Raw genomic sequence first — 144,179 nt, forward strand, 5'->3', positions numbered from 1 at the left:
TTAGGGTATTTGCATCGCAGACTCACCTACTTTCGATCTTTTTGACAGCTATGTTCCTTATTACGCAATAGCCGTGAAAAAAGTTGCCAGTAACAACCAATTTACAGTAGACCTGTTTTGAATATAATTTTTTTGCTCACTAAATGTGATGGAAATATCCATCATCATGCAAAGAAGGGTTAAATTTTTCATGAGATTGTGTCTTGTCATTCGACTCCACTAAGAAAAAAACGAAACACATTTTAGACTATTGAAAAGACGCTGCTAAACTTTCTATCTCAATTTCAAAAATACCTTGTGCGATAATCATGAATATTAAAATCATGCGTAGTTGAACCAATGTTCTAGACGAACAAATTTGTCGTTAAAAACTGAAGAAATGAAACGGATTTTTTCTTTTTGAAGTAGAACATTCTGTTCCATTTCGTCAGCAAAATTATGTGGAATTTTTCACTTGCAATAGTCGATTATATGAATGCTGGCTGATAGAGAAGAAACAATCGAACGGTTACAGACATATTTCGAAACAACTTCCATTCAGCCAGCGGAACCTGAGTCATCAAATAACTGATAGTGTTAAATCAAGTCAGAATGACCTCTTTTTATTATTACTGTTTCAACCCTGTCTGGTATTCTAAAACTCTCTGCCGCTGATTGCCATTCATGCTTTTTTTTCTTTTATATGTTTGAGCGAGTTCGTCTTGTCTTATATTTGTTATATTTATGATTAATTATTTTTTATGATTAGTTTTCTGAATATCCGTGTTCGCAACACTAGATTTGTGGTCTGATGAGTATCAGATTGCAGATCAATTTATAAATGAATTATCTGACATTTAAGACATTAGATTACAAACATTCAGGGTCATTCAAATCATTAAACTCAAAAATTTCTTATGCAATGTTCATTTCCAGGGGCCATCTTTACCCATTCCAACTTGCTAAACAAGATATTTCTTATTGATTTTAATATAGTTTTTATTTTAGCAGCTTTTTAGTAAATAAATATTAGGACATGTTAAAATAATAAATAATTTGAATGCAATTCACAATCGTAAGAGTTAATTATTCCCTTATTAAAAATTAAATTTATAAGTAATTTTGAACAAAATAATAAAAAAAGCTACAAAATTATTTTTAACATGGTTCAAACATTATAATACAAAAAATCTGCAAAAAAAAAAAAAAAAAAAAAAAAACCCTTCGCTGACTTTGAAGAATAATAAAATTTATAAGAATAAATTCTTAAATTATAAGAATAATTTCTTAAATATTATAATTATTAAAATCTTAATTATATTCTTAGATTTAAAATTCTTAAAAAAGTTTTTGAAACTTTAAGAAATTTTTTTTTAAATTATAAGAATAATATTCTTAAATTTAATTGATATTTAATTTTAATTTAAATAACTTCGAGTATAAGACCCTTGTAAAACAAAATGAAAACACAAAATTAAATTTCATGAAAATAATATTAAAAAAAAATTCAGGGTCTCAGGGGACCTCAAAAGTTACAAGGTTCCTAACCATTTGCCTACCTTACCTTTCTGATAATCCGGTCATTGAAACACTCGAATGGAGAAAAGAGGTGATTACATATATTTACAAGCATGAAAGTTATTTTAAGGCGTAAAGGATGGAAAGGTAAAAGGTAGGCTTAGAGTTACCTGCTTTAAACAAATTCGTTATACTGATGATTTCCGAATGCTATGTATTAGTAGATATGCTACGTTTGTATTTTACAAGACAAAATGCAATAAGGAAATGGGTAAATGTTAAAATGCCAGCAGCTTATGTTTATTTAGACTATGAAACAAATATTCAATGTATTGTACAGTTTGTGCAATATTGTGCAGTTTGAATTGGAAATAGTTGCTGAGGAAAGAAAGAAGATAGTTGCTTAAAAATCAATCTCAAGATTTTGGCGGATCTCTGCATTTCAGTCCAAAAAAACTCATTTTAGAAATATGTATGTCTGTCTGTCCACTGTAAACATGATAACTCAAAAATGCTTTGAGTTAAAAGAATGAAATTTGGTATATCATCTGTACACTAAAATTTTATAAATTGCTACGAAGTTTTGAGTGGAATTCATCTAGAGGAAGTTTATCGTTCGGATTTCAGTATACAACTTAATACGATAACTAAAAAATGTAATGAGTTAGATAAAAGGAAAAGGAAATGGTGCACATGTTCAGTATCTAAAGTGTATATCTGTATCAAATTTTCAATTAAATCCGTGTAGAGATTCAACGTCTATCGATTTGCACTTTCGCTACCTGTAATGCAATACGGTAGAACTTTGCTAAAACGAGCGAAATTCGTTCCCGGATTTTACTCGTTAAATGAAACAGATTCGTTCCATAGAAATCCATGTAAAATGCTGATAATGTATTCCATTTCTAAGGGTGGTGGGGGGGGGTGAAGTAGTCTCCCAAAGCTTTCTCTTACAATCTCTAATAAAGGTGTTTTGCCAGAAAACGCTTTGCATGGCATTGACGTATAATAGTTACGAAATATTAACTTTTGGTATGAATTTAGCATTTTTACTGAATCTATCGTATGATATTTGGCGAATTTTTTGGCGATTCATTTCTGGGACCCGGTTAATAATGTCCGAACATCGAATTTGTGTTTTAAATGCGTTTTTCCCAATCGAATGACACAAAAATTTGATGAAGAACTAACTATACTTATAGTCACAAAATCAGTTTCCAAATTTGGCATATTTAAGTCATCGCGTTTCCATGTTTCTGGAAATACACACCAACCTAGATAGCCAACCTCTTTTTGGATAGCCAACCTCTTTTTGGATTTGATTCCAAATATGACAGATCTCTACAATGTAGATGTTAAATGTGTATTGATAGCCAACCTCTTTTTGAATTTGATTCCAAATATGATAGGTCTCTACAATGTAGATGTTAAATGTGTATTGGTAGCCAACCTCTTTTTGGATTTGATTCCAAATATGACAGATCTCTACAATGTAGATGTTAAATGCGTATTGATAGCCAACCTGATTTTGGATTTGATTCCAAATATGATAGGTCTCTACAATGTAGATGTTAAATGTGTATTGGTAGCCAACCTCTTTTTGGATTTGATTCTAAATATGATAGGTCTCTACAATGTAGATGTTAAATGTGTATTCGTATTTTATCTCTTTATATCTATCTAGATCTATTCGTTTTGTAGTTATAGTCTAACTTATATTTGAATAGCTAGATAAACAGATTTCCTCTGAACGGATTTTACTAAAAATCTTTTAGAAATCTGCAAATTTGGTATAAAGACAGTATGCCAAATTTCATCGATGCAGCTCATCGATGCATTTTTGAGTTGTCTTTGCCACACAGAGATATTTTTTAAAAAAATATGTTTCTCGAACTCAGAGGGTCTAAAATGTGAAGGTTCGTCAAAAATCTCGAATCTGAATGGTTTTGACGATTACAGTATTTTCTTTCTTTACAAGAAAGTAAAAAAATACTCAAACAAATTTATAATAATGTAATTTTTTATTATAATTTTTTTAAAGAAAATTATCTAAAAGATATTTATATTTGGCTTTGAGAATGAGACAACATTATTATTTAATGAATTTCTAAAATGCATAGCTACAGCCTTCTCAAGGTAATGTTTCTCAATATGCGATGCCATCACTTCCTATACTTTCAGCATCTTTCTTATTTCAATGGTTGATCGTTGCTCTGTTTCGTCAATCATTTTTTTCCTCTCCAGACCAAATCTCCTCCGTAGCTTTTTATGCTGTGACACAGAATGCAGCTTCATAAGTTCTTCGGTAATTCTGGTTATGTTCTTCCATCAGCTCATCGATACCATTGCTATCCATTTTTAGACCATATATTTGGCTATAGTCATAATCTCGTTCAATTAAGGCATCATAGGTACTGGCTCAAACCCGCCGGAGTCGTGTTCGACAACGCTATTTGGCCAAAATTTCTTCTATATACATATAATGGTTTTCTTCAAACAAGTGCTCAACACAGACCAATCCAGTATATGACATCACGGTGTCCCCTTAACACTCGCTCTGCGAAACATCGCTCTTTAAACGGGGTGCTTCTTACGCGAAGTTTGACTGTAACCTAAAAATTCAATGATTTCAATAAATAAAATTCGATATGTGATCTTATGACTAAAATTGTTGTTCTGTTTCAAATTTTGGTTTCAATCAGTCCAAAATGCATATTCGATTTTTTTTTCTCCCCGTACTATGAAGCACTAAATGGTCGTGTACGAGATTCTGAAAAAAAAAAAAAAAAAAAAAAAAAAAAAAATTGAGACCTTGTTGCCTTTACCGCCTTTTAAACCGTTCTTATAGAGTGTGCTAAAGAGTTTCCGAAAGACAACACTTGCTGGCTTCCATTGCAAAAAAAGATTTATTAACAATTAAAAAAAGTGCTACTAAAATGAATTTGTTAACAAGCAATAGTTACGAAATAAATAACCTTGTAAAAAATGTTTATATAATGCACTAACTTCCTTTGGCGCCCAGCTGTTCACCAGGAGTATTTATTATATTTAAATTCAAAGAAATCTCTTAGACGTGCTATCGTGATGATGCTTCTGTCAAATTGCCGACATTAAAACTATGTTTATTTTAATAATTTTTACATATATTTTGTTCTATGTGAAAATGAACTTTCCTAATGGAGACCGGTCACACCACTATTCAAAACGCTATTGTTCGATTCAACTTTTTCTAATTTTCGCGGTATTAAGACAGGTCGGTACACAGATATCAAACAGAATCCTGCTTCCTTAGCTTCCAACAATAGAAAATTCGGTGATTAAATATTTCATAAAACAATGGAAATGGTTTGAATTTCAAGTTAACATCGCAATCTGTTGTTGGAAATTAGGCAATAAATATAAATAAAGGTGAATGCATGTATGTGTGTGTGTTGGGATTCTAAAGGCTAGACTGTTTGACTACAGATACCAAATCTGATATAAAAACAAGTACTTCAGGAAGAAATGTGCGCCTTAAAACATTTTTTAATTTTAATTAATTAGTAATTAAATTGAATTTTGAAGAATTTCTGCGATTATTTTGGAAAATATTTTTGCATAAAAATAAATTTTACACCCTTTCCGAATTAAAAAAAATGGAATTTTTAATAGTATCAATTTGATAATCGTACAAATTTTCCCTAAACATTGACAATTTTTTAAAAGTATCTTTTAGTCCAATTTCCAACAGCATATTACATTGTTGTCCTAAAAATCAAACCGTTTTCATTGTATCATCAAATATTTAATTGCTTGATTTCCATTCATTATTAAAAACTACAGAAGGATTCTGTTAAATATCTGAGGAATTTACATCATGAATAAAATAAAATAAAAAAAAAAGATTTAAATTACTGCGACATTTAGAAGGTAAAGGAACCGTATATTTATATTTTTCATAGCGCTATGATATTGTGGTGGTAACATTATAAGCCAGTTAACAACTTCCGGAGAAGAGTGTACACTTTTGTCTAGTGGCTTTGTTACTACAAAGCCACTAGACAAAAGTGTACACTCTTCTCCGGAAGTTGTTAACTGGCTTATAATGTTACCACCACAATATCATGGGATCGGTTTTCATTAGAAAGGAAAATAGGTAAGACAATTAAAATAATGCGGCTTTAATGCCTGTCAATTTTGCGTATTCATGGGCATGAAAATATATTAAACGATTTAATAAGAATTAACAATAATCTGATATCTTCGATGAACCAGCTGGTATCAAAGGCGACTAGTACACACACACACGTTAAAAATTGCTAAAAATCAAGATAAATTTGCACTATTTTTAAATTATGAATAAAAAGACATTTTTTTTTTTTTTTTTTTTAATTTTGAAACAGACTAAAAATTTTGTTTGTGCAATAATATTTTCGAAAGTTAATAAGGAGCAACTTCAGAATTTAGCCGACTTTTTGTATTAATTAACCCCCCCCCCCCACACACACACACCAAATGTACAAAACCATCATTGTACCAAATTTTGTTGTTGTAGGTAAGGTTTGCCCTGTTGAGTTTCAAAACGCTCATTGAAAGATAAACACATACACAATCATCCATACTATTAGTAGAGATAACCGAACTTTCTTCGGCCCCTATGTTGTTAAAACATATATAATGAGAATCAAGTTAAAAAAAAAAAAAAAAAAAAAAGATAATGAATAATGATTTCTGGACTTGGTAAAGGAAAGAAAGCACGAAATTCAGAAGAGTAGTGAAAACTTTGCTATATTAACCTCCATTGCAAAAATAAATAAATAAATAAAAATGAAATAACACCTATGTTGAAAAAAGGGGAATAAAAAAGTAAATCTCCAAAAAGAGTTAATTTGTTACATAATATAGTTGATTTTGCTGATATCTTGCTGATTTCGTATAATTAATTTTTTTTTCAGTATTTTCTTAATAAAACTGCCTTTAATTATAACTTATAAAAAACTGGGATGCCACACTAAGTTAAAAAATATTTTTTAAATAATAACAACAAATTTAAAATATCGAACAGAGTTCTGTTTCAATGACGGTCAAAAATGTTAATTCCGGATATTTTAAATTACAGAAATTACATTTAAAAATGTATTATAAAATTAATGAATTTCATTTGATATTTTAGGTTTCATGTGCTACATTTTTCGAAATATTTAATATGACAATGCTTATATGCCATACGCAAATTGTAACATGTGTGATGAAAAAATTGTTTACAACACTTTGGAGCTACCATATTGGTACTTAATAACTGCATGGATCGTAGATGCTCACTTTGAAAAAGTTTTTCAGAATTTTAATTAAATTAAAATTAATTTAATTTAATTAAAAAATTAATCCCTTGATGACTTCGGAGTATATTATCGTACAAATATCATTTCTACACCATTCTAGAAGGTGGTAAAAAAGGAAAAAAAAAACTAGCTTTTTTTTCTGATATAAATTTTATCTCCGTATAATTATTTCCCCCAAATTTTAATAATTTCTTAAAAATATTTTCACATACATTTTAAAACACTTTTAATTTTTTTTTAAATAGTTTAAGAAGACAAGCATTATAAGGAATTTATAAATACATTTTGTGGGCGCATTATTATAACTTTGAAAAACAAATTTTAAAAATAAAATAAAGATAGAAGAATGTAGCCTGAAACATTATCTACGACGCTTCCTATTAGAGAGTTGGATTTCCTTTCCTGTTATTTTTTAAGTTATTCACTTCCTTTGTTCTCTGACATAAATAAAAATGTGATTTCGGTTCACAGACTCGGTCTACTTCATTAGCTTTTACACCTGCGCAGAAGACAGATGCTAGAGAAGATTGGTGGGGGAGGGGGGGGGGGAATCCGAAATAATGAAAAGGAACTGCTGATTATTGCCTCTGGGTTCTACAAATATCTGCAAAGGTGAATTAGGGAAAAGGAAAACCCATTACTGTTGGTACTCATTCTCTTTGTTGACATGCTATACTAAGTCCTCCACACATTATTATGCCACATCCTTTACAACTGGTAGCTTGAAACTTTAACAAATAAATAAAAAAAGGAAACTGTCTACCTTGAAAACAAGTTTTGCTGGCACTTATCAAAAAGCAAAGCATGAATGAAATCCTTTCCTGCAGTGATCTTTTATAAAATGTGTTTTTAATTATATGAATCACGGAATGTTTTCAAGGTTTTGAAAACAAAGTAAACTACTGGTTTTAAATCGCACTTGGTCACAAAAGAAAGCAGCCACATTTTCCCTCTTTTTACTTTCTTATATATGAAGTATAAAGACAGTACTATTGTAATCATCACAAAAATGGAATTCGAAATTTTGGCGTATCTCCGCGTTATGGGGGGGGGGCACCCTAGTTTTGGCATTATGTCTGCATGTGAATATGATAATTCCAAAAACACTTAGAGCTAGACAGGAGAAATTTAGCTTAAGTATTTTTTTTTTTTTAAATATGTCTTCTAAATTTAAATCGAAATCCATTCAGCTATCCGAATATAAGTTAATACGATACAAGAGGGATGAAGCTAGTTGGATAAAATTTGGAACGCATATCAGGGATTAATCGAATAAAGTTTAAAAGCTAGCTATTCATGATTAAAAATTACAAACTTATTTTAAAGTCATATAGACGCTGATAGATAAAATTCTACGAATAAGTAGATATATATTTTTAAAATTAGAATTTCGGCAAAATTACTGTTATAACAAATCAGACTTGTCCATGAGGTAATGTATAGAGGGAAAAAATTCGGTAAAAGATATGATTACAAGATTAAAGATTCAGCTTCTAAACAAATAAAATTTAAGATAATTTAATTAGAGAAGTATTAAGATGCAGATCCATAAAAACATTTTAAATAATGAATATAAATATCACTAAAACATTGGAAAAATTAACGTTTTGTAATTTAAAAATGAAGAAAATTAACAAAAATTAAATTAATCACATAAATTAAGATAATTTAATTAATTATTTTAATTTATGTTATAATAAAATGCATTATATAATTCTTAGTTTGAGTAAAATTAACTTCATCTTAAGATTTAATAAATAAAACTTTTTTTCAACATTCTTCTTGTTTTATAACTCTAGAATTCAAATCATTGTTGAACATCATTTAATTTATCATTTTAAATATAAAGTATAAATGATTTAATGGAAAGTATGAAATACATTAATTATGTTAATCAATAAACCATATCTTCAGAAATAAGATTTTAAGAAAAAATGTTTCACGAATCTAATTTAGCAATTAACATTTTTTAGCAATAAAAGCAAGCAGTATATTGAAAGATTAATAATAATCAAACAAAAAAATCTGAAATAATGACACATTATAACACTAAAACTGGCCTTTATTGTAATTACAGATGTATTTTTTTCTCTTTTTTTTTCTTTTAATGATATAGGACATTAAATAACACAGTTTCCAGAATAAATAGAATTAAATATCATAACAAAGACATACACAACATAAGGTGGGATTTTTGAAAAAGTGATCAACAGTTAATACATATTGAAAATATGAACAATGATGATGTAAAAACAAGTGTAAAAAACAATTTACATAAGAAAAAAGGATTGCTAAGAATGTTTTTATAAGTCAAAATTTCGCTTAAAATCCATTTAAATTGGTCAAATATAAAATAGGAATAAATAAAATACATTGGAATGTGAAGCTAATTTTGAGCGAATTTGGTGATAAACAATCAATTTTAATCATAGCAATTCCTCTCGGTAAATAATTAAAAAAAAGTTTTTATAAACAATCTTTTATTAAAACAAAGCATAATTAATTTTATTATTTATTCTTTTATAATTTTATCATACTTTTATTAGAACAAGGATTTTATTAATTTAAAACTAATCAATTACAAATTGCTAAAATGTGCTGATTTGGCACACACATTGTTAGTTATAGAAGTAAGCAGTTATTGCAATTTTAAATAATATGTACATTAACAATATCTTGAATGTCAAGATATCCTGAAAATAAGGTGTAATGTTTAATAAAACTTTAGAAAACTTTTATATGTATATATTAAAAAAAAGAGGAAGATGCTAATTGCATTGTTTCTTGGTATTCAAATAACAAACACCTTAGCAACCCTTGTTAATACATTAACAAAGCTGTAAGAAAACTTAGTTAATGAAGACACTAGATGACTGACTGTGGTTCTAGAAAACATATTTGTATGAACAATGCATTTCCATTGCATAGAGTACTTCATACTATGTACATAGCACTGGACTTGTACAGCATAGTTGATATGAATGGAAGGACCAACATATAAGTCACAAAACAGTCGAGCTCTTTTTCAAATGAATGACAGGCCTTTCACTAATTTGTCCTTTAAAGTCAGCATTTGTAAGAAAAGGACTTCTCCTTTTGTTTCAAGTCAAATTTGACCAAGAAAGATATTTTCTACGAAATATGCTACTAAAAATGTCATACAAGTCAAATAAACCACATCTCAACAAAAAGTAGCAACAAATATAATCACAGTAGTCGATTTAAAATAATTTTTTTCACATTGATTTCTGCTTTAAAATAATGTAATATAGAAAGAAGATCTTTTAAAGGTATAAAAATAAGTGGGCTTTTCCCCCCCTAGAGACTATTCTACATAATAGTATTTGCAAAGCAAAAACACGAATAAATAAATATTTTTTCAATAAATTTTTAAAAAATCAAACTGAGAAACAGCAGATTTATAACAGAGAAAAAAAAAATCTATATTGATTTTCTTTTTATTAGAAATGTAATTACCAATTGGCTTTTTTAAAAAGTGATTATGAAATGTAAAGCAAATTAATGACAAATTTATATACATAAAAAGACAACCTAAATCATTAATATATATTTTTTTTTCAATTTGATGTGACAGAAACATATTTTAAGAAAATGAATATAAAAAAAATGAGGTAGCAAGAAAAATCATACAAAGAGAACTGGCTCAAAAGATAAGACATTTACAATGAGTGTTACATTTTGACATTTTGAATCTTATTAATAATAATAAAATGAACATTAGAAAAAATAAATTTCTTATACATTGAATTCACGAAAATAATATTTAAGGCAACCATTCAATGTAAAGAAACAACAAGTAACCTATTTGTATCATGCTATTCAGCGTGCAGCAGGTACTGTGGGAAAAATGCAAGGCTAAGTGATGACTTTTGATAGGTACTTTGCATTTAAAAAAACACGAAAGAAAAAGGCTAGTGACTGCACTAAGCAATGCACTCAAATGGCAAAGTTGCACTGGTGCCATGGTATCACCGTATACCACACCAATGCTAAAAATATTTTGTACTAAGCTTAAGATAAATGTTGCTGTTCAGAAAATTGCATAAATCTTGAGGTTCAGATACACACAAATAGGTACTTAAGAGCACTGGAGATCAGGTATAGGCAAAATTAAGTTGATTATTATTGCTCTAGTTATTATTGTGAGAGGTGCTCTTCCCAGAAGGAGTATAGAAAGTATTGCATATATTTTAATAAATTTCAGTCGTAGGCATCATTACTCTTTCGATGATGGGAGAGAAAAAGCACTTCACAATAATTTGCATAGATATGAATACAACTATCTTGCCTACATGTACTCATGTATTGGCAACATTTTTAAGGCAGTAAAAACACAAATTATTTGCAGAGCATACATTAGCTTTTAAAAACATAGCCAGGAATCGAAAATATATGAAATTTATAAATCGATATATATTTCTTATGTTGAGCAACCACATTTTCCAATTTATTAATAAGTATGTACAGAAAAGATATGCTTTTTATAATTTTCAAAGTAATAATAATTTTTCAATCTCGATAAGAGCTTTTTAAACATTTGGCAATAAAATTCTTCACAGTACAATTTTTTGATTTTTCAATAGTTAAACAAAAATTTTAAAGGAAATTCCCTTAATTTTTTTAATTAAGGGGAATCAATACAATTGTATATTATTAATTTTAAATAAAGTTCTATTTATTCAATATTAATATATTACAGTAATGTTATAAAAAAATCAACTCTTCTATCATAGAGCCTATTTATTGATAACTCTACCCATATATATATATATAATTTGTCAGAAAAGTTGAATCAATTGCAATCAATTTCATAAATTTTTATAATACAATAATAAATTTTAAAAAAATGTGACAGAATTCTTTTTGTATTTTTTGTGATAATAGCTACATCTCAAAATATTTATTTGGAAATTAGTTTCTCACAGCATAAAAGCATCCAATTAATACTTCATATTTCATCTTCAATTTCAGAATTAAAACAAAATGTTTCATTTGAAAGTGAAACATTTTGATCTATACTTTTTTTTACCCTAAAAATAATAACAAGTGGAATTAGTTTAAGAAGCCCTTACCAAGATTTTAAAGAATTCAATGTAAATATTTTTTGACAACCAAAGTTTTACAATTATTCTAACAATTCTAATAAAAATGAGAATATTAAATACCAATCAACGAGAGTATAATACAGAATCTAGTACACGAGAATAAAATTTTACAGAAATAAATTTCAGTTATAATTCAAACAACAACAAAAATATTCTTATAAACCACTGGCTATGGTTGTGAAAGCTATATATGATATGGTTTACATACACAGACAATTACAATATATTTTATTGCAGCATTAAACAGGCAGTATAAATAGAAAAGTGTCATTTTATATTTCATATAAATAAAAAATTTTGAAAACAAATAACAATAATTAGTAAAGATTAAAAGAGTCATAATATTTTGAATTCAAATTAAAATATGTTGAGAATATAAGATTTAATATAGATTTTACTATGTCAAAGGTCTAAAAAAAATTTCCAACACTGAAGTCACCGGTAAATGCATCAAAATTGTGGAAGCATTCAGTTTAATTTTAGAAAAAAAATCACATTACTGATTTATAAAAAAGTAACAGATTATCTTTATGTCCATAATCAGATATATGTGGACAAGGACAGCACAAGAGTTTTTGAACAAGTGCTTTATATTTATACAACAGATAGTAATTATGACAGTCAAACATTTATAAAATAAAAAAAAAATATTATAAATTGAAAAATAGAAGGCAAACAGCATTTTTAATGCTGTTAAAACATTATATTTAAAAATATTTCATTCTATTTAAGTTGTCATTGCTTGTTGTTTACAGTAACATTTAACTAAAATAATTTTAAAAGAAAATATCTTGGAACATGTAGAAATAAAATAGTACAGCACATTTTAATTTGTTATAAAATCAATAAAAAAGATATTTTTTTATGGAAATAGAAATGAGAAAATTGAAAATTAATAATATATATTAAAAAACATCCATATTTTAAAAACCAGAGCAGTTAAATCAGTGTGATTACGCTATTTCAAGATCTCTGGAAATGAAAAATAACATAAATTGCTTTAATAATAGAAGTAACTCCTTCATATATTTCAGAATGGTTTTTATTTCAATATACAAATCTAAAACTGCATCATTATGCTTGGTCCTAATGCAAATACGCAACTACTATTTACAAATACACAAACATTTACAAAAAATATACAAACATAGTATGACCATAAAAACTATCAACTTTATTCTTAAATAATGTACAAAATGACACAGCTTCACACAAATAAAATTATTTTAAATCACAAGACCACAGTTCAATTGTATGTTACCAGGACAATGAAACTGACAAAATTAAATAATTATCTGAAAGTTAATATTACCATTTAAAGCTTTTTTTTCAATAAAATTCCATGGAAAGTCTGAAGTTCGTATTCCTTTCGAATATTTTTTTTTTTTTTTTTTTTTTTTTTTTTTCATGAGATTTCACATATAGAACCTAAAATCTGCTCAAGACAAAAACACTTTAGAGTAAATTGAAATCCTTTTAAGATTCTTCTTTAAGAGCGTAATTTTATATTTGCAAGTTCTTTTCGCCCACCCCCAAAATTCTGTTCATAAAAAAAGGCAATAGGGAAAGTATGAATAACTCAACTAATAAGCAATAAAAATCAAACCAATTTAGTTTGGAAATCCAATGAACATTTTGCATTTGCTATTTGTAGAATTCCATTGTAAAGCAGTCTAAGAAAAACTACCGTTTCATGCTCTATGACATGAAATAGGATTTTTATTGCATTTTCATGGCATCATATTATTTAATTCTATTCTATATGGACAGTAAATTCTGTAGCCTTTATATTCATTGAAAAATTTAGTAATACCAGGAAGAAAAAAAATTTCAAGATTTATCATTACTCTCACTACGAATTAACTTTACAATAATAAATTGAATACATACATATAAGTTGAATAAATACAATTCATTTAACTTTTCACATGATGGAATGTTTGTAGGAAAAAAATGACAGGAGGCTGCAAATTTTTATATTATAAATTTTGAGATCCCAAACATTTATCTGCTCAATTCCATTTTATCACCATTTAGATACATAATGAGTTATGAAATATCTCATATATATCTAAATAAATTTTGATATTTTCAAATTCAGAAATCAGAATAAATTAAATATTCAAAGGGAAATTCATCTTATGTAACATACACCAGAACCCATTTTGTGTGAAGCGTGCCAATTTGCACATTTTTGCATAGGTGCTTTGTGTACTTTTGTCAAAGATGACTCAAAAGAGTTGGCCACAGTATAACTTAAAAGTATTTTGTACAAAAGAAAATAATATTAGTGAGGTAGAAACTAGCATTTTTCATGCAACATAAAAACATTCTCAAAAAATTTGCCCTGTCATTTGAGTAAAAAATATTTTGCTGAACCAATTTTAAGGCTTTGTAGCCTCCACCCTAAATATAGTTTGACAATGAAGACTTGCATCTGTTTTAAATGCTTTTTAAGAGTTTTGTCGCAGCAGGACAGTTCATAGTATTTTCAAATTGAATTATTTATACAGATTTAGTGGCATTTTCAAGATATGATTTAAAAAAACTGCTATAAAAAGTTATGATACAAAAAAATTGCTCATATAGACAATGAGCAGATAAGTGACGTGAACTATATAATATAAAAAGTATGACACAAATGTACATGTCAAAAAATATCCTAATGTCATACACAATCACTCTATAATTAAAACCCAAATAAAAAAATTACATCAATTAGGAAAACAGATTTAGCATATTTTCTTTATATATTTACTTTTTATTTCGATTCTGAAAATGCTTTTAAAATAAATACCAGACTTTTATAAGACACGTTAATTTTTTTTTCTATTTTACAGAAGGTAAAATACAATTTTCACTACAAACAAAGCATTTTTAATAAAAGAAATTCTCTTTCAGTTTCAGAAATACATTAATAATGTTTTAATTTTTAATGCATATAAACTCAAAACATAACAGAAAGCTACTGAAATCAATTGTATTAGAGAGAATATAATAACAGTTATGCCTCTAACCTTCATGTAGCTGTTCCGGTCTCACGGCTGTAAGGAGATGAAATGAAGAGAAGGGAACAGTTGTGTGTGGGAGAATGTGGGTGACACCAGTAAGAGTGTCTTTTAGTAGGAGCTCCAGTAATAACTCCAAGAAACGAGTTTAAATTTTAATCGGAATTTAACATATGTAAATAACCCTCAGTTTACATATTGTAATTGAGGGCATAATTTACATATTGTACATATGTAAATAGCCCTCAATCATTTAAGATATAATCATAATAAACTTATATTACCAAGAAAAGCGTCATCACTTGTGTCAAGGCACGTAACAATAACCAAATGAAAAGATGTAATGTAAATTGAGGGTATAACAATATAAAGTAAGTTTCATAGAATGCAAAAAAGAGGGGGGGGGGGCTTTTAATTATACTTTTTAAAAATTATTGGAGTTGATACAAATTCATGTAATATACATGAAATACGCAGCATCAATTTTGAATAGACTACATAAATATGAAATATGAAAAGAGGATGTGACATCATTGAACAGCACAAGATAATGTGCAGTTAGATGATGACAAGCAAGTATGCTTGCCATATAACTATGATATCACATCTACTGACTCCATTAAAAACTATCTTCCACAAATTAACAATGATTCTATTCAAATAAATGAGATAATTACTTTTATAAACACTTATTGTTCTGATTTATACAATACTTAAAACGTCAAGGGGATATTACACTGCAAAATTGGTGAAAATTACTGTAACAGGTAAATGAGAAGAATTACAACTTTACACATATAGATGCTGCAGTTAATAAAAATATCTTAAAAAATCCTATGTTACACTTTTAAAAAGCAGAAATGATGGATGAATATACTTTCTATTAAAAAAATAACAACAACCATAGGTTTATCTAAGTTTATACCCATTCTGATATTTGTTATAGTTTTTTCAGATTTTTACATAGTTCATTGATTTAACTTTCACTCCAAATGATAATTTTAAGTCTACTACTAGTTTATAAAAATAATGGATCTGTCATTCGGATTCTAAATAGAGATCCAGAATTTGATAGAGCACTTAGGTATTGCTTTAAAAGGCAACAACAAATTAGTAATTGCATAATGTGACCACCAATATACATATCCTTTCATAGAAATACAACAAAACAAGTAAATAACAATCTGATAATTTCTTCAATAATAAAAATGATTTTGTTTAGAGAAATAAATATTTAAAATGTTAGCTATTGGAATTCTTAAAAAAAAATTATAAAGGATATTAAAAAAATGCCAACATGAATAAATGAAATATCAAATGATAAAATTTCAACATCAATTTTTAAAATTAAAAATGGGAGTTTCTGATGTAAAGAGCAAAAAAAGCATAGCACATACATAATTTTAATTTTTAAGATTGATTAACCAATTATCTTGAAAATGCCACCAAAGAATTGTTTTGTATTGTACAAATTATTTGTGTCCAGAGAAAAAAAAAAAATCCTGCTAATATATAGTAACTGACGCAAGGCAATTTCCTATTGCTCTCCTGGAACAATACATGATGGGCCCCATAGATTCAGGTATCCCAATCTGTTCACTAAAACAGCAAATCACAGCTTCACGGGAAATATTATCAACCCGATTGAGAGTCAGTCAGTAGTACAAAAAGAAAGAAAACACAAGGCTGCTCAATGTTCAGTAATTGCATGTAGCTAGCCAAATCTTTCCTTGACTAGGAGCATGAGCTTCTTTTTACCTTTGTATGCAGATTTCATATTGTCAACTAACTGTGCAAATTGGATATGGCCATCTTGTGCCAGTAGGAACGTCTCTCTCGCTTTACCAAGGAACTCTATAAAGTCACCATAATGGCGAGGACTTATGTGCGTCAGACGGGAGTGTGTGGTGTTCACATACGCTGATATGGCAGCCTCCAAGAGCTGACGCAAAGGAGGTTTGTCCAAAGAAAGAGGCTTGATACACCGCCTTTTAGCGTCCAAAGTTGCAATACCTGGCGCAGCCATCGAGCAACGTCTCAGAATATCGGAAAGCACAGTGGCACATTGCACATTTTTCACAAGGAGAGGGACAAGATTTGTCAACTCTGGTTTACCAAGCGAATGCGAGAGAGCACAAGCCCAGTGAATGTCATTTATGGCAGGGTGATTGTCTTGATTATAAGCAAGGTGGACACCCTTCATAGCTAAAACAGCCAGTTTGTATGCACGATGAGGATACCCACGATGCTCCATATACCGTGCAACAGTAAAAAGTTGCGATGAAGTCATGACATTTGTGGTGGCTGCATCAACTACAATTTGGTAAGCAGCTTCAAAAGCAAAAGAATCACTTTCACATAACGTAAGAGCATTCAGAGCACAATTAGGTGGATCTTTAGTGGCACATTGAAGAGCTAAGGTACGAGCACAGCTTGCGAGTTCTTCTTGTTGTCGGAAGTCCAGATTTAGACGCATTACTGTTGCATGAGACATAACTGTTGTTGCAACTGGCCCTAAAATGTTTATAAATAGTAAGAATTAATTTACAATTTACAAAAATGAAAATATAAATAAATGTCATAAAATATGATTAAATTGCATGCACAGATAAATACTTTTCAAATACACAAGATTCAGTATTACTAATAATAAAATAACACATAAGAATTTTAAGTCCATTTGTTCTACAACTTTAGTAAAAAACATTTTTAGCCACAGATATCAAGTATAAGCACATTACAGAAAACTTGGCACATAAATCAGTCTTTTTATAAATAATTGTGCGATTAAAATGTTATTAACGAGAGAGGGCAATTTGCTTTTTCACATTTCATGTAGTGTAATTAATTGAAAATGTTAAATCAATACCCATACTGAAGCATCACAAAATCTATAGCAAAAGGCACAATAATCTTGCTATTAGATGATGAAAACATTGTCACCTTAAACTAAAAGAGTTAAAATAATGAAATGTGATTAATCTTATAAAACACAGTTCAGATTTACTGCATAAGTTTAAATCATAACACATCCTATTTCACCTCATTATTTTTAATATTACAAACTAACTAAAAAACAATTTTTTTTTTTAAAATATGAATAACAAACTCAACAGTTGAAATACATTCAAAATTACCTTCTTCAACTCATCCATCATGATACAATTTGATCAACTCATTTATGATACAATTTGATCAACTCATTTATGATACAATTTGTGAAATGATACCTTTTTTTTTATTTTTCACCCATAAGAAATATGTAAAAATATCAAAGAATTTTGATTTAACAGCCAAAAGACAATATTTTTAAAGACAGGTTTTGTGAAAAAGAAAAGTAAGGTATGCAAATAGTAAATCAAATAAACCAAGATATGTTAAAACATTGAAAAACAATCTTTTAGAAAAAAATACAGTTTTAGAATTGCAATTCCTCGTTTGGTTTAATCTTGGCCTTGAAAGACTACAACATTAAAATCAATTGCAAGAAATAACAGCTATACAAATTCATAAAAAAAGTTATCATTTACAGAAATAGCTATCTGAATCTATGTTGAAGATTCAGATGTATTTGAGAAAGGAAGAATATTGGTATATCAGCAAGAAAAATGGTAAAACAAAAATGTTGAAAAGCTCTTTATATAAGTTATATTCCATTTATATAATACTATTATATAGTTTTCACACTATATAATATAACACCATTACATAGTATGAAAATTATGATTCTGATTTTTGTTACAATTTTATATACTGTAATTTAGATATCACAGAATCTGAAGAATTACAGGAAATAAATTATTCCAATGGTAATAATCTTTTTGCCTGCATTAGATGCACATTTTGTAGAAAATAACACCTGTTATATTTTCATATAACAGTTACTTAGATAATTTTTCTTCAGAATTTAAACACTATATCTGTTTAGCTCTTGTCACTGAATATATAGTTCTCAGCTGTACAAATAATATATATTCTTGCATTCTATAGACATGTGACAAATTAAAAATCAGTGAAAAAATAAGAATTTATGCAGTGGAGCAATTTTGAAATAGTCAGACATTAAGCTATTAAAACATTGTAAATAAAGGCAAAGCAGAACAATTTATATTACAGGCCTTGATATTTGGAAAAGTGTAGGTGCAATGAAAATTATTACTTTATACAAAACATATAAGCGATCTTTTAGTATCATCCTTTTTAGATGCAATCCTATGTAAAAAAATAAATCTAAAATTAAGTATTTGGTAATAGTTAGCATAAATCTGTTTTGAGATATTTTTGGAAAACATATTTTGTAAAAGATAAAATTTTAGTACAAGTAAATTTCAGCAAAGAGGAAACATAAAAGGCTGATTGACCTTTCACTGGTGAATTTCCCACTCAAGGTTCTTAAATTAAGTGTTAAGTTTCTTAAATGTTAAGAATTTTAAAAAATGTTTTAAAAAGGTTAAATAGCAGCTGTGCCACATTAAAAAGTCAACAAACCTATGGAAAAGAAAATGTATTCCTTCTGATGTACTTCCATCTAAGACGAAGTCAAGGATTATTATTAGTTTTGATAACTTTAAATCAAATCTGATCATTCACCTTTTACCTCAGAAGTGCCACGAGGGACTGACTTACATCTTCTTGACAAGTCTACTAATTCATCTAGTATTTCCAATAGTCTCTTTTACACGAACGATAATATTCTGTACCTATAATATTTAAGATCTGATTTGTAGACAATTTTTGAGACTAGGCATACATAAGACCTTGAGTCAAAGAACTTCATGAATTCTACTTTTCCCTCTTAAATGATTTTTCACAAACATGAAGTAAATGCAATCTAAAGTCTCAACAAATCAAATGCTAAATGGTAGAGTGGAAAGTCAGAAAAGTTAGGAAAGGTGAAGGAAGGAAATGGAACCTAAAGAAGATACAAATTTCAGATTAAACACTATGTAAACAGAAAATACAATTCAATACAAAAACACGAACTGAAAATATCATGATTAGGCATTTTGCCTAGTAGGTAGCAAGGAAAGAAAATACAGAACAGCATAGGAGAAGATTATTAAGAAAATTTATGGGCATGGCATCCAAGTAAATCTCGAGAAAAAGAAAAGGTCTGCAGATTTTCCCTCAGGATTTAGACATTTATACTCACTCTAAGCAGGTAAAACACAGAAGATCCGAAGTTGCAAATGTTTATAAAATTCAGTATGTGATTTTTTTTTACAGATATACATTTTTTAAATGCATTATTACATAAAACCATAAAAATGGATGGATTATATAAATATATATGTGTATATATATAGATATATTTCTAGCTAAATAATGAGAATTATATAATTACTCAAAGCACAAAAAGTCATATGTCTAAATGCTACATGTGAATATTTTCCTTACAACAATCAGCTATAAAAATATAGAAATTTTTGACTCTACATTTTATTGAATTAGAACGATTGATGATATAAAAAAAATTTCTATCAGAAACAATTCGCAAAAGTAGCAAATGTTTATAAAATTCGGTATGTGATTTTTTTTTTTTTTTTTTTTTTTTTTTTTTTTACAGATATACATTTTTTAGATGCATCATTACATAAAACCATAAATATGGATCTATTATATATATATATATATATTTCTAGCTAAATAATGAGAATTATATAATTACTCAAAGCACAAAAAGTTATATGTCTAAATGCTATATATGAATATTTTCCTTATGACAATCAGCAATAAAAATATAGAAATTTTTGATTCTACATTTTATTGAATTAGAATGATTGATGACATAAGAAATTTTTCTAGCGGGAACAATTCGCAAAATGACACACATAATAATAATAGAAGAAATGAAACATTTGACAAACTTTATTAAAAGATTTAAGATTAAATTAAGAGTAAATTAAAAGATAAAGAGTCAATTTTTTAAATAATAAATTAGAAATCATTTTGTATTTATCTCTTATTGCATTTAATATCAAAAAAATAAAGGTAACTAAAAAAGGCTCTGGCAAATTTCAAGTTAATATACATCAACATGCTTTTTATAACCAAGCAAACAACTAAAACTGTACATAGTTTTCAGGAAATTTTGCATGTCCCCCCCAATAAAAAAAAATTAATAATAATAATAATAAAACACTAAACGTTAAAACCATCAAAGTGAAATTGAGCTTCAGTCTTCAGAATTATAGTTCAGTCAATTTTTTTTCAAGAAAAAAAATTCATAACAATTTCATTATCAAATAATGAAAACTGAACCAAAATGGCTATCCAAAACAGATATGCAAGTTTGTACCCGAAGATATTAATAAGATATGGGTGTAGGAAGGTTGAAGTTTTAATACATTTTTTTATGTTTATATAAAAAGCTATTGGCCACCTTAGAGGAAAAGAGTAAATTAAATAGATATTATAAAGACATAAAATGAGTTATAAAAATGGCATGATCATTTATATATCAAGAGTAAATTTCCAAATTTTCATTAAAATAAATAAAAATTTGGAAATTTAATATATATTTAGTAGGAGATGCCTGATAAAATTTCCAGATCAATATCTTTTGAAAAAATGTTGCAGATACTTTTTTATAAGAAAAAATACAAGGAGAGGGGGAAAAAAAACTATTCTAAAAGAGTTGTTACACAATTTTAAATCAGGTCAACTTTGAAAAAGTGATGAAAATTAAATTTGAATAAAATTTCTTGTCTCAATTATCAAGTAAAGATTCATTTTCTAAAGGCCATTCTGCCGTAATTCCTATTTTTTAATGTTTTTTGAAAAACAACTACCACTAAGTAAGATTTTTGCCTTTTCAAATTTAGCTCCCACCATCTTTTTAAAATTTATCTAACATTCTATATACATATTAATAATAATACCATGCATAAAGATTTTAAGATGAATTATCAAGAATAGTCACAATTAATTGAAATAGTCAAAGATATTCAAAAATAAAAATTTCACATTATATTGTAAGCCTTTTTAAAGTGTAAAGGTGTGTAAAGTGTTTTGTGTAAAGGTTTATCACAACCTTTTTGTCATAAAAATACCTTTAATTTTATTTACAAAATAATAACAGTATAATAATGGTTCAAAAATAATACATAATATTTATTATAATTAAAATGCATCATTTTGGTAGTATTGGGGATGGTTTAAAAATTAATACAAGTGTGCATTTAAAAATCTAAATGCTATAAAAGTTTTATCAAATTTTGAAATGGAATTTTGATAAATGAATTATTTACTAGAGATACAGGGTTCATTGAATTTTCCAAAGCTTAAGTCTACACAACAATAATTTTTAAAAACTATTTAAATATGTGCATGCAATTTATCAAAAATGAATGCAAAATGTACAAAAAAATATTAACAATCTATCATCTTAAAATTTACTAGTAAGGTACATAAAAAATATAAATAAGTAAAATATGTTTCACTTATAAATTTATAATTGACAGAGAAGAATGTATGATACATAGAAACAAAATATTAACCGATTCTAGTTCCTTTATATTAAAAAAAAATAATATATTAATAAATTAAAATTAACATTAGGTGCTGAAAAGGGTAAAATTTTTTCATTATAAAGCATATTTTATATATATATATATATTTAAAAATAATATCAAAACTCAAGAATTTAATTTTTTAAAATACAAAATACAATAAATTAAAGCCAATAAAAGAGTATAGGTAGCATAAATATGGACAAAAGAATTTTTTTTTATAGATAACTAAAAATAAAAATATTTTTGCACTAACATCTGTAAAAGAAAAACTTTCTAATTGTGCATATGAAAAAATATTCTCAAATAAAAAATCAATTTAAATTTTTTAAAAAAAGTAAAAAATTAAACATGAAACACAGAATGTTAATAATAAATATCAAGCTAATTATAGTTCTACTTACTATGTACTTACTATTTTGTAAAAAAAACAAGCCTATTATTACCATGATTAAAAGCATTTCAAAAGCTTCTAAACTTTAAAGAAAAGTTCTATAAGTTAACTCCATTTTATTTATGTGAACCCTAAATTTAATAAAAAATTCAAGAATGTTTAGATCTACATATGCAGAAAGCATGAAAAAGGAAATCAATACACTACAAAAACTTAATATTTTAAATATTCATATATTATAACTGAAACAGAAAATATTAAACTTAATTTAATCAAAAATCTATGAATTCTGTACCTCTTTATAATTAAAATTCAATTGTTTTCTACTAAATAATATTATGCTATGAAAGAAATGTACAAGGAAATTTACAAAAAAGTGCTAAAAAATCAGTTTTAATAAACTGTGAAAAACTAAAGACAAATCATGATCAACAACAGTTTCTACATGAAATCATTATTTAAGCTAAGATTCATTCTGGAAAATAACTAATATGAATATAAATTTGAAATTTCATAAAAACCTGTTATTGACTAGTTTCATAAATCCAATTTTTGTTATAAGAATTGAATCTACTCAATGGAAATCATTTTGATAAATAGAAATCATGAATAATTTCAATATTTTTGAATAAATAAAGCAACTATCAAAAAATTTGTTAATAAAGAATGCATATAAATTTAGAATGACTAAATATGCAATTTAGATTTAATAAAGCAAGAAAGACTAGTTGAAAATATATTTATCAATAAGAATTATAAAATTAGTTTAATTTAAAAATATATAACTTTAAAAATTATATATTAATTAGACAATTTAGATAGAAGCCAAATTGATAAATTTTATCTACAATTTTACATATTTATTTCATTTTATCCTTCTTATTAAATGAAAGACTCTTAAATATAAATAAATTTACCTGTGGCTTCTGTTGGTGAAAATAATTGATACCAGTTCTGAATAATTGATATAACTGCTTCTAAACCCAACTCTGTTGCACAAGTCACCAGCCAACGAACCATTTCTCGTCTCCTCCAATTTAAAGAAGCTAGCGTCATTCTCATAACCTAATATGTAAAAAAATATTAATCAATTGAAATTTAACATTATGATTGAAAATATAAAATAATCCAATTAATAAGTAACAAAAAAGTACATGCATTTGTAACTATAAACTTACTATTTGACTAAAAATGAAATTTTAATAAGAAAAAGAATGATGACATGTTAACTGGTAGTTTAAAAACCTATTTCAAATACCTGAAGTCCTAATTGAAATGCAGCATCAAGTAATGTTGGATGCCTACTTCCTCCATCAGCAGGAACAGCTATACGAAATGCATCTTGTGCTAATTTAAACAATTGCGAAGAACTGTGAATATTACGTTGAGCTGATTTCAAGACTGTTGGCAATTTTACAACATCACCTAAAAATTATATTGATAATTATTATCAAATATATTTGACAGATACATATATATGAAAAAATATTATTCACATAAATATAAAAGTAAACCAACATCTATATGATATAATTAAGATTAGTTGAAAATAAATTACAGCTTTTATTGATGCTTATAATTGAAATAATAACAAATAATCTTAAAATAAAAATCATATTTATCCAACCGAGACAGTTTTAAACTAAAAGAATTTTTTATAACTTATAAATTTAGAAAAGATAAATATGTCATAGAAAAACTACTAGAAATATATATTCATAAATACAAATTAAATAAACTTGGATAATCTACCAGATATATATAGGAGCACAACATTGGTGAATAAACCTTATGAATGAGTTTTTAATAATAAACATAGTGTTTCAAATATATAGAATCAATAGATTTTTTTTCCTTTTTCTTAATATTCATATAAAATTAATTCAATAGTTGCATACTTTTGGCAGCTGAGAGCATAGTAGAGGCTAAGGCACACTGTTGAACTTCAATGTGCCCTAAAGTAAACCACCTAGGATAACGAGTAAGAACGGAAGAATTCATTGCAGGATTTATTGCTACTTCTTCGTTATCATCATGCTCCTCTAAAATCGGTAGCCTGAAAATAAAATACAATAATTTAAGATATCATTCACACACTTTAGTTTTAAAAGATGAATTTTAAAAACGGTTTTCAAAGTATAGAATATGTTTGCATTTAATTATTCTTAGAGAGGGGAGGAGTTGCATAGATATTTATTTGGTAACAATTTTTTAAATACCTTTCATTCATGTTTAAAGACATTTAAGAGTTTTCAATGCAAATACTACCTAATTAAATTGCATAGAAAAAGAAACCACACAATAGACAGGAATTAAATTTCATCCCCAGAAGTAAAAATAGCATGAAAAATGGTTTGTTAATCACAAATATTGATGCCAGTTTATTACACATAATTATTTTTATCAGCAAAAGATGTTAAAGAAAGTAAAACTAATGATTAAAAAAAAAAGAGTATGTCATGAAATAGAAGTCAAGATGACAGGGCTTACATAAGTATATTAGGAACGTTTGATAAATAATTTGTTAGGATCAAATAATCAAATACTTTTTTTTTTTAATTTAAGAAAAGATAAATATACACTTCTCCAAGCTAACAACTTTTTTTAAATCAATAAATGATTATTAACTAAAGACAGAAAGCTCCTTGATTCACTATATTAGCTAAAAAGCATCCACAAAAAGAATAAGTCAAAACTGAAAACCAAGAAGTATGTTTCGTTTCACCTCAAATGTCTGTCATGCTTAAAATGTTACTTTTCAACAGTCTGTGATATCAAATAATTTAACATTGAGATTCTAAACAAAATGGTTCAAGCAAGTATTGCATCTTATACATAGTTCAAATCAGATCGCCTCCCCCCCCCTCCCATCCCAAACTGAGCAATCAAATTACTAAAAAAGAGACAATCATATATCATGTAAAAGTTTCAATCAGCTAAATTATGTTTTTTCATTTTAAAATAAATTACTTTTATACAAACAATGATATTAATCTTTGAATTTAGTGGACATTTTAGCCCCTAATTTTAACATGCTTCATTTCTTCCCCACTTTGTTCTATATGTTAATAACAAACAGGAGAAAGGCAGCTGCTATTATTTTCATTCCTTACGCTTCACATACAAAAAGTTGAACATATCAGCAGATATGACATTTAAAAATAGATTCCAAAAATAGAAGAAGAACAGTATAAAGATTAAATTCATCCAAAATACCTCATCGCACGAAGGCCAACACTGTAAGCTAATTCAGAATCATATGGAAGCAGGGCAGTGAATAAATATTTTGCAAAAGTGTGCATGGGCACACTTTCAGGATGAATACCACAACCTAAGCCACTAAATGGGCCTCCTAAAAGAGCAAAGTAATTGCATTAATAATTTTTTTTATACATTCACAAGAGAAAAAAAAGCATTCATGTCAATTTTTTTTTATCATATATAATTCTTATAAAAAATATTCACATTTATATAATTTGATAATATATGTATTTTTTAATTCTAATCATTCTGTGAAATGCATGGTTTAGAGAAATATATATCATGAAAAAATCAAATATATAATCATTTATTTTGAAATTTATCTTCTTTTTTTTACTTTTCTGATAATTCTAAAGTTACATCCAAAACTAATAAAATCACAATATTACAGTTTAAAGACAGCATTCAGAAATTAGGAAGTCAGAAATAAAATCAGATTTACTGATTCTTTTTGATTAATTTAAAAAGCAACAATTGAAATGGTTTTTAAATATGAAATAAAAATTAAGATCTGTTAAATCACGTTTAAAAAATAAATCAGAAATCAGTTTTTTATTTGAAGAAATCAAAAACACTTGCAGTATTCAGCAACAATTATAAATCCAAATGAAAACAACAAAATTTCTTTCTGATCATTCTATAAGGCGTCAAAAATAACACGAATTTGTAACATAAAAAAATACATCTATACTTCTGTTCATCCACTATCAACAATTCTTAATGATCAGATGCAAATATAAATTCTTCATAATTCTTAAAAATTAGGGAATAATTTAAAAAAAATTCTTTTTAGTATAATAAATGATTATCAATCACTTGATGAAATGATTATCAAGTGGCTGTTACAACAATCTATAGTAACTCATGTTTATAAAATGAAATTTTAAAATACAAAATAAGTTAAATTTACCTTCAAGTAAAAGCATAGCTTGCTTTCTGAGAACCGCAACTAAAGTTCCATCCAATTCAATATCATGTAATTTCTGGATAAGTCGATCCTCATGCTTGCATGCCTTTTCTTGTGCATACAGACCAAGAGGCATTACTCTTTGTTGCCCAAGACCAATGAGAGCAGCTTCAACAGCCAGTGATAAAAAAGTTTCGCTTCTGTCTCTGCTACCAGGCACTGGCACATGATGATACCTGGGCCTTTCCCTTGGAGTTAGATTACCTTCATCATTGGATGAGCTTATCACACTTGTATCTAAGAGAATAAAAATATGTATAAGTATGAATCAAATATTACATGTATTTAGAAAGAAGTAAAACAAAGAATTTTAAAACCACATTACCATAATATTGATCAAATGATTTGGTTTCAGGTATTAAAGAGGATTCAGCTAATGTATCAAAAAGAGCTCCAATAGGATCCAAAGGATGCCCAATCCATCCTTCTTGATTATAATGCAATGGATTGCTAGTTATCCCTGAACTTGAACAAGGGGCAACTAAAACAAAAAACAAAAAATAATTTTAAAAAACTTTGAATAGCATATTAAAAGGTGCCAAGACATGTTTTTAAAGAATTTCTCTTAAAAACTTTAGCGATTTTAATGTAGAGTATAATAAATTTTTTGGAAACAGTTATTAATTCATATCATTTGAAATCAGTATAATATTATTATATTTAACATATTTACATCTTATAGAAGGAAAAAAATTACATTAGATTTATTGCATAGCAACTGAATAAATTATTTGATCAAATGAAATAAGATATTTATGAAATTTTCTTTTCAAAATTTCTCATAAAATGCTGCAAGCATAACAAATAAAACCATTATTACTTTTTTAAATATTTCATATTATAAACAGAAATGCTGCTCCCCAACCATGCCATGTAGTAAAAAAAAATGTAATTTGAAAATAATAATATCTGGTCACTCTCATTACAGGAAATGAATAAAATATCACAACATCCCAGATAAATTTTTTCCCCCTGAAATTTTGATAATACATGTCTCACATTGTTGTTTTTCAAAACAGTCTTGTCAATTTATTTGAAATATTCTGAATGATTTTGTCTTGAAGTTTGATTCAAAATTTTTTAATATAAAACCAATATATGGCAACCATATACTGAGATATCTTTGAAGAATAAACCCAATGAATTTTCAGGAACTATTCAGGTATTATACAGCAATAGCCTGATTTAACTCAGGTGTTGATCAGAGCCCATAAATCTGGCCAGTTTAAATTAAACTTTTCTTATTTGATTTGATCAAAAAAATTATTTTCAAAAAATGAATTTAAAAATGTAAGATATATTCTCATATATCTTATGTTCCCAATGCTGGTCTCTCATTATTTTGACCTAATCTGCCAAATGAAAGAAAGTAATGAAACAGCTCATGTTGAACACACTGCAGCAACCTTGTCCTATCTCTTACTATTTGTAAGTTATGGTTGATAAAATAAATATGTTATTATTGAGAATAAGTCCTTATTTAAAAAGGCTTTAATAGACCTACACATAAAATAAGATATTTTGAAAAAGATGAGAACATCCTGTAAGATGACACCATTTCCATCAGGATGCCTCGATTTAAAGCCGAGCTACAAGTGTTGAAACTTCAGCAAAATGCAAAATTAAATTGTAGTAAAAATTTTTAATATTGAAAACTGCAATACCAATATAGCTATAGTCAGTCAAATCTAGTAAAAAATCTTGTCCAATCCATGAACTTTTGAATAAGACAGTAAAAAACATTTTTTTTCAGATTGATGCCACCTGTCTCTGAGTTCATCAAATTTAAAAGAGGTATATTCCAATTTTTAAACTAATGCAATAAAGCATTGCAAATAAAAATTTATACTTTTGTGTTAATAAAGGAAATCTAAAAGAAATACATGCCAAACTATTAAGCCTACCTACAGTACATTTCGCAGACAACAGAATTAAACCAATTATATTCATATAAGAGTATTAAGACAATTTATTAATACAGAGCTTTTGGAAAATCTAATAATTTACTTTCAAACATAATTTATTATACTTATTTGTATACAAGAATTTTGATTCTAAAAATATAACAAAAAAAGATTTTTATAAAGAATATAATTGAATCTTAGCATTGATAATACATATATTTTAATAAAAATCTAAACAAAAACAGATCATACCACCCCTATCTTGTTCAGCTTGCCAACGGCATTGCCAATCTCTCTGTTGACGTTTCATTGTTCGAACGATGGCGACAGCTAATCGTAAAGCTTCTGGCTGGTACCCATGAGATCTTAATGCTTCCACTCGAGCGCATGCTGTTGGGATATGTTCTAACGAAAACAGTTAAAAAATACAGTTTAAAATAAGAAATGTTTGAATAATTCTGAATCATGACAAAATAGAGTAACCTGAAAATTCATAGTTTCATTTGCTTCAGTGTTTCATTTAAATATATATTCAAATTTTTTATAAAAGAAAATTTAAGGTTTTACAAAAATGAGCTCAAAAATAAACTCTAAAGAACTTTTTGACTATCATATTTTAAAATTTTTATATCAATTTTTAATAAAACCAATATTAAACTAAACTCCTGACAAACTCCTTAAAATTTTATTTACCTGGCCACAGGGGATATCCCTGAGAATTGAAGGCCCCTTTTACTGGAGTTTCACTGTTTAAATTAAGGCTATCATTATTTAAAATGAATTTCAGGTGAGGATCATTCCAGCATAAATTGCAGGCTTCAAGCGCTCGATGGAATATAGTTCTTAATTGTGAAGTACCTGGCCGATGATGCCCAGATGAAGACAGTGATCGTTCTTTGGGTCGATCTATAAGTGAAAAAAATTAAACTTGCTATTATATATATATATATATATATATATACATATATATATATATATATATATATATATATTCAAACCACCTAGTTTAAAATCATCTTAAAATGCTAAGGATATTTTAATTCAATGGACATACTCATTTCATTCAAACATAACAATAAGATTATTCTATAATTGATAATATTATTCAATAAAAATTTTATAATTAAGCTAAATAAAAACTTAATAATTAATTCAGAAAGGAACTAGAAAGGAACAATACTTGCTGAAATGTATGGGAATGCTAAAATAAGCTTTCTTTTAGAAATAAAATTTCTGAAAGAAAAATTTAAGTGATAGCAGAATAAAATACAAATAATTTATTACCATTATCTTCATCAGAGGAATCCGATGATGTGTCATCAACTAAAAGCCTTCTTCGACTGTTATTGTTCCCCCTCATAGGCCTAAAATCAGCATCTTCTAGGGGACACACATGCATACTAGCCCATTTTTCCAAGTATGTTTTCCAGTGTGCTCTTTCCGTGGCAGTACAGTGTGGATTCAGGACTATACACACCCACAATGCACCTATAAATTGCATATATATCAGTGTTTCAGATTTGCAATTCAAATATTGACATAAACAAAAATGTTATTTCTTAAATGAAATAAAATGCTTTAAGCATCTCTATGCTTACCTAACTGGTCCCATAACTGTCGACATTTATCTGTCATAGGTGTGCCCTGAGAGTGCCAGATAACTAGCCTTGGATCTGCTAGGAACTGTTCTGTAATTAGCCGCAACATTCTGCCACCATTCGAGTCCTTTGCTCGCAACATTTCCTTGACCTTTGAAACAAAAATTCAATTAATTAAGAGAAATTTTTTTAATAATGATAATCCATGCTTAATTATATCTATAGATTATACATTTATGAAAAACATATGTATACTAGGTATATGCCAATTACTAATAAATTTCTTTGCTTGATGGCACTGGAAGCAAGGGTTAGTTCAGTCTCAATTTTATATTAATTTGTTGATAGGAAACCATTCGTCCTGCCAAAATGCCAATGATGTGTAACCAATTTTTGAGTTAGCATGATATTGTGTTGGTATAGTAAGGTAATTTCAGATAAAATAAAGAGCATGTGCGACACATATTGTTTTTCTTGTTCATTCAAAAGAAAAACATGAGTGTATATTGATTTTAAGTGATTCAAAAAGTTTCATTCCACACCTCTGAATTTGGTACATTTAGAAAAGTGTGGTGTACGATCTAAAGTCAGCTAAAACAATTAATATTGTTCACCATCAACAACAATTGATCAATTTGAACCATGCATTGATTCAAAAAGATTCCAGATTGGGCAGCAAGAAATGGAAAAATGATTTTATAGCAAAACAACACCTTATCCCATGCAATAAAAGACTTAAGCATTTCTGTACACAGGTGGAAATCCTTGCTCTACCTGTTATATATTCACCAACTTTGCTCCTTGGAGAACCACATTTTCATCAATGTCTCACCCATTTTCTCAGCAGCATTTCAACTACAATTATATGAAAAAAATAGCTTGCTGATTGGATAGCCACAAAATATGAATGACTTTTCTAGGGTGCATTCATTATTTGAAGGACAAATGGACAAAATGTATATTTATCACGGATATGCAATTTGAGTAAAGCATTTTTTTTCAATGATTTTCCATCAGAAATATTAAAAATTATTAAATAACACACCTAGTAATTAGTGATGTGTATTAAATATGGCAACTTTTGGACATTAAAAAAGAGCATTAAGACTTCCCCTCTTTATATAGCAATGAATGCATAGTAAACAAATAATAATAATAATAATAAAAAATTAAATAAACTTCCATTAAAAAACAAAATTTTTTAATTTGAATTATTTTTTATACTTTAATTTACTATTCATTATTATAAATATGATGGTGACTAGAAATCATTTTTTGTAAATTCATAACTAACTAGTGACATTGTTTTGGAACCATTCATCAATCAAGTTATGAAAATATTAAATTAATGTACAGTCATTAAGAGCACAAAAATATATGAAATCTCAAAACTCCAGCACAAAAGGGAGGAAGTGAAAAAACTGATTGCAATATATAATTATAAAGTAGTCAATAAGAGTATATAAAAACATTTTCATTAACAAATATTCAACCAAATTTTACAAAATAGTAATTGAATATCAACTGTCCTTGTAACTAAAATACATACTTTAGAAAAAAGGCAGTTGAGCTGTTTGTTAGCGCTGTAGTAGCTTCCCTGAGACAGATATGTACGAACTTGTTCTCCAACTTGTTCTTCGTCAAGATGCCAGCTATGTTCTTCATCGGCCGGAGCTCCTGCTGTTGGATCAGGAGCTCCTATGAATTAAAAAACAAACAAACATTAATATAAAATTTCCTCAGTGAATAATTCAATATATAATAGAATAGGAAAAGACAAAAGATAACAATGGAAGTTTTTATTAGGAATGTTTAAAAGAAATTTTTGAACAAAAACAAATAAATAACTCTCCATGAAACAAATTATTCAAACATTATTAAATATTAGCACTAAGGCAATTCAAATTTTAAAAAGCAATAGAAATCTTAATATACCGTTTAGTGCTAGTTTTTTTAAAAAATAATTTATACATAAATGAAGTACACAAAATTCTTTTTAAATTAAAAATTGGAAGACAATACTGTCTTCACTGCTTTTGTCCACTAATATGTTCTACCCACTAGACATCTACAACTAGGTCAAACATTAGTTCATAAATGATCTGATGAACAATATCTGTTATATTGAATTTTAATGAAATACAAAATTTGCATACTTATTATTAATCTATGTGTATTTGAAGAAATTAGTCAATATTTATTCTGTAAGAATTATTCAAATTTATATTACAATTGTTATAGGATTTTGGTACTGGTTATACAAAAAAGGAATCAATAGCTAAAATAAATATTTCACAGATGTACATAAAGAATAAAAATAATGAAGCACAAAATTTAAAAATGAATATAAATTATATGAATATAAATTAATATATCTTAAATGGATTAATGGATTCTTAACATGAAGATTAATAAAGCTAAAAATATACCGGCAATCCTGTTAATAAGCGATTTAGTTTGAAGAATATCATCTGCCAATCTTTGTGCAGTTGGTAGAACTTCAGTATGATGTTCAGCAATGAGGTATTGAACCAGCTTTTGTAATTGTTGTCGATCCAGTTGCAGCAATGTTTCTATTGGAAATGAGATAACAATTACAAACTATATAAAAACATATAAATTCTTGCAAAGCTTTAGTTTCACAAACTCCAAATGAATAAAAAATATTTGTTTATTAAACTGAAAAATAATTTCTCTGACTGTGAGTAACTGATTGGTAATGTTAGGGTGGTGATATATAGAAACCTAAAAAATTTCTAACAATTATGATTTCAGATGTAAATTTAGAAACTGAAAGGAGACAGGATATACAAAATGGCCAAGAAAAATGAATATATTGAAAGAAATTATTTTAATACAAAAAGATAAATATATTTTTTAAAAAATTCTAAGCTCAATCTTGGAAAAACAATTTTATCAGAAAATTAGACAGCATTTATATCTGTAAGTTAATCATCATCATTCTTTTAAATAGTAAAAATAAATTTCATACAGTAAATAGCAAATGTTAATAGCTCTTTTACAATAAATATACAGCATAAAAACAAAGTTTACCTGAAATTGGTACTCTGAGCCTGACACTGTCAGCATTTCTAATTCTATAAAGGGCTAAAGCTACTACATGTTGGCACCAAAATATGTCTTTAGTGTCACATGTACAGGTAACAGAAGTTATTTTACACCTACAAGAAAAAATATATATTTTGTCAGTGACAGGAAAAAAAAAATTATCACACCAATATAGAATAAAATGCATATTTCATGTCTCAAAAACTACAACAAATTACTTTTCATAATTATATTTATTATTCCTTAAATATGTATCTCCAAATATTTTGAAATAAATAATAACCAAAATATAAAACATCAACACAATTTTTAAAATTATGTAAGATTGCTTTTCTTCACATGAAGTAATGGTTTAATATTTACTCTACTTTGGATATAAAGAAATATATTTTAGCAAAATGTATAAAAAATATTGCTATAAAACAAAATCGTTTTTTCTAAATATATTTTATTTTTTCCTTTTGTTTTTAAAACCATGATCAGCAATTTATAAAAATGGTATTTTCCCCCCTCAATTAACAATTAAAATTTCTTAAACTGATTTAAAATTGTCATATAAAAAATAAAAGACAACTGAGTATTAATTATAAAGTATTTTTAACATAAAATTTATCACAAAATAAAGATAATATAACAACATTTAAGATATTCAAATCTTCAAGGGTGGAAAAAAATAGTAATGACAGAAGTAGTTTCTAATGGAATTTCCAATAATAATGAAATGATTTCATAACAATATTTTGCATTCTCAAAATTACTATAATTTTACATCATTACTTTTTATTTAACACTGCTACCATATCAAACAAGATAAATTATCAAAAAAATGTTAAAAATAAGCTTTATATAGTTAATAAATTATTGCAAAGACCACTTTAAAAAAATTGCAACTTTGTATATAAACTAATTAAATATCTGAACATTCTGATTTCATTTCTAGCAAATATGATTTTTAGTATTTCTTTATTCTTTTAATTAACTTTGAATAACTAGGATCACATGCATATTTTTATTCTAGTAATTTGTGAACAATGCTTATACTGTTGGGGCATTATGGACTACTTTCATGTCAAGGTTCTTTCATAACTACTCTACACAAATACATTTAAAAAACTGAGTATGTGCACAAAATCTTCGTTATTGCATCATGAAAATAATAGTAGATCAAATCATTCTTTGACATCTGTTTTATATTCAAATCTAATAAAATTTTAATCAATGGAATATTGGTTGGATCAATGAGAAATAATTGATGAGTATAATTTAACGTAAATTTGATGTGTTAACAGAAATAAAGATTTGAAAATTTTACTTAATTAACAAGACATTAACCACTGTTCTGATGAAAATTTAAAAACTTTAAATATCATTGATATAACTAAAAAGTTAATTTCTTTATTTCTTTCTTTTAAATTTTATAGTGATATAAAGATGATATTTATGCAACAATATGCTCCAAAATTAAGAATTTTTTTAAATTATAATTAATTTTTAAATAAAAATCAAATTAAAAATTTAAAAACCTCTTCAAATTAAGCACCTGCTATTTAAGTAGTAAATATATGCAAAATTTGGTTGTTCTATCATAAATCCTGTTCTGCACAGCATTTTCAAAAATATGCATGGTGCATTAAGTAATTTATTGATAATATGACAGCTTATAAACATTATAAATATCACAATTTCGACTTTATTTTACAATTTAGGAAAACACCATCAGTTTAGCTATTGTTTTGGATAGCAATTCCCAAAAAATTAATTTCACGAAATAAGTAGCAACTGGAGGGAATTTTTTTTTAATTATTATAAAAGAAAATCAGATCATTATCTATTGCAGCAATAAATATAGATGGAGAAGAGATATTAAAACTATCTTACATTATAATATTTTGATTAATTAAATATTTATTATAATTATTTTGCTATTTATATGATAAATATGATTGTATTTATCTTATTTTTTTTTAATAAAGAGCAAAATTATAGATATTTTGTACTTTCTGAAAGTAATTTTCAATCTAAAGTAAATATTCTGCAAAAATGATGTGAGCTAGCATACTAAATAAAAATGCTTATAAAATTATAAAATATATTCTGGTGTCCTGTGAGAAATCAAGATTATCCAGATTGTCAGGGCCACACATTTTAAGATTAGTGATATAAATAAGGCAATCAATTTTTATATAAATCAACTTAAAATCTAAAAGTAGATTAGTTTTCTGTTACATAAATGGAGCCATTATATAAGCTAATAGAAAAATAAAACTATGACTTTAATTTTAAAAAATTGGCAACACATTTAATAATGCTTCATTTTGCAAAGAATTTAACTTTCTTCAAAACTAATGATAGTAAAAAACATATTTTTGTAATTATAATTCAAGAAAATATATTCTTAAATTGCTTCTTAAATCCTTATAATAAGCACTGAACACATGAAACTGTTTTTTCCATTTATTGGACAAAATTTACAATTTATAATGCATAAGGAAAATAGAGTTTTTTGTAATATTTTCATTAACATCTACAGAAATATATATTATGAACAAATAATAGAGTAGGATTTTCTAGAAATCTAAAAAATATATAATTCTTTATTCAATAATACAAAATTTTGAAATGTAAATGGTATCTTGGAAATATAATATCATCCATAAAATAGCATTCAGGTAAAATAATGAAGACTAATAAAATAATGTTATATGAATTAAGCAGTACAATTACCTATCAAATGTTATGGAAACCCGACATCGCTTGTCATTTTCAGAGAAATTTGGATGTGTGTTATTATTAGAAGTCTTAGGTGCAGCTACAATGCCACTTAAATGGAAACCTGAAAGAAAACAGAAAAATTGACATACAAAATATAATGATGTATAATGCAAAATGTATATACACTTTTATTATATATTCTGTAACTATACGGATTTTTCATATAGACATCAATTTCTAAGTGAATATATTTTCTATTGCTTTTAATGCTGCTTAATATCTTGGGCGAGGATGAAGAAAGAGTTAAGATTAAATAAGACACAGGATTAGTTTAATTTCATAAAAATGAATGATTCATCCTGAAGTAACAGCAACATTATATTCAAACGGAATCTTGTAACTTGTAAAGACGAGAACAACACTCAAGTTAGCATGTTCTTTTTAATTTCCTCATATATCATTGAGGGAACACAAAACAGAAATCTTTTTTGATCAAGATAGATCAAATATTGAGTGATTCCTTAAGAGTATTTAAATATTAATAATAAATCGGAAATATTTTCGAGGGGGGAGGATGATTCCACATAATTTTTTGAAAGAGCTATTCTAAATTTTAAAAACAATATATGAGGTTTATGCTAATTTTATAAACATATTTAGTAGTCGCTCATATTTTATTCGCCCTCTAAAAGAAATTCTGCAGATTTAAATTTTGACCAATCTTGACAAAATTAATAAAAAAGTTTAGTTAAAAATTTAATCCCTCTATTTTTTACATATTTATTCATCATTCAGAAAAAAATATTACAAATTATATTTATAACATAAAATTCAATAAAACATTAATATATTCTTATTTATTAAATATTAGTTAAATCATATGAATTATCATTAAAGAAAAAATTATGCTGTGTGTGCGGCTTGATAAGATTTTAGGCATCCTCTGAATTGCAGTTTTAAAAGTAAAAAATCAAATAATCTAGTTGTTCTATGAATAAATTTTTCTAAAACAGCACATGTTTTAAAAATAATTTTAAAATTTTGTAACACGAATTTTAATCAAATCTTTTGGTTAAAAATCGTGTTACAAAATCAACCTTTAAAATTTTTTTGGATCTAATAGTTATATTAATGATTAAAAATAAAATTTAACACCGAGTGCTGTTATAATGATCTTCATAAAGAGTTATACTATGGAATGAAATGATCAAATCTTCTATAATCAGTGTAATTTCAGTTATAGTACGCCGAAAGATAAGAATCATAGAAGAGATGACATAGTACATGTACATGACATAGTACATGTACTTCTAACATGTACATAACATAGTACATGTTAGAAGTTCCGGTTTTATTAGCTTTTATTTTTAATAATGTATTTCTTTAAACTTTTTTTTTCCAACTGAACATGCATGGAAATTTTTACAAGCTCCCGTCTTAGATTCCTGAAGCTGCTTTGCAAACCATTGCTTTTACCTCTAAAATACATATATCTATTTATCATCAATTACATGGAGGAGAAAATTAATGTAAACAACCACTACTTAAATAATAAAAATTCCTTTTAATTCTATAAAACCATTTATAGCATTTTCTAAATTACAGAATCCATGAAACTGTAAACAATATAAATCAATCGTTTTAACGGCCTCTCCGAGTGCCAGTATCTACAGAGCTAAAAAAAACCAATAGCAACAACAACAACAAAAAATTGCCTAGTAGTAGTTGCTCCAGCAGGAGAGCTGAGGCACACAAAGAAATTACCCGCTAACTTTGCCCTCTAGTCCATGGGAGGCGTGGGAAAAGCGGTCTAGACTTGCCCCGCCGCAAGACAACACCAGACGACCTTACCTTGCAACATTCTACCGCAAGTGTATTTTATACGGAGAAAAGAAACGAGCAACTCTCTTTCTTTGTACGCCCCCTCTTTTTTATACATAACTGGCCCGACGCAAAGAGTGTATCAAAGCGTTCTCCTTCTTCCCCAACCATCGTTCAAATTACACTACTTGGAAACCAGATTTACAGTGGCGTCAGGAAAGCGAAGTGCCTGCCATCTTAATGGTTATAGGTAGACGGGAAAAGTAAGACGAAGAATCACTGTTTGCTACAGAAATTTCCAGATAGGCACTACTGAATCTCAGCAAACAGACAGCTGGAACATTTATTTTGAACTAAGGAGTGAATGATTTTTAATTTTTTTAACTTTATTCTTTTGATTATATTACAATTTTCTTATGTAATAAAACTGAAAAATTAGTTCAAAATAAGACCACCGCATTCTCATACTAATGTAATAAGCTTCGATTCCGTGTGAGGTTATTATAGGAGTAGTTGAAGGTTTAAAGATTTTCAATGTTATTTCAGAGTCCGCAGCTTTAACAAGAACTTTATTCCGATCAGATTACTTGCAGTTGAAGTAGCTATCGACTTTTATCCCATGCAGTTTAATACCAATTGCGATTTCTTTCAAGTAAAATAAAAGAGTGTCCTATTAAATAACGCAAACATATATTCTTATCCTTCAAACCATTAATTACGACGATCTATTTACAGGTGGTTATAATTAAAAGACTGTAAAAGAAAAACTACTTAGAATATGTTGAAGAAATTTGGTATATGTTATATTTACAAATGGGAAAATGAATTACACAATAAAAAAAAATTGTTCAATTTTTTGTCATAGGAGGCGCTTTTTAATTACAATATTTTATATGTTGTAATTATAACATTTTTCTTTGTTAAAATATGAAATGCGTAATGTGTTACAATATTTGTTCAATATGGGATTCTTCAAGTCCTATCAAATGCTGTGGACGCAAGCCAGCGTGATCCACAGTAGCACCTAATGTTTCCTGCTGAATTTCTAGGACGACATGTCTAGAAATGCTGCTTTTTAAAGCAACAACAGAGTTAGGTTTTCCTTGTAGACGCAATTTTTTAAATATCCTCACAGCCAGAAATCGCAAGGATTAATATCAGGTGAACGAAGTGGCCACGCATTTTGGAAACATCTGCTAACCATACGATCCTCACTAAAAGTTCACAGGAGGTGGTGCTCCATCTTGCATGAATATTGTTGAATCGAGGCAGTTTCTGTCTTGCAAAGCAGGTATCACATTACTTTCTAAAATTTGAGTGTAACTAGTGCCTGTTACGGTGCAGCAAACTAGCCCTGCTGGTGTAAGATTTTCAAAAAAAAAAAAAAAATTTAGAGCAATAATAAAGTCAGCAGTCATACCACACCAAACCGTAACAAACGTTGAATGCAAGGGTTTCCCAAAAACAGTATGCGGGTTGGATGAGCCTCATATCCTAAAGTTACGAGAATTGATTTGTCCAGATAAAGTAAAATGCGCTTCATCAGTCCACAAAATCTTTGGAATCCATGATTCGTCTTCGTCAATTTTGGCAAGAATGAAGTTGGCAAAATCAATTCTTTATTGTGGATCGCCTGGTTGCAAGTGCTCAACATTTTAATTTTATACGGATAGCTTCTTAAAATGTAACGCAATACTTTGCATACGGTCAGTCATGGTTTTGATAGAGTCCTTGCTATACTTCTAGCGCTTACAGGTCGCCGATCCACTAACCCTGAACCAATTGCTTCCCTAATCTCTTCCACAACTTCCTGATTCACAGATCTTCTTCCTCTAGTTTCAGGGAACACTCCGAGCACTATAATACACTAAATTTGAAGCACTCTCCTGTAGCTTCAAATTTATTAATAATTTTCTTTAAGCCATTCACAAACATCGGTCCTTTTCTCAACTCTTTAAGACGGAGATATTCTTTCAAAGCAGCACTAATTGCTATCTTTTTTTTAATAACAAGTTACGTTCTACCTTAACAAAGTCATGACTATAATTTAAAGATACATGGCTTTTATCCTAATAATGATTTTAAAATTGAAGTGATATTCATTTTGACATAGTACAGAGCAAAAGCAATATTTTAATAATTTACAGCGCCATCTATTGCAAAAAAAATGAATAAAAATTTTTTATTGTGTAATTCATTTCCCCTTGATGTAAATATAACATATACCAAATTTCTTCAACATACTCCAAGTAGTTTTTATTTTATAGCCCTTCAAACACTTGCACTTTAACTATAACCACCCTGTGCTATTTTCACAATTACACCAATTTAAAGAAGAGAATAAGGCGTATTCGTAAAAGAAAATGCAAAGGTAATATTTTTCACTGTATAATTGAATGTGTGTGCGAGGGGGGGGGGATAGAAAATGAAATTAGTCCGTGTTAACGTGGCACGCATAGAGCACGCCGCGTCAATGTAATTCTTGAATCTACTGGATATCCTTTTGGAGGAAAAAGAAAAGATATATATATGACTTTCACAGATATGCTTGGCAAGTGATAAAAATAATTGGCGATTCGAATTTCACTATTAGATTCAAGTCCAACCCAAACTGTTAGAATCAAGAGACAGACAACACAGAACTACACAGATTTTTTTTTATTTTAAATAAATAAAAAATTAATGTAGTAACAGTATTTTTAATTAAATAGATAAAATATCGTTGCAGTAAGAAATTCCTATAAACTGTCTCAGTTTTAAATTTCCTTTCAATACTGCAATACAGAAAGAAAAGAATAAATAAAAATATTAATGTTAGTGGTATAATTCATGCTGGAATGTTTTGATCTCATTTAAACCAGAAGTCATACCGAAAAGTTTAATGTTTTTTTGAAAATAAAACCCATAAATGCAGAGGATATTTAAATGAACATTTATTCAAAATGTTATTAAACAAGTAATAAATGTAAATCTTAAGAAGAAAAATTCCTAATTAAAAACTTGCACAAAATTAGAGTTAATTAATAGGTCCACATTAATAATTTCCGTTGCAAGGGGGATGAATTTTCATTATTGTACACAAACTGAAAATTTTCTACTGTGAATCAAAAAAGCATGGTCTATATTAAACACTAATCGCCTTTGGCGATCAACTGCTTCCCAGGAGATTTATTGGTTATATTTAATTTCAATTAGATTGCTTAGACGTCATTTCATGTCCAAATTGTCAAGACATTAAAACCTTGTTATTTTAATTATCTTATATCGGCTATGTCTATTGCGTACATGAACTTTTCTAATGGAGATTAATTCCAGACATCATAGCCTTTTTGAAAATAAATATCTGATTCATCTAACTTCTAAATTTAGCGAAAGTGTAACTTCACGTAGATATTAATCATTCTTCTTGAGTTTTCAACAACAGTGGAAAATTATAGCAAATATTTGATGAAACAGTGAAAATTATTTGGATACCATTCACAATAATGAAATTATTGTTGCGAAATATACTTAAAATATATTTAAAAGTTAATTAAATCTAAACTAAAGACTTTTTTTCTTCTTTTACGTAGTTAAATTGGTCTTATTGAAAAGAAATTTTTTGGACTTAACGGTATAAAAATCCTTTTTGTGCAGGGATATTTTCAGAAATTACAGTGGAAAAACATCAAAGACCAGCTTAATTTTTTTATTAATTGAAATTTCAAAAATCGCTCCGAGGTAAGGTTCCCACCTTTCAAAGCATATCAGCGCCAGATTTGGTAGTACTGGCCTGTAGAGTACCAGCACACAAACTAAAAAGAAGATATTCTCATTGGTTTCATAAAAATACGTTTTTGTCTTTATAAGACAAAAATCGGGCATAAAATGCCAATTAAATAAAACTTTTCAAATAAGTTACCATTGTTTGTATTAATATATGCATTTATTAGTATTCTTCATTCATGTGAATAGTTTAATATTTTTAAACCATTCTAAGATGTAAAAGAGCAGATTTCTCAAAAGAATGTACAAATTTCTACTAAATAGTGGATGAATAATAATATTGGATTTTTATTTAATAATAAAAGCGAATCGAAGATTTATAAATACAATTCCTTAAGAAATAATTTTAAAATAAAGATGATATATTCTATAGCTATCTATTCAGTGGAAATTAATTATACGTTTTATAATACAGTTTTTTCTCTTAAAATAAATAAGAGAAAAACAGAACGCAAAGAAATATTCAGTACAATAAAAGATATTGAAATTACACTGATTGTTGTTCTTCTAATATTGATTGGCAGAAAAAAAAAAAAAAAAACGAAATGTAAATCGTGTATGAGTAAATAAGTTTCCTTCAAATACTATTATATTTAATACAGACCACCAAATTTCTAAAAAAATAATCTTTATTTTTTAGCATTTCTTTAATGATCACAGAACATTGAAAGGACAGGAAATTTAGTCTTTTCTTAATTCCTAATTAAAAAAAAAAATCAAACAAATCCCAGCTTTATGCTTTAAAAAAAATTGATGAAAATTCCGAAACAAGGATGCAATTTATTATCAACTTAAGACTGGGTCAAAATGAGTTGAGAAATATTTTTAGAAAGCACAAGTGAAAAAAAAATATATAATAAGGCAATGGATGGTTGGTATTATACACTTGTTTCCATCTACGACTTCGTCATATAAAAATCAATTAATATAAAATTGGAAGAAAAAAAAAACTTCCATTTTGGAAGAGAGGGATGAGTTTGGAACAAAAGCAGCTCTGCCGCATCAGTTTGTCCAGTACCAAATTTTAAGTGGGGTCCACGAGATGCTGTTCATATACATATAGTCAGGTCTACGTCCAGGGGAGAGTCTAATATCGATTCGGATGTAGGTTGCCAGAATGCGAGGGGTTCACGTTAATGAGAAAGAATCACTTGTAGCCGACAGCCCGTAGCGGTGTGGGAACGGAAATCCCGGCTCAGAAGAAACGACCTTGCCTCCGAGGGATCTTTCCGCGCTCTGCGGAACTCGATTCCCTCCATCCCCTACTGCATCAGCGATGAAAATCGCTTCGGTCGACAGATTTGGCACACTTTCGCCTTGGCTTGGCTTGGAATTGAAGAAGGAAATAATAATAAAGCTGCCTTAGAAATGTTAATATATCCACCTCTAAACGCTTATAAAAAGTATTCGTGAGAATTAGCTCCAGGAACTTATAATAGTTTCATTTACATCAAATTTAATATAGGAGAGTAATTTGAAAAAAGATATAAAAACGTATACTATTCATTTTTAAATATAAGAAAAAATAACCGATTTCATAAAATAGTAAAGATTTAAAAGTAAAAAAAAAAAATGACTTCATTTGCATTTTAATTTAATATCAATAATTTAAGATTTTTGATTAAACAAGCCACATAACATATTAATAGAAAGGTTAAATAACTGTCTTTATAATACATTATATACAACATTGTATATATACATTATATATTCGGAAAGTTCACTATATTCCTAAAGGATTCTATAATTTAATAAAAAATTAATTATTTCCTTTATGACAGGTGAACAAATTATTTAATTTTAATTAACATCTGCTGTTTTAAACAAATCAATAGTCTGGGGAACTACTATCTAATTATAAAGTTACCGTAAATCAGTTATTAATGGAAATCAAATATAATTTAGTCATTGCTTTGACGCAGTTTAAAACTGTTTCTAAATATTAAATTTCAAACTAAGAATTTTTTTATTATTTATAAACTGTAAACTTCTTAAATGAACAGTATATAAGGAGGGGGAGGAAGGGAAATCAAGTAATTGCAGTCTATACTGAAAATATGCAATTATAAATAATGACATATTAATCGTAACGCATTACAGCAGGCGTTAAGGGAATTCAGATATTTATTATTTTCCTTATTAAAGAGTAGCGAAAATCATGCCCTGATTAAATTATTTATTCGTTTTAAAACTTCAAAAGATTGTGAAAATAAAGCAACAAAAATATTGCACATTTTTTCAGAGTTAAATAATATGAGGTTACTGAATTGTAAAACACTTAATTTGGTGAAAATCCAATTCTTTACAGCCAGTTACCAAAACTCGAAAAAAAAAAAAAAAAAAAAAAAACATTTTATATTTCTTTTTATTAATTATTTCTTTCTTATGCAATTAAAAAAGTTACAAGTTCATTCCTAAAATTAGTTTTAATTTTCGCAAAGGTTTTTAAGATGTCAAATCATGCCTACATTTTTCTTCACTGTTTTGTTTCAAAATTCGAATAAATCAATTGATATTTATATCATTATACTTTTAAAAAACGATGACATTAATATTTTTAACATTAATTATAAACATCTATTATCAGTATATTTTGTCAATTTCAATAAATTTGCCGAAAAATTATATTTTAATTGATAACTAAAAATAAATGAGGAAAAAGAAAAACTACTTCCACAGCATAATATTGCTAAGCGATAATTACTTCATTATTTAAAAGAAAATTCTTCGACATTCGACAAACTCGAAGACCAATACAAATAATAAAACTGACTAGTCGAACCTTTTCTCCATTAATATACCATTTTTAATCTCACCCGTTCTCTTTCTTTCTCTCCTTATTTTATAATTTTTTATTTGAATATATATAAAGCTACAATAACTGCTGCAATTTTAATTTAAATATCTCTACAATTTTCGCAAGAAAAAATATCAACCAAACAATATAGTTTAATAAATAAATTTTAAAAAAAACTAAATGATAAATACCATAATTTTACGTAAAACTGTTCCAGATTTAAAAGTCACGTATTCAATCAAACCAACAGAAGTTTAAAAGTAAACATGCATGGCAGCAATCTGCTCAATAATTACAAATATTTTATAACAAAAACAAACAACGAATAACCTTCACCCACATGCGTTGACCTCCGCCTTGGCGTAGAAAGAGTAGAGAATCGGGCCAAAAATAACACTTCCAATTTCTACACGGGGAAACACCTTTCCAGAAGGGTTGCCGACACTTCAACAGGGTTACTTTTTATATCCTTCCTACTGCGAGTTAGTCGCCAAAGGCAAATCCCTCGCCAAGCCTTATCACAAGCGATAAGCAGCCAATTATAGCGCGTCCCCTAGAGTTCTTCCTTACCATTCTGCCATTGGTAGCTGTCACGTGATCTTAAGCACGTGCTCAAGGGGAAACAGAGAGTGGCTAGTGGGTGTAGGCTCTGGTGACGTAATGGGGTGGCAGAAAACTACTCGATTACGTCATGCCACGATCCTCAGCTGACAGCGACGCCGGATGTAGAAGACCAGTCTATTCCATTTACTATCTCTTACAAAAGGGGGGGATGGCAGTTGTACGGCATTGAGTGAGAGCTTCACAGCAACTAAGTATTTTCTATTTCTTAACGGCAAAGAAGCTGAATTAATTGTTGTCAGATATGATTCGCCTTATTCGGTATTTATTTTTTCAGTATTTTTTATTCTGTTAGTAAAAAGTTTTAAAGTAATTAATTTACATTTTCGTACAAATGTAATTTAAATCCATTATCCAGCTATAAAAATATTTTATGCTTAATGCATAAGAGCCCATTTGAGAAATTTAAGACAGCCTATAGTGCATTCATGATATAGATAGTTAAAATATTGCTTATTTTACTCGCAGAAAAATATTGGTAAAAACGTAATTATAATTATAAAATAATTAAAATATAATGAATATTGCATAAATAAGTAATGACACCTTCCTCTGTGGAAAAGGTTATTCACAGAAATTCAGAAGTAGTTTATAAACGGTGTCCACTCTTAATAGTGACCCTAAAGTTAATTTCGAAAACACTCGAGATATACTCCCGGTAGATTTACGCTTCAAATGCCATAAGAAATTATATTTTATGACGTTTGAGCTAATAAATGTGCCTAAAAAATATAAAAATAATAGGTCTGAAATTTTTATACAGTCCCTCGATTCTTTATTATTCACATTCAGTAAATTATTTTTGACGCGTTACATTTTTAGGAAAAAAAAAAAAAAAAAAGTTCTACTTTTCTGCGATTAAAACCCTACGAGTGATGAAAATTTGAATCCCTCTATTTCAGATGATGTTAAACCACTTCAGTGCTCATTCGAGGTAGAGACACCAGTCAACGAATGCCTCGAGGATTCGCAGGTCACTGATTGGACGAAAATAAGAAAATTTAAAGCTAAATAACTTGGTTAATTTAGTGCCAGCTTTCGTTGAAGAGTGCCACTCTTTTTTGTGTTTTTTAGTGTGTGGACAATATTTTAATGTATATGATCAATAGGGTCGGTAGAATATATAACAATTTAAATTTCTTACATTTTTTTTCCAGTAGTACAGTTATTAACTTAAACAATATACAATTTTTTTTTTCGGGCATCTAAAGTATTCTTCTAATTGGAAGGATACGCTTATCCTTAAAGTTTCATAATTAGCAACAGAATGACAGCTTGAACACTTACAGTATTAAGGCTGTAAATAACAATTTAAATAGACATAACAGCAGCATGCTTTAAAAACTGATGAGGAATCTTTAAGAACTAATGCGAAATATGGAAAATGTTTTAATACTTAAAACATTATCAATATCTACCATACGTATTACGAATGAGAAATACTTCTTCAGATTTCTTATATGCCTACATTGCACTAAATATTTTTATATACAAAATCAATATAACGTTTGATGATTTTAAACTTCCGAAGAGATAATCGAATTATAAAAACATCTTTACGTCTCTTCGACCTCCCAGCTGAATTAATAATGCGTAACAATCTTAAATCAAGAAAGAGCAACTATTAAATTCATAGAACAGATATACAATACGAGGAATAAATATTTATATACAAATTCAGACATAAGTATAATGGAAAAATTCGTTTGCTCGGGGGTTTTATATTAATAACTAAATCTAGAAACAATAATTTTATGTAACTAAATTGCCTTGATGATCGATATGTGAATATAAAATGCTTGAATAACAATTGCAAATATTTAAAATGCAAGGTTTTACTTTGCTAGCAAATATTATCACAGAGTGACAATTTCGTTTTGAACTGAAGAGACACATATGCGCTTGCGATCATTTCACTATAAAAAAGTAGGTCGTCCATATTTTGGAAACATAATAGTAAAATTGGAAAGCATCTTTAACCTGGAAGCTTGTTTTCATTTAAATCAACCCTTTGCACTCCTATATCGAATCGGACATGTCATCCTAAATAATGCATCGTTTTTCTGTTTCTGTTTGATACCGATTATTACAAAAACCATATAATAGCAAAAAACCTCCAATATTTAAAATAAAAAGAAATCAATGTATATATAGCTTCTGCCTAAACTCTAAAATGAATTCTTACACTCTGACAATGTATTATTATGCATGATAATTAACAAACAACAATCAATCTTTAAAAAAAAAGTAACAATAAGTACTGCATTGCATAAGTATTTTTCTATTAATTTGAACACAAAAAAGTTTTTTCATTGAACATGAAAGAGAAAGGCAGGAAATTGTGGAGGTTGTAACCCATATTTCCAGGATAAAATTCGGCCGAGTTAAATTTTTGAGATTTTCGTTTATGCGAGTTTAGTACATTCCTTGTAATTTTAACATGGCTTTTCGAATTTTTTTTCAAACTAGTTAAAACAACGCGAAAAAGAGTTTCATTCCAGAAAAATCTGGTAGCAATGTTCTTCTTATGTGAAAAAAAAATTCTCACAGATACTAGCTTTTTGCTAAGATTCAATCGAATTTCAATAAATTTTTGATAAGTATAAAATGAAAATTTTTTAATAAACTGACTTTTCTTATTTTTTATTACTTATTATTTTTTTAACAAAACTGCGCTGCTTCTCTTTTCTTGGAAATCCAAAGAAAATACATTAATATATTTTTAAAAATGTTTAAGTAATATCGAACACATTTGAATAATAGTAATAACTAAAAAAAAAAAAAAAAAAAGGAAGAAAATAGGTGTTTTTGCTGCTTCTATATTGTGCAGTTATTTTGAGAACTTACAGTAAAAGGCAATTTCATACGGTCACAGAAATTCTATATTATAATGAAAATACGAAATCAAAGAATATCTGAAAATGCGGAACTCGACTAATAAAAAGAAATATATTAAAGTAACTAGGCTAATATATAAGTATATATACTAATATATAGGTATATATAGTATAACTATATATAATTAGGAAATGTTTTCATTAGTAAGAATAGAAAGATTGTGCATGATAATTATATTAGAGGGATGAGGTTGGAATAAGTTCACACTGATAATTTATCGTGAAATATTAATTTTTCATTTCATAAATAAAAGCATCAATTTCAAAATTAAGAATTGCTAAATTAAATTGTGCTACTTTTGAAACGAAATAAAACATACAAAACTATTATATCAGATTTATTTTCCAAAACTGCATCCTGTCTTTAATTCATTTTAGTTAAATTTCACAAATCTACAAAATATAAGGTGTGCATGAGTTAGTACATTTGCTTGTACTATTGCAGCAATTTTCCCAAGAAAAATACGTCCCAAAGAAAAAGTTCGATAAGATACTATCAGATTGACAAGTTTTAAAGATTGGGCGCCTGCGAGAAAAACATTATTATTTCCAGCAGTCCATAAATTAATATGAGCTTAACAATGGTTTTGGTTACCGATGAATTTATTTATTTGTATTACACAAGTTAATTTTTATGCCAAATGAAGAGTCCAGAGAGAAAATAAGGATTCAATTTTTAGATAGATTCTTATAGAAAGACTACCTATTGCAATGGTTTTCATGAGAAGACTTCCAAGTTTCTTCAATTCCTCACCGATCATGATCCCTAGAACTTAAAACCATCGTTCAAAAGTTTATATTATATTATATATATATATATATATGCTTTCCCATGTTATCTTGAGAACAACAGAATAACTAGAGTAATTTTGTTTGGGTTTTAACTGGCATGGAATATGATTTTGGAAATGTAAAAATCTCGGACAAGCTCGTAAATGGCCCATCCAACTCAAAGGAGGTGGCAATGCTAGAGGGTTAAAATTTTCATTTTGCTTTAACTTTCTTAATATTGAAATAGAAAAATAAATTCAATGAACCAAATCAGCGCTCCATTAAGAAAATCAACTTTTGTATTTAAAATTTTTCGCTACCAGCAATATCTTAGAAGTTAGGGGTTGAAAAGTGATTTGGCTGTTTCTAATATCAACAATTTATGGTTGCCCGCTAGTAATTTAACTGTAAAGGAATCTACCTTTGCCTTCCAGCTTGTAGAAAAGTTTTTTTTTTTTTTTTTTTTTTTTTTTTTTGCAGAAAACTAAAAATAAACAGAAAACAAAAAAAAAAAGGGGGGGGACATTGTTTTTTCGCAGCTGCTTAATATTTGTAATTGTGATAGTATTTTATCGAATTTCCACTTTTCAAGTAGACACCATAAAATGGCATTAATCGAGTTAACATATGACGCTGAAACCTCAAAATGGAACAGAAAGCGGGGGGCAGAAATGGAACCCTTCCCTCGCTTGTAATCTAGATCCTTCAAATTATTCATTTATGGCTTGTTAAAAAAAAAGAAAAAGAATTTACATCGCATAACAGTCACATGACAAACATAAATGCATGGCATATTACTGAAACAACTGAAATGGCAGTCTGACGATGAGAACAAGCATCAATTTGAAACGCATAAAACTAATTTTATCAAACAGAAACTAACTATTAGTTTCAAGAAAGAAAGAAAATCTCTAAGTAAATCTCTGATATAACGAAGTATATCTCCGAAACTTATAAAAATTTTATAAAAAGAAATAAATAAATAAGAGGGATGAAAAAATAGTTTTTTGGATTCGTTGCTTTTAAAGTGCTGACTCAGTTACTGTCGTCTTATACTGGCCTGTGACGCCTCGTCTTTGTCATCCTGCAAAATGAGCACAGGATTCCAAAAAAGGAATGGTGCATCCCATTTGACATGTTTCTCACCATCATGAATAGATGATTAAGGCCCTTAACACATTTTAAAATCCAGGGGGGAAATTGCACACATTTATGATTCGCACACATATGAGCAAAGCATTATGGAACTCACTACAATTACCTCCCAAATGACTCACCAAAGGAGATGGACAACGAATTGCAGCCTATCACAATAATTATCTAGCATTATTCCAATGAGTGCCAATTAGAAAGGGCCCGGGGCACGGAAGTGCTTGCAAACGGATGAGAAAGTTTGAGCGGATGCAGTGCCAATCAAGCGTCTCTTTTAGGTTGCTGAGAAATAGAATATCGACTAGTAATTTGATTCGAGCTTTGTTCCACCTTTTTTCCTTAAATTTTTAAGCTAATAAATTAAAACAATAGCTATAGGATTTATATCAATCTAATATGATCTCAGATAAATGCAGTGAATAGTGAAGGAGACACGCAATATACCTTAAAGAAGTGGTTCTCAGATGACAGCGTGAAAGCTTAAAATGCATAATATAATGTTAGTTTGTTGCTATGCTTCATTTTAATAGCAGAAATTTTGTGTCAACTTTTTAACGCCATTTTATAAATAAAATTTAAATTCTAAATAGCAAAAATACTTTTGGTATTATTCTTATTGCGTTCAGTCGAAATAAGCAGCGCGACTTAGAAATCATAAATAATGTGAAAATATTTTTTAAAAAATACTTCTTTTAAAGCCCCTATAAGCGTGGATCAAATAATTTGCGGTTTGATAATCACCCAATGCAGTGTTGAAAATCGTTATAAAATGAGGTAGTGCATGAAATTATGATTGGTAAAATTTAATTTGCTTTAGTTTGCTCGAATTATTTTTTAACACAGGCTAATAATGATTTATTTCGTATTAATGAATTGCAATGCCTCAATATCAGTAACACTTTAGAAATTTAAAAATATCCTAAGATAAAATTGAATTATAAAATGTTTGAATCTAACATGTTAATGTGTATATGGAATGTATACTATAAATATACTGTATGAAACAACATGCATAATGCAAAAATAGTTTCAAATGTCGCTCTACAAAGTAAAACGTTAGATTTAGAGCTGCCAAATTTGGCAGGTAGAACTTCTTTCGAAGCAAACGCTCAGAAATAAAATGTTTTGCAAAACTATAATCAGATATTTTTTAATTAAAAATCAATTTAAATTTTACCGTTTTTTATCAATAATGTCAAAACGTATAATCACACAAAACATTTTTATACCGCTTTAAAATTTAAAATTAAATTCAAGTGGGTTTTTCAGTAATGTCAGTTTTTTTTAATACATTTTTACCTTCTCGTATATAAAATACACAGGGGGAAAAAAAGGGGTGGGGGAGATGGTCATCGTTAAAAAATTCGAATTCAATATTTTCAAGAATTTTTACTTTTTTAAACCTCCTTGAGAATGAAAAACACATTTTTGGGACTATGTTTCTATTCCTATATATGATATATGATCTTTATATTAAATTGTATGGATTTTCATCAAATTTTAAACGAAATCCATTCACAGGAATTTTATTGTCCGAAGTTTCAAATACAAGTGAACACGATAACTAAAAAAAAAAAAACATTATGAGCTTGCTACACAGGTTTAGAATTAGAAATGTAGATACCAGTCAAATTTCGAATCAAATTCGTCAAGGGGTTGATCACCTACCGAACTGTACTTTAACAAACATGCAAACGCAGGAACTCTAAAACGCGATGACTAAATATATGAAATTCAGTATTTATGATTACCATTTGTAGCTAGTTCTGCGGCAAATTTTGGGTTTCAGTCAGTTGAAAAAAAAAAAAATGCATTTAAAATACAAATTCGATTTTCGAGGCCCATTAACCAAATAGCAAAGATTAATCGCAAAAAACAAATTAAGAATCGCACAATAGATTCAGTAAAAACGTTAGATTTACGCCAAAGATCTATATTTCATAACCATTGTTCGCCAATGCCATGCAAGGAATTCACGGTTTAACCCGAGGTTCACAATTTTATGAGGAAAAAGATAACACCTTTATTAGAAAATATATGAGAAAATTTTGGGAGATCACTGTCACTGATTTTTTTTCTTTTCCTTCCTTTCTTTCTTTTTCTTTATATATATATATATATATTTGCGGTGTACATTAGAATTATATAATAAAAAGTGAATTTTTAAAATGATATAAACTAATTATATTTGAAACATTAGCAAGATGAAGACTTTGGACTGGACACCTTTAAATTTTTTTTTTAAAAAAATTGTGGTTAAGTCTCAATTTTAATTCTAAAAATAAATTTTGAAAATAAAATTAATTAAATTAATTCCAAAAATATGTAGAAAACTATTCCGTACTTTAAAATAATTTCTCTTCCTCATGTTTAACCAGCACTGTGAAGTGAAAGCACAAAAAAGCATTCCGCAATGCAAAAACATGCAAACTGCAGTTAATTATTTATAAAAAATCAATTGCTTTTAGGTATCTTAATATCATGATGCAAATTTCGTTTCAAATTTACAATTCCATTCGCAAAGAAGAATAAATTAATTTTAAAAAAAACATTTCATATTAATAATTAAAAATATTTCTCCAAGAATGAAAGTTTATTTCAAAGTCCAACTATTTTTTAAAAAAGGAGATACGTCTTTCTCTCTCTCTCTCTCTCTTTAATGAGAAGAGCTGAAGTGGATCATGCAAAACTACATTCATTTGCGTAAGAATGCTTTAAAATTTCACTGACATAAGAAGAGGTAATTTTGGAGGAAACGGAATCAAATCAAATATTTTGATTGACCATTGGATAGTTTTCTACATAATATTTTTATAACATTATACTTTATAATCAAATTAAATTTATTGTTTATAACTATAGTCATTCTATATATACTATATATACAGTTTACTATATATATATATACATTCTATATATAGTTTCTAACTATAGTCATAATTATAGTCACATAAAGTCCTTATATAGTCATTCATTATTCTTGAGCATTACATATTTTAAGTCATGTTTCAATCATAAACAAAATTTCGTAAACTGATTTTTCTTTTCATTCGAGAAAAATCAAAGAACTTATGTTGGCAATTAAAGATTAAAATTCATCGGCTTGTTACACTTATGAAGAATATGATCTTTTAAAATTGTTAACACTCCTTAAATGATGGTTTCTCTTTCTATGAGTAATATTTCATATCAGGAAGAAGAAAAAAATTAAAATTCGAATCGAAAGATCTAAGCAACCACAGAATGAAAGCATTTATTAGTGCTCTTATCAAAAGCCTCCGATAGTTTCCTCTCCTGCGGTATGGGAATTCGAGGAAACAGCAGTGGCAGTTCCATCCACTACCTGAACCCAGGAACAGAGGTTACTGTAGCCTGGAGCATGACGCGTCCATCATCGGGGCCATAACCGAGTTGTCACTCAGTTGAGAGAGAGGAGAGATTTAACTCTTCCCTTCCAAATCAACCACGCGAGTAATTGATGACGTAATCTCTTATCGCACGCTGCAGCAGCTTCAGTGAAGCTTGGCGCAGAAAGGGGGATGGATAATGCCAAGAGGAAATCGAGCCAAGGCTTGCTTTTCCGTGAGAAATATTTTCCACGGATGCGTCGTGTTTTTTAATGACTTAGCAGAGATGCTGCTGGCCCATGAAGAGTTGCTTACGCGATTTTGTCCGCAGAGAGGGCAGTGACTTAGGTTTCAAATTCTGTAAACGAGATAAGTAAAAATCTAGTGTCGCGTTATGTTGGATCTGTTTGTGGGTAAGATAATGAATAAATATTTCTTATTACTTCAGGCAGTATCTGGAAGTTCTCGCAAGAGATAAACATGTTTTCCTATAAAAGATAGATGTAAAGCATACTGTATTGCACATTGACTGCGTGCGTAGGCAAAATATTTGTTTTAAAAATCCACCAGAGGAATTGTTTTTTATTCTATCCATTAGTGCATTTTATTCTATTATTAGTGCAAATAAAGCACTAAATAATATTCTAACCAACTTTAAAAAAAGTTTTATTAGAAATTAAAATGTATAAAATAACAATAAATGAGTGATTTTGTGAAAATATTTCTTTTGTATAAAAGAATTCAAAAGACGGTAAACGCTTTAAAAGGTATTAATTGTTTACAGGAAAAAGCGGATTAACACAGAGTGAGAAATCCAGATTGTTTACAGAAACTTTTTTTAACCTTTTTATATGTAATCCATAGTTAAAAAAAAATTAGCTTGCGAATAGATAATAATATAAAAGGATAATATTTACGGTATCATATAAGAATCATGGAAAAAAAAAGATACTAATAAGTTACTGAGAACAACGTTATTAATTAATTAATGATCAAAACAGAATTAATGATCAAAATAATTTAAACATACATTGAAAAATTGCTACATGAATAAGAATATTTGAAACATATTTTTGGCCTACAATTTATTAAATTTTAAAAAATGATAAGGAAAAATTTAGAAGAAAGTTTACTTTTAAAGGTTTCGTTTTAAATAAAATCTTTTCGATACAGACAGAAGAATCATCTATTTATTCAATACATAGTAGAATTTAGTCAAAAATATAAATATCCATAACAAAAACGAATGCAAATTTTCACACATGCCCTGATGTACTGAAGATGAAACTTATTTTTAGCTCTCATAACAGAAACCAATTTTTTTCCTTAAATATTTATTACAATAAACATTGATTGAATAGGTATAAATTAATAATGATTCACCTTCTAAATAAATAAAGATGTTGGATTGTCGAATAGATTATAATTTCTACATAATCACCAAACCTGTTGAAGCATTTATCACACCGCTGGACCAATTTAATAATAATTAGGAGCCTGACTATTGAGCCAGTTCTCGACACCTTTTTGAACATCACCGTCTGATATGAACCTTGTTTCGGATAAGTGTTTCTTCAGTGCTGGGAAAAGGAAATAGTGACTGGGAGCCAAATCGGGGCTGTATGGGGGTAGCTCCAGACCTCCCTCCTAAACGATTCCAGCAATAGCTAAATCTGGCGAGCTGTATGGGGACGGACATTATCATGCAGGAGAATGACACCTTCCGTCAGCGATCCAGGACGTTTGCGTCGGATGGATTCACGCAATTTTGTGAAGGTGCCACAATAACGGTTGGCATTAATGCGAGACCACTTCTCTAGACGTCTTGCCATAACTGTCGCTGTTTCAAGTCTCAGTACTAACACTATCTGCTCGAAGACCGGTCTAAGACAACTAGCGCCATGTGTCTCCACTCTGGGTAACAATATTCCCACCCATAATTTCTACGTTCCAAATGCTGCTGCTTATAAACTTTTTTTTTCTTTTTTTTTGGATCACCCTCGTCTATCCAGCGATGTGAATAGTCGTACAACTGTATGCAAGTAAATCAAGCAATAATCAAATTAGACAAAAACGAATGAATATCGAATTACCTTACAAAATTATATATATTTTTTGTTAAAAGGGAACAAAAAAAAAATCAAATGTGTTATACTTTATGAATAATTTTCATAAAAAAGGACGCAGTTTCAAAGGCAAGAATTAAGTTGGGATTCAAGATAGTACTAAAAAAAATGAGAACTGCAGGAATTATAAAATTAAAAGAGTTCAATGAAAATGCAGCGCCACCTCTTAATTTTTTTAGAGGATCATTGTGCATTAATAAGAGTTAAAAAGGTAATTGACATCATGATATTTTGTAAATAAATTAGACCTCTCATTTTCGCAATATTCTGTACGTAAAAAACAAAAATGTCTAGTTTATCTTTTCTTCCATTTTTTAGAAATTTTGCAAAGAGGACGCTTACATCTATATTAGTTTGAATCTTCAACACACAATTTCACAATTTTCCTCTTATTAAACTTTAAAAATCGTTCCGTCGGTCAATCGTAGATCAGAAAACTGTTATAAGATTATAAAATGCGGACATTTTATTTACTGTATTCCCAAACTAAACTTTGATAAAGAAGAAATAATAACTCACAATTGTATGTATTAACTCATTCGCATACAATAACGGGACCGACATCCCATCGAATTACAGAATTTTTAATTTTAAATCTGCAATTAAGTAAAAAATATTAAATAATTTAAAATGCAAAAGTCATTTAAAATTGCTTCAATATTTCAAATGCCATTTATATTATTACGAGGATTAAAATACAGCGGGATATCTCTTAACGAGCATAATTCGTTCTCGAATCTTATTCTTAATGCGAAACAATTTTTTTCATGGGAATCTATGCGTAAAATAAAACAATGCGTACTATTGCGAGAAAAAGTCAAGTCCCAGAATCTTGACCAAAGCCACAATCACGGCTCCACATATACTTGCTCAAACCTCCTCGGTGTCACGTTCGACAACGCAATCCGACAAAGAACAATCTAGCATGTGACGCCACGGTGTCTCCTCGGCACTCGTTCTGCGAAACATCACTAACTAAGCGAGTCACTTCGTTACAATTTATTTTGCTCATTATGCGAATTATTCATTATGAAAATACTCGTTAAACGAAATTTGACTATAATTGTCCCAAATAGGACGTGCTATCTAATTAGAAAGTTAAGTAAATTTATAGAACAATGGTTAAAGAAATTTAATGGAAATTTGAACCTCTAGTCTGAATATCCTAACAAAGTTTCAGGTTGAATTCGTCTATCTTTATTTTATTAAATTATTTCACCGTTAATTATATAGCAGCAATAAGCGTGAACACATAAAAATTAATTTAATATTGTCTCAAAGCAAGCATAAATGGAATTATTTAAACAAAGAAAAACTAATGTAAAATATACTTAAAAATTTATTAAAATTATAAAAAAATATATGGAATTAAAAGCTCTTATTTTAATTTTAAAGTAATTTAAAAATTATTAGATACTTTGGAAATATATAGTAAAAGCGTAACATTTTAAATTAAAAATGATTAAAAGTTTGGGAAAACTCTTTCCATTGGGCACTTATTATTCAAGAATTGCACGACACATTTCGTACCAGTAAACCAAAAAGATATCTTGGTAGCACATTTTGAATTTCTAATCTTCATCAGACATATTACAATTACAGATAGTAAGTCAATCTATAAATATTATGTTAATTAATGATACATTTTTAACAACAATTTTAACACATTTAAATTATATATGATATATCTAATCAATCGGGATATTTTAACTTCGATTAATGTTAAACCCATTTATTTTTATATTTTATAGGAGTTTTCGTTAGCTTGTTGTAAGTATAATAATAACTTTTTTTCCTGGCAAGTCTCGTGCTCATATCAGATGGGAATGGATAAAAATCGGTAAATATTCATTATTAATCGCAAATAATTCAGTTTTATTTTCCTTTGGTAAATTGTGGAAAATTGAAACAAGTGTTGTTGCTTGTTAAACGATATATTCCTTTTTTTTTTTGTAATAAAATTTAAAGATTTTATTACTTAATTTTCTTTTTCATTTACTGGTGATATTACATAAATGGAACTGGAGTCTGAACCTCCTAAGGACGTCGTTGCTGCATTAATCCTTTATGAGGTAAAATACTTCCACGAACTTGTAGCCAAATACGAGATGTTTAATTATTTGGAAAGTAATAAAATAAAATTAGACTATCGTATTCTAACACAAGAAACACACTCCCAACTTTTATTATTACTATTATTATTGCATTTTCATTCGAATTTAAAAACTTTTAAAAGAAAAGAATGGCCAAGAATGGGAAAAAATTATCTCCGCCAAGCCGATGCTATTTGCATCCCTTTCCAAATAGAAGCGATTAGGTCTTTAAGTCTTTTTCAGTTCTGTTGCCTCATCAGTAAATACGCTTATCCAGCAGTTTATAACTGGTCTAATGTTAACTTTTGATACATTTATACTTATATACAAGTATAAATCTACCGATTATAAATTACTGATAACTATAACACAAGTATACTCTTGCATTATGCTACAAAAGTGTCTCAAATTCACTTTTGATTAATGATGTGAACCTATTCAGGTTGTATGAGTACCCCAGTCGTGTTCGGACAAAGTATTTATCTCTACAAATAATAAACGCAAACATCTGTTTTTCTGTTGAGTCTTACAGAACAGATTGTTGAATGTGGCATTACCCAATTTGGCACCGATGTATTTTTGGAGAATAAAAATGTGCATCTCGGATCTATTTTTTTAAATCTATTAAAATAAAAATAAGCTAAATTTTGACGTTTTGTGCCAATAATTTTCGGAAATATTTTTACACAAAAATAATTATTTAACTATTTTAAAATCACCTAAATTATAATCTTCTTAATGCTATTTAACTATTTGGCGAGCCATTTTTTTTCCTTCTTATTTAATTCTGGAAATTTTATTTTTTCTTTCTTATTTCAATCAATATTTCTAATATTGCAATGAAAATTAAACGTATTAGACATTTGTACAAACATTTAATAGTAAGTTTCCTCAATTACTGAAATCCCTATTTCTACTAATCATATTTTATTGTAATCATATTATATTATTATTTCTAGTAATCTTTTTTTATTGTAATCGTATTATATTATTATTGTTTTTGCTCAGTTTGACTCCAGGATTAAGAAAGCAAATTAACAGTAATGCGAAGGACAATATGCAGATTGCGGATAGATGAAGCAGAAAATTATGTTTTTAATGACACTGTTTAAACGGCAATATATTTGAGCTCCATTAGAAAGATTCAGGCACATAAAAAATAGAACAGGCGTAAGTTATTGCAATAAAATGACTTTTATCACAATTTGATGTTTGTAAAGACTTGTTAAGGAAATTGCGAACATTATTATGAATAAGAGATTTATTTGAAATTAAACGCAACCAATATCCCCGGCGAACCAGCCGACCATCAAAAGGTGTCTAGATAACAACAATAATACTTTTATATATAGAAAAAATTCTACGATATTTTATTTTCTTATAAACAGGAGGAGTATTGTTATAGACTAGCCGCAGAGAAATATTGTACTTTTTCTCCACATTTGCACTAACAAACGAAATACATTTGATTAAATGTACATAAACAACAGAGAGGTTTTCAAGGATACAATACTTAAAAGATCATAAATGTCAGCGAACCATAGGCTTCGCTCAGTCAGTGACGCGTAAAGGTATAGGGTTAGTATAAAAAAAGCATACTAAAGCCTATTCCTAGATAAGCCATAAGGTAATAAACAACTCATGAGAAACGAATAATTCAAAATTCGGCTAATTGAGATTAACAGCGCTGATTTCAACGTTTTTATAAATAAACAAAGAACATTCAGTTAGACATTATAATTATATTTAAAAAAAAAAACGAATGATTGACAACAACTGCCTTCAAGCAGCTAATCTTGGCGATACACAGCCAAACAAGTGAACGCCCAGGTGGGCAGAAAAACTTGAGTTCCGTTCGACGGTCCCGCCCACAAGTCGTGACTCCAGGAGGAGTTACGGTTTAGAAATGGAAATAATTGGCCGCAGGAAATCAGAACTACGCACGAATGATGTCTATAAAGTGGTCATTGTCCTGAATGCACTGTTTTTCTTTTCTTTTTTTTCCAGTACAGCAATTTTATAATCAGCCACTTACTCCTGCATTCAGAAAAGGAAGGAAACTCAACTTTCGAGCATCCTGTCACTTAAATCTTGCAGAAGAGCAGAAAAGAGGAACGCTCACTGAAATCTAACTAGTTTTATTCATAGGTTTTTATTTAAACTAGTACTTAGCAGCTTTTTCCAGCGGCAATGGAAACAATCCTTAGCCAGAAATTGTCAGCTGACGTTATGTCGAATACAAATGAAAAGAGTTGAATTTATTTTAGACAACCATTAACTGTGGTCCAGCAATTAGTTTTAAAAGCTGTGAAAGATAGGCTTAAATATCCAATTAAAAAAATTATTATTATTATTTTTTTTTTTTTTTTTTTTTTTGCAAAATCTAAATTTTATTTTTCAACCCGATCAATCGTATTTACTTAAATATCTTTAATAATCTATTTACTAAACACACACACACACACACACACACACACACACACACACACACACACACACACACACACACACACACACACACACACACACACACACACACACACACACACACACAGAGACAGACAGACAGAGTCAAATTTTTCTATGATCAAAATTGATTAAGTTATGAATTCTGGATATCATTATTTTAAACCGCTTTAATTGGTCATCTGGAAGAAAATACTCCAATCAATCTATGGTGAATTTTTGAAGAGCCCGTTGATTGATCTAAAATAATGAAATTATGTTAAAATACTGAACTACGATTATAGAGAACATCCTGTATATTCAATGAATTCTCTAACAGTCGAAATAGATGCATACCTGAGCCTTCATTAAATTTGGTTAGAATATTTTCCTTTTTTTTTTTTTTTTTTTTTTTTTTTTTTGTAAATTAATTGTCAGATACAGTGTTTATAAATTTCTTTAGACATTCAAAGTTTATGAAGCAGAAAAAACACTGATACTTCACAGTTGAACCAGCATTTTATTATACACGGTTGGTGGGAGGTCTTAAAAATTATATTCTTATATCCGATATATAATACAGCAAGAATAAATGCTTTGGATGGTGATAGTTCTTTTTCTCGGTTTAAAAACGGGTACTTTTCGCAAAGCATTTTTTTTTTCCATTAATTTAATACTTACCTATTTTTGCCGTTTTGTTAATATTTATATTCACAGCTTTTTTTTTAGTTTGATTTATTTTGTCAAATTTTTTTCTTGCATGAAACTTTTTCCAAAAACAATACCAAAAAATTTATTCGAAATAATAGCTTTTAATCTGTTTCACAACAAACACCGAATAATAAATTCAGTTAAAATACTTCTAGAGCGATTCACTTCATTTAATCTTAAAACAGGTGTTTAATCATCCCAATTTTTTATGACGATGACAGTCAATATTTTAACCATAATAATAATAATTAATGCGTGGGTGCTTATCTTAACTCTGTTAATGTATGTTTTAATTTTCCTTTGAAATATTACCTTAAATTATGAAAGGAGATTTCGACTATCAATTGCTAAATTCATATACATAAGCTATTTGAAAGAACTAGGATATTAATTAACTAAATCTGCCGTGGAAGAGATTTTTTTTTTTTTTTTTTTTTTGAGATCAGAATGAAATAGGAAATGATCTATCTACTTATGCTTATGATCAGTAAAATCAATTATTTATTCCCAGTAACCAATTAAGAAGCAAACAATAATTGGCAGAAAAGATCAATACTTTCGATCATATTTAATAACCAGAAATGAACAAATAATCACAATATAGTGTTTAGTATAGTATAAGGCAGTACACACACAGAATTAACTATTGGATTACAAAGCTGGGGGGAAAGAAAGAGACCCAGATTAACGAACAAAAGAATTTAATTATCCTTTGTATCCTATCGATAAATCCGCCCACACATCTCACGAATTCAAAATCCACTTTAAATGCCACCCCACACGTACAGGGTAAAAGGAAGGGGATTTCTGTCATCTGAACGGGCCACTTGCGGCACTTCCATAGAAACGTCGCTTTGACCCACCCCCAACAAACAACACACGCGACCCCATCATAACTTTTCCCGCCAATTAAAATCCTCCCCGATGGGACATGTGATTTAACTCCCCCCCTTTTCCTATTCATTCCTTGTTTCGCTTTCATTTCCTTTCTCTGACGTCACAGCTTACGAAAGTACTACGTTACGTTCTCATATAGTTACAACTTCTACTCGCGCGCTCATACATACACACATTCATTGGGGAGGCGCGGGCGAAAGGGGGGGGGAACAGAACAGAACGCGATGACCTCATTCACGAAAACGTTAATTAAGCATCCCCCATCGTTGCTTCCCCCCCCCACTCTTTCTCTTCCAACGCTTAATCTTTCATTCGCTCCGACAAGGATAGTAGAAGGATAAACAGAACCATAATTGGCGATAAAGCGCTCCACATTAAGACGAAATAAAAAAGAAAAGAAAGACCAGTAAACGTACGAGTGTGAGAAAAGATTTTCTGTTTAAATGTCGGAAGAAACGGGCAAAAAAAAAAAAAAATCAAGATGTAAAGATTTATGTGAAGAAAATACTGCGAAAGCAAAATTTTAAATAAGAGTAGCATAGAGTTATTTTAAACTTTCCCAAATAGTCCAGCTAGTATAAGCCTTGTTTTCAAAGGCACATCGAAATTGAAAATTTAGAAATAGTTTAAACTCCAGTCGAAAATGGCCCATTTCACAACCTCCCCCCCCCATACACTTCCTTAAGATAGCAATTAGTTTTGAACATTCTGAACGAACAAAAACGAAGAACTCGAAACCAGATTGTGATCTAAGTACAGAATTTGTTTTATAAAAACTAAATAATTAAAATATTTGTCAGCTTGTTAACATTTATTTTTAAACTTATCCACACCAAGTATCTAACGGATGTTGTACGTTAATTATGGTGATAAAAAAATATTCGATAACGTTACTTTAAATAAATATTAATACTAAAAATAACTGAATTGCTTTTTCAACACCCATAAATAATACATTACAAACATAGATGAAAACCTTTCTATTGGAAAATTTGTTACCAATAACCTTGTTTTCAACAAATTTGGAACCTAACTATTTAACAATTATCGATCAATAAAAATGTATCCTTTCACTTACTATTTTTTTTTCTTCTTTCTTTTTTTTTTTTTCCTTTACAAAAATGGTTAAGAATTTCAATAGTTATAATTTCATTAGTACAAAAAGAGCTATATGAACCTGAAATTATCTCAGTAAAATATAAACACAAGGTTACTCCATAAGAAATGATCCAATTCTATGTTATATTGCATAGAATTTGATAGATAAATATTGCATATATTTCTATGTATCTATATTGCAGTGCGAGAAAAAATTTCTTCTATAACAGCAATAACATAATTTTGAGGATGGTTGTGATAACAAACTTGTGCATTAACACCCACCATTAAGCACAGAAATGCGTCAATTAATAGAATTTGTTTCGGATTAAAAAGACTTACTTTAGAAGCGTATACTTAGAATATTATTTTTAAAACAATACAAAGCAATTACAGAAACGAAGTTACTGAAAAAATTTTCCTTTAAGTTTCCAAATTTGTTATCACATATGAAGAAATTTCAAAAAGTTATGATTTTTACTTAATATCGATCATCTATACTAATAATAAATATGAATGCATGTGTGTTGACGCTGTATAGGCCAAACCATTTAATCAACAGCTTCCTAATTTGGCAAGTGCATAACATGGAAATCAAGAATATGCATCTCCGAGTGATTTTTTCTAATTTTTGATTAGAATTTTATTTAACTAAAAATTAAGTTGAATTTTGACGTTTCCCCATGATGACTTCAGAAAATATTATTGCAGAAAAATAAAATTTTGTAAAATTTACACCGTTACAAAAATTCAAAAAAATTTTTATACCTATATTTTTTATTTTTTATACTTATTTAATAGGCAATGCAATATACACATTTACGGTATTTTTTTTAATGATTTTCAATAATAGATTAAACTTTTCCTGGAATTCAAACCGTTTTGATTGTTTCATCAACCATCTGATTGCTAGCTTTTTTTTTTTTTTTCGCATTATTGAAAGCTAAAGAACCTGAACCTGTTTAATATCTCTGCAATTAACGAGTCGTATAAAAAATGAAGTTAGAACATTGAAAAATTTGGAAGATATATAGGTAAAACGGATATTTACATTTTTAATAGCGCCATGATGCCAGGAGATTGGTATCCATTAGATGCAGACAAGCTAAGCATATGTAAGAGACAATTAAAATGACACCGCTTTAACGTCTGATAATTTAGCGGAATCATGGACATGAAATTATATCTACACGATTTAAAGAAAATTAAATATAACCAATATTCCCTGCAAACCAGTTGGTCATCAAATAAAGTTTAAATAAATAAATAAAAAAAAAGGTCCCTATCTATTGCGACTAAAATTGAGTGAATTATAAAAATTTGAATATTATTCTGTTATAAAAAAGCGCAATTTTAGAACACAGCACTCCTTCGTCTCATTTATGTCTCATACATATATATTTTTATTACTCATTTTATAACAATTAGCATTTTCATAAACTAACCGAATTATGAAGATACGCTAATAAGTGACCAGAGTTTCCTCAAAATGAATGGCCTAAGATTACGTAAATGCTGATTATTGTAAACTGTAATATTCAAAGTTTCATAATTCGATCAAATTCGATTACAGAAGATAGAAACTTTTTAAAAAATTGGAGTTTCAAGAATATGATTCCTTGGGCCAAAAGTGCATAAAACTCAATTTTTTAAAGTATATTTATTGACCGGAACAAAATAACATAATTTAAATCCTTTTGGAAGTAACAACTTTTGAAAGTAACTTGAAATTAAAATTGAATTTTATGATGAATCAAGAGAAATTTATATTGAATAATTCTTTGAATCTTTCGCAGATATACTCAATAATATATTTGAATGTATTTTTTTTAAATATTTTATATGCATAAATTATAAAAAAATATTCTGTACCGTACGTAAGGTTTTCATGCCGAAAGATTCTGTTTTCTGTTCTGTTTTGATATTTCTAACAAAGCATGCTTGATTTTAGCAAAAAAAGATTTTTGTATTAATACAACTTAATTACTTCCATTTTATTTTAAACTCAAATTTTATAGGAACTGATAGAAAATTGGAGAGAAACATGATGAACATAAGAGTGGAAGGCTTCTATTATAAGTTATATGGCTATCGAAATTCAAAGATTAAAGTCTCTTAACAGCTTCTTCATTTTAAAAATTTTAGCAAGCATTAATCTCAGTAAACCCGCTGGCCACCAAAGGCTGCTAGCTTTTAAAATATTTAATTATAATTTTACTGTACTATGATATACTTGAAAACCACTCGTTTTTTTCTTCCTCCCTCTCCTGTATAACCGAGCTGTCCGATTTTTTTAAGCATAAAAATAGAGGCAATGTATAGCATGAATGGAAATAAATATATGGTCTAAAATTAAATTTTAACTGTAAGTTAATTTTTTTCCGAAGAGAACAAATACTGAATTACCGATTGTTATATTTATATAACATTCATTACTTCGCTACCTGGAACTTAACATTCTGGATCGGACCAGTTCTTAATGTTCAATCATGTTTGAGTCGATTATTCTTCATTATTTAAGAAGAATAATCGACTATTCTTCATTTATTCTTCATTCGCAAAAATTAAGCGAATGTTGTTATTGCTCGAAATTGGCACGTTTAGCATTTTATCTCGAATAAAAACAAAAATATTTTATGAAAAACCAGTTAATAAAGGGAAGTCTACAATTTATTAAAATATATGATGATCACTACAAAAATATAACAAATGCTTTCATCTGCATTTAATAAATTTCTTTATTAATGTAGATACAGTTCCCAAATAAAACAAGTCACATAAAGAGACAAATAATAAAATTTTATGAAACTAATGCATTCCCTCATATTTCTCTCAAGCTTATAATATTAAAACATGTCAATCTAGTCTTCATTCGAGCTCTCGAAAACAGGCAGTACATGCCTTTTAACAATTGAATGAAGAAATTTAGTCCGGTGAAAGCTTAAGAGATAGTTTACAATAAATAAATTTCTTTTCTCATTCCCCCACCCCGTTAAAAGTCGTGTTGAAATTGTAATTTTTGCTTGGAAATCAAACAGCTTTAGGCAAATAGTTGAAGCAACTTCGAAATAAGATCTCGCAAGGGTAAAAATACCAGCATAAAGAGAGGAAGCATCTATAAACATCAATTCCAAGCCCCATGCGGAGACTGTCTCGCATTTCAACCTCAAGATACCCCATATCTTCCAGAGCCTTTGGCATCCTCCCAAGAAATTTGGCACCTCGTTTTCCACTTGGCGACATGAAGACGGAACAGTAACCCACAGCAGCGACATGAACCCGAGCAAAGCAAAAACAAACAGACGGTCCAGCAGTTCGTTCTTCGTTCGCTCTCGTGAGAGAAGCGAGTGCAGCAGTAAATAGTCTCGAAAAGAGGAAGCTATCACGTGTTTCTTAATCGTTTATATCATCGACGACTGATAGGGAAAGGACGATTCGTCTTTTTTTAAACGTGATTTTCTGCTGTTTACGAAAACAATACGCATCTAGTTATCCTTAAAAAGATGTAAGCAGTCATGCAAGCTATACAGCAGAAAATATTTTAATAGATCTGACATTACAAATACATTAATTCAAAATTAAAAGCTCAGACTTTATTTTTAACTAGCCACCCGGTCATAAGTGTGCCTGAAATAAAAACAATATATGGGAGTTGATTCCCCCATTTGATATGAATCGTTCAATTCTTTATCATGAAACTGAGTAGATTATATGGGTTGTAAATTATTCATTGAAACTTGTTAATGAGGATATCCGAAATAAATGCATTAAACAAAAGAATTATGAAGATATTTTTTTTAAGAATAATTTCCAGGTTTCTACACTTTTCAGCAGACACGCAAGTTAAAAAATTGCAGCCATTGATATTCAAGCTCTTGATACGTAGGTAATCAAACAACTGTGACATTGATTTTCTATAAAACTTTTATTTCACATACATAATATTAAAATTTCATACGCCAGAATCGTATTGAATATTCAAGCGAGAATTTTCAACTTTGTTTTTCTCCTCGGAGATTAATTTATAAGCACATTTTCAATAAAAAGCTACAAAAATCAATAGTTGCTAAAGTTAACAACTTTCAAATAGAAATTTTCATATCTTCTTTTATAAATGACACGTTCCCTTGATTTTATTTTAAATTTAAATACCTCTCTTTGTTTTAATGTTTTTCAATAAAAAACATATTTCCATAAGCATAAAAATTTATATGCTTTACAAAAGATTCAAGAGAACTTGTCGAAGACGATTTGAAAAAAATATTATAATATCGAAAAATACTGCTCAGTTCGCCACGATTTTCCCTCTTTCACAACATTTTGTGTTGATCAAATTTCAATCTATCTATTTACATATGTAAGTGGTTTCCTGCGTTTTACATTTTACCCTCATTTACACTTTATTCTTGCGTTTCCTCAAAAATATAAAAGAAGGATAAAAGTGCATTTTAAAGATAAATTAATGAATGTATAAAAAATGTTGTATGAACTTTATATTACATAACAGAGATATTATAATTCATTTCTGCTGCAAAAACTAATTTAACTTCAATCAACTATTCCCATAAAATATTAGTGGTATAAATCTGCAATACTGATTATCATTCAAAGTGAAACCCACATTACGTTGGTGGAGAAACAATCAAAAGCCGGAAACCAGGTGGTTTTGAGCAGTAGAAAATGCTCTCTCTCTCTTTCTCTGTATTCTTGCTTTCACTCACCTATATTTCGGAGATACGCTATAGAGACATCAGTCTGGTTTTCGTTTCGCGATGAAGAAGGCTAAGAACAATACGTTCAGCACCAAAACCGTCACGGTTACCTGGCCATGTGGGTGAGAGTGTTCTCACATTGACGAACTTCGACCGCGAAACCGCAATATGTAAAACACGACTACGTCATCTAACAAGGAGAAACTAACACATGATTTCGATAACAGTTTCTCCACATCCGGATCATCAGAGGCGACATTCGGACTCCAGCAAAGAAACGGATAGCAATAATTTCTTTTTCTGTCTCCAGAAACCATGATTACAGTTCCCCTCACCCCTTCCTTCAATACAAGGAAAGCCAACGGAAGTATTCTCTCTGTGATTTTCTCGCATATTAACACAATGTGATGCATTTTGTATGTCACAGCACTTTGAGGAAAACCCAGTACACATTTTGTGTGTCTTTCTCTCGACCAATAGGATCCAACAATTTGACATAAATTTAAAACTACAACTACCAATGTTAAATATATGCCTAATTTCACCACACCCGTCAAATTGACAGCTTTTTGATGATTTTGCAAATAAAAGAAAATAATTTAACAAAAACATTTAATATAACACTTCATTAATTATCAATAAAAAAAATCAATGAAAACAGTTTGTACAGGAAACAGCATGTATAGGATATCCAGTCAGAGCTTCGAGTCCTAAACTGAATTATAACGGCTGTCGAACACTTTGGATCAATTAATATAATTTCATAAAAAAATTTAATTCAAACTTTTCCAGGAAATGTCTGAAAGCGATGTATAAATGATGTCCATCATTGCTTAGATGATCCACAAAATATTATAAACTTTGAAATTGCTAAAGCCGTCATTTTGACAGGTCTTGGTATAAAGAGGTATAGTTCATACTGATTATGGAAGTTAAAATGGCTGAGTGGAAATTGTATATGTAATTGTCCTTATATTTCATTAAAGGTCGTCATAAAGTTCTAGAATAATACTTAAATTATATAAAAAATATTAAGTATAAAATTTAAAAACCGTCAAGATGACGGTCTTGATCGTTCTAGTGTTAATACCTTAACAAGATAATATAACAAATTTCATTTATCTAGGTCGATGGGTTTTAAGTTAGCGCATTCACACATGTGAAAATATATAGAATGACAAAGGATTAACACTTTGATGTGATAAATCCAAAATTTAATACAGATCTGCAACTCTAACGGTAAAGCTACATACTAAATTTCATCCATCTAGCTAATCGTGTTTTTTAATTATTTTGTTTGCATGGACAGGAAAGGGCAGCGAAAAGTCTCATTGTTGGTATAAAATTTTTGTGTTCATAGACAATTTCACACATAAACATAATTCCAAAAGTAGAGATGGAGTTCCATCCTTCCGTCGAACTAATGAAGACCAGATATCCAGAAATTCAACAAAATTTCGAATAACGTTTGGAGAATTACAACTTTTTCTCTGTATACAAGAAAATAATAATTAAAAAAAAAGTAGAAGGGATCGTATAACATATTTTTAGATTATAATAATAAGAGCTTAAAAATGTTTAACACTCGCCACACATTTTCGGCTTGAAAATTGCGCGGTCCTATCTATGAATGAGAAATTTTTCCTTGAAATCAAATCTATAAGAATTACAAGATTATAGAGAAAGAGAAATTTAGTCAAATACATTCTGAATAGAATGTTTTAATTATATGATTCAAAGAAAGATGCTGTGTTGAATTATTGACATCTGTTTAATATTTAAAAAAAATCAGAGAAGTAAGCTCAGCTCTTTGTGATCAAATTTGGGGTCATAAATTTTAATTTGGGACTTTTGTTTTAAATAATATTCTTAGTTAACACCTATTTTAGCATTTATTTATTTACATTTTGATTTACATTTTTTTTATTGGAACCGTATCATTTTGAAATTCAGTAAAACTTTGTACAGTGCAGAGAATTAAAGACAACAAATGCTCTAAGAATTTGATAGTTACAAACTGGATTATAAAAATACATAAACATTGCAATTTTCATTATTTTTATTTTGTTATTACACTTGGCCATTTGTTTTTAATTATGACTAATACATGTTTAAAACAAATGCAACTCAAACATTAATACCTTAAAAAGGAATCAGACAGCAATTTTCCTTTTAATCAAAAATCTATTCAATTTCAAGAATAATAAAATTCTTAAAGATCAGAATTTTACTATTCCACGAATGAATATAACATCAATATTAAATATCAGCGAATAATTTAAAATTAATATTAAATAAACTTAATAAAAAATAAATTGAGTCACAGAATGTCCACAATTTTTTGCATATAAATTTCATTCGCAATTATAGTCATCCTTTTTTTCTTTTAAAAACATTTACACCTAAGATCAGCTTTAAGAAGCTTATCTTAAATCGCATAAAATCTTGCAGAAAGGAAGGGGAAATTAGCTACTTATTCTTACGGAAAGCAAACCAGACAGCTCGACACACAAAACTTTCGATGCGCAAGTGACCTTAACACAAAAACTCGTGTATGTGGTTCAATCAGCTAGACGTGAAAAGGACAATCACAATCAATGTATATATAAAATAAATTATTTACTTCGAATAAGGATAACTGCATGCTTGTATTATAGGGCAATTTACTTGCATTTTTTACATTTTTCTGACAGAATTTCATTCAAAAAGATTGGACTGTTAGATAATGCTAATAGAGGAGATTCTCAAATTTAGAACCATTAGATAAAAGACAATAAAACTAACGATCACATCTAACTCTCCAGTCGCTGGTGGGATATAAAAATTGGATAAACTTATTGTAAATTAAAAGTTATACGCACCAAGTTTACATATATGGCAGGCATTCACCATCATTCAGCCGAAACTTTAGAGGCCCTTCCAGCATTATTTTACCCTTTATTTGTATCATTTGCAATATCAACGAATTAAAATTAAAAATTGATCATCTCATTGGATTATGTAAAGATATGTTTGATTGTGAATATTATATATATATATATATATATATATATATATATATATATAATATGACATGAAAATGGAATTACCTTGCTCTGTAAATTTGAAATGCAATGAAGGGATACAATTTGGAAATGTATTAAAATTTAAATTGTCTTAAAAGAAAGGAAAAAAAAAAAAAAAAACAATTACTTTCTCGTATGCGTAGTGTAGAGAAAGTATAATAATCGTCAAGAAATTCGAACTTGAGATTGTGCCGAAACTCCACGTTTTAGACCTCACAGAATTTTCGAAAAACTCATTTTTGGAAAATGTCCGTCTGTCTGTTGCATAGATAACAGATGAAAGAAATTTGGCATGTGGTCTTTATACCAAGTTTGTAGATTTTTATCAAATTTTGTGAGAAATCTGCGCTGCGGAAGTTTATTCAGTTCGGCTGTTCGAATATAATTTACCACAATAACTACAAAATGAAAGATAGACACATAAAATTCAATACACATAATTAAAATCTACAGTCTCGACATCTTTCAATTTTTGAGTCAAATCCAACAAGGGATTGATCATCTGTCAGTCTGAACTTTCAGAAACATGTAAACGAGATAACTCAGAAACGAAAAGACTTAAATATATCAAATTTGGTTAGGGATTTTGTGACTACAATTGTAATTTTGTCAAATTTTTACTTCAATCGTTTGGGAAAAACGCGTCTAAAACACCAATAGGATTTTCGGTTATTATTAACCATATGTCAGAAATTAATCGCCAAATAACTCGCCAAGAATTACACAATAGATTCAGTAATAATGATATATTCACGCCAAAAGTTAATATTTCGTAACTATTGTATGCCAATGCCATGCATGGCGTTCTCTGGAATATCCTTTTTACCAAAAATTTTGGGGAAGCCACGCCTGCTGATATAATGTAAGTTATCAAATTCATTCAATGTTGACAATTTGAATCGAGCAAAAAGTTATACCATTCATTAGCAATTAAATTTGAGAGAAACACGAGCTAATAAAAGTTCTTCATCCATCACCTGTACCTATAGAGATCAACTTTTTTTTTTTTTTTTGCAAATATTTAGATTTCTTAAAATGCCTATTAGGTTCAGCATGTCCTTTAATTAATTTTCCTCCGGTAGAATTTAGAATCCAAATTTATAAATTATTTTAATTTATGCGCAGTCGTGAAGTAATCCGATACAGAATGTAGTTTATCATCAGTTAGCAGCTTGTTCATATCTGCAATCCCATTTCGCTCGCAAATTCTACTGACGAAGGTAAAAACCCAAGCCACCATTTTTGTGCCAATGAAAGTTAAACGGGCCACCAGCAAGACGCAAATTATCTCCGTAATGCGGAAGCGCAAAGCAGAGAAGCGGGTCATGAATTACAAGTGATGAATTGGCTACGTGAAACCTGCTGGGTATAAATTTGTAGGCAAGCGTATCATAATAACTATTTTCTGGCGTTATCGCAAAAACTGAATTCATAAATATGCCTCAGGACTGAACTGATAAGAAATAAATATATGTAAGAAATGATGTTTAATGTTAAAAAGCATTTACTAACTTTTTTAGCATGTTCTAAAATAAGAATGAGCAAAAGTCTTTTGGAGGATATGCATGCATATGCAATATACACATATTATTACAATTATATTGAGATATTCTAGAGGAAATTCATTAAATATACAGCTGTTTTTGTTAATAATACCGTCATTAGAAGTTTCCCCTTGATGTTTGCAAGCAAGAGAGAAATCTGCCACACATCGCATTAATTTCACAAAAAGGGCTGATGTTATGACACAGATAAACGAAAATATGCTAAATTTCCTGCTATTGGCAGAAAACTTTGCAAACACAGAAAAATTTACACTTATTACCAGCTTGATAACAGCTATTATAATTCACGGCTGGCCAAGCACTCTAATGAACCTTCCTGTACAGTTAAATCTGTTTCGAAAGGGATGTCATTTCGAAGTCTGTCGCAGACTACCGCCTAGGATCGCACCATTGTTGCCTGATTAGCACAGAAGAGCTTGAATATGACGTTTCATAACCAGAGGGGCTGTTAGACCACTGGCCCAGATCGAGGCCGCCCTGCTTCGCTGCATGCACCCGTATGCCAAGGGCGTTGCAAACAATTCTAGGAAAACAAATCAGAAAATATTGTGCTTGCTTATGAACACTTTCGAAGTTGGATTTTCCCACTTTCATTCAGCATCGGCCTAGAACAAAGCCATTTTGAACATTTCCACTGGCCATCCCAATTTTAACTGAATTTTTATTAGCAATAAAGATTGGATTTATTGCATGGAAATACGCTCATATAAATGTAATGTTTATTCAATATGTTTTAAAATGAGATTTAATACTTAACAATCCTATACAGATAAATACTATCCAAGGTTTCTTGATCCAAAACTGCACTACAAAATCATATTTGAGATCAGAGAATGATTTAAAATAATGCACAACTACAATGAAATATCAACAGTGAAACATGACCAGGGTCTATATGGAAAAGGTTTATACTTTATTTTGTTATTCCGAAATTGAAAGATCATAAATTATTATCAGGAATTTCTGAAAGCAAGAGAAAGCTCACACTAATATTAACTGAAAATAAAGATAAGTAAAATATTTTAAAAATTTTTAAACAATTATTTCAGATCGCGCAAAATTATTTGTGGACAAATTGTTCTTTAAAAATTCACAAGTATTAGAGGGAGGAGGGAAATCTATGTACAGGAAATGCATATTAAACATTATGCCACAATTGCGTAATTTTTTTTTCAAGGGATTTATAAAGAGAAAACATTTGATGTCTAAGGAAAAAAGAAGAAATCCGACTTTTTCCTCCCCAACAAAGATGATTTTTCACAACAAGGTTATTATTCCACGAAGAATCTATTTTCAGTTTTCGCTCGTTTTAAATACTAGGTTACAAAGCAGTGCTTAAAAAAAAAAATATTGCACTTTGTGAACTGCTGAAATATCTTACGTGACGAGAATACTTTTTTTAAAGTTTTCTTTCAAGTTCAGAAATTCTATTAAGTTCATAGATTGAAGAAATATATAAGTCCTCTCTAATATTTTAACGAAGAATAAGGAGTATGCAATCAACCAGGTGTATTTCTTTCACCCTCTCAATGCGCTAACAAAATACAAAGTCAAAAAAAAGACTTCAAGGTTAAAGCAGAATCAATTTTCACCGTCTTGTTTCTCACAGAACAATTTAAATTGCAGTTTTCACCCAGCCTTGTGGAAGTTCTTTGTTTAGCAAACTTGGGATGAAAGAACAATAACGTAAGTCATGACTGTGGGTATGGCACGCATCTTAATAATATAATTAATAAGATTATAAATTGATCTTAGATCGATTTTAGTAAAAGTATAATTTATCTCCTTTTCTGCAATTAACATTAAAATTAAGAGTTCCTAGTCCTTTCATGAGCAGTACTAAAAAATTTTCAACAATCAAATAATAATTTTTAAAAGGCAATATTAGAATAAAGATTTGTAATTCTAAAAATCACGACACCATTTGTGCCAAATATAATAGTCACAGAAATAAGTAAAAAAGCCCAACATGCAAGAAATCAGGTAACAATACAGTGATAATAATCTTATTCAAAGCATTTCTTTTAGTAATCAATTCATAAGCTTTATAAGAACTAATGTTTAACCCATTAGTTGCCCTGATTCTCATTTGAGGTTTTGGGGATTTTACGTAATCACTAGGCGCCAAAAATATATCTGGTGAGCCTGACAGTTTAGTTTCATCCAATATACATTAATCAATATATTGTGTGAAGCAAAATGTGTATATTTTGTAGAAAAAGCGAACAAATTTGAAATTCGTCTACAAGTTGAAGGAACAGAAATGTGATATTTGAAGCATTATATTTTTGGTTTGCATTTTTATATTATAATGAAAAAACGTACATAAATATGCAATTTAGAGGTTATAGTAATGATCTGTAACCTACTCAGTCTTTTGTTTTTTATTGAAATGATTTTATTTATAATTTGATAACGATACCTTTTTTCAAGAATATCAAATATTTTTGAAACAAAACATTATTTGATAATTACATTGCTTCACAGCTTTTTGTGCATATATATAATTTATCCTATCAAAAATTTCAAATGAAAAAAAACTGTCAGTTAATGGGTTAAAACGATCCAACGGAAGTGGTCTTTAGGAATTTTCTAGTATACTTTCTAATAAGTGTATAATTAATTCCAAGTCATGGCTATCAATAGTTATAAAAAAGCCAAATAGCCGTGCTATCTTAGGATGCAATTAATACACAAGTACCAGAATACTGAATGTGTACTTTAAATACTTTTTCCGACCGATTAAAAACCACAATCTGACAGAAAACTATAATTATAAAAACAATTTACCAAGTTGCATATATTTAAGTTATTGTGCTTTCGGTTATCACATTTATATACTTGTGAAAGTACAGACCAACAGTACTCAACTCTTCGTCAGATTCGGTTCCAAATTTGAGAGATATCTACACTTTAGATGTTAAATCTGTTACCAAATTTTGACCATTTTGCTCTCAACGTTTGTAGCTATACTGTTCACCCGTATAAAGACAGCTTGATTTACCCTGAATGGAATTTGTTCAAAATCTAACAGGAATTTACAAATTTAATGCATTTATTTATTTTATCCGTCTAGCTCAAAGCATTTTTGTATTCTGGAATCATTCATAGGTAAACAAACATAATTAAAAAATAAAAATAAGAGATTTTTGAACACATAGCGGTTTAAAATATGGAAATTCGTCAAAATCTCGAGTTCGAACTTTTTAATGATTGAACGACTTTCTCTTCGTACATTTCATATAAAAAAAAATTAAAAAGACGCTGAGTAACATTAATTAAATTATTAATATTAAACTAAATTAGTAGAAATTACTAACAATAATGATGCAAAAAAATTCAATTGACGTGAAACTATTAAAACGAAGATAAGATTTAAAAAAAAAAAAAAAAAAAAAAAAAATAGATATTTTCCCCACAAAAAAAACATTTAATAAATTTATATTATAAAGTTGGGATTATTTATAATCTTTTTCTAACAACATGTTTTCATGAACAAAATAAGCTTAAATATTAAATGGAGATCTTGAGTGATTTAACAACGAAATCACATTTTCTTGTCAAATGCGTCATCGATAAAGTAATATTATTCTTTATTCTAATTGAAGCACACTTAAATGTTGTCATAAAGCACATTTAAATGCTACAATCAAATCCGACAATGGATTAGTCATCGAATTTCATAATTCTTCTAAAATTATTTAGTACAAATGGCGTTAAATTTCAATATAATATCATATGAATAAGTACAAAGTGATTGCTAATCGTAAAATACGACTATTAATCGATTAGGGCCCACTGTATACATTTCAAGATCGTTATTAAACCGAATATATTCCATTACATTTTCCTTTTTTTTGGAGGGTGAATAATGGGGCTTTGTCCAAAAATTCAATACATATTCCAAAACTTAAACAAGTAGCCAAATTTTGAAATCAAAGTGCGGCCATTTTTTTTAATTATTTTTTTTATTATTTATTTTCGAGGTAATTACGAGGTACGAATTTTTTTTCTCCATCTGATGTTTTTTCAAATTTTTTTTTTTAACTTTGCAGAAACTTGCTTTAAATTAAGTGGGTGCTATTAAGTTGAAACATGTCATCAAAAATTTCTCCTTATATGACAGTCGTTGTTATCATACTATTAAATATTCTATCTAAAGAAGTGCAAGTTATGTAATTGATTTGAAGGGAAGTGTCACGGAGTTCTTGAATTCAAGTTTCTTAAACTCCGAACATAACAGGTGAATAGACTAATGGCATGGCAAAGAAATTACTTAGTAAATTATGTAGACCATCGATTTATATGAATGTGAAAATATAAAAATCAAGTCCATAAAATCTTAATATATGTTTAAATGACGATCAAAGAACTGAAAGAATCTCAAGATCGGAACAACAATAAAAAACATTCGCATTTAAGCTCTTATAACCCTTTATGCAGGAATTATAACTTAAGGGCTAAATCGACAAGACGAAAGAAAATAAAAAATCAACGTTACGAGCATTTCTTCGAGCACTGATTTTGGGAGAGAATAGCATTGCTTTTTCCCAGATCATCGGAAAAACAACATTGCTCAACAGTTCGCGGATGATGAGAGTATAATGTGAGAATCACTGGTTCAAAGCATCGAAAAATAGCTAAGAAAGGCTTCATTTTAGCATGCCTTTCTCATGTTAACCTAAAATGCATGACGGAACACACATAGCAGGAAATCAAGCAGTTAAAAATGTGCGTTAAACGAAATACTTGGGATATTAAGAGAAAATCGACTAAGACGCAGGATTTCAAATGCGGAATGAATATTGTGCTGCATCTAATATTCTTGAGATTAAACACTTGAGAAATCAATGGGAAATAACGACATAATTTAAATAATAACGTAACAAGGAATAACATTTAAAATGAACTAAAGATCAACAAAAACAACACGGAAGAAAGAAATGGTACGCCGAGTAATTCGTGGTTGCATTCCAGCAATTATTACCTGAATTTGAATAATTTAAAAACTGATAAATAAAATTACATAAATATGATAATTAATATTTATTAAAGAAGGCAATAACTGAAGGTCAAAATTAAATTTTCAAATTATTTCTTTTCCGTATTCCTTATACTAACACTATTTAATATTTGCATTACTTTGTCCGGGAAAAATGAATCGTGTCATTTAGTGTGAAAGATAATTTATACAACTGATTTGTTAATAATGCATAGCTTGCTTGAAGGGTAATTTTTTTATGAGAGGAAAAAATTTCCCTATTTTTACAGTTTCATTAATTATAATTTTACATTCAGTTCATTTTTAAGCAAAATATTTTAAAGCATTTGATATCACAGCTGTCAAGTAAATTCGGGAATTGTCTACAAATCTAAGTTTTATTAGAGATTAAATCACGTGGCAACAAAAACTCCAAGAAACAAATTTTAAGTTTAATCCAAATTTAAAACTTAAAATTCAATAGCAAGAATACTTTTAAGATCTATTAATAGATAAATGCAACGCGGATAAACCTGTTAAGTATATGTTAAAATGGAATTATTTTGCTTTTGGTGTTATCCAATTTTTTAATTGAATTTCCGTTTCTAAGACAAGAGAACAATCCCAAAACTTTACTTGAAATAACAACTTTCCTTTTATAACAGACTCATAGTCGACCTATACATAATTAAGCAAAAGAAAAATAAGCACTATGCACCTGGACACAAAATGGAAAAAGGGCCATTGCATGCTATTTGAAAATCAGTAGAAATGTTTATTAGATGAGGGAACAACCTATTAGAACCTAACATACGGGTTGTTTTCTTATTACTCAGCATATAGGGAGAGTAATAAATAATGCATTAGTCACATCAAAAATAGTTAAGACTGGCAATTTCATTTTAATGACGTCAACTTATTATATATAACGGATTGCACATAGAAACCAAAAATGAATATTTAAAAATTAAAAAGTCTCGATTTTTGTCCTTTTAAAGTTTATTATTCAGCACTAAAAGATGATGGTTCAGGCTAATTTTGCATTACATAAGAAAATATTCCAATGTCTTATTTTTTTTAAAAAAGCGATGATTTTTTTTAACATATCGCAAAATAAATTTCTGAAAATATTCATCGTAAACTGTACCAATTTGTTATATTTACCTAAATGGATCAAATTTTTGATCCAAAATGACTGGCATAAAGTCGAGAAATATTGAAATATGAAAAGCGTGTTTTTTTTTTATTTTTTTTTTTTTTTTTATTGAGAAGAACTTGAAATGAAAAGTTTATTAGTTGAAATAAAACAGAAATTCATGCTAAATTTTTCGAAACCATACTCACAAAAGCATTTATTAATAAAACTTCAACCAAAATAATTTTTCTGAAATACTTATTTTTACTTTTTTTCAAATACGAAGTATACAAAGAAAAAAAAAATATTGTAATCGTAAAAAAAAAAAAAAAAAAAAAAAAAAAAATCGATCTTGAGATTTTGACGAACGACAAAGTCCGACAGATGACATAGTCTAAATTTCATATCTCCCTGAGACCGAAAAATCATTTTTGGAATTCTGTCTGTCTGTCTGTGAACACAATAACTCAAAAATGCTTTTAGCAGGATGGATTTAATATACAGCAAGAGAGATTTAATGTTATAGACTTAACAACTAAATTTGCAGATTTCTAGTAAAATTTGAACGAAATCCATTCAGAGGAAGTCTGTCAGTCCGGCTACCCGAAATCAACGTAACTACATTTTGTAATTATCACGACATAAAATTTAGAATATCATGGATAAATCTAGCACGTTAGATTTAACATCTAAAGTGTAGATTTCTAACAAATTTTGAAATCAATCTGACAAGGGGTTGGCCGTCCGTCTATCTGCATTTTCATAAGGATGCAAACTCGAGAACGCAAAACACAATCCCTTAAATGAATGAAATTTGAAATGTGATGACGTTGTTATTAAGGTATTAAATTTTGATTTCTATCATTCAGGAAAATGGCACCCTAAATACATATTCAGTCTTCTATTACATCTGCATTAACCACATACCAGCGATTAATCGCGCAAAAAGAAAGAAAAAAAAAAAAGCAAAGAACACATTTCCAAAGGGGTTCTCGCAATTCTAGTTCACCAACAGATGAGGTTAATAAAGCACAAGTATATTTATAGTACGTGAGACAGTTTCGAGGAAACTACTCGCGTTGGTTAGATCTTGACTTCCACATTTTAACTCAGATAATAGTAGCATTTGATTAGAGCGTTTAGTAAAAAAAGGAGGCTTAATATATTTCAAGTCAATTATTGGTATTGGATGGAAAATAACTTCAATCGATTATCAAGCTTTTTGAAGAGCATTTTCAGAACAACTGAAAAACAGTATGAATCAAATTTCATCTGAATAAGAAATATAATTTGTCCTACTCTCTAAGAACCAAATTAGAAATAGCAATACTAAATATCAAACAGATCATAAATTTCAAAATTTTATCATCATATTTCGGGGGAAAGAATTATTAATTTCACGAATCGAATGCAAAACTAATAATTCTTACACAGCCCCTGCACTCTAGAAACGGTTTACAAAGGGAAGGATGGGCAAACACTTCTACAGCCCGCACACCCCTAGAGGGTTTGGCACAGCACATCCACCTCTCATGAGGGAGAGTGTATACTCACTGTGCATACATCACCTGCGCACACTTGGCACAGGGATGCAGGACTCTCATGTTCTAGAACTCCCAGCTCTCATCGGCTCTTTTGGAGAGTAAAAAGGAAGGACGGATCAGTCATTCGACAACTTTTCATACATATGCAACAAAGAAACAGAACATTCAATCTAAGCAAAAGATTTCTAGGGTTCTTTTATATATATAAAAAAATTTCAAGTTTGGTCTGCAAACAACTCTTTGGAATGTAAAAAAAAAAAAAAAAAAAAAAAAAGAAGAAGAAGAAATAGCTTTATTTTTCAATTTACTGGATGATGGAAGAGGACAAGGGGAAGAAACTGTTTTAGAATTCATTTATAAACATGAAAAATTGTTGAGAAAGAACCATAGTTCAGCCAAGGAAGAAAAACATTTTTTTTCTATAAACACAGTAAAAGAAGTAAAACAAACAAAATATTACAAAAATAGGATAGAATATTCCACACAATTTAAAAAATGCGAGCAGAAATAACAGCAATTAAATTCACAACAGTAACAGTAAAAATTTTTCTAAATAAAAGCCATTGGATTTTTTAAATTCAAATATTATGTTAATAATATTTAAAAGCAATATATAAATATTATTTTAGTTTCCTCTCTGAAGGATAATCCTGAATACTTAAAATGTCAATCCTGCAAATCAGCAGTTGACAAAATACATTTCTTTCTGAATTTGAGATTTCTTTTCCAATAAGATAGTTAAATAATTCGTTATTAATAACTGCAATACCAAAAGCAATTAATTCATGAATATTTCTTGGTTTAATAATCGTGAAGGAGAGGCATCATATGAGAAACCACAAACAAGAATTTAAAAAATAATTTAATGAATTGAAACGGAAAAGGGGGGGGGGGTGGAGATGGAAATCGTTATGTCAATTTTAAGTCTAACAAACCGTAGTTCAAGGGATTTACTTTTTTTTTTTTTTTTTTTTTTGATAATCAAACTGATTTCAGATTAATTCTTTTGAGTTATCGCATGGGGAAAGATGCATAATCGACGTGGAAGGGTAATTGTTCTTTCATTCAATTGTATAAAAACAAAAATTGAAACTACCTTTGAAATGATTCCTCAGATACTAATAAAAATTTCATTTTTAGAATAGGCATTTTTTTTTTTTAAGGTAAGAAACATTCTACAGTTTTCGCGACAACAGTTTACAGTTTACAAAAACATAATTCTGCATCTTCAGGTAGTATCATATTATCAATAGATAATATCGGATACTACCTGATACGCACTAAATACAATCTTTTTTGATATAATTATTGTAAGCAGTATTTGATAAATACCCAAAATTTAATATAGCTATCTACCTTTCCACTGATAAATATAATGAAGAATTTAAGTATGCTAGTATGTATTTAAACAATAATAACAGAAGTACTAGTATTACGAAACCATAATCTTTAAATTTAAGATCTTAAAACCACCTTTAACATTTCAAAGCCACAAGTATAAATTATTGAGCTCTGCTTCCTTATTAAGAAAACGGATACGTCAATCTATACCTCAAACAATTTTAAGATGAATAATTTTTTAATAAATTATTCAACTTCTAATTGAGCTTCACCAATTCTTAAAAAAGAATTTTATTAGATTGTTTCGAATTTTATTTATTGCAAGTAAAATTATATCTAAATGTAAAATTAATGATCACAATTGTAATGAATTCAGCATGAACATTACATTCATTAATTCAGGTAGGAACCATTCACAAATCAAAAATATGTGTTTATGGTAGTCACGTACAAAGAATATTTTATTTAAAAATTAAAAACAATTATCCCGCAAGTTATAAAAGTTGTAAATGGAAGTTTTTCTAAAAACACCTCTAAAAACTTTACATAATGATCTATTAAAATTAATATTGTAACAATTTATAAATGTCGTATACAGTAACATGATACGAAACATCATACGTAGGGATTGCAATACCGGACCAAAATTTCAATACCGGTATTCGGTATTTTTAAAATCTTAAAACCGGGATACCGGTTTTAATACCGGTATTAGAAATTTTAGGAAAAGGAAGAAAACACAGGTGTTTCTTTGTTTTAGTGGCCAGTTTTGTTAGAGAGTGTAAATATCACAAAAAATAATTTGTAACTTATAAATTATAATAGTATATAATCACAAAAAGTAAAGAAACATCTTATTTATTAAAAAAAAGTGTAAATATCACTATTCAGTCTGTGGTACTATTACAAATTTTTGAAATGTGATTTTAAAAAACATAATCATCAATTGTATTGCCATTAAGCCTGAAAAGTAATTTTGTGTAAAAATTACCAGCTGTCGAAAACGCTTTTTCGGCATCTACGCTAGTTGGTGGTACTGTTAGCATTGCGCGATATACTTTTTCCAAGTATTTAACTCTAAATCTCTCATCTTCAAACAAATCGATTTCTCGTAGGATGGTTTTGGATATAGTTAATTTCTGTATTGTATTTTGATTCGTTGAAATTTTTTTATTTATCGCTAATTCTAATTTTTGTTCAAGAGACAATTCCTTTTCACTATCGACAGTAGTGACATCATAATCTTCGATAATTGAACCGAATTCTTCTGAATGTGGATAGGTTTGTGCGTAAAAAATTTTAAGAAAATTTACTCTAAACTTAATCAGATTTCAATTGGTTCTTTTCTTTTCTTCTTTTTCATTTTTAAAATCATTATAATTATGTAAATACCATAAGACATTTTCTATTTCGGTATGCCTATCTTCTGTGCGATTTTTCAATGTAATATATAATTCTTCAGATAGTGATGTGTGCTGTTCTTTCAGTGACTGCAACATGAAATTTATTGTTGCATTAGCTGTTAATAAATTAGAATCTCTCCGACACAATGCCTCAATAGTCAGTTTTATTGGAAGTAGAGCTGATATAGTTCTGGATATTAAGTCGAATTCACTATCAGAAAAATTAATTTACAGGTTTAAGTCGATTTTTGCTTTTTGAATTGGATTTCTCAGTTTGAAAAATCGTTCCATCATTAGGAGTAAACTGTTCCAACGTGTTTTAGAATCTAATATTAACATATATTCTGTTTTATTTTCAGTTAGTATATATTTTAGTAATATATCCTTTTTTATAGGGGAACGTTTAAATATCTTAACAATTTTTCGAACTTTATAAATTATAGGAAGCAATTCTTGATGGGTTAATATTTCATCCTCTTTAGCAATATCTTCTTCAACAATTACATTGTCATTATCTTCATTGTCGATATCACTCTCACTCTTGCTCTTTTCAAAGTTGGAATCCGAAATTTCTATATCCACAGTATTTGGATTCTTCTGTTCTTTATTTTTTTGATATAATACATCTATTACTCCTAATTGAATTCCATGTGCATTGCACAACTGCTGATTTGCACCAATCAACTTTCCAACGTTTTTCATAATTGTTGCCCCGTCAGTCGTTATGGATACAATATTTTCTTTCAGGGATAATTCATGTTTCGCTAATATAGATTTAAGTCATTAATTGGCTAATTAATTTCGCCCGTTAGGGAGACATAAAAACAAAACGTATACTATTTTGCTATGTTGGCGATCCCTGAACATATAGTGGAGACAATTTTGAAAATTTCTAGTAAATACCGAAAAACCGGTATTTAAACTTGTGAATACCGGTATTACAAAATTGTACAAATGGCTCAAAATACCGGTATTCGGTATCCCGGTATACCGATATTGCAATCCCTAATCATACGATGCATGCTTTTCAGAAAAAAATTTCAGAATTGTGACATTTAATCAAAAGTTAAGACCTCTGAGTAATAAAGTTAAGACCTCTGAGTTGTAAAGTTTCATGTGAAATCCCCTGCCACTCCTTCTACAAAATTTGCATTCAAAACTTGTCATTATAATAATTACTTTTTTAGTATTCATAGTTCAGAATTTAAATACCAAAATTAAGGATTTCATGGATGAATTTTCGTAAAACCTTCCCTATAAATGAATTATTCCTCCACCACTCTGCATATAATAAAACCGGCAGGGAAAAAAAAAAAGGTGATATTTTGCTACTTTCCCAAGATAAATTCTATAATGTTCGAAATTATAAGCATTTATTAATTATCTTCACTGAGAAAAGGCAACTGTTTTGCATGAAAAAAAATATATAAACGCAACAATATTATTTACTTTTATTGCTTATTACAAGACACTCAGCCTGAAAGTCTCTTTAGGAATTCAGACACTAAAACGAATACGAAAAAGTATCAACTAACGCATATCAGCATAGCAACGCCTAATAAATCGTTCCTTTCAAACGAAACTCCATTCTTTCGAATACGACAGGCACACTACTGGAGGAGCAGGCATCAGCCTCATCACAGGTGTGGGAAAAGCAAGAGAGACTCGTGAACAGCCCTGGCCTCCCCTGGGCCCGAAAGAAAGAAAGAATAACTGTTACCACAAAAGAATTCCGAATTTCCTCCTACCCTCCACAATGTCCCTCCAAATATTCCTTTTCAGTCGACAGGATTAATGTTTTTTATACGGGCCTAACGAAATGAACACTCCGCCTCAAAAGGAGATTTTATGCTCTACATACAAGGGGACCTGGAGCAGTTTGCTCTCTGGATAAAAACTGGTTGGATGCAGTTTCCTCGGGCAACCCAGAGTTATCTTGTGGAGTATTTTTGCGCTCCTTCCACACCGGAGGGCTGGGCTGAATAGCTGTGTAACGACAATTCTGTAACGCCATGCATTCGAAATAAGCCGTCACAAAAACAACTAGTTCTTGCTATTTTAAATTTGGAGGAGGGTGGGGTATCAAATGATCTTGTTTGGGAAGAAAAGAAAAGAAAGCAGAGAACTAAGCTCGTTCTTTTGGCGGAGCACAGAAAATATTCCTTGCTTGATTACGCATAATAGCCCCTGGTATAATCACGGCTTGATAATAAAACATCAAAACAGAAAAAGGATAAGTGGATATGCATCGCAACAAGGACATTTCTTTCTTTCTCTCTTCGAACAGTAAACATCCAGAATCAGCAAAGAATTTTTAACATTTTTCCCATGGAAAGAAGGAAAACTCGAAGCTTTCAGCGTTTTATTTGCAGCGCAAATAATAAATCTGTATAATTCCATTATAAAGGGTTAGAATAGGATGGGTGAAAGCATGCATAAATATTCTAAATACATAGGAATGTAAAAGAGAAGGAAAATAAAAATGCACGGCAAGCACTTGTTTTAAATACTGTATAAAAATGTAATGGATGCGGAGCAAGCTGACTTTGCACAAGGGCGTATCATAAGGTGAGGAAAGGAGAATTTATTATTTCAATAAAATACGGATTTTTCATAATATTTCAAAAAACGAAGAAAAAAAATTGCTTGGGTCGATTAGGCTCAAAATGTTTAAAAAAGCAGAACATTCAAAAATGGTTAAAAGAGAATAAGCAAAATGTTTTCAGAGTATTCCTTTTGAAATTAAAAAATATATATATTATGTCCCATAAAATTAAGATCTATATCTTATGAATAGATTAATAATATAAAATATATTACTAATCAGTGTAGAATAATAATTATCGTTTCGTTCGAACTTACAGGTTCATTTGAATAAACTATAAAACATGCGAAAAATTTTAGCAAGTCACCAAATTATTAATGTAAAGAAAGAAATTCGTTTTCTCATTGTAATCCATTCGTTTTTTTATTTAAAAATCATTGATGAATTTTCACTTTTTTTCATAGTATTCTCTACAAAGTCTTTTCGCAGCTTTAATAAAAGAATTTTTTGCCTTCAATGAATATTAATCTACATACTATTAAAACTTTTCAAATAAATTAAGGAAGAAATAATAATAAAGAAATCTGAGTTCGTTTGAATAACAAAATTTATACAATACACATGTTTTTGCTGATTAACAGCCAAAGATATTCCATCTGCTACTATGCAGTAGCATAAAAAGGAAGGGGGAAACTCATTGTTAATAATTAAAGTGCTTGATTTTAAACCATTTCAACATTATTCAAATACCATCTAAAATTTTGAGAATAAATTTTAACATAATAATGAATACTAAATTTTGTAGTTAAAATTATAACATAATGATAGAAAATGAATATTAAATTATGTCATTAAAATGCTTGTAGCTTGCCATTTACTATCATTATACATAATTACAATCGACAAAGAAATTGTTATAATTTCCACATTTTACTATGAAGTTCAAAAATTTGTTGTCATGCAGAAGAAAAAAAAAGGAAGAAAAAAAATTCCACTATTGTAGGATGAAAAGTAATGAAGCCATCATTTTTAAATTTTACTAATTAGTTTAATTTCCTCGCATTATTATTCACATTATTTTATTAATGAAAATACAAGACACCAATTTTATAAATTATAAATTCAGTAGAACAGTATCAATTCTTAGATACTATTATAGAAATTTTACTTCATTATTTAATTCATTCCTATATACAGTTTAGCCATTTCTTACACGAATAATCAATTTATAACGCAAACGCTTCTGAAATGTATGAATTTAATACAAAAAATAACCATAATAATAAAAAAATAACAATAAAAATAATTAATATTCAATAAATCATTAATATGATATCCTGTAAATCCGAAATTCATTATTTTAAAAAATACTAAATAAATAAATAAAAATTATTAGTATTGATGGTCGGAAATTCGGTAATGAATACACACTTTAAAACAAGTTCTTCCATGCACTTTTCATTACTTTTTATCTTCTCCATTTTAAAAATATTTCCCGTTTCATTCCTATTTTCTACATTAAGTCGATATATAGAGCATGTCAAAGCAGAAGGTAATAGAGATTACAATAAGTATTATTCGCCAAATAAAACAGTTCCGATCAGAAGTATATTCTTCTGACACGGTAGTTGTAAATAAAATATACATTTATTTCACATTTACGTCATTAAGAAAGTATCTGTCACCTTTTGTAGCGATATTAGAGACAAAAATAACGGTTTAATATTTCGTTAAGGTAAAAAACTCGGAAAATTTCAGAGCTATTGCTCTAATATGAAAAAATAAAGAATGAATATCCAGTTTCAAACTTTTGAACGATGATAAAAATCATTTTCTATTCAAGTTAAATTTGTCATACATCTTATCAAAGGTTTATACCGATTTATTTTGCTTTCTTGTTCTGATATCAGTTTGCAAAAAAGGCAATAAATGGGCACTATGATATAGACATCTTTTTCAATAATTTATACCATATTCGTTTTTAACTTTTTTCTCTGTCCTGTTTTTAATTTTTATCCAAAATTACTTTTAGAGAAAAATGCTTCATAGAAATAATAAAATAATTTTGGTCACTATATTACTCCATAAATCTACATTAATTCTAATGAGAAGATGTATCGAATACTAGTGAAAGTAGCAGCACTCCACAAGATTAATATTGTTGCCTACTGTTTAAGGGGAGAATTAGAACATTTGACTTCCCAGGGCCAATTTCTCATATAAAAAAATAAAACGTAAACTGGCACTATTGACCGATTTTAGGAATGAATCATGTATACCATTTTATTCATGTGCAGACTGGAACAAATTAGCATTTTATAGAAATTTTGTTTCATAAATTGATAGTTGTTCACAGTCTTCGTCTGTTGCAATGTCACAATGCAATGAAAGTTACAAATCTATCAAGACAACATTACATACATTTTGAGCGGATGCGTGCATTTTCACCGCAGACAGTTCCTGTGGTTAATACAGACAAGACATGTGGCGGCAAGCCACAGATGGCCAAGATTTAAAAGCAGAGCAGGTAACATCCGGCCAAAACTCCACAGTAGTCATGTTTAAAAGAAAAATGAAAATGCAATATATTTATAAGGAAAAGAAAATACGGCATTGCTGTACTGGTTTAATGAACTATTTTAAACAAAGGGAAGACGTTGTTGTACCATGAAGACACCAATCTACATAGTGTTAGCCAAACGAGCGATATGTATAAAAAAATGTTTAGTGTTGATCTAAAATAATTTGTAGAGTTTATAGCCAAATGGTTGTCATACTTTATGTCTAAAAACGAATTTTGTCTTTATCGTGTTAGTCAAGCAACTGCGATTAACTCCACCAGAAAAAAAAATCCAGGTACATAATTCGATTTTATTTATTAGTAATTTAAAATGTTAAAAAAAACGTTGTATTCATAAATTTGTTTCCTGGAAGAAAAATAACTATCATACCAAATTAAATCAAAACAAAAATCATAATATAATATTTTATAAAAAGCTTTAGTATATTATACGTAAGTAAATTATCAAATTATATATATATTTTTTTAAATGTTACGAGATTTGAAACAGAGAAGTATGCAAGATAAGCTTTAAAGAATTTTATCAAATTACATTTAAAAATAAGTATTTAAAATTAAAGATTAAGTGTCGACAATAACGTTTTCATGTTAAATCAAATATGACAGCAATTATAATAATGTTGTATTTTGTTAGTACATTCCTCCTAAAAAAATATTTTACCAATTAATATCCATTTAAAATCTAATTAAAATAAAAACTCAGGCGTATATATTTTTAAAAATTTAACGAATCTAAGCTTATCAGCCAAATTTTAAATCAACTGTTTGGTGTAAGAAGTCACTTATATTAATTACTCAATGGCGATTTCTTTTAATTGTATCAAAATTTAAACAAAATAAATTATTTTTGGACATCTAATATTGAAAATATGCAACGATTTCTTTCCAATTTTGTTCTTTTAATTTTTCGTAAATATTTGTAATACTTCAATAAAATTAATAAGTATATTTCAATATCATATTTCTTAATTTATTTAAATATGAATTATTTTCATAATAATGAATAAATACGCAATTTACCATTCTAATAAGTACTCCATAACTTCAAAAAAAATTATTATCAGAATATGTAATTTACGCATTTTATTTAATCAATTAAGAGGCAGAAACTAATAAATGAAACGAAAGAAAAAAAGAAGAAAAACGGTTCTACGAGTTCTTGTTAAGACTAGCGTCGCGCCAGGTTGTCTACCACATTAGGCGTTGCGTTAGGAACAAATGGTATATTTTTGGATTTAACAGTCAAAAAACTATTTGCGTGGGAAGGGTAAAGTTTACTTACATATAGATGCTGAAAACAGTCTGCACCATACTTTCTCATTCACCCCTTTTTCTAAGAAACTTTCCAGCAATCGCCTAGTATTCTTACGAAAATCAGACTACGCCTTTTACAAACCCTTTGTTTTAACAACATAGCAAAAATAACATAGTCCTAACAAAAATAAATGCCGTCATCTATTACAAAGAATTTCTTTAAAATTAAAAAGCTGCAACAAGGTGGTTAATTTGCAGGGATTTTTTTTTTTTCCCCCTTTTGAAATAACATTTTTTTTGTTTATCCTTCATGAAACTTTTTGCTTCTGAATTTAGATCTTATTCTGCAATTATAGGAATAGGAAAGAAAAGAAAATACTCACTTGAAAAAAAAAAAAAACTGCAAATGTTATCAAAATTTCTCACAAAAGAATATCACTTACAAGTGAACAAAAATGACTTCACTCATAGAAAAAATATTCGTGATTGGGATCTGAAAAATTTCAAGGATACTGTCACATACAAATACTTTTAAGCTTTTCTCAATTTTAAGTTATTTTAATTACACAGATATTATTAAAACCCATGGGATAAAAAGTCTATAGAAGTCTACAATTATATCCGGATCAGAGAATCGCTATCTAAAGCATTATAAAAATTAATTAACAAAAAAAATTGTATGATTTCTATCCTTTAAAATGGTCTGTCCTAAAAAGGTTAAAAACAACAATAATTTCCTTTTTTTAACGTAGATTATTTGTAAAAGAGGCAAAAATAGTGATAAAATAAGCAAAAATATGAAAATAATTATCATGCAATATATCGCATCCATTTTTAATGAGCTTACATTCTAATTTCCACTTCATCAAGTAATGTAAATGTGTTCACACACAAAAAATCGTAATTCTAAATATTAGGCCGCTGTATTTTTCAGATCCCAGAAGATTTAAAATGTCAGTAAATTCTCGAAATCGAATCTTTTATCGACGACACTACTTTATTCGTGTATATATACTTCGGTATACAAGAAAGTAAAAGTAGAAATTAAAATAAAAGTATGAAATTATTCTTAAAATTTGTCAAATGAGTTCGCATTCTTCGAGTAAAAATTTACAAGTCAATGAAGGTATTAGCAAATATTTTATCATTAAAATAAATACCAAGAAAGTATGAAAACAATAAAGTTTTGAAAAAAACCAATGACGATCGAAAACCTTAAAAACTGAACGCTTGATATAATGAAGAGGTCGTCAACTGTTTCTTCACAGTACTGCTTTCACTTACGGATAAAATCGGCCAAGTGGAAAAACGACTTGCACTTTCTATCACGTTAGCATTAAAACAAGAAGCAACAAAATGAATAACAGAAGAGAGGGGGGAAAAAAAAAAAAAAAAAAAAAAAAAAAAACATCGAAAACATCGCCAAGTCGTCCTAAATAAGAAGAATTTTTCTTTTATTTATTTTCGCTTTTCTGTCTCTTCTGGATCCGAGGAGGTCTCCTGACCTTGGGAGGCGGGGAGCGGTGTGTGACCTCGCGGCGCTAGGGTCGCTGACTAGCCACCTGTCTCCCGGATATAAGGCTCTCTGCCTTCATCGGATCGATAGCAAGGGAGGGGGGAGATGCACAAATGACACACGAATCCAGTGAACTCTTGAGGGCGGTGGCACAAGTTCCACTGTAATATGGAATCTATATTTCATGCTTACATTACAAGTCTGGAGATTTATATAAAAAAGCCACATCAATAAGTTCTATAATAAATTTCTAAGACACGGGCATAAAAAATGATAAAATAGATATAGATTATAGTGCTATTTATTTTTAACTATTTATTTATTTATATATGTTTAGCACCGACAGATTTTTATTTATTTATTTGAAAAAGAAATCTAGAATGGAATCTTAAAATAAGGAGCAAGTTGTTTCGAAATTGGAGAAAACTAAAATGATGGGCAGCAATTTTTGAAAGGATTATATTATTATTATTTCTCATCGTCTAAATTTAAAATTTTATGAAATACGTTTTTTCTGTAGTTTTATATTTACTTAAATCCTAAAAGAATTATAAAAATTATAAATACCGACGAAACTTCAAACATCGAATGCCTCTTAAACAAAAAGAACGAATAATACAAATATATCAGTTCATTATTTCAAAAATAAGAGATAACATACAGTAATCAGAGGATTCATTAAAAATAAACAGTTAACTTTCTCAAAATCCCCACACAAACTAAAAATATCAACGAGGCAATAACTAAATAGTTATTGCATGCAGTTAACTAATTGTAATCATAAGAAATATTAGAAGACATAGTGGAATATAGATAAATATATGATTTATATAACACTTACAAGTAAAAAAAAAATCATATTTAACAATGTGTATTAAAAGTATTGCGTAATCCAATTTATAAAAATACATCAGATAATGCAATATTAGCCAAGATTTAAGCGAATACGAAAATATTTTTTTTAAAAAAGAATACTTAAAAAGTTTGTCATTTTTCTTAAATTCTGAGATCCTAAATGACAACAAAAAAAGAAATCCTGAAATTTCCATGATGCTTTTTTAGGGAATTAAATTTATTCTTTCGATTAAAATTTTTTACTGCTTTAAAAACCGCAATTAGAATCTAACTGAAAACTTCTTTCTAAAACTTTTTTTTTTTCTTTCTTTTAATACAAATTATTTTTATATACGACAAATTATTAATTATTTTCTTTCTACACAAGTTATAAAATTTTTTAGTATCTAACCACTAGGAATAAATTTTTCATACTGAACTCTCAAGTATATCATTATTTTTTTAAAAATAAGTTATTCACGGTTTTTTTTTTTTTTTTTCTGTATATAAATAAGCTATTTCCTCCTCCCCCTGGTAAATGTTTTATTCGCTTTTTAAATCCAAATTAAGAAACTGACTAAATCTGACATAAAAATTTCCATTTATATAGAGTTGACCATTCATTGTTTAATGTAAATATGAGAGACTGAAACGGTTGCAAAATGAAAATAAATTATTCCACAAAGTTGAGTTGATATTGAGTTGTTTTTCGAATACATTTATTTACAGATTCGAAAATATTATGAAAAGTTAAGAAGAAAAATGGCAAAATGAAAACTGATGGAAATTAATATTGCCATGGCAAAGTTTCATAACATATCAAATTAAGAGAGAGAAAAAAGCAATACTTCACAGCAATATTTTATTATTTGAGCTAAGTGTCAAAGACATAAAACCATATCATTAATTATTTATTAACTGTTAATTAACTTCAATTAGAAATCTTAATTTTTTATATACGACCAATGAATTAAAGTTTGTATGTTTTCATATATATCGAAATAAATAACTGATTCCTGATGATTTTATAAATGATACCAAATATTGGACAAGAGAAAAAAATGCCTAATAAGAAAATCAACCCTGGACGAAGGACATTAGAAATATTTTGTATTCTAAATACATACTATGTAATATTTATACATAACAATATATAGATGTATAGTATTTCAAAATCAAGATGAATTTTATTTAGCACGTATGAATTAAAAAAAAAACTATTCTTGTCTATTTACTATAGAAAGAATTGAGATATAGGTCTAAACCCTTCAGAATTTAAAGCATGCAAGCTCTAAGATTTTTATCTACTGAAGACAGAAATGGGAAAGCGTAAATTAATTTTTATTCAGGAAACATTAAAAAAATATATGCCAGCATTCCGAGAAATATATATATATATATATGCGAGTTTCGATCTTTTTTATGTATATAATTTTTCATATATCCGGCATTGCATGGACGTAAAAAGGCCAAAGCATGCGTTAACAAAACCCCGTTATTTTTATGCATACAACCCTTGAATCATTCACATTTTAAAAAACCACGCCTTTACCAACACACTGTGCATACTTAAATAACTGCCTAAAGCGCAGTAGTGGATTCATACATGCATCCGGAATACAAAGAAATGGCATGCATTACTCATATAGTTATTCAATAGCTGGACTATTATTATTGACCATAAAATTGGACCTCGCCTAGAGTAAATTAAAGGATCACGTCTGTCTAGAGCCATTAGATGAAGCAGGCACATGTACCAGATTTCAACGTAAGCGTATAGAATCAAAAAACATTTGACCACAAACCACGAGAAAGTGGCTAAAAAAAAACTTTTCTAAATTATATTTAGATGTGCAAAAAAAGGGACTATTTTCATTTCAATACACAACTGTCGTGGAGAAAGGAAGCAAAACCCTCACGAACTTTCTAGGCGTAACCAAACAGCAGACTAATGTTTAACTACCACATCCGCCAGTTGACTCTTGAATTCATCGTCATCATCCGGTTCGAATCCTAACGAACCGATCAGCTTGACAAGCATTTCCGCGAAATAACGTTCTAAGTAAGCCAATTAATATCCTGCATCCATATGTATATTAATGACGTATGCCATGTGTGATATTAAGCTATTAAAGTCTATAAAATTTCCAATTTTATACTGATAATTTCACTGATCTCTGTAAACCAAGTTAGGAAGAGAAAAATTACCTTCATTTTTAACTCTTTTGACTTCAAATTAATTGATAATTAACATTTGTAATTACCACCTATGTCTAATTACTAAAAGTTTAAGATTTTTCTTCCCCAATTTACAGAATAAAGTTGACAAAAGCGTTCTACGCTGATAACTAGAATTAAGAATCTAAGAAATATATCTGAACTTTTCACCCAAAATTCCTAAAGCAGAAACATTTGAAAATATATGTTGGAATTTCTAACAAAGTGTAAGGAGGGGCAGGGGGAGGAAAGGTGGTGGAATGAAAATGTATACATTCCAATTTAATTTATTAATTAAACAAAGACGCAAAATAAAATAAATTTTAAATATAAAATTTATCTCGATAAATGAAAGATTGTTAATAAATTTAAGAAGAAAAAAAAAACCCACAAATTTTTAAATCTTCAGTTTTTTTTAATAAAAAAATAAGATGAGCTTCGCAATTTAAAGAAATGCCATACATTTCTTTTCAATGTAGTAGTTTCTTGTTGTGATAGTTAACTAAAAATCGGTAACTTTTTCTCTTCCAATTTTTTAGAGAATTCTTTCCCACAGACAGAATTTCGTGATACCAGACGAAAATACCAGACATATTTGTAGAATTCATGATACGAAATCTTTCAGAATTCAAGACCTTCGTGACCGGCAGACGCCCCTTTACAGTATCTATTTTTTAAACTTAGTAAATAAGTTTGGAAAGAACAAAATGTTTAATAATCAAACTATATTCAAATGAACAAAACATTGATCATCATTAATGACTTCAAAATAAATATGCAAATAATTTCTCTAATGAACTTCGTGGTATAATATAACATATTAGCTGATATATTCGACATTGCGCGAAATTAAAATTCTTTCAACTGTAGTACTTTTTACGTAAAAACTATTTATATTATATATATATATATATATATATATATATATATATATATATATATATATATATATATATATATATATATATATATATATATATATATATATATATATATATATATATATATATATATATATATATATATATATAAAATCTTTTTGTTTAAAATCTTTGCTGTCTTTCATCATCTGCTTTTAATTGAAATTAGAATATCAACTGAACCAAACGATTTTTAAAAACCACTGGTAGCTGATAACAAATTTGAAGTAAATACAATAATTTTAATTCGATATTTCAAAATAAGGGAAAAGTTATAAAGATAACGAATATTTTCGAAGTTATTTTAATACATTAAAACTCAAGAGATCGAAATATAATTTTAATATTGAATCAAATACTAGAGATTCAGTGTTCATATACTTTAAATAACATTCGCTATTTTAATCACAACAAAAAGATCCGAAATTATTCGAAATAAGGCAGGCACGTTCATATTATATATAAGGTTAATAAAGGTTCTTTAAAATTAAAAATCGAATTTTGGAACAGAATTAGGTTTATATTCATCCACATCATTTTCAATCAAATGCTTGGTGAAAATTGTATATAAAACACCAAAATGCAATCTATGTACATATAAATTTTGAATATAACAAGAAAAGACATAATATAAACTTTATTTTACATACTGTAAACAAAAATATAATATAAAATTATATTTTTAAATTTAAGAATGTCTGAAATCGTAAAAGAAGAAGGTCATAAATCAAAAATCGGGTTAAATTACAACTATAAGTACGGATTCTCACAAATCTTCACCTTCATAATCTACAGGAAATCTGACAACATTACATGGTAAAAAACTGATGTTTCATTTTCTCTAACAAATCTTACAGTTCTCAGAATCACAATGTCATTATTAGTACATTCGCTCTGTACTTCTTTCTTAGAAAACTCGGGCAGATCTATATTTCACGACACAGAATTCTCTTTGTCGGCGTAAAAAATTCAGAGCAGTGCAGCGGGCGAGACAAAACAACTAATCCATTCAGCAAAACAAAATACTGCAGCATCCTACATAACTAATGGAGTTATGAGAAGAAAATAGCAGAAATAAATTTCAAAGCAGCACCAACAGAGCGTCGGCAAGAGGTAAATATTTTATTAGCAAGACAGCAGAAATGGGAAAATCCTCCAATGCTTTGTGTTGAGGGAGAGGCACCACACATCCGCCCTGTTGTAGCCCGAACTCATAATTAGTCAATGAGTGGCAGGCAGCCCACCGGCGGAAACTGCCTGTTCTTATCTGGAAGGAAGAAGGCGAACAGAATGTGGAAAAACCTACTCTCTCCTCTCTCTGCTTCTCTCGGGCATCGATTTTTTGGGGCGCTTTAATTGCGAGAAGGCTGCTTTTCCATCTACCCTGGATTATTCAACGACCCTCTGCAGCACTGGCCATGAATGATGCATAGGTCGGCCGGGGCGTTCTCTTCTCTGGTTCATTATTCAAAAGCGCGCGTGCCGCATACAGCAGATGCGCCAGAGAGGACGGAGCAAAAAGGATTACAGAGCAGTGTGTGTGTGCGATACCATGAGGAGGTGAAGAGGACTGCGTGTGTGTATGGACAGGACTTGTCCTTTTTTTTCTTTCCTTCTTTCCCTGCTGCTTTGTGCGAGGAAAAAAAAAATGACGTCAGGCTTCCGACGGCTTGTAGCAAGAGAGGAAAAAACTGCTGGCTGGCGATGTATCGAACGGGCAAGTGTAAATGGGGGAGGGACAGGAATTAAAAATCTCTTTATGCAAGCTTTTGGTAGTGATTCACACCCGTTTCGTACATTTATGAAAAGTTGGCCCCGATCGATATTTTACTTGTTTTAACAATGGCAACTATTTTCGATCGAGGAGAATGAGGAGGGAGAGTCAGGAAATTTTCCCAAGACTTGGAAGAGTCCTGCGCTGGCCGATCCTTAAAAAAAAATTGCATACTTGTCCAAATCTTACAAGTTTACTTGTTTGAATTTAAACTAGAAATAAATAAATCAGATTTTAGTTCTTTATCATTGAATTAAATAACAAATTTTATCCATGGCAGTATTCTAGAAATTTCATTATTTGATATCCCCGTCAAAATTTCAAATGTCCACTGAATGCGATTACTGAATTATTAAATTAGCCAAAATTTAAATTGTTAACCGATAGCAAGAGTAGGAAGTGTTTTTTTTTTAAATGTTTAATATTCTAATACAATAAAAAAAACTTTCAAACAACTTTTACAACAAATGTTAGTACTTTAAAAGAATGAAAAATTATAACGAGTTGTCAATATTATATATGCCGAAATATTGGTTATATTTAACTTTAGATAATTCATTTTTTATAACTCATGATTCTGATTGAATTATTTGGCATTAGAGTCGTGTTATTTTAAATGTTTAAGTTAAATTATGTTTTATCATGGACATGGGCTTTTTTTAATGGAGACAGTTCCATGACATCATAGGGCTATTAAAGACGTTAGTATCCGTTGATTTATATTTTAAATTTCACGGTATTGCAACTTCAGTTTTTAATTTATCTTGTAAACTACACAAACATTAAATAGAATTCTTATTCTTTAGTTTGAGTGAATAAATATTTGATGAAATAATGAAAACAGTTTGAATTTCAGTGCAACAATGTATAGTAATCTATCGTTGGAAATCAAACAAAAATAAACTTTTAGAATTTCCAAAATTTAACAAAAAAAATCGCACGTCTGTTAAATTAGTATCATTAAACAAAATACTTATTTGAATTATAATAATTATTTATTTATTTTTTTGAAACGATGTAAAATTCGGTTTGGTGCTTCGGAAGTTATCGCTGAAAAACGTAACAATTCAGCTTAATTTTTAATTTAAAAAATTCTAATTAAATTATTTTAAAATAATCGTTTAAAGATGCACATTCTGCAAAGATGCCAATGTATACATATGCCTAATTTAGTGGAAGTAAGTCAAATTGTCTGACTTGTAGAACATCCATATACACACACATATTCATCTTTTTTATTAGTATGGATTATTGGATAAATAAGCATTTCTCCCTTCCCGATTTTAGAAACTTTTAGCTACCTGGTATTACATTAAACAAATAAAACAATACTATCTATGATAATTTATTTTAATTGATTAGGTCATTTCATTTTTAGAAATCGAGCAAAATTTTCGCCCATCCAATAATATTTCGGACATTTTTTTATTATTATTATGTAATTAATGACAATAATTTCAATAGGAGAAAAAAAAATCTTTTGTTAAGTTTAAGAACGCGTCATTTTGAAGGATTTTAAACTTCATGTGGAAGGTTGTAAAAACTTTTTGCAATTCTCTTCGATTACTTGTGTGAACTTGTATAGATTAAATTTCTTCCGAAGCCTTCAAATCTCAAAATTTCCTGTGTGTCATACTAGTCTTGGAAGATTACAAACCAATTCGATAAGAATAATAATCCAAGTATGAAAGCATATAACATATGCAAGCACAAATAAAAAGTTCTTATCAAGTAAATATGAAAAAAGTGAGAGGATAGGTCTGGGAAAAAAAAAACGCAGAATATAAAGTATTATAATAAATGGAATATAAAGTATATATTTTATATGGATTATAAAGTATTACAGTAGCGTAATTATTTGTTTTACATATTTACATTGAAAAACCCTAACATAGAAAACGGATATGCATTAGATGAAAAATGAAATTCAGCGTGCGAATTGTAATCACGATATGACAATGTTTTATAAGTTTAAACTAAAATTAATTTATTCATTCAAGAAGAAACAATATGAAAGAATCGTATACAATAATAAGATAACTTTGAAGAAGACATTAAGGTTCAAATATGATTAAAATATATCGTAAAAACATCATCTTTTCCTCAGATTTTTCTAAGTATTCTTTAATGATTTTTATTTATATGCAATAAGTAAATGATTACAATATATAAAAAATGTACCGAATCTACGCTATTTAAAAAGGATCATCCACTTCGCTCTCAAATAGCAAAAAAAAAAACTACTAAAAAATCCGCAAAACTTGATGATTCGTCATCCAATAACTTCACAGAAAGACAAGACCTACTGCGATCGATTATTGTAAAAGAAACAACATATTTATAACAAAGTACAAAGAAAAAGTTTTGTATTTTATTACAAGTATGAAAAAGTGGAAAGTGAGTAAGCAATGTTAGATAAGCAAAATTTAATTACGTAAAAGTATGGAATAAATATAATTCTGAATATCAGACTTTTTAGTGTTCTACGATAATAGATAACAGTGTATGTTTTTTTTTTAATTTAATGATCTGTTTGTGCGTCAAACCGACGTTGTCCAGAGAGATAGGTTTATAAAGAAATATTCGTCGACACATTAATTGAAGATCTATTTAATTAATTTTTTCATGTTTCCTCAAAGAAAATAACAAAGATTTTAAAAAATGTAAATAAATTGCTATATTAGTGAAATTGATTGGACAAATACTATAAACCAAGATTAAATTCAATCAACCTTAATAGCAACGAGATATCATAAGATAAATAGGATATGCAGCAGATAATATAAGAATACAATTCTTAAAATTTTGGAAAATATATTTGCGTACCATCTATTTTTTTGTTCTGGATTAGCACTCAAACAATAATGGAATATTCTAACCTCTAAAATAAATTGAAAACGATAAAATGTAAAATGCCATCAAAATGCATGCTTCATTTAGAAGTAGTTTTATTTAAATTTGTTTTTAGTCGAATTCCGTTACTTCCTCAGAACTTTTCATTCAAGATTCTAAATTCACACAGAAAAAAAAAAATCAGAAACCTTTTCTGCCTCAAAGTTAAATTGTTTATAAAACAACTTGAATTCACAAAGAAATGGAAATAAACAGCATTTTTCATTTCTCACTCTTTCTCTACTAGTTTTGAAACGTATCATAAAACAAGTATAAGCTGCTGACATTGCCAGAAGCAGAAATCAACGAAGCGCAACACAAATTACACACCATCGAGAGAACAGAAACACTAACCTAATTCTTTTTTTTCTTAACCCTTGCGCTGCTAACACGTTATAATGTTCGAACTGCTCATCTAAAGGAAAGTTAGAGGTTAACCATCAGCAATTGTTTCGGCGTGACCTCGAAAATGGCCTTAAAAGAAATGAGATCTTCCTTGCAGACAAAGAACAGTTAGAGCAACCGGTTAACCGGTTATTTATCAAATCATTATCTTATCATATATAACACTTCTCACCTCCAAACTGAAGGTAAAAGTTGAAAATCATAACTTGAACGTGATAAAAGATTAATGATTATTATTTAATAAAAAAAATCATTGAATTTTAAAAAGTAAACTTTGTTTTAATACATCTTTACCATATCATTGATTGAACCATCATAAAATAAATAATGGATCGAACGCCAAATAAATGTATGAAAGCTAGCAGATCACTGCTTATGATAAACATTGTATAATAAAATTAGAGATTTTTTAAAAATCTATTACATCAAGAAAAAAAAATATCATAAATGATTGGATTAACAAAATTAATAATAAAAAAGTCAATGAGCCCCGCTTCTATATTATCTCAATCTCTTCTTTATTCACAAAAATGTCATTTATAAGCACTATCTTAATAAATCCCTCATTTCACAAAATACGTTCTTTGCCTTTTCCTGTAGCTCTATATTTGAATGAAAAACGAATTTAAAACAAGAGAGAAAAAAGAAAAATTACATAAAGTTTCAATCAGTTTTTAGTCCGCACACATAACATACAGAACAACATTTAAATAGCTAAATAAAATGAAAATTATAACTAAAACTTCTTAATTATATATTATATATATATATATATATATTTACTGCAATGTAACCTATTACATAAGCTGGAATAAACCTACACTAATAAGGGTAAAAATTGTCTTATGCGAATTATTATTTAATATCAATTATAATTTTTTAGCCTTCAACGTAATTTAAAATTTCAAGATGAATGAATAAGAAATTTTTTTTAAAAAAAGGGAGCTAATTATATTGGTCATGAGAAGCGAATAATGCAATATAAATTTAAAAGTCAGATATTACAAGTCATATTTTCCATTATAAATCGTAAATTAAAATATCATACAAAAGCGATCATGATTTTTCAATCACTCCTCAAAAAATAAGAAATTAAAATAATTATGAATAAAATTTTATTTGCAGTTTTTTCAACTAAAAAAAAGCACAAATTTAAGAATATTATATAATAGTCAACTCTGACGACCAGCTGGTTCGCCGGGATTATTGATTATATTTAATTTCAGATAAATAGTTTAGATGTAATTTCATGTTCGTGATTATACCATATTGTCAGACATTAAAGCCATGTTACTTTAATTGTCTTACTTGAGTTCTGTTTACTGTGTACATGAATCTTTTAATATAGACTAGTTCATGATATAATGGCACAACTAAAAATTCAGATGCCCGGTTCATGTTTCTGCTTAATTTCGCGTTTTTAAAACTTTACTTATTATATTCGTCATGTAAACTACACAGATATTAAACAGAATCCTTATTCTTAAGTTTTTATATAGAAAATTTTGCGATTAACTATTTGATGAAATAATAAAAACTATATGAAATTCAAGGCAACAATGTAAATGTATTGTTGAAAATTAAACAATAAAAACATTTTTTAAAAATTGCCAAAATTAAGGAAACATTCGCACGTTTATTAAATTGGTATCATTAAAATAGCAATTTTTAAATTTAAAAGTGGTGTGAAATGAATTCTTTATAATATTTTCAGAAGTTTCGTAGAAAAATGTTAAAATTCACTTAATTTTTAATTAAAATTCTAATAAAAAATTTCAATAAAAAAAGTCGCTTCGAGGTTTACATTTTCATACTCCAAAGTATGTATTATGTATGTGCCAAACTCGTATTGCAGGTTAAATGGTCAGGCCTGTAGGGCGCCAATATCACACATTCCTTTTTATTATTAGTAAAAATAAATTAAACATTTTCTTGAAATCGTTTATACGCAAAAATAGCAGAAAAAGTAAAATAAAATTTTTTATAGTGAAATATATTAAATTATACATTCTATTTTTATAATATAACCGCGCATAAATTTTTAAACAGCACGCAACTCAAGTCATCAAAAACTTTCAAATAATTATATTATTCTGATACATTATGGAAATTTCAAGTTTGAATACATAATCATATTTAACTAAACGCAAATTTACAATGTATGCAAAATACGGATAGGAAAACTTCAGCTTTACCTAACCTATTTATCTCGAAAATTTTTTTAATAAGTCTGAAAATTCCAAAGACACTCTTCATTAATAACTCATGGGAGGTAAATTTTTATTCGCTCTTCAAAACTCCATTAACAAAATTCAACTCGCAACTCAGTGAATACAAACTTTTGGTTAAAAGTTTATTTTTTGATAATTTTTTTTAAAAAAAAAAATGAGTCTTTTCCCTGCTATACCTTAAGCATTTGACCCCAAAAATTTCTTAATTCCCAGCGCTGACAGAACTAAGTGGGAACTTTTAAGAGCTAAAAGGTGCAATCACAATTAATTTATTAAGATCCTACGACTAGTTCAGTAGCACTTTACCTGACAGCGACCCAATTTAATAAAAGCCTGTTACGAAATATTATTACATCACGCAGCCCAGGAGAACAGCTCTTCTTCCCGCCTTCTCCCTGCCCCTTCAGCCCTCTTCCTTTCCGTGCACCTAACATCAACTTACGGGATGTGGATAGGCAATATCCATTAAGATAAGATCCGAACATTGTTTTCTTTGTCCAAGAAGGCCAGGCGTTCTCTTTCCTGCACTAACTCTATTAAGTATTCCCTCCACACCATTGTTCTAGAGTCTGCAATATTTATTGAAGAAAACTTTTCCATTCTTTTTTTTGAAAAATATTTCCTTTTACCCAATGGATTATTGTGATTTCGTTTTTAAGAGGTATTAATGTTTGTTCCAGAGATTTAGATACATATCAACGAAAATTCTGTTATGCGAGTTAACAGAAAATTCACACAAGAACTTGATTCATGCAAACGAAAATACTATAACACAAAATGGCTAATTAAATGCTCATCATATAAAATAATTTTTCAACTATGTCAGTAAATATTCCTTTTATGTTCATATATTTATGATAATTCTAGAATGTCTTCTATCAATGTTATATATGAATAAAATTTTTAATTCTATGTTTTAGATATCATATTAAATAGAAAACGACAAAGCACGATTTGGGTCATTCAAAGCACAAAGGAATGAAATTACATCATCAAAGTTTTGATAAAAAAATAGGTAAAACATTTTGTAAAGTTGAGCTAAATTTCAGGAAAAGTTCACAATGTTTGAAAATGTCAGAACAAATGTGTTATACTTCGTATAACATATTTTGTAAACTCTGAAGGGAGCTTCAGAGAGAGTTCTTGATGATGAAACATGTTTAAAATCACAAAAAACTGGACTTGATCCCTTTAGCACTAAGCTACCCATTTATCAATCCTTTACACCCCTGAAGTGAGAAGATTTAAACAACTTTTTAAAATACAAAAGTCTTCATAACAAAATGAATCGAGTAATGCCTAAATATGAAGAATCACTTCCACAAGAAGTTAAAATTTCTAGAATAACCAATAAAAATTGTTATTACGAGCGTTTATAAAGGGCACCAATCGTGCAGTAAGGTGATGGCAATCCTATTTTAAAAAAAATTGTCAGTTGATAGTTTAGGGCGAGTAAAAATGGAACGTCACACCATATAGAACAACGTGTTTTCATTTCTGAACAACATTTCAAAAATAATGGAGTCTGGTCACAGTTCAAAAATTTGAGAATTGGTCCCCTAGATCGTGAGATTTAACACCACTGGATTTATTTTTATGCAGTTATTTGAAGTCAAAGGTTTATGCCAACAAGCCCACAAGGACACGTGCGTTGTAGGAGGAAATTCAACGCTGCATCAACGAAATTCAGCCACATTTATACAAATCTGTCATGGAAAATTTCAACAAAAGAATGCGTATGTGTCAGTAAAGTATTGGAGGCCATTTCCCTATGTGTTATTCCATACACAACCTTATCCTGTGTACTTTATAATTCAATAAAAATACAACAATTTAAAGAAAAAATATGTTTTTTTATTTAATTCAAATCTAGTGTTAACACGTTGTTCTATCATGCAACGCTACATTTTTTTTAACCCTACACTATCAGCTGTCAAATAGTTTTCTTTAAGCCTTTCTAGGGCCGTGGGAAGTATGCTTCCCACCAAATTTATCAATCTTTGTATGAATTTATGTAGGTTGGCATAAGTTTTGACAAATTTTTTTAGAAAGACAGAAACTTAGATGTTTTAGTTCTTTATCTTACACAAAATGATGTGTCTTGATTTGATACTTAATTATTAATTAACCAAATTAATTAATCAAATTAAATTGATCTAATAAGCTAAATGAATCCCTTTTCTTGTTCTAATTTCTAACCTAAAAATATTTTAACATAATATGACTAGAAAAAAAAATGGCCCTTTAAAGGGTTAATAGGGATGCCAACACTTTACTGCACGAATGGTTTCAAATTCAAATCTTGCGTTAACTTCGTTACACTTTTTGCCACGAACAGAATCTGAAGAACGCTTAATAATAAATGTTCATTGTAAAATAAGCATGCACGCGATCAAATATCAATAAATTAAAAATCGTTAAAACTATGTATTCAGTCTTAATTTATATATTAATATATTACAATTTCTTGAAATGGATATTTGAGTCAACAGTGCAAACATAATTTAAGGAAAGTACATGAAAAAATTTTCAAGAAAACGAGAGCCCATTTATACTTGCAAGAACAAACTAAAATAATTTAAAATGCTGGATTAAATGCCATTACTCATTATGTAACTATTACAAGGACTGTAATCAGCGACATTGAAAAGTTGAGTCGACATCGTAGGATATTATAGGACTTTCACATGAAACGACATTCTCCCTCCAAACCTCAATGTAACAAAAACCATCTCCAAAGAATCGGCATTCTTCAGAAATTAACATTTTCCTCACTAGTAGTACAAACATATACTATGGAAATACTATCTGTTGGCTTTGCGATGATAGAATTTGCATAGAATTCCATGACGCAGGAATCATCTGACTGACCCCCTATCCATCTACAATTATTGTTAATCAAAAACGAGTGATTCTGTTTCCAATTACAGAAAAAAGATGGCGGCAAGTACCTCATTTCTTCACTTGAACATCTGTTTTAAAAGAGAAAATTTAGTTTTCAATGGAGGAAATTTAAAAGTTAACCTGCACTATTCCATACGATAGATTTTCCTTGAAAGTGAAACCTGGACAAACACCAAACCACTACGCGTGAGATTTAAAATAACAGTAATAAATTATTAGTATGAAACTTAAAATCTTCAGGTGGAGAAAGAATATATCAAATCAAGTTAAAGTCCTACCACCATCAATTCAAATCATTTCATCTAAAAAGCTTTCGAAATACTTGAGTACATCAACAAAAATTGAAATAAACTAATGTATATATTTTTAAAAATTATCTGTATATTTCAGTCAGACGAGACTTGATTTCGGATTTTAAACAGCCAACAGAACTGATAACTAAGGATATCATGACCAGATAAAACTGGTTCTAAAAGAAATTTCTACGGCTCCCATAAAATATTGTGTTTGGAACATTAACAAAAATTTGAGATGTCAAGGACTTGGAAAAATACTCGTGAGTCAAGAAAAAAAAATTCAAGGACAACAAAAAAGTAACATTTCACCTTCCAGCAAGGACAGTCGCTGGCAGAGTGCTTTGTACGAATCTTGTACTAAAATATGTACACTTATTTACCGGTTCGTCTGCATTTTCGACAATATGAAGACAGAAAAGTAAACTTCACGAGTTCTTAGCACCCTTTATAGGAAAAATTTCACAATATTGTTTTTAATGATTCGTAAATGAATAACAATTTACTAAAAAATATGGCTTATAAACAGTTTTAAATTTCCCGTCCTTGAAATATATGCCTTTTAAAAATTAATGAATTAAAGATAAATTAAAATCCTGTTTACGCCCAGTATATTACATAATACTATCAAAATTCATAATACATATTATTACGAAGAGGAAAAGGGCACTTAAAAATGAGAGCAGAAAGTTAAATAATATGATAAAATCTAGAACAATAAATAAAATAATTAATAAATTTTAATTACTTTTAAGTAATGAAAATATTTCATCAAATGTTTTTTACGCTTTCAATAGGAAATGTTTCAAATTACTGGAAGCAGAGATATGAAATAATGATTAAATTTTATGAAGTTAGAAATAGCAAATAAAGATCTTAATATGTAATTTATTACGTTTATTAAGAAATAAAAAGTATAGGGAATGTATATTTATAATTGAACTTTAACCTCCCTAAATCAGCAATAAATAGCGGAAGGGAGGGGAAACAGTTCATAAATATAAGTTTCAAAAAAAAAGTGTTAAGTTTACAGTAATATCTGAAATAAAAAGCCATACTCTCTACCTAAAACTTTATTTTCAGTTCTAAGTACAAGCTACTAGATAAACAACTGATTGGACACCTGAATGTCCAATACTTGAATTCTTAGTCCATCATTGGTTAGAAGGGCACATTCGATACACAGGTGAGTACTGTAATTGGTAACTCCTTAAGATGGGAGGGTCGACGCATAAAGGTAAGTGGTTATTAAGTCCAACCTACAGAAGAAGGACATGGAGTCAGATTTGATCTCGGTGACTGGTTACTTTTCCACTTGCTCTCTCGGTCTATAGTGGGTTTTATTTACAACAATCAATTCGTTTTTAAATATAATCTTTAGAAAACAATTTACTATACCACATGACAGCAGCCATGCCCCTTTATTAAAATAATTTTTGCTTAAATTTATGAACAAAACATGACATTCACAAAGTAGAACTCAATATAGTAAAATAATTACTATTTTAGAAATTAATGTCTTCAAGTAAAAAAAGTGAGTGGATGATTGCTAATTTTAAATAAACTTATGGTGCTCAAAACAAACTTTTCTTGCATTGCTTTAATTATTTTCTAAGCATAAAAGAAAAAGGAAAGAAACGTATACTGATGATTAGTTTTTTTTTAAATAAATATTCATACATGTTATGTAACGAAAATAATCTCGCAAAAAATTTTAAAGGTAAATTCGTTGTTCTGAAGATAATATCGATAATAATACAAAACATTGATAACCAAATAAATAACACAATTCTAAATTACGTTTAACAAAACGAATTAAATTTTAGTACAGGACATCGATAAGATAGGGGTTTTCAAGAAATTGTCAACTACAAACAATTTTTCAATCTAAAAATGGATGCGAAAAAAGTGTACTTCCCTCATCTTTAAACAAAATCATTCACAATATATATAATACACTATATGTATAATACAAGAAAAAAAAACGTCTCTTAATTTTCATGAAATTATATGTAGCATGCATAATATAAAAAATTTTTTCCCAAAATTTGTAGAAGTAGAAAATAAAATAATCAGAAAATTAAGCCCCTTGTTAAAATAACGATAAAATTTAATCAACCTGCAACAGTTTAGAATGTTCATTCTCAAGTAAAGTAAAGCATCTCTTCAGAGTTTGCTTCAAAATAAAGAGTAGAAACGCAAAAATGTGCACACTCTCTGGCACACATGACGGCTAATGAATCGGCCCTTGGATTAAAAAATCGCCACAAAACGAAAAAAAAAAAGTATATATTAAAGAAAAACGCCAGCATAAGTAGGACTTCCTTTTTAACAGTGAATGGGGTGGGGTGGAATTATTCTAATCTATTTTTTACGCTTAAAAGAAACCAGAGAATTACCATCCTGCTTTCGTGTGAAAAAGAATCAACTTCCCTCTTTTTTTTTTCCCCATCTCAAAAACCGGAGTATCTACCCTCCCCTCGCCCAGTGCCACTCAAAATTTTACTCGGTAAACACTTATTCAGTGCTTAATATGTACGAGGCAGGGAAAAAAAATTCACACTAGCATGCATGCATACATGCATATTTTTTTAATGATTCAGGAATATTTAAGACGTTGAAGGGATTGCAAAGAAAGAAAAAAAAAAAAAATTAAATCCACTAACGAATAATTTAAGAAAAATTTAGCATCGAAATGAGTGAGTGCAGAGGGGAGGATAAAAAAAAAAAAAAAACACTATTGAAAATGTAAATTCGCCAGAGATAAGAAAAGTATAAAAATTAGCATTAAACAGAGGGGAAAGAAGTCACTTTTTTTTAATAACTGCTTTTTTCACTCACCATCATCTGCTTTGAAAGAAAATTAAATGAGTAAATATGTATTGCAAATTTTTAAAATGCAAAAGCAAATGAATTGCAAGGATTCAATCCACCCGATTTTTTACTTTAATCCATAACAGTTTTTTTTTACATATATATATTTAGTTCTTTTTAATTTATTTTTATAAATTTCTACTCGGGATGAATAAATTGAATCCTGAATGTTCTTTTCCGCAGTGAACCTCAATAAAAAGTCTAATCTTTTAAAGAATTTTTAATTAATCATCGATTAGTATTAGTATCAGAGTAATGAAAAATAAATTCAAACAAATCTGGTTGCACTGATTTAGAAAAAAACAATTTTTTTCCTCATTCGGATTCAGAATTTTAAAAAAAAATGGCGTTTGTGAATTACTTAATAAATATTGATTCATTTGAAATGGAATAATATCAATAATGATAAAAAAAATGTTCTTTTATTTTAAATCCCATTTGATAAATACTGAAAAGAAAGCAATAAATTCCTTAAGATTTCTTTAATCGGTAATTTTCGTGATAGATTACGAATGATACAAATGCTTTCATAAGATTTTCTTGCACAACCAATTCCATTTAATCATTTTATAAAAAAGCATTTTTAATATAATTTTCACTGATTTTTTTTAGTCACATTAAGTAACTCTTTTAAAACAATATGAACAAACATCCGATTCCCTTAAAGCAATATAGTAAGCATCTGAAAATAGATTTAATATTAATAAAAATTATATACTAAATTAATACCTTTAATTACATACACAAGATTTGTTGATACAAGAATATTTTTCACTGCTACAGAATAAGTTTTTCTTTTCCTTTTTTTGAAAGAAATCTGCATAATTATATTTAGTTATTTTAATTATTTATTATGAATTAATTTATATTTTTTCCATTTTTTAAAGTTTATTAATATGATACACTCCTTTATTACGCTACTAATTGTGATACAGACTGCTCGGGATAAAAATACTTTTATGCTTAATATTTTTAACGTAAAGTAGCGTAAAAACTACTTCTACATCAAGTATTTTAATATACAAAATCCTTTATTCGTTTTCAATGCTTTTTAATTAAGAATACAATTTGAAGCAGACATTTTTTGAAAACCGGCCATAGTTATTTTCTTCTATAATCGTCCGCATAGATTGCAGCAACAGTAATCATTCAATTAATGAAAAAAAAAATTTTTTTAATAATGAACGGAAATGAAATTGGTATAATTGCGAAGATAAAATTTCGAATTTTAAGATCTATTTTTTATGAACTACTTTGTACTGAAGTTACTGCGAGAAAATGGCAAACTTTCGGTTTATCTCTAATTAATTGAATATTTAATTGATTTCGATATTTTGAAAAGTTAACAGCATTCTTTTTCTTGCTTTAAATAATAAGTGCGTAAAGTTAGGCCGAATTCGATCCATTTGTTTAGAAGATGTGGAACATACATATATGGTCAAAATAAGATCATGATACATAGTAAATTATAATTCGAATTATACCCCCGAATTTTAAATACGGCCAAAAAATGATGAAATGCTTTATTTTTTTTTATGGTAGTAAGGGAGAAAAAAGGTATTCTCGTTTTAAAAAAATATTATTAATAATTGTGACTTATAAAAGACTCGAAATTTATCTTTTTCGTTGTGTGATATTTTATGAGGTTAGGTGAGATGGACGGTTCAATTAAAAGTCAAGGTAGAAGAAATGTTCAATTAGATGAAACATTATTATTAAGATGAAATTTTACATTCTTTTCTAAACCCATTTTCTTCTTACATCTATAGAGAATAATATAAACTGGAAATTCAATTTATACTTCCAAAATTTTATTTAAACTTTCATGCTTTTGAATAAAATTAATACTAATAACTATTAATTCAAATATTCGCCAAAAAATGTTTTGCTCTTACTATAACATTTTAAAACAATGATATAAACTTTTGGAGAACATTCTTATTTTTTACAGATGCACGATAATCGGAAATGATTTGTAAATTTCATTATACAATTTCGGTTCTTTTCGGACTTATTATAATACATTTATAATCATTAGTAAAACATATGTGATTGCTATTAAATATTTTGACAAAAGTAATGTAAAAAAAAATATAATTTGTAACAAAATTTTATTTTTATATTTTGAATTATAAAACAGTATCTATATGACAAAGCATCCCCCCCCCCTTTTCTTTTAGGGGAATATTGAAAAGCCTGAATGAATGTGCATGTCCGGTCATTTTTTTCTTTGGATCATTTCTTGTATAAACTTATGCACAAAATATAGTAATTCTGGAATTTCTAATTTTTGTCTGAATATAACAAAGATTAGAAATTATTAGAGCTATATAATGGAAATATTCATGAATTAATAATATATATGACAAGATATATTAAATGACCAACTATATAATCTTGCCATATATATATATATATAAAAATGAAATTCTAAAATATATAGTTCATTAGTAGATTTTTCAAAATAAATCCCTTCATTTGATTTAATAACAATATTACTGTTATTAAACTGTATTCTACACTTAGGATCAAAGAATTTTTTTCATGGATTAAAATATATTACTTAATTGATTATATGACATTAGCTTAATAGCAAATAAAAAAAAGGGGGATCTTGATTTTAAAATAAAATTTTAAAAATTAACACAATCTTCACAAAAAAAGTTTACATGCAATATAATAAATTACAGGACATGAAATACAAATTCCATGAATTAATGATTTTTTTTCTGAAAAAAAAAAAAGAATAATAATAATTTTTAAAATTAATGTTTACTACTTTGTACTAGCAAAAAAATTTTTTTAATCATCTACCAAGATTATTAGACATATCAACATTCTTCCTTTGACAATCTTCTATCCTTTTAAAATTGGGGAATATGTATATAATGGCTATGAATAAAAAGAATAATCAACAACATATTTAAAAAAAATCAACCTAAGGCCTTCATAAAAATAACTATCTTTGAAGCTATCTTAATGTTACATATTTATTCAGTGAATGTTATTAGTATTTCGGTATATAAATATATATTATGCAATAATAAAGATGGCATTCAATTAATTATGTAATGAAATGAACTAAATCTCCCATTTCATATAATTTAAGAGTTCAGTTTACTGGAAAGTAACCGAATGAAAAATTTCTTTATATAATAAAGCATATTTACCAGCATACAAAATTTCATGCCATTTTTTTTCAATTAAAAAATTGCATTTAAAACAATTCAATTCATTTTTTTTAATTAAGAAACTACACAATAAGTTTTACTGCAAGATGGTTTAAAAATAAATTCCTTTTTCCTAGACATACTCTAAGAATAAAAAGTGGTTTTATCAATATTAATCAAATGTAAGAAAACTAATCAGTTAAATATATGCCGATGCAGATACAATGTGGAATAATGATTTTAAATCAATTCCATGAAATTAAATTATAAAGAAAACAAAAACATTCAAATTTAACAGAATTTATTATTCTATTATTACCATTTCTTATTTATTTAATGAACAGGAAATATCTTTCCAGCAGATGTATAAGTTCATTTTAATTTCTTCTTTTTATTTTTTCTTATACAATTTCAAGGTTTAAATGACAAGGGACAATTTGTATCAATATTTACAAAAATTGGGCATTAGATCAAAGTTGCATGTCCATGCTTTCTACAATAGATCCTATATCAAAGTAACCTTGGCATAAGAAAGCTATTCATAGATTTTATTCCAGCAATTCCTCTCTTCATGATATAGGCTTTATGATAAATTTAAAACTTAAAATAACTTTAGTCTTGAAGAAGGGAAAAAAAATTAATAATTATAAATGTTTATTGAGTTCAGTATGAGAAGCAAAAGTATTAAAGGAAAAAATCATATATTCAAGAAACATTTAAAAAAATTGTTAAAATCCCTAATAATATGTAAATTTCAATGCAAAAAGTACATAAAATAAATGTTATGTATTCTAAAGCATAAATTAGTTATCAAGCAAAAATTAATATAATAACAGTTACTTATGAAATAGCAAATAAACAAAAAGAAATTTCAGCTAATTAAATAACTGTTTGAAAAAGAATAAATAATTTGTCATTCCATGACCTAAGTATTGAGTATTATTATGATCATATCATATAATCAAAAAGACAAAAAAGGACTGTTTTTTAATATTAACTACCATTATTTGATGACTTCCATGGAAGTAAATGTAAATTTAAACATACAAGTGACTTTAAGCACTATGTAATAAAAATCCTGGCATGAAATTAAGAAATATTTTGCAAATAGTAATAACAAAATATTTTAACTAAATTCAAATCTACAAATAAAATTTCATATCTAAATAAATAAAATTATCTTTCATAATAATTTTTTTAAAAAAATATTTTCCTACTTGTGTATTTGAATAAAAAAAAATAATAAATCTTATATTAAAATCTGAGAAAAAATTAGTAAAAGAAATTGTACATAGATATTGATTAGTTAATCCAAAATATATATATAAATTTACATATACAAAATTTAAATTATACAAAATTTAAATTTACAAAATTTAAATATTTACATAATTTTAATTTTGATATCTATAGAAGACTTTGAAAAATTCAATTATAATTTTAATTATTGTAAAAAAAACGAGCACTGGAAGTATTTTTAAATGCATGTCAGTTAATTGTTGTATATATTGCTTCACAAACATTGATTTATTTTTCATTAATAAATGATAAAAAAAATCCATGAATTATTAACAATTTCAAGAACATTTTAGACTCTACAGTCACTATATGATTAAGTGGAATTTAAAGAAAACAATTTATTTCGAATGAATCAAAATATAAAAAAATTTTAAATACCCTATTTACTATTTTAATTTTAAAAATTTATCACAAATCTTAAAAAATGACAAAACATTGAATTTTTAAAAATTTTTAAACACACAAATTAGAAAAATATTAGTGTGTTGTGTTATATTAATCCATTAAAAAACATTTTATAATTTTAAAATATTCTATTTATAATTAAATCTGCACAGAAAGTTAAAATATAAAAAAAGCATGGATTCAAAAAATAATTAATTGCCTGTGATTATCAAACTTTTTTAGGACAATCTAAAATTTATTCAATATATATAAATATGTGTTATTCATTATTAAAAGTATCTGCATCAATCATTAATTAAAAGCAGACTAAAACATTACTTTAGAAAAATAAATAATTCAAATACAATAAAAAAATATTTATATTCGAAATTTCCCTTTAATTCTTCAAAAATAAAAAAAACATCCATAAGAATTTATTCTATTTGAAATATTTCAAACAGTAGGGAAAACTGATAAAATAACATCAAAAAAAGTAATTGCATTCCAGAAACGATACCGACGCTACCAAAGAATAAACAAACAAATAGCAAACTAGTAGCCAAGCAAGTCGCGACCGCGCCAAATCCGGCAGCTCTAGAGTAATGTTTTGTTTTTGTTGTTACGTCATTTAAAAGTCTAGAATTAAATTCCCTTTCACAGACTCTTTCAGAACAGGTATTCCATCAGTTTTCCAAGATATTTTTTTCATCTGCTTTCTTCAGCCTAAGCATCCCTGGTCAAAATGCCCCACCCTTTAAACAATTCGCAAATACAACTGGATTTGATTATGGATCAATGGAGAATTAAAATGTGCGTTCGTGGGAAAAGTAAATTTACAAGCACAAAACAAACATTGAAAGTTGAATAAAGAACGAGACTAATTAAAATAATTAATCGTTCGAATTAAATGCGTTCTGATTATTTTATGGTTATTTCATTAAGTTTAATAAATATTATTTAAATATATGTCGAAAATTCACGTGAAAAAATGTCACGTATATTTAAACTTTTATAATCATTACAGACATGTTTATACTAAAAAATAGGGACTCAATAAAAATTCTTTAGGTGGATTTCTTTTATCTGAAAATTATACAGAAATAAATATCTTACGGAAGGAAGAGGATTTAATGTACATAATATGCGAATGATTTGTAAAGCTTGTTTTGTTTTCATATGAATATCTAAAAATATTCATATGAACATAATTTCAGAAACAAATTTTTTTCATGATGAAAAAAATTATAATTTTTGTTTATTTGGAAGAGATTAAATGTAACGCACTCTTAAAACGAACCATATAAGGCAAATGATAAGCATCTGTAGTTCCATCCGCCTGTGCTGTTAGCCCGATGCAGATAACGAAAATAATATTATTCAGAATGATGTAAAGCGTGAATCAGATATGGAATTGGGAGGAAAAACCTAAGCCTAACGCCGACGATTATCATTAAAGGGACGGATCGAAGAAAAGCTTGTTCAGCACAGCAGCAGAATTTCCCTCAGCAGTATCGAACGTCTCGTCGACGCTAGGAATTTGAGCTGCGCTATTCCATTAGCGAGACTCAGCGCAATATAAGAAGGGCTTTTTTGCAATATGCGAAGTACTAGGACGCCGAGAACACAAAAAAATGGGGAACGAATTTTTTAACAGCGCTAATGAAGGGGGGGACCCGAGCGTAACGCTAGCTGCTTGCCGAAGTACACCAGCCAGCCTGCGGCTAGCACGTCTGACTGCCGCCTCACCTAGGCGTCCAGGGAGCGGGGGGGATTAGAGAAGAGAGACCGCTTTCTTTGTTCGCTCGAGATAAAAAGTTCGGACAGTACTTACCGACTTGCAAAACGTTTTCCACGCATCCGCTCTCGTAAAGGCGTAGTCCACGGTAAAATGGAAGTTTTTGGTAATCACTACAACTGTTGCTATCACTAGAAAGAGAGGAGTACATACATATGTCCCTCTCATTTCGAGGAAAGGACCAGTAAATAATCCGCTTCTGCACAGGTTCGGGAATGCGATCATATCTTTCCTCTATCCTTTGGAAAGGAATATGAAAGGCCACCACTTTTGCACATACGTCGAGTAAGGTCTCTGGACATCGTTTCTCGTCCACTTTGGAATCGACACTTAATAATCTTCCACTATTTATTAATGAATTACTCCCTATCCGAGAGCAGCACAGTCTCGGCGCTGCCGCCATCTTGAAACATCTGATACAAGTCACACAAGAAGCGACGCAGCGCATGCGTCGATCTATTTACCAATTTCATGGCGCTGGCGTGCCATTCGAAGTGGAAAGGTTGCCATTTTGGCAACACCAGCGCCTTTTCAAATGAATGCCAATTCACATGGTTTTCTTTCATATACAAGTTAGCAGCTCTTTATCAACAATCGCCAAATTCTCTTTCGAAACAATTTAAGAACAAAACTACTTTTGATTGACATGTTCATGAGATTTACTCTCAGTCGCAGGCACGTTTTAGATTATAAAAGAACAGCAGATTCTGAAACTTCAGCATTTGATTCATAGAAATGCAAACTGGAATTGTTGCATTAAGTTATTGATCAATAGTTTTATTATAATAAGAGTGAAAATTTTCTTAAAATAAAATATACGACAATTATTTTCTGTAGTAAGTTTTCTCTGAATTTGTTCTATGATGACAGTTTAAAATAAAACTAAAAATTTTCTGAAGCATTTATTTTTATTTTGTTTCTTATTCAACCCAGAATGATTACGTAAGAAAAGGATTACAATCCATGTTATTAAAAAAAAATTGATTTTGTTATAGAATTAACATTTTTTAATAATATTTCAGGTCCTTGACTTTTTTTCAATTTTATTAATTATTACTCGTTTTGCCAACTACAATCCAAACTCAAAAGAAAATCCTTAAATAGCTTTCAAACTAAATAAATAAAAAAAATAATAAGAAAGAATTTGAAGGGGAAGGAGGAAACACTTATTATTTTCACCACGATGAATCTTAGAATACCTCTGAATAAAGTCTAATATTATTTATTCACTATCATACATTAAATTATAAAATGCCATTTGAAATATTTGTTATAAATGCGGAAGAAAGTTTTCATTCATACATGCATTTTCATTCAATTTTTATGTTACAATTCTCTACAATAGGAAAAGGTAGATATTTCAAACTACTGGTTTGCATGTTTAAAAATAATCTTGCTTTAGTGATCGCTCTTGTATAATGTCATACATCATTTGTACATAAATAATATAATTTTTTAATTCGAAACATGGTTTAAAAATTTTTTTTTCCTCTGAAATAAATTCTTTTAATTTTTTAGGTTTTTTAATTTAATTTTTATAATTAACTGATTGAATCCAAAAGGTAAGAATAAAAAACACTTTTTTTGTTTTGAAATTTAACTCGATTCAAATTAATCATATAAATAAAATTAATTGCGGCATTGACTTTTAATTCTGGTTAAATATATTCACCTTAATAAAGACATCTAGAATTCAATCAATCTTTCAACAAAGGCAACAAAAATTGATTACTTTTTAATTCACGTTATTAGTTTTAAAATATAATATTTAAAAATATGTAATAAAAGTATTAAATTCCGCCATGGATTAAGATTTCCATATAGAAATATTCTGTCCTTCCTAAAGACTTGTCTGATTTTCCTAATGACATGTGTAATTCCAGTAAATGTGTCCCAATATTTGCAATGATTTTGTAATTGCCTTAAAACCATGACACTACAGAAAATATTATTCAAAGTAAATTTTACATAGCTATTGTTACGATATTTCCCAATATATTTAAAGGACCCAATATAAAGAACCCAATATATTTAAAGGAGCAGGTATTATGTTTTCTCTACTTTTCAGTTTCTCTAACTTAGGAAGTCGAACCATCCCAGTTTATTTACTGACAGTGGTGGTGAGTCAATTGAACTGTGCTGAAGTAACTTTCTTTGATATACTTACTCTCAGCTTCCATTTTCTTAGATTCTTTGAATAAGAAAAACATGACTTACACCGCTGTGGTTTTCATTCTTCATTTGTATACAATGCCCGCGTATCTTTCAACCTCAGAAACAACTCCTACGCGGTAGTGTTTGTACTCGGAGGGGCATGAGCAACGCACAGGTAATTGCGCTCCCGTTTTAACAAAGGCCGTCATTCAAGCTTATACTGAACTACAAATGGGGAGGATTAGCACTTTCATTCTCCCATTCAGTAAGGTGACAGTTGTCACAATGGGTTAGGGAAGGGGTTGTCCCACAAAAACTCCAGGTAAATTGTGTTGGCAGGATACCTTGGCGACGAAATGAACCACTATTACAAAATGAGCTGCTTTCTCAATAACAGGGACAAAGTTTTTATTTCAACAGACAATTTAAATTTCAATATTTATATATGCATGTCAATGATTTTATTATTAATTTAAAATCTATGATGATTCTATAACACTCCCTTGCACAACTCAAACATTCACTTTTTTTTTTTTGTCTATAATTAGAAGTTTAGTTTTCAAAAAAAATCAAGAAGTCATTAAGTCATTTATTTATTTATTTCGAAATTTATACAAAATTAAGTCTGATGATTGTATGTGTAGTTAATGATTATATAATGATTAAGAGTAGATAGCGATCTTTAATACTAAATGACAAAATGTTATTGAAAAGAGTTGTGCATTTCTTTCCTGGCCTGTCTTTTGCTTATTGAGACGAACAATAATGGTTATTTCAAGCAATTTTTATTTTTCGTTTTTTTCCTCCTCTTTCACTTTTACATGTTGCTTTAAAAAAATTTCTTAATCTATAAATAAATTTGCTTGAAAAGCAAGAAAAAAATCTAACAAAACGAATTAATCTGCTATTTTCAATTACAAAACTAATCAACCGCTCATATAGAAAACTCTTGGCTAATTCTTATCTAAACTTTTTTCTAATTAGTTCGTTTCTTAATTTTGTAGCGGAAGTTAAATCGAGCAATTATAGTTAGACGAATGGAATACTTGATTTATCCTCCCCCCAAATAAAAATCCGAACAAGATACTTAAAAAAAATCAGTAGGAGTGTTTCGTTCTTGGTGGTTGAATACTGAAAAAAATTACATTGTGATCTAAGAAGAAAAAAAATACTATAAAAAATATTTTACATTGAAAGAAAAAATGTTATATATAAAAGCTTATAGTTATTTAGATTATATTATTATATTGTTTATGGATAATAAAAAATAGAAGATTTAAATTGATAGTCCGAAAATTACATTAATATCATTGGAACTTCTATTTGGCCTCTTTAAATTCACGCAAAATTGTGGGGAAAAAAGGAGAGAACAAAACATTAAAAACAAGTATGTAAATATATAAATTGTAAATAAATTCGTTTTTGTAGTCATTAAATTAATTAAATAATTATAAACAAATTTTATTTTAATTTTTGCCATATAAAATACCTCTTTTCTGCCATCATTTATCCAGTTATCAGTACATTCGATTATCTGATTATTCCGATAATTTGAGTTCTAATGTATTTTCAACTAAATTTTTAACGAATCGACTATTTAAGCAGTGGCCTAAACAAGGATAAATGATTCCATTAATAATCTTATTTTTGTTTTCTTCTACCTCATACCATTCATAGATTGCTACCTTCATAAAAAAATTAAACGAAAAATAAAGGTTGTGTTAAATTTTATACAAAAAAATTCTTCTGGACGCCACTTCCCCTCTAAATTGGCTCTTGGGACTAGAATTCCAATCCTCACTACGTCCTCTGTTCTCATCTGAGACAAGGTAATCTATAGATTCAGAGTTCCGTGGAATTGATAGCATCACTTGTTTACAATTTACTCCCTGTTTTCATCCTTCAAATCAATCCAAGTAAAACGGCCGTGAGAATTCGAATTTCGGCAGATTCGTTTTTCCAACTTAACAACTGTTGTCATTGATCAGCTAGTTTGCTTGAAATCACAGCTATTGTTCCTTTTTAGCTGTTTATATATCTTAAAGCTTATCAGCCAACCTAAAGATTACTCCTCGTACATCAGAGCCTTAGAAACGTAAGGAGGGCAAAGGGAGGAAATGGATGCCTCAGACAACAGATATAAGGTGTACCACGGGGTCAAAGCGTTAGTGCAGTAATATATATATATATATATATATATATATATATATATATATATATATCTTAATTTAGCCTATATTAACTTCACTCTAAAATATTCTCTTATTTCCTAATCCAATTCCACCTTTTTTTTTTTAATTAATGCAACAGAAGCTCTGTAAAGTTGCTGACATCGACAAGTTCCCACACTCCGAATGAAGGGATGAAAATTTGTCGATTTAATTCATTCTTTTAAAAGATCCCTATAATTCCCTTACCTAAATAGACATGTGCAAAGAAATCCCTATTAAAATTTCACAGTATATTATCATGGGGATAAATATTTTATTAGCTTTTCCTCTTTTCGCTGTTGTATCGTTCTATGTTGATGTGCCTCGTCGCTTCTGCTTGCACATAAATTATGCCTCCCAGGTGAAATAAAAGCGAAATTTAAAAACGTGTCTTCTCTTTCTTCCGCCTCTGCTTAAAAAATTGTGTTTACATATATATATATATATGTGTGTGTGTGTGTGTGTGTGTGCGCGCGCGCATGATATTTTAATATCTAATTTAATCCAAATTAACTTTTTCCTAATTCGGCCCATGTCGGGGTCATTCTAAAGTGTTCTCTTGTTTCCTGATCCCATTCCACTTTTTCTGTTTAATTAACTCAACTGAATCTTTGTAAAAATAATACGCCATCAGTTCCATGTGCTGAGTGAAAGTGATCCCACCGTTGACCTTCTCAAGATAAAAACGTATATTGAATCGACACGTGGTGGAAATCTTTATGTTATATAAGACCAGGTATAAAGTGTTCAGTTGGCCTTCATTTCTCTCTTTTCGCTCTGTGTTGTGTGTGTGTTCTTCGCTCCTGCTTGTAAACAATGCGTGCTTCTCCAAAATGAAATAAAACGACGTCAAGAAATCGAAAGTCTCTTCACTATCTTCAAAGCTGCTTTCTGATCAAAAAATTATGCTTACACATATATATATATATATATATATATATATATATATATAATATAATAACCCTCACCCCCCCCCGACCACCATTTGCACTTGAAAGGCCAATGATAATAAGGGCTTGAAAAATCATATTGTGCTACTGGCGCAGCTTGCCCCAGCTACACCACTGTACTTACGTGAAACAAGAAAATCTATCAATAGCAAAATTTCATTGAATAAATAATATCGCTGGTTTGTAATTACTGTCTACTTCCATCCCTTAAATTACCCTAAGTACAATGACAGTAAGAATTCAAGTCCAAGGCATCTCCATAATATATTATTCTGCGCAGCTGTCCTCTTTCATAGGCAGGTTTACTGGAAGACATAATAATGGACAGATTCGTTTTGCCAGCCACTTAAAGAAAACGATTGTTGATGTGTTAGTTCGTTGAAACGACAGCTATTACTCCTTTTTAGATGTTTATACTTTGAGTTCCCTGCTTTGTGTCGCAGATGCCCTATGGGAAAACAGGTGTCAATCACGTTTGGGGGTTCTTTTATATTATGTTGGAGGGAAGTTGTTCAGGGACGTTATATTCATTCGTTCATCTCTGTTGCGAAACCCTGAACTTTATATGATAAAAGTAGGATTTCATTTCTAGACCAATTCTTAAATTCAGAGGAGAAATGTCAATTTTTATTATCAAATTTTAGCTTATAAAGGATACAACTTTTTTTTTTTTTGTCCTAAAAGTAAGTAGAAATAATGTTGAATTTTTAATTCAAAATATCGCTACTTTATAAACGTTATAAACAAAGGGCTCTGAACCTTTCAGTACTTACTTGGAGCGAAAATTTACATATTCATTTAAAACTCACCCTCCACTTAATGATTTTTTAAAATCCCGTTTTCACTACCATTGAATTTTCAAGTTATGCCTAATCGTTTATTCTATATTTCTTTGATTGTACATGCTAAGAAATTCTTAATAATAACATTTAAATTTAGTAATAAGGAATGCATTACTTTTGCCCATGCTTTTATTCTCTATGATGTTTATGATTTAGTTCTTTTATTCTTTCTTCAATGTATAATTTAGTTTGTTTTTTTTTAAATTTCTGGGATTGATTTCATATGTTGAGAATTAGATTTATAAATATTGTGTATTAATCTACAACATTAAGTAATTTTCAGCAAAAAAAAAAAGAGCATCTTTAATATTTTAGTGAAGTTCACTCATATATATTTGTAAAAAAGTGGAAATTATCGCCAATTATCTCGCCAACTTTTAAGAATAACACTTTCAACTTGTGATTTTCAATTACAAAATTAACATAGAAAGAAAACAGTATAACAGATTCATAATAATATTTCATACTAAGTATCTTTGATGGCCAGATGATTCGAGTGGAAAATTTTTTTACTTTTAATTTCTATTAAATATCTTATGCGAAACTTAATGTCTATGATTCCCGCAAGAAAATATTTCCAAGCATCAAATTATAACATGCATTATAATTGTGTTATTTTAATAGATTTACATCTATTCTATTCATTGTGTATACGAACCTTCCCAATAGAATCGTGTCCCATGACATCAGAACACCAGAAAAAATTTAAGTGTCTGCGTAATATATTTCAAATTGCACTCTGCAATGTTATTTCACATTGCATAATCTGCCAATTCAGTGGAAGAAAATTGCACAATTAAATATTTGGTGAAATAACGGCAATAGTTTGAAGTTCGTTGCAACATTGAAATCTATTGTTGAAGATTATATATAAAAAAAATAATATCCCTAAAGAATTGCTAAAATCCAGCGAAAATTCCAAGGTAAATATATTAATATTATTAAAAAGGGAATTTTTAAATATTGTAAAAATGAACTTTCTACAATATTGTTTTAGCTAATTATTGCGGAAAAACATTAAAATCGATTTAAATTTTTGGTTCATAAAAGTTTTTAAGAAATCACTCCTATATGTACATTTCTACTCTCCAAACGAAATATAAGCCAAATTTGTCATGTCTAAGTCAAATAGCATGTATGCAGTATGACAGCACAAATATACAGATATACACAGACATTTTCCTTTATTATTTGTAGAGACATAGCACTAGACAAAATGGTATACATAAAAAAAATTTCTAAAATAACGATGTTAGCTGAAGCCGCAAAGATAAATTCGCTACCGGAGAAACAAGTTTCGTTTTTGAAATGGAATTTAAAAGACTAGAAAAAATGGTGCCAAAGAGGAAGGAGATAATTGAAATTAATGGCTCTATTATTACAGCCTATTTAAAAAAATAGATATAACAAGTTGAAATCCTCGATGAAATGGACGGAATACGCAATGATCCAAGATACATGGATTGCATAATAAAACGTATAATATAAGTACAAATATGATATTTGCTAAAAATAAAAAAAAAGTCATAATTTCATCCTTTGTAAAAGCTCAAAGATCTTGAAATTGATGTCTGGAAATCTTTAAAAAAATTTTTTTGAGGAGATTTCAACCTTTTGTCTGAAACATCGTAGCATAATTATGTTGATTAGTCTGTTTTTATTTTATTATTTTTAATTATAGCAATGATAACATTTACGCAATAGTATATTTGTATGTCGTATATGTATAAATGCAACAATTGAAACAATGAAAAGTATTGTTGTTAAATTCTATGAAAAGATATTTTTACGAATTTATGAAAGTGAATTAGTATTGAGAAATATTTATATTAGTTTAAAACTTTCTTTTAAATTTTAAAGTGGAATAAAAATGATTTTGGGCAATTACATGCTCAGTAATTATTATTAAGGGAAAAAAATATAATTTTTTTTATTTAAAGTTGTAGAAAATAACTATTTTTTTAATTAAAAATTTCATAATTTTTTAAAATCTTTCACCTTGAGCATTTATTAATTAAGAAGTAACCATTTGTTAGATTTGAGACTCTAGGTCCAAATTATGATGTTAATAATTCCACCTCATTTGTAGACCGACTCGTCTTAAAATTTGATATCGATCAAATTTTGATAGCAAAATTACATATCAAATTTGGTTTATCTTGCTTGCTATATTTTGAATTAATTTTCTCCTTGTTCGTAAGGAAGGTAAATACAGAGGAATTTGGAGGAACCATGACATACAGATTCAATCTGAAACTATAATTAAGCATTGATTTTTTGATGTAAAAAAATCATATACTAAAATTTACTTATCTAGATTATTTCATTTTCATGTCAGCGAATTCTCATATTCATTATAAGATGCATCAACAGATTCTTTATATTGGATCTAAAATTTAAAACAAATGCGCAATTTCAGTAACAAAATCATATGAATGTATTTCACTTGTCTAGCGTCTTCGAATTACTATGTTTACAGATTGACAGACAGACATAAGATCAAAAGAAAATATTTGGGAATTTAAATATGTCTAAAACTTGAAATACATTATTTTTATTTTTATTTATTTATTTTTTTTATTTTGACAATTGTCACATTTATTTTTTTCGTTTGCATTTCCTGTTTCAGAAAGTAGACTTTTATAGGAAAAATTTTTTTGCACTATTTTTTAATATATTATTTTTATTTTCTCGTATATGTAGAATTTATTTATTTTCTCGCTTTTTAACTAGAGAAAGTATAATAGCCGTCAAAAAATTCGAACTTGAGATTTTGCTGTATCTCCAGGTTTTAAGATCTCTGCGAATTCGAAAAACACATTTTTGGAAAATGTCCGGTTGTCTATTTGTCTGTGACAAAGATAACTAAAAAACGCTTTGATCTAGACGTATGAAATTTGGTATGTGGTCTTTATACCAAATTTGTAGACTTCTATCGAATTCTGAAATAGATTTCTATCAAATTTCGCCCAGAGAAAGCCTGGGTGTTCGAATATAATTTAACACGATAACTGCAAAACAAAGAGAGTTAGATAGATAAAATTTGATAAACAGAATTAGCATCTATAGTCTGGGCATTTTCCAAATTTTGAGCGAAATTTAACTAGGGATTAACCATCTGTCGGTCTGTACTTCCGGAAACATTTAAACGTGACAACTCAACGATGCAATGACTTAAATATATTAAATATATTCATTTTGGGACTGTAGGTATGGCAATTTGTGCAAAAAATTGTAATTTTGTGTCCAATTTTGGTTTTAATCGGTTGTGAAAAACGTGTCTAAAACAAAAAGTCAATTTTGGGGTACTATTAACCGCAAGCCAGGAGTTAATCGCCAAAAAATTCGACAAGGATTACACGATAGATTAAAAAAAATGCTAACTTCACGCCTAAGTTTAATATTTCTTAATTATTGTACGCCAATGCCATGCAATGCGTTTTTTGGGGTAACACCTTTATTAGAGAATATAGAGAAATTTTTGTGGAAACCGCTCCCGGTTGGTTTCTTTGTATGATTAGATACAACGTTAACATTATTGCCCTATGTTAAGTTGATTTTTACAAAATATGAATAAAAAAGTCATATTTTTTCCCCTTCATAGTTAAGGATAATACATTAAATTTCTAATTCATCATTGTTGAATAACTTCCCTAACTCATTTATTCACAAATATAAATCATCATTAGAAGTGATCTAAAAAAAAAAATCTTTCAATATCTAGAGTAGATAGATGAGCGTAGAAAGCAAAACGATATCGTATGATAGATTCTAAAACTTACATTTGCACATAAAGTTTTTTACAATGTTTTCAAAGATTCTGTTTAGGCATAAAAAAGTTCATACATTAATTTTTGCATTACAACTTATTATGAGCACTTTTTTTTTTCTTTTGCTGCAACTCCAACATTTTTCTAAATAAAGCCACAAAAAATTAAAATTATAAAAAGCAACCAATTTGCACATTTAAAAAAAATTAAGTGCATTCTTTAAGCATATTTAAAATAAAACTTTGTACTTTAATAACTTGAAAAATCAGTTGGTAATTTTACGGTACGTAATGGAACAACATGTGTTTAGATTCGGTACAAAACTGGAGCTGCAGACATATCACTTCTTTGGAGGTGGGACTCTTGTCTTTCCTGAGAAATTGACCGGTTAGCCATGAATGGGACAGGCGTAATATTAACATTTGTGTCATTAGCATTGATATCATTAACATTTGTGGACAGTCGAAGAAAATTGGTGCAGTGACAATTTCCTGGAACGATAGAGCATCTGTTATACCTCTGGGGTACAAATTGTACTTACTCTATTATAAAGCAGCTGTTAAATAGACTGCATTGAAGGCATGATATTTATTGTGATGTGTGGGACCAGAGGCTTTAATTAAGTGCAACATAATATAAAACATCGCTCGAAGAACTCGATCATTCAGAGAGCGACCGGAGAGCCTCGCAGTTCTGGACTCTAGTCCGAAACTAAGAAGGCACAGCCCTAAGATTTTCAACTAGATATCGAAATTTACTTAATCTTATGGTTTCAATTTGATCTCTAGTCAAAGTGAATTCCTTAATGGGAATTGTACGTAATTTGTTACATAATGTAGATAAAATATTTATTTTATATATATTAATTGTGCATATCTAAGCAAAAACTTACTTTTACGTCTACATGATTAATTAGAATGTTTTTCACCTTGATTCATGCTTCATTTTCTCAGTTATGATATGTCTTACTTGAAACAGTGCGAGTTAGTTAGTTATATTAACGTCCCGTTTTAGACAACACTAGGGCTATTTGGGACGGACCTCGTAGATGACGAGGACGGCACCTGAGCTGGCACCCCCCTCTCCATACCACGCCACACCAGCGGGAGGACTATTTTGATATGTAATTATGAACCATCCCTACATTTCTAACTAGTACCAGCTGGACATTTGATCCTTGAGGTCAGCTATAACGTGCAATAGTCCCTTAGGGAAGATGGCTCTTTAGTGAAATTTCAAATGTGACGCCCATCTATTCCAAAGCCTTTTTAAAAGATTCATATTCCATAGAATCGTGTATAAAAAGTTAATTAATGATGAATGAGTTCTCAAATGGAACACAAAATTGATAAAATAAAAAAAGTACTCTCCCAGCTCAAACATAGCTATCCGATTTCTTAATATTACTTATTGAAAATTGGAAGTTCTATTATTGGGGGGAAAAAAAAGAAGGAAACATTTATTTCTTTCGAAAAATGGGAGAATTAAATTTACAAAGATTTATTATAAAGATTAATTACAATACAAATAATTAGTCTCACGGTTCATTTCAGTATCCTGATACGATCACCTTTCGATGGTTCTATCTCATTAAAGAATGAGACGCGGAAGGCTGTACGCATTTCTGGAATTAACTTTTTTGCTAAATGTAAATATCTTCCATTGATTCTAACATATACATATATCTCTCTCAGATATCATAAATTTTAATTTTAGGATTTGAGGATTAAGCTCTAAATAATTGAAGAAAAATTAATGTTAGGAATTCATGCAATTTGAAATAATATAAATGTACTTATAGTAATGAATGTATTTATAATTTCTTACTGTTACCAGAGATGTAAAATTATGTGACAAATGAATGCACAACCCCCGATAGACATCTGTTGTCCCCTGATGTTGTGTGAATGTAACACCCTATTTAAATTTTAATATGTATTTTTAATTATTACTTTTTTTTCCAAATTATGCTTGATCCCTTTTTTTAATTTAGGAGAAAAAGAACAATGTGGCTAATACAGACTGGATTCAGTAAGTATCTATATCTATATATAAAACGCCAACCTACATGGCACAGAAATCGCTCTTATTATTTATTATAGAATGGCAACAGTCAAATGTAAACTATCATACGAATTTCAGACTGCTTCAATGAACATTTTTAAGGCTTCATTGAATTCAGAGCTTCGAATATAGCTGGAAAAGGTTCGTCGTGTCACCAAAAACTATATTCATTCAGAGGACTTTTTTTAGTTCTAATTATATTAACGTCACGTTTTAAAGCAACACTAGGGCTATTTTGGGACGGACCTCGCAATTTTGAACCGTGGTCAGACGACGAGGACGATACTTCAGCTAGCATCCCTTCTCCAACCAGTGGAGAGCGTTTGGGTCGGACGATTTTAAAGTGTACTAGACCCGCTTACACGGCGTCTCTTCGGCGGAATCGTGCAACGAACCTGAAACCCTCCCGAAGCCGAGATCTTACCACCAGGCCACCGAGGCATATTCATTCAGAGGAAAGAAATTATAAAAGAAATCCTAGAATTTCAAACATGAAAGTTAATCGAGCACAAAAATTTAATCATCGCCAGATGAGTAACTGCCCTGATTTGCCTACGGAAATTGAAGTTATTATCTTTTGAAATAATTATTATACAAAAATGGCCTTTTTATTCTTTTAAGATACAAATTACTTTTCTAACATTATCCATTTCCTACAATTTCACCCTTAATTTTAATAATATATTTTCATTCAATTTGATACATTATTTCTAATAACATTTTTAAATGTTAATAATTCCAACTCATCCATCAAAACGTTCAATCGCGTGTTTTAGCCTATCATTAATTCCGTAGTAAGATTTTCATATCCGTTTTTATTTCGTAATGTGTGCACTTTTTAATTTGCAGGTGACTAATTCAAATGAATTTCTATTTTTCAGTCGTATCAAATGATAAGGTAAATTTTTTAAAAGTGTATTTCATACAAATAATTTAACAGGCTAAGAAGTCAATAATCTTGGTAAACAAGCTAGTCACTAAAGGCAGCTAGTTTTATTAAAATGATCAAAATTATAGCTTACTTACATAGATAAAGCTAAAACATACTTTAAAATTATTTAAATTACAATTATTTATTTCGACGAAAGATGTGTAAGCTATCTTATTGCCGGTATCGGGAAGTACAGCCATTCTCTGATAAATACCAGAAAAATAATCAGATTCCTTACATGATAGTAATTAAACATTTCATAAAATGCTCCGCTCGTATCGTTTCTGCTGTAAAGTTCATGAGTCTTATCTCTCCGTCGATTTTGACTGATATTAAAAACAAGACTTAAAAGTTCAATAACTTCTAAGTAAAAGCATCGTTATTTGTCAAGATGATTGTTCTCTTTCAGAAATGAAGTAAGGAAGGGCTTTTATTCTGCTTCCTAAAAGGTTGGTGTCTCTTATTTGAAATATCGAACTGTTTGGAAACGGTGGTGAGTCTACTGAAATTCCGTCAGCGTGTGGATTTTGAGCAAAAGCAATACTTTAAATTTTTGGGAGTCTAAAAGATTTTTCATGTGGCGCATTGCAGATTCTTAAAAAAGATCATTATAATTTTTTTTTTTTTTTTTGTTAATTTCTACTTTTTTATATATGAAGTATACAAAAAGAAAAATGAAGTATACAACGCCTAAAAAATTACACCCGAGATTTTGTTTAATCCCCATGTTTTAGAGATCTTGGAACAGAGAACACATGTATGAACACGACAACTTAAGAACGCTTTAAGATAGACGGATGGAATTTAGAATATAGTCTATACTTTAAATTTGTAGATTTTATCAACTTTTGAACGAATTTCGTTCAAAAGTTGATAGATTCGCAGACAGACTTCATCGAAGTTTGTCTGCATCTCTTTGAATATAAGTTAACAGGATAACTAAAGAATAAACAAAGCTAGATAAATAAAATTTGGTACACAAATTCAGCATATAAGCATACGTAAGTACGTATGAAATTTGGAACCACATCCGACTAGGGGTTGAACGTCCGTCGATCTGTTCATTCACAAGTATATACACGCGATAACTCAAAAATGCAATGATTTATAAATAATGAAATTGGGTATAAAATTTTGAGGTTTTTAAAATTCAAGTTTTGGTTTCAATCGGTCGGAAAAAAGGCGCCCAAAATACCCTCTCGGTATTCTGGTACTTGTGAATGAACCGAACGCATCTGAGCGATTAATCACCTAAGATCGAACACTTTAAGTTCTTTCGTAACTATTGTTCGCCAATGGCATGTGGTTACAAGTACATTTATTGCAAAGTATGCGAGAAAGTTTCGCGGAAACCACGCTTTCAAGTTCTTAAAACATTTGAACTTCTTGTTCAAAACATCACTAATAATACTTTAGATTTAATTCAATTATCTTTGTTTTCAGAATTCACTCTTAATTATGTAGCAACGATAACATACATAAAAAAAAAATGTTTAATATTACCCCAAAACCAATGAATATAATTCCAGTATCTAAAACAATGAAAAATACTGTTTAAAATATTTTAATAATGCTTTTTAAATTTTATTTCAATTGAGAAAAAAAATTGTGCGGAAAAAAATCCAATATCGCTGAAAAGATTATTTTTTTAATTTTTCAGTGTATGAAATTTTTTTTTCTGTAATTATACGCTCTGAAATTATAGGAGAAAAAAAAAACTTTTTTCTTTCAAAATTTCCCAATTAATTTTTAATTAGAAATACAGTTTCAATTTTGAAAGCAAAAAAAAATCTCTTCTCTTCTGTTATTCAAGAAGCATATGTGACTCAAATTTGACCACATTCTAGGTAACAATTTGTTGACCGAATGAATTTTTCATCATATATATCGCATCATGCGATTTGTAGATAGTATATCAGATCATAAACTCATTCATGTTAAAAGAAATCAATAAATTTTATTTATTATTAATTTATATACTTGGCATTGCAGGCAATGGAAATATTTTTACTAATAGAAAAAAAATTGAATATTTAATCAATTCTCTGGAGGCTAAACCTTCACTGAAACCTCCCTTATGCTTCAATAGTGTGAAACAGACACTGATGTATTTAAAGTACTAATTACATAACAAAGATTACAGTTATCACTTATCGTATCAGTTGTTGATAGATGCGCTGTGTAAACGATGTGTCCGCGAAAGTAAATCTTGAGTAAATATTCGACGAAATTCTAACGTACCCACAAATAAACGCCTTTTAAAAACAGAAGAAAAAAAATTTTAACAAAAAAATCTTTTTTTTTAGAAATTATAATGCAAAAAAAAAAAAAAATCATTTTAACATTTAAATCTGATTTTTTCTGCCGAAAATAAAAATACTAATTGGGACAAATAATTTTTACACAATTCAATAAAACACTGAGAGTGATAATTAGTAGACGAATATATAAAATGATTGAAAATATCTATAACATTTTCATTCAAGAAAAAGGGAACATTAAAGATAAAACAGTCTTTTTCTATACATTTAATTTAGTGTTTCTTTAATGAAATTGTCCCAAGATTTATTGTCTCGAAAAATGATGATTAATTGTACAAGGCTTTCACTAAAAAAAAAAAAAAAATCCGTAAATTTCATAGTTTGTGAGAAAAATTTATTCAATAGCTTTCTTTGGTCTCATTAAATGCAAACATTTTACAAATCTTTACTTTTATTCATACTAGCCATCTTCGGCGATTAGCTGTTGACTTACCATATTAATAGTACTGATATAGTAATGTCAGCCAACTTTGATGACCTGTATCTTGCCAAACAAAAGAAATTATAGCTCTAAATGATAATTGTATACTAAACATAAATTGTTGTGTTGTGTTGTGTTACTTATGGCACAAAGTCCGCTGACTAAGTCAGTGATTTAAGCCCAGATTGTACAATAGCTACTGAGGAGGCCCCCGAGCACACGAGGGCAGAAGTCTGATTTCTAGCTCATATGAAGATGACACTCACACACTCGCTTGCACAACCCCTTTTTACACGGGGACTCTTTCACACCCCTCATAGATAGAACAACCATGCCCGAACCAGGCCTCGAACCCGGGACGCTCAGATGACAGGAAGGACGCGCTACCCCTATGCCAGGAAGCCGGAAAGCATAAATTGTATAAGTGTAATTTAAAATAGACAATGTGATTGGTTAGCTATACTCAAAAGTGGTGAAAAAATCTAGTTGTTGAGTATTTCTTTTTTTTTTTTTGAGGGGGGGGGAGAGAGGATAAAGTTTTATTTTAAGATATTTCTGGTAAATGGATTGCCACGGAAATAGGCGATTGGCGACTTAAGAAATATATAAGGATCATGGGTTTCCACGTGAATTGGCGAAATCAGTACTGTGATTGGCGTTGGGGAATTCTGTAGCTGTTTTGTTTTTTTTCCTCATAAAATATGTACATTAAAATAGTATTCTTGAGATTTTTCTCGAAAATGGCGGTAGAGGGAGAATAAGCGATCGATGATGATTTATCTAGGTGTCATGAATTTTTATTTGAAATAGAAATAGGCGAAATCGGTACAATGTTTGAATCTCTGGGATTAGTACTTTGACTTTTCTAATTATTTTAAATATATAAGTATATTATAAAAAAACGTGTATTTGTTATCAGAAAATATTGCAGCTGTAAATTATCATTATTGGATAATGATTATGTACAACTGTTTGAAAAACTTTGTCTTCAAATTTTCATTGTTAATATGCTTTGAAATAAAATACGTACTTTACAAATTTCAATGAATTGTTAAAAACCAGTTATTTAATCGATTTTTTTAAAAAATAATATATTTCTATTATTTACCTAACATTGATTTACGGTTAGTATAAGATAATCATATTTTGACAAATTTTCATATAATTTGATTAAGTTCATAAAATTATAAAATTATTGTCCGTCTCTGCTGTAGTTGATAGTACAGACAAATTTTCGAAAATACAGTTTTACTAATTAATGTTGCGATATGTATTTTTAAGTATCTCTGAGCTCTTGAAATGTGTTCATAAAGTAAGCAAATTTCATTTTACACATTATCGATTATTGACAATGAAAACTAAATTATGTTTCAGTATAGAGATTACTTTTAAAATCGCTCAACTTTTAATATGTCCGGGATTATTTACCTTGGCGTATTGGTGTTCCTTACAGTTTTCACATTCGACTAGTTTAAGTTTTAACTGATGAGAGAATACAGACTGTTCCTAAAAACTGAATTTTAGGGAATTTTAACAAAAGAAGATAAAGTGAGAATAGAATGAAAAGCCTAACAATGGAGAGTTGGGCGATCTGAAATTCACACAGGCAGTCAGTTTCCTAAAGTCATAAAATGAAAGCTTAAAAGCAGTCTGCAGGGCGTTTGAAAATCACCCCAGTAAAGCACACAAGTTAGGCTTCGTTGGAAAATGAAAATCAGCATGTGGTATTGTGAGCTTGCCATACAATGATGACTCATAGATTGGCAAAATAAGGCCATGCTTTCAAGTGGTTCCAGTACTGACAGTTATTTGCAGCCATTTTCTTTTTTCAATTTTATATTACGGTGCCTATGTTTTTCTATTAAGCATAAGTATATAGTGTATATTGAATGATTCGAAGCTGATAGGGACTGAATAAAAATTCTATTTATCTAAAAATTTGAATTACGAAAAATTGGGAGTAAAAATGAGAACAGCTTGAAAAAACGATAATTTTCAGATGGAAATCACGACAATTTATTTTTCAGTATTTAATAGTTTTAATAAATAATATATAATGAAAAGATTTACTATGAATAGTTTCAATGAAGAAATAAATTATAATTTCAAATAAAAGGGTAATCATTCAAAAAATGGTAATTTCGATAAATAATTATGGTAAATATAACATACAACACTTTAAATACAACGTTTTTTTAAAAAAATAAGCTTAAGTTTTAATAAGTTTAATTCGAAGTTTTATTGCAATAAATTTCAAAATAAACGATAGTTTTTATATCTAATGTGCTCAAATTTCATTTTTACATAAAATTTTCAAAAAGCTCACAAATGAATTAAGGACCTCAAAAATTATTTACTTACTATCACAGAGAACAAATGTATTTAACTAACAAACACCATTCAGAAAAATTTTTTTACAAAGCTTAGTATCGAATTCGAATCAATCAAATTAAATTCAAAATACAGGTAATGTTTTAACATTAAGTTAAAAGGAAATTCAGGGAACAAGTGAAATTAAAATATAGACAAAATCACGTAAAAAGCATTTGAATAAATCAAATTCAACTGTAGTTATATTACAATGACCGGGATATACAATCGGAAATTCACTTGAAAAACAGAGCAGCCTATTCGAATTCGACCTAAAACGCAAAAATTCTCCTGAAAAACATATTTATTCGAATTAGTCATGTTACATTGTATTACTGATAAAAAAAATTTTTTTTTTTTTGGTGCCCGCATGTAATTTAGCTGATCAAGATTACGAAGATTCGAGTACCCTATTAAAAAAACGGCGGTTCACTGAAAATGGAAATTAAACATTTACTATGTTGCATTCGCCTATCTCTTTCAAGATAACAACTGTTGATTCAAAAACTGCAGGCTCTGGAAAAGCTAAATCGTTGTTTGTAGAAGTGCGATAAAAACGACCTTATTTCAGTTTCTTTAATCTTGTTTATGTTGTTAATTTGGATACATTTGTAACGGTTTTAGGATACAATGATGAAAGAATCAGCGAATGCAGTTGGTAACTGGAAATTTTAATAAATGTATACACTTCTTTTCTCTTTTAAATAGGTGATTAATTTAGAAGTATATAATATCAAGGCATTATTATATACTTCTAATAATTAATATATAATATCAAGGCAACACAGCACTTTTCAGCAATATTGATTGATTAGATTAAGAGTAACTTTGAAAATAAAAAGTAATGTAGCTCATTTGAAAAATTTTCGAATTACTGATATTAATGTTAGTTATTATTATTGATACGATTGTTATTATTCATACACAGCATTCAATTATATTTATTTTTATAATATCCCTCCCTGTAATAAATATCAGAATATTAGAAATGTTTGATTTCGATTAAATTCCTTATGCATAATTTATTTATGTTTTTTTTCAACAAAGTAGTTTTAAGCATCACATTTTGATATGCCTTTTTAGCACTGATCTGCATTTATCTTGCTTGTTGATTAATTTTCTGTATTATTTTCATAATTTTATTAGTTTTTTTTATGACCATCTGAACTTTCAGAATGAAAAAGAAAGTACAGAGCATTGTAGCACATATTTTCCCTCTAGAGCAGAGAGCGCCCCCTTGTGGCGTTTTACTGAAGACAATCAGTTGAACGGGAGACCTTCATTCTGAGGTCGACTTTTTCCTATGCGCAACTCTTGCGCTAACGCCGAATGCTTTCGGTTAGAAACGTTGGAATCCCTCCACCATACTGTTTTCTTTAACCTAAATGTTTATGTGTTGTTTGTAAATTTTGTAGTGTATCTGTGTTTGTGTAGATTAAAAATATTATATTTAAAACCGGACAGTTCATTAGAAAATCACAACACACTCACTATAGCATTCAAATTCTCCAAATAGAAAAATTAGTAAATTAGATAAAAAATGAAAATGCAATTTTAAATAATTTACGGGGGGAGGTGCAGGTTTACAACTCTCTAATAGACGAACCGCCAGTGGTTTCGGCATCGGAAATGTCGAGTTCCACAACCGAAACCCTCTTCCATAAAACATCAGATATGTATATGGACCTTAGTTCGTGGTTCAACAATTTTCACGTGGATACAAAGAGAAATTTGGAGAGGAGGCATTAGAACTCAGGTAGCATTCTTGTCATCTGATTGCAGTTAAAAATTCAAAAGTTCATCACTTTTGATGGAATGTATTGATTCAAAACGAGATACTAACTAAATCAAAATGTGAGCACTTCACGGTAAAAAGAAGTTTTGATCCCTTCATTAACAAATAATGATAACAGTAACAAATATTTCAAACATAATGGAAATACTTATTATTTGAATTTACAAATTAAGGTAAACGCACGCTTATAGGTATAAATATTGCTTATTTCTTTTCTCGAGCATTCAAAGAGAAAGTATTGTAGCCCTCAAAAATTTCGAACTCGTGAATTTTTACATTTCATATCGCCCTAAGCCTGGAAAACACATTTTTGAAATTATATTTGTCTATCTGTGAACAAAATGACTCAAAAACGCTTTGAGCTAGACAGATGAAATTTAGAATGTGGATTTATCATCGAATTTGTAGATATCTATCAAATTTCGAACAAAATCCATTCAGAGGAAATCTGTCAATCTGGCACTCCGACTGCGTATTGACAGATTTGACCAATGATTGACCATTAGAATTGACTATTATGAACACGAAATCTACAAACAGTAAATTGCTAGATGTGTAAAATTTGGAGAATAGACTTAGCATCTAAAATATAGATCCGCTTCAAATTTTAAACCATATCTAATAAGTTGTTGACCATCTGTCGGTTTTAAACTCAAAAAACCAATAGCTTAAATAGATGAAATTTGTTATATGATCATGTGATTGCAATGGTTGTTTTACGTCAAAATTTATTTCCAATCGTTTCTTGAAAAGTCGTGTAAAATATATATTTGATTTTTTTTTTTTTTTTGTTGTTGTTTATATACTGCATGATAAGGATTAAGCGCCAAAAAATCGTACGCTAGATTCTGTAAAAATGGTATATTCATTTTCCAAAATGATATTTCAAGCTCTTGTTCCCCATTAACATAAAATTAATACACAAAGACCGCTTTCTTTACTTTCTCGTATTCGTAGTATAAAAAAAGTGTAGTAATCGTGAAAAATTTCGAAGTCGAGATTTTGATGAATCTTCTCGTTTTAGATCACCCTGAGTTCTAAAAACACATTTTTGGAAAACGTCCGTCTGTCTGTCTGCGACAAAAGTAACTCAAAAACGTTTTGAGCTATATATTTGAAATTCAGTATATGATCTTTACACCAAATTTGTAGCAGTTTTTATCAAACTTTGAGTAAAATCTGTTCAGAGTAACTCCGTCTGTCTGGCTGTTCGAATATAATTTAACTCGATAACTATAAAACAAAGAGAGCTAGATGGATAAGATTCGGTACATAGATTTAGCATCCATAGAGTAGACACTTGTCCAATTTTGAGCGAAATCCAAAGAAAGATTGATCTGTACCTTCAGAAAGATGCAAACGCCATAAATCAAAAACGCAATGTCCTAAATATATCAAACTAGCTCTTACCCGCGACTTCGTTCGCATGGAAATTTTGATGTGTATGTATGAGAACTGACGGTTTGATCAAAATGTAAAATGTTACCAAACCGTATCATTATAGTGCTGTTGAAAGCAGAGTCTGATATGATATAATCAAGAAACTTGTAACTGATTGAGAAAGATCTGCGAGAAAATTCCAACATTTATTTTTATTCTAATACCATAATGTATACAGCATTAAGCCCTGGTTTGGCCCTGGGATTTGTTGATAGTCATTGTAAAATAGAAAATCAAGTCCGTATTTCTTTAAAATCAAGTCTATTTTATTTATCGATCGAGTTTGAGATAGCTACAACAGCATAATACACATAATTTTTAAACTTTTAATTAAAATGAAAATACAGTTGTCAACAATCAGAACACACTGCGCTTGTGTGAATTTCCAACGCTACTCGGTGTAAAGGTAGGTTCACACGAGGCTAACAGTTGCGCGCAATTGTTGTCTCTCTGCTATTGTCCCTGCATTGTCCCCTGTGAACAGTTGAGACAACGTCGATGGGACAAAGGCTAATAGTTGTCCCGACGGGACAACCATTTGCCATTGTCCTGTTGCAGTCATGTGATTTTCCTGAAATAGGCGTGATCTTCTATTGCGCGTAATAGTTAGCTTCGTGTGAACCCACCTTAATGCAAATGCATGAATTTTCTGCGCTAGTTAGGGTAACACAATGCGGATTAGAAATTTTTTATTTCCTTTATTCTGTTTTATTTTAATTTAAAAGTACTTTAGAATGAATCCAAAAGATCGATTAATTAACAATGTTTAATTTTAACTGCATCAAACACTAAGAAAACGAACAGAATCATTTGAAATAATCGATCGAAACCATATTAAGCCTAGCCTCTTTAGCGTGGGGGAAAAAACAACTGAAGTCCTATTCATTTGGCGGTGGGGAAATGAAGACTTTTGGCGGGAAAGTTAGTTTTTAATTAATAAAAAAATTAATCCCTCAATTAACCGGAATAAATAGTAGCCTATGTTCTATTCCAGACTATAATCTATCTCTGGGATAAATTTTATATAATTCCGTTCAGCCGTTCTGGCGTGATTGACTAACAAACATCCATCCTTTCACATTTATAATAGTAGTATAGATTTGGCATTGTATTTTGTGACTAAAACTGCAGTTTTATGTCAAATTTTTGTTTCAATCGGTTAAGATAAACGTGTCTAAAATATAAATTTGAATTTTGGATTCTAATGACGCATGCCATGGATTAATCGCCAAAGAATTCGCCAAGGCTAACACGATAGATTCACGCCAAAAGTTAATATTTAGTAACTATTACAAGCCAATGCTATGTAAGGCGTTCTTTGGCATGGCAAGCTTATTAGAAAGTATGCGAGAACATTTTGGAGAGACCACTCCCGTTGATTTTTACAGTATTACGAGTTAGTACTATTCACATTTGTGAAACTCTGAAAATAAATTTCTGAGCACTCCTGACATTAATGGCTTTTCCTAAAATCCACAATTTTATACGGCGGGGACGGAATTAACCCCTTTATTAAGAAGCATGCAGCTTTAAGACCACTCTCGCAGGTTTAAAATAATCAAAATAAACAGTGCTGATTAATCCCTCTACTGTCGTATCCGTGAGTCATGCGTGCATCCAATTTTCGCATTTTCAAAGTTATAAACTTAAGTTAAATCATTCAACGACGCAATAATGAGATACAAAAATCTACCAATCAATCTAAATTGGATTTTTTAATAGAAACAATAGATTAACACACTCTAGAAACAGAACCGTAATATCTAATTGAATAATAGATAAAACAATTAGGCCTTCAATTATATAAAACTCTTGATTATTAGTGGAATTCGAAGAAGCGGCAATCACGAATGAGTGAATTTCCTAGATAATCTACGAAAATGCCGGAAAAGCTCACAAATGAACACGAAAACCCTTTTGAACAATTTCTACTTGCAGTAGGTAGCGTCGTATATAATTATGATTTAATAAATGATAGATTTCGGTATTTGAAAAATATAATACAAAATTTAGTACAAGTACAAAAATAGAGTCTGTGCTTACTTTTCTACAAAAGCAGAATCATTTTTTTGTATTAAAACATTTTTTTTTTCTATTTCGCCTACGAAATATACAAAGGAACCAGTGGCAGTGGTCCCCTCAAAACTTTCTCGCATACTCTCTAATGAAGATGTTATCCCAGAAAACGCCTTGCATGGCAGTGGCGCACAAAAGTTACGAAATATTAACTTTTGGCGTGAATTTAACATTTTTACTGAATCTATTAGATCACATTTGGCGAGATTTTTTGGCGATTAATCCAAGACATACGGTTAATAGTATCCGAAAATCGAATTTGCATATTTTAGACGCGTTTTTTTAAACCGATTGAAACAAAAATTGGACACAGAACTACAATTGTAGTCAAAAAATCCTATACCGAATATGATATATTTAAGTCATTGCGTCTTTGAGTTATCACATTTACATGTTTCTGAAAGTACAGATAGACAGCCAATCCATTATTGGATGACTCAAAATATAAAAGGTGTCTAGAATATAGATGTTATTTCTGAGTATCGAATTTTACCTATCTCCCTCTTTTCGTTTTGTAGTTATCTTGTTAAATTGTATTCAAACAGCTGAACAGACGGACTTTTTCTAAGTGTATTTTGCTCAAAAATTGACAGAAATCTATAAATTCAGTATAAAGAACGTTCACCAAATTTTATCCGTCTCGTTCAAAGCATTTTCAAATTATCTTTGTCACAGAGAGAGACAGGCGGACATTTTCCAAAAATGTATTTTCACAAACTCCGGGAGTTCTAAAACATGGAGATTCGTCAAAATCTCGGATTTGAATTATTATTATTATTATTATTATTATTTTGGCGATCACTATACTTTCTTTGTACTATACGAGAAAATAAGAATATTGTAATCCTTCAAAAAATTTGAATTTGGTATTTTGATGAATTTTTACGTTTTATATCCCCTGAGTCCCTGGAAATTTTAGATTTTAACTTTTGAACGAAATTCATTCAGAAGAAGTTCGTCTGTGTAGATGAACTCGATATCTACAAAAGATGGACGCCTTGAAAAGATCGATGAACTCAATAATTACAAAATGTAAAGAACTAGCTAGGTAAAATTTGGAACATCTGTATTAAATTTTAAACTAAATTCAACAAAAGAGTTAATCATATGTCACTCTGTACTTTCATATGCATATAAATGTTTTTACTCAAAATTGCAATGACGTGGATAAATGAAATTTTACGCGCAAATTCAGTATTTAAAGTGTAGATCGTTGTCACATTTTGAATCAAATAAGTCGAAATGATTGTTAATCTGTACTTTCTCATGCATATTAATGTGATAACTCAAAAACCTAAAGAACTTAAAATGCATGAATTTCAGTACGTGATTTAGTTTCCAAAATTGTGTTAAAACATTTTTTAACACAAATCTGTGGCAAATTTGTTTTAAATTGTCAAGAAAGAAACAACGAAAAATGCATATTCTGTTTTCTTTACTGTACTACGAAGCATAAAGCTCTCATAGACATAATTTTGAAAATTTTTCAGCACTTGTGGCTTTCTCGGTCTTATTAAATGCATACAATTTTATGTTTGGGGGGGGGGGAGGGACACTTTAATTAAAGGTTATACGAAAAATTTCTGAAGATGCTACTTTCAGGTTGGTTTAATATTTTAGTATTAACAAACATGGATAACTCTCAAAGCGAATAATCTGCCTGAGAATAAGCGAAGGTTTATTGCATTTAAAGTTTTAATCGAATATTGTTATTATATTGTGAAGTCAGTTTAAGGTAAAGTGGTAAGCACTAAATGTCCAGTGAACGAGTTAAATGCGGGTATATTAAGAAATAAAAATTCATGTGCCTTAACGCAGCATATGATGATGTAGCTTTAATATTATATGAATGGAGGTGTCAGATCTGTTATGAGATTGTAATATCATGCTTGCTGATATCTTAACCATTGCCGAATTAAAAAGAAATTAAGTCTATTAAAGTTATTTCAATTACCTATATTATTAGTTAACAACCCAGCTCAGAGGTTTCTCAACCCTTTGAAATATTTTATATAATACTATGTAAATAAGAATTCACCATCATACAAGAAATGTCCATTTAAAAATCAACGCATTTCAAATAATTGTTTATTATAACACGGCACATATATTTAAGAAAATAAAATCATAGTCTTAAATAAAACTTTTCATCGTTTTAAGAGATAAATATATTATTAACAATCGAAAATTAAATATGTAATATTAAATGGACTAGTATTATTCAATTATTGAGCTTGTATCAACAAAACCAATTTCGATATGCTATTCTTTGCATCCGAGCCCAAGTCAGATTCGAATTAAAACCCTGATTTATTTTTATTTTTAATTACAGCATGGCAGAAAACTTAATTTCTCGAAAACAACATTGTTGAAAGACATAAAAGTTTTTTTCCAAATTTCTTGGAAAGTTTATTATTTATTTCAATATTACCTTGTCATCTGACCGCAGTATAAAGTCCGTCCCAAAATAGCTCTAGTGTTGCTTCAAATAAGGACGTTTATATACCAGAATTGAACTTAATTTGACAGCAACTTCATTTGGCAGTTTTCTGTAAAAACAAACAGAAATAATTATGAAATATACGAGTCAACATTTAAGCATGCTTTGTTGTTTTATAAAAGGAAAAAATATTAGCATTTAAAGATATTTATAACAGTCAAACTCTAATTCATAAACATTATTTCTTTTAAAGCATTTAGAAAATCAAATGCTTGTTCTGATTCGAGAAGAACTTGATCGAATTATGGCACCATCCAACAGACCTTAAAATGTTTTATTAAGGAATAAAGAAAAATTACTTGTCACGAAAGTTATGGTATATTGCAGTCGCTTAATACTTAACGAATTTTAATTATCGCAAAAGTAATAATATCTTCACATTACCTAACTTTTAAACTGAGATGTCCGGTGTAATTAGGGAAGCAAATTGCGACAGACATGTCGATTTTCATCAATTAAATTCTCTTGTCGAATGTAACGAGAATTGCACCTTAAACTACATAATTTCGAATAATTTTCAGTGAAAACGACTCCATCAAAATTCATCAATAGCAATTATGATTATTCTAACAAATATGATGTAATTTTATTTCGATACAGTAAAAATTAGTTCTTTTAATGTTTTAAAACCTGAAATTCGATCTACAAAGAAAATAAGCGTTTATTTTTAATTGCAGAAATAAAAAGCTGTGATATTTTAAAATAAGATAAAAGCATTTCATATAAATAATATTGATAGTGAATTATATTTATTTCATGTTATTTGAAATATTTTCAGTTGAGGAACAAAGAAAAGAGGAGAATTCGAAAATTCTCAAGATCGTTATGCAAAAAAGATATCAGTTTTTTTTTCTCCATAGAATTCAAGAATAATAATTTTTTTTTTTCAGTAAAAAGTTATTTTTTTAATTTAAAAGTTTTCAAACGCTGTGCAATACGATCATTAGAAATAATCTTTCACTACAGATGAATGATAAAAGGATTTTTTTTTCAGGAGCTATACTAGTTGAAACAATTCAGTGTTATTTGGATCAAAAGAAAAAAAAATCAGTTAACTTGTATACTGATTTACATACGCAACATAATTGAATAAAGAAATAAATAAATACGCAATAATTGAATAAATACGCAACATAATTGAAAGAAGAAAGAAAGATAGATATTTAGCCGAAATTCCTTCCCAGTTTCATTGAGAATCAAATCCTAACTATGTTAAATCAATAAAATAAATATGAAAACTGTTTTGAAATAATAAAATATAAGTGCACTCCAAAATATTGAAATTATACATGATTATCCAAAAAGTAAGTTTTGGACGAGAAGAAGGTAAATAAGTAATAAGGATTGGAAACTGGGACGCCGCTACTGCACTGCAATCGCAAGAGTGCCCTTACGTGCTGAAAAGTCCGAACCATGTCCGAGATAATAAATATATCATTTTTAGTGAAGACAGCGCCGGTGTCCTGGCGTAGGGGTAGCGCGTCTTCCTCGGTTCGGGCATCGTTGTTCTGTGTTCTATCTGTGAAGTGTGTTAATGTCACCCTTCATTCTTAATTTTCAGTGCTAAAGTAGAATAGTAACATTGTCTATCTGCTTGTAACATCTCATATTGGGAATTTCCAACATCATTGAACTCTGATATTTTGCTAGTCTCGCTGCTCTACAATTACGTTATAGGCAAAAGTTGAAAAGTAGAAAAAAAAATTTGCTTTTATATTGTGTGTTTTTTTCATTAAAATATTTCAAACAAATGTATTTTCAATTAATTTTTTTTTTTTTTTGCAACATTGATCTGTTTTTTTCAAGAAAACGATATAACGTTTGGATATGTATTTTTTCCTATATGTTTGCTATTCGAGATTGAAGGAAAACCCTTTTCTTTAGTTTCTGTGCAGTTGCGGCTTTCGGTATTTTTCGTTCCTACAAAAATGTGCAATAACATATGAGATCCCTTTTTAACAAATTGGTCAATTCAGGTTCACATTTCAATATATTTTTAGCTTAATTAATATGTTAATCATTTATTTTTACTAATTTTCTTTTTTACTAACTTTATCATTATCTATTAATTTAGATTTAATTATTTTGTCTTATAATCCTGTTTGTACATACTTTCATTTAAACAGACGCTGGTTTTAATGAATGCTGAACTATTTAAGTGCACATAATAAAATAGATCGAAAGGATATTGAGAAAGTATTAATATTTTCCTAATATCTCCTAATTCATAGAATTTTTATTTCTGACAAATTCATTTATCTAGAAACTAGGCTGTTTACTTTTTTGAATTGATCCATCACTGGCCCTTTCTCAGGTCAAAAACACTAAGCGATTACCTAATCAGAAAGTCGTCACTGTGCCTATGGGATGCATGTGGAAAAAGATCAACACCCTTAATGCATAAGCTTTTTCTGATATCTAAATGTTGTACTGTGAATGTATTTCCGGAATTATAATTCATCGAGTCATATAAATAAATTGAGTTATCTTAATAGGTTATCTAAATATCACATACTTGACGTAATGAATTCCTTTTTCAAAAATTTTTGAATAGTCGGTCATAGTGTCTTGAATCTCATTTGAATGCATCATCAATATTAATTGCTATAGTAAAAGAAACACTTTCTATCTTCTATTTTTTGCATTCTTAAGGTTTGTGATTGCTTTCAGCATGAATTTTTGAAAAAATAATACGAAAATAGTTACTTTTTTGAATATTTGCATAAAAAGATTGAAAAAATATTTATGAAACCAAAATATACCAGTTAAAAGTCAGAAATGTTTTAAAAATTGGAAGAAGAAAAAAAAAAAAAAAGACTTTTTTTGGCCAAAAAGAGGTATAAAGCAAAAATCTTCTTGTTTAGAGTTTAATCAAGTGATTTGCTTAACATTTTTCAGATAGTTTTAGAAATTCATTTCCTAGTCCCTGAATTAAAAAAGAAGTTGTATTTCTATTGTAATGTCTTAATCTAAACTGATCAAATAACGAAGCAGAATTTCCAGGTAATTCTTCATTTTACAGCCCTATATATACAAAAGAACAACTTGTTCTAATCTTGGTTAAATAAATAGTTATTTACACCTGTAGTAGGAGATACAACAGTCGAAGTCGAAGGGTTTCTTGAAACTCAGTTGGTTCACGGACTCCGAACTCGTGGGCGTAGTCCAACAGTCTCCTGCAATTCGTTTCTTCTCTTCTCCCTATAAAAAATAAAAAAAACTCCGAACTTTATTTCGGCGATAATCCCCACCTCTTAATTTACATTGGTCATTTGAGCTCTATTTCCGCCAATAGGGGTTCAGCAATGTGCTCTGTCTCAGCGGCACCAATGGGTCGTGAGAAGGTCCTTTCACAAAGAGAAACATCTAGCATCCAGATGTTTGGACACCTCTTTCTTTTTGAAGTTACTATCAATACCTCTTAGACGAGGAATTCCACATGTGGTCTTTCACTGTAGTCACTAATGAACAGATGCGAGACCACCCAGGTGAAAAGATCCACCATCTGGCTATCTCGAGGAGTTAAGTACTTAACAGCGACGACACAGCTGGCTGTAAATGTCTTATCAGTACTGGGAAACGGGGAATGTTACACTATCCATTATTTAAATATTGGGGTTCGATTAATAAATAACCCGAAATTAAAATTTTTTCACATTTTGAAGCATTGAAAGAATAATAAAATAGTTTTAAATGAATAGGTTATTTATTCTCTTACTTAGGAATTGCAGAACATGCTGAGAAATTATTGTCCTAAATTTGAATAAAAAATGTGTTAGATTTTAATTTATG

General features: G+C 28.9%; 1 protein-coding gene across 1 annotated transcript; it reads right to left on the minus strand.

The window, feature by feature from the left end:
• Positions 1 to 16,219: 16,219 nt before the first annotated feature.
• On the minus strand, positions 16,220 to 114,948 carry LOC129963356 (zinc finger SWIM domain-containing protein 5-like). Its single transcript, XM_056077685.1, has 16 exons — positions 114,580 to 114,948; positions 36,381 to 36,489; positions 33,642 to 33,769; positions 33,017 to 33,160; positions 32,137 to 32,285; positions 30,588 to 30,738; positions 30,274 to 30,477; positions 29,683 to 29,895; positions 29,242 to 29,394; positions 27,411 to 27,566; positions 27,029 to 27,322; positions 26,074 to 26,209; positions 24,756 to 24,913; positions 24,116 to 24,282; positions 23,775 to 23,922; positions 16,220 to 17,466 (listed from the first exon to the last, which is right to left on the minus strand). Exons 1-16 carry the CDS (start codon positions 114,944 to 114,946, stop codon positions 16,667 to 16,669), a joined length of 3,477 nt encoding a protein of 1,158 aa, XP_055933660.1. The 5' UTR covers positions 114,947 to 114,948; the 3' UTR covers positions 16,220 to 16,666.
• Positions 114,949 to 144,179: the final 29,231 nt, after the last annotated feature.

This window comes from Argiope bruennichi, chromosome 3 (genome assembly GCF_947563725.1).
Source record: "Argiope bruennichi chromosome 3, qqArgBrue1.1, whole genome shotgun sequence".
NCBI lineage: Eukaryota > Metazoa > Arthropoda > Arachnida > Araneae > Araneidae > Argiope > Argiope bruennichi.

Excerpts from the sequence above, each read along its gene's own strand:
- LOC129963356 (XM_056077685.1), bottom strand. The coding sequence starts at position 114,946 with ATGGCGGCAGCGCCGAGACTGTGCTGCTCTCGGATAGGGAGTAATTCA. Across the intron at positions 30,739-32,136 it reads TCAACTGCCTTTTTTCTAAA|GTCAAGGAAATGTTGCGAGC; the intron begins GTATGTATTTTA and ends TTTGTTTCAAAG. Across the intron at positions 24,914-26,073 it reads GTTGGCCTTCGTGCGATGAG|GCTACCGATTTTAGAGGAGC; the intron begins GTATTTTGGATG and ends TTTTATTTTCAG.